This window comes from Beta vulgaris, chromosome 7 (genome assembly GCF_026745355.1).
Source record: "Beta vulgaris subsp. vulgaris cultivar EL10 chromosome 7, EL10.2, whole genome shotgun sequence".
NCBI lineage: Eukaryota > Viridiplantae > Streptophyta > Magnoliopsida > Caryophyllales > Amaranthaceae > Beta > Beta vulgaris.
In genome coordinates this window covers 53,558,696-53,702,020 of record NC_079208.1, presented here as the reverse complement: position 1 = coordinate 53,702,020, position 143,325 = coordinate 53,558,696, and the positions used below count along the sequence as shown (strand labels likewise).

The 143,325-nt window shown below is 35.9% G+C and overlaps 8 protein-coding genes across 11 annotated transcripts; 5 read left to right on the top strand and 3 right to left on the bottom strand.

The window, feature by feature from the left end:
- Nucleotides 1–5,411: 5,411 nt before the first annotated feature.
- Nucleotides 5,412–28,972, top strand: LOC104899777 (myosin-17). Its single transcript, XM_010687042.4, has 39 exons — nucleotides 5,412–5,831; nucleotides 7,196–7,324; nucleotides 12,659–12,802; nucleotides 12,924–13,069; nucleotides 13,198–13,354; nucleotides 13,465–13,523; nucleotides 13,651–13,810; nucleotides 13,897–14,046; nucleotides 14,116–14,252; nucleotides 14,329–14,475; nucleotides 14,571–14,672; nucleotides 15,848–15,905; nucleotides 15,984–16,085; nucleotides 16,207–16,244; nucleotides 16,382–16,508; nucleotides 16,598–16,768; nucleotides 17,334–17,465; nucleotides 17,644–17,753; nucleotides 17,974–18,034; nucleotides 20,743–20,920; nucleotides 21,689–21,894; nucleotides 22,053–22,172; nucleotides 22,257–22,355; nucleotides 22,437–22,658; nucleotides 23,316–23,455; nucleotides 24,057–24,174; nucleotides 24,259–24,309; nucleotides 24,412–24,483; nucleotides 24,599–24,769; nucleotides 26,002–26,157; nucleotides 26,267–26,467; nucleotides 26,774–26,911; nucleotides 27,002–27,072; nucleotides 27,161–27,260; nucleotides 27,337–27,393; nucleotides 27,496–27,552; nucleotides 27,661–27,741; nucleotides 28,326–28,408; nucleotides 28,490–28,972. The coding sequence occupies exons 1-39, from the start codon at nucleotides 5,829–5,831 to the stop codon at nucleotides 28,611–28,613; spliced, it is 4,578 nt and encodes a 1,525-aa protein (XP_010685344.1). The 5' UTR covers nucleotides 5,412–5,828; the 3' UTR covers nucleotides 28,614–28,972.
- Nucleotides 28,973–34,941: 5,969 nt separating this feature from the next.
- LOC104899776 (midasin) lies at nucleotides 34,942–86,466 on the top strand. Of its 3 annotated transcripts, none has more exons than XM_048648493.2 (76): nucleotides 34,942–35,384; nucleotides 35,595–35,938; nucleotides 37,518–37,602; nucleotides 39,762–40,027; nucleotides 40,143–40,316; nucleotides 40,948–41,105; nucleotides 43,182–43,291; nucleotides 43,388–43,507; nucleotides 47,596–47,674; nucleotides 48,412–48,534; nucleotides 48,606–48,684; nucleotides 48,784–48,880; nucleotides 48,951–49,085; nucleotides 49,170–49,226; nucleotides 49,318–49,494; nucleotides 49,634–49,759; nucleotides 49,837–51,585; nucleotides 52,843–52,883; nucleotides 53,019–53,214; nucleotides 53,321–53,425; nucleotides 53,507–53,812; nucleotides 54,261–54,451; nucleotides 54,544–54,598; nucleotides 55,276–55,426; nucleotides 57,312–57,385; nucleotides 58,294–58,441; nucleotides 59,004–59,102; nucleotides 59,191–59,291; nucleotides 59,441–59,530; nucleotides 59,608–59,673; nucleotides 59,777–59,941; nucleotides 60,124–60,331; nucleotides 60,408–61,294; nucleotides 61,437–62,999; nucleotides 63,194–63,383; nucleotides 63,464–63,529; nucleotides 65,478–65,554; nucleotides 65,625–65,873; nucleotides 67,589–67,724; nucleotides 67,808–67,893; nucleotides 67,997–68,082; nucleotides 70,463–70,604; nucleotides 70,690–70,779; nucleotides 71,491–71,611; nucleotides 71,686–71,831; nucleotides 71,917–72,030; nucleotides 72,450–72,602; nucleotides 72,780–72,959; nucleotides 73,042–73,227; nucleotides 73,303–73,404; nucleotides 73,487–73,711; nucleotides 73,785–73,904; nucleotides 74,194–74,284; nucleotides 74,377–74,498; nucleotides 74,583–74,747; nucleotides 75,155–75,230; nucleotides 75,322–75,434; nucleotides 76,177–76,256; nucleotides 76,538–76,651; nucleotides 77,415–77,483; nucleotides 77,589–77,745; nucleotides 78,888–79,024; nucleotides 79,102–79,205; nucleotides 79,509–79,786; nucleotides 80,042–80,299; nucleotides 80,857–81,078; nucleotides 81,189–81,347; nucleotides 81,488–81,709; nucleotides 82,034–82,321; nucleotides 82,404–82,535; nucleotides 82,633–82,839; nucleotides 82,944–84,644; nucleotides 84,773–85,054; nucleotides 85,196–85,477; nucleotides 85,882–86,010; nucleotides 86,093–86,466. In XM_048648493.2, exons 1-76 carry the CDS (start codon nucleotides 35,280–35,282, stop codon nucleotides 86,123–86,125), a joined length of 16,320 nt encoding a protein of 5,439 aa, XP_048504450.1. In that variant the 5' UTR covers nucleotides 34,942–35,279; the 3' UTR covers nucleotides 86,126–86,466. The 3 variants fall into 3 exon arrangements, with proteins under 3 accessions (XP_048504450.1, XP_010685342.1, XP_048504449.1); XM_010687040.4 differs by having other exon boundaries at nucleotides 71,488–71,611; nucleotides 74,194–74,275; XM_048648492.2 differs by having other exon boundaries at nucleotides 71,488–71,611.
- A 1,461-nt stretch (nucleotides 86,467–87,927) lies between these two features.
- On the top strand, nucleotides 87,928–90,500 carry LOC104899775 (ankyrin repeat-containing protein At5g02620). The gene is made up of 2 exons (XM_010687039.4): nucleotides 87,928–88,709; nucleotides 89,465–90,500. Exons 1-2 carry the CDS (start codon nucleotides 88,116–88,118, stop codon nucleotides 90,236–90,238), a joined length of 1,368 nt encoding a protein of 455 aa, XP_010685341.1. The 5' UTR covers nucleotides 87,928–88,115; the 3' UTR covers nucleotides 90,239–90,500.
- A 2,157-nt stretch (nucleotides 90,501–92,657) lies between these two features.
- LOC104899774 (ankyrin repeat-containing protein BDA1) lies at nucleotides 92,658–95,703 on the top strand. The gene is made up of 2 exons (XM_010687037.3): nucleotides 92,658–94,169; nucleotides 94,735–95,703. Exons 1-2 carry the CDS (start codon nucleotides 93,579–93,581, stop codon nucleotides 95,455–95,457), a joined length of 1,314 nt encoding a protein of 437 aa, XP_010685339.1. The 5' UTR covers nucleotides 92,658–93,578; the 3' UTR covers nucleotides 95,458–95,703.
- A 5,173-nt stretch (nucleotides 95,704–100,876) lies between these two features.
- Nucleotides 100,877–102,695, top strand: LOC104899773 (uncharacterized). Its single transcript, XM_010687036.4, has one exon. The coding sequence runs from the start codon at nucleotides 101,432–101,434 to the stop codon at nucleotides 102,482–102,484; it is 1,053 nt and encodes a 350-aa protein (XP_010685338.2). The 5' UTR covers nucleotides 100,877–101,431; the 3' UTR covers nucleotides 102,485–102,695.
- Nucleotides 102,696–106,772: 4,077 nt separating this feature from the next.
- On the bottom strand, nucleotides 106,773–111,747 carry LOC104899772 (PHD finger protein ALFIN-LIKE 4). Of its 2 annotated transcripts, none has more exons than XM_019250956.3 (5): nucleotides 111,411–111,747; nucleotides 111,141–111,173; nucleotides 109,590–109,818; nucleotides 108,334–108,469; nucleotides 106,773–107,428 (listed from the first exon to the last, which is right to left on the bottom strand). In XM_019250956.3, the coding sequence occupies exons 1-5, from the start codon at nucleotides 111,505–111,507 to the stop codon at nucleotides 107,171–107,173; spliced, it is 753 nt and encodes a 250-aa protein (XP_019106501.1). In that variant the 5' UTR covers nucleotides 111,508–111,747; the 3' UTR covers nucleotides 106,773–107,170. The 2 variants fall into 2 exon arrangements, with proteins under 2 accessions (XP_019106501.1, XP_010685337.1); XM_010687035.4 differs by having other exon boundaries at nucleotides 106,773–107,425; nucleotides 111,411–111,744.
- Nucleotides 111,748–115,506: 3,759 nt separating this feature from the next.
- On the bottom strand, nucleotides 115,507–125,654 carry LOC104899771 (nuclear transcription factor Y subunit A-3). The gene is made up of 6 exons (XM_010687034.4): nucleotides 125,135–125,654; nucleotides 122,786–123,095; nucleotides 120,039–120,151; nucleotides 119,882–119,953; nucleotides 117,057–117,212; nucleotides 115,507–116,218 (listed from the first exon to the last, which is right to left on the bottom strand). The coding sequence occupies exons 2-6, from the start codon at nucleotides 122,946–122,948 to the stop codon at nucleotides 115,868–115,870; spliced, it is 855 nt and encodes a 284-aa protein (XP_010685336.1). The 5' UTR covers nucleotides 122,949–123,095; nucleotides 125,135–125,654; the 3' UTR covers nucleotides 115,507–115,867.
- An 8,899-nt stretch (nucleotides 125,655–134,553) lies between these two features.
- On the bottom strand, nucleotides 134,554–140,334 carry LOC104899770 (phospholipid:diacylglycerol acyltransferase 1). The gene is made up of 6 exons (XM_010687033.4): nucleotides 139,377–140,334; nucleotides 136,971–137,193; nucleotides 136,591–136,874; nucleotides 136,102–136,417; nucleotides 135,532–135,791; nucleotides 134,554–135,341 (listed from the first exon to the last, which is right to left on the bottom strand). Exons 1-6 carry the CDS (start codon nucleotides 139,826–139,828, stop codon nucleotides 134,858–134,860), a joined length of 2,019 nt encoding a protein of 672 aa, XP_010685335.2. The 5' UTR covers nucleotides 139,829–140,334; the 3' UTR covers nucleotides 134,554–134,857.
- Between the last annotated feature and the right edge of the window lie 2,991 nt (nucleotides 140,335–143,325).

Below are 143,325 nucleotides of genomic sequence, written 5' to 3'. Positions count from 1 at the left end.
ATATTAATAAATTAAGGTTAATAATATTGACTTAATAAAATATAAGGTAGGACTACTTAGTATTAAATTTGCTCAATTTTAAGTCATATTTCTTGGAGAAAATATAGTATACTTATTTTTAACATAATAGATAGTTATAAGTCATACCTCCAATCTCATTATTCTAAATAGCAACAGTAAAGTTATAACTTGTATATTGCTTGAGTCCAAACACTAATCAGTAAAATATGATTAGGTACATTAGGCCCAAAATCACTAATCAAGTTCAATTATTAAAAGAGCCTACATACTATAAAACAGAAGATAAAAAGGAAAGAGAATAAAAAGGAAACAGAAGGTATGTTTCCATTATTCCATATACCTTGCGGCAAAAACAAAACAGGGGAAAAGAGGAACAGCTGCGTGTCGCCGGAGAGGGAGAATGCAGCAGTGAGCTTGAGGGTGGTTCGTCGGAGTGACGGAGGTGGTTCGCTTCACGTGGGTCGAGGAGAGAAAAATGTGACGTGAGGAGGGAGTGCGAGTGTGACACAGAGGGGTGGCTGGGCTGCGCGACTGGGTAGCGTCGTTGCGGTGGTTCAGTGGTGGTGCGGCGCAGGTGAGGATTGGTGGTGTCGTCGTGGCGGTGCGGCGCATGTAATACTCCGTATTTTTTAATACTAATTTCGTACTAATTAAGAAAATATAAAAGAATTAATAAAAAGGTATTTTAATTTATTTACAAGTTAATAGGAATAAATTATTAGTAATATGAATTTGTTAGGAATTTCCGGAATTTTAGAAGAGTAACCTAATCGACCTAGGGTTACTACCTTTTGGAAGGGAGTATAAAAAGAAAAGGAGAGGGAATTTCAGAAAACCCTAAACCTTTCTTTCTCCCTCTCCTCAGCCGACATTTTCTTCTTCTCTCTCTCCTTGGCCGATCTCCCTCTTCCTCTCTCTCAGAATTTTCTCTCTCTCCCTCTCAGATTTTCTCTTCTCTCTCTCGGGATTCTCTCACTGCTTTTCTTCGTTGGCTTCGTGCGAAAAATTCCGACGAAGGCTGCGAGTGGTGTCGCGCGCAAGGGTTAGTGCGAAGAGTTGTCTCGAGTGTTGCGAACTTGCGCTGCGAGCGACGAGGGTGTTCGTGGTTGTGCGGTTCGAGAGTTTGGTGCGAAGAGTTGTGCGGTGTTCGAGAGTTTGGTGCGAAGAGTTGTGCGGTGTTCGAGAGTTTGGTGCGAAGAGTTGTGCGGTGTTCGAGGGTTGTGCGAAAAGTGGGTCGAGGGTTTTGTTGCGAGCAGTGGTGTTGGCTCGTGTGTGTGGTTCGAGTATTGCGACGAAGGTCGCGGTGTTCGAGGGAGTCGTGCGAGACCGTGCTGCGACGAGGGCCGCGTAGGTCGTGTGCGTGTGTTGTTGTGCGGGCGAGCGAAGGGTGCGTCGCTGCTGTGCGCGCCAGCGAACCGAAGAGGGCCTCGAGTGGGGCTGTGTGGCGAGCGAAGGCCACCGGAGTTCCGTCGCCGGAATCTTTGTGCCGGCGAAAGTCAGTGGTATAATTTTGTACTTAACTTAGTATGTCAGTTTATTAATTATTCTTATATTTACTGTTTTCGTAGTTAAGAAAGGTTTGTAAATTATAATTAATAATTAGAGTGTTTAGTAATTTATTAGATTGTTAACTAGTTAAGTTATTGCTCTGTTTTAAGTATAAATTCTGGTTAGGTTTGTAATTGGAATAAGTTGGAAGTAGGAAAATTGTGTCTTATTATTAGTTACAGTTATTATTGTTTCATGAGTAATCTGTTTCATGAAATCTGACTTTGGACATGGAACTTACCTTTGGACATGGAACTTACCTTTTGGACATGGAACTTACTCTTTGGACATATGACTTACTTTGGACATATGATTACCTTGGACATATGACTTGACTTTTGGACATAAGACAGGCTGGACTTATGACATTTTGGATTGGTAAATTAGTGGACTAATGTTACTAAATAACTTAGTTATCACTAATTCTGACTTCTAAAAGACGTTAAATTCACTAGATTAGAATTATAACGAAAGTTCTAGAATAAGGTTTTAACTATTGCGTAATTCGAATCGATAGATCGTTATGGTCTTAGTACGTAGTAGTTGTTAGTGTTATCAAGGACGTAACACTAAAGCTTTGTTTTAACGATTTAGGTCCCAATTTCATAAGCGGCTCGTTCTATTAAGTCAGCAAAATTCTCCGCTACAAGGTACGTACGCGTACCAGTTTACTTTCAAAGCTTAGTATCATGTTTAGGTTGCAGTTCATGTTATTGGAACCTAGACCATGATAGGGAACATTTGATTTGATTGTTTGGTTAGACGTTTATAACGTGAAATCAATATGATGCATTGAAATATGTTGCATTGAAATGCGAAGTTCTATCGTAGTGTAACATCAGCATTATTAATCTGATCTATAGAGTAACAAGAGTGTTACTAGGATAAGATTGAGTTTGGTAATTAAGAGAGTATGTAAATGACTCCTTAAAGTTATAAAAGAATGATTGGTAATAAAGAAGATTATGGCGATACTTGTAGTTGGATCCCTACAAGTATAGAACAATGGGGGAGTGTAGGACTTGTCCTACACTCCTACGCAGGCCTACTGTGACGACAGTAGTGTCCTTATATTTTGATAACTCAAGTAGGCGGAAGGTTCCGTTCGATCTTGGGGGTATGCATACTAAGGTGATGGGTGTGAGACGGAACAAAACCGTATTTACATTTCATCTAATAGACCAAGTCGTCTATTAAGGATTCAGTAGCCCGTATGATTCTAGTAAGATGACGGTGCCCGTTCGATGCCAAATAATGAAAGAGTAAAGGATGTGAGATAACGTGGGTTCATATAACAGTTGTAATGTATGCTTCATTTATATTCATATGGTTTCCATGGTTCATTATGTACTCAGCATAGCTGACTCTGTGTGTTGTTATGTGTTTGTTGTCCTGTGATGAACTATTGACACTTCAATGGGGAGCAGACTAGGTGAGCTGGTGCTGCTGCATGACATCAAGCATATGGGGGCTAGACTGTAGTTTGAAGTTAACTTTTGGTTTGATCATTAATAAATTTTATAGAACTTTGTTACCTGATTTTGAGTTTGAATAAAGAGGGGTCGTCTATGATTCCCGAGTTGTAATTACATTTTCTATTCCGCTGCAATTTGGTTTTGAGACAATGAATTTGAGTTACCGTATTTCTAATTATGCCTTGCGTTCCATCGCGGCGGTAACACTCCCAAAGTCGATGCGACGTAGCATTAGACGTATATGGATTTTGGGGGTGTTGCAGCGCAGGGGTTCGGTGGTGGTGCGTCGGAGCGCGCCCAAAAACAGAGGAGGAAGCAGTGGTATTTTTTTGTGGTATATTTTTGGCTAATATTATCTAAACTTTCTGATTTTTGGTTTTGTTTTGTGTTGGCAAAACTTGGGAATCAATCGGTATTTATAGAGCTTGTTGGAGGTTGCCATTGCCTTGCTGTTCAGTTTATAATTCAAAGCTTATGAACTTTGGTCAAGTTATATTAATGAAGGAAGATGGAGAATTCAAAGTTCCAGATTTTGTGAGATATAGTAGAAAATTTTATTGACTAATGAAGAAGATTTCTGACATGGGTGTTGAAATGCGGTGGGGAAATTGTTGATTTCGTGGGTGAACATTGCAATTTGTCGAAGAATAAGGAAATGGGAGGAAGGAAGAAGATGGGCTAGTGCTATACTCATAGGGGCATTTTTGTAATTTCTAATTTTTTTTTTTTTTTTTGCTTAAGTATATACTTGTTCTATTGTCCACAAGTTAGATTAAATAAAGGTAACTTAAAATAGCTTATTATACATTTTAATATCTATAATTCTTGTTTTTGTTAGTTTGAAAAGATTTAATCCATAATTAATCCGACAATTAATATTACTTAGGTACGGGATATTACAATAATAAAAAAGAAACGAAGGGAATATTCTTGATATGGAACATTAAAGCTGAACATATTAATGTCTCTGAAATCTAAATGATAACATTTGTAATGAGTGTGTGGTGAATATGGAGATGGAAAAAAAGTTGGGTTTTTGGTGGAAAGGAGGAAGAAATTCCAACATATATCAAAACCTTCCTCATAATGAGAATTGATATAACTTTGAAATCTTTAAATAGTACGTGGTTCCCCTGTAAGATTTAAGGGAAGACAAAAGAGGAGGATTATATAAATGGAAGGCAAAACCTTTTGGGTGAGGCTCCCTAAACTCGAATAAGAAATGAAATAAAACCAAGATTAGTTAGCGGAAGAGGAATCAATCGCGATGAATGTAGGCTTTTAAAGCCTGATTTATTACCGATTTTCGATCCATTGTTAAAATTAAATTCTTAGCAGTGAATGAAATTGAAATTGCAAGAGAATTGATATATAATCTGCAAATTGAAGATACACATGGAGTCATGGACTATCTGACTTATGTGCAAATGCTCCAAAAATATGACGCCTTTTATTATGCTACCACGTTGTTAGTTATCGTCGTGAGATGATGAAAAAGAAAATAAAAAACCGGAAAGTCATTGTATCTACGTGAAGGGATCCAAGTTGCAGATTCGTTGGCAACTTTTTACGTAGTTAAGAAAAATTACGCAACGATGATATTATAGGGTTGACATGGCCTCACTAAGATTATTTATTTTCTAATTTTTAGGGCCTTGCCCCTTTTTTCCCCAACTTTGTTTGAAAATTTTTAATAACTATCCTTTAACGCCTTCTTCTTGTATTCAAAGTGATTTGCGTATCTACTCCGATGATACTATTGTTGCGTAACATATGGACGAAGATCCGAGTAAGATATGAACTTATTCAGGATTGAAAAAAGCCGATCGACTTTCATTTGGTATTTTGGTCGAAATTCTTTGACTTATCGATACTCAATCAAATTCTCCTTTTTAACGATTAAATGCATCTCTATAATATCATATTTAAAAAAAATCCTTGTATTTCCGAACCACGAACTCTCTCCATAGTGCCAAAAAGAACCCATCAAAATACCAAGTAGAAAAAAAGGGTGAATAATGGCTTCAAAATAAAGCCTACACAATGACTCTTTTATCCTCTAAATTTAAGTGTACACTGTTGCTTCGTTTTCAAACTCTCTTGGCACCCTTTTCATATATTGACCGTTGGTTCACTCATATCAAAACCCATTTCCCTCGATGCAGAAGATCAAAATTCAAGGCTAATTTCGTCATTCTTTACTTCAGCAAAAACTCCCCAACTTTTTTTCAAAAAACAGTGTTACAGTAAATTTCAACAGGTTAATTAATCACAGTTATTTCGCTCTAAATGTCGTCTTATAATTGTCTTTGTAAAATGTAACCGTATTAAACTTTGTATTAGTGTCCCCACAATCTCTTCTTAGCTGACCCAGAGATTCTTAGGAGAGAGAAAATCCGCAGCACACAGCCTGGGTAGAGAGAGAAAGAGTTCAGAAGAGAAAAAACAAAAGAATTTAAATTTATTGGAAAATATAAACTTTTACTACTAAAGTTTCAATTTTTATGTTTTTCCATTTTCATAATATATCATAATCAAGGATTTTTCTTCTGCTTGTTCAAAATTTCTTGCTATTTCCTTCAAAAAAAATTTGTGGGTGCTTCTATTTTGTGCTGATCTACAAGCTTACTTGCTGAATTTCAGCGAGCTAGTTGAACTGGTTGGTGGGTCCCCCAAGTTGGGGGAGAAAAGGGTTAACTTAGGTTTCTAATTTGATTGTATTTGCTGGGTATTTGGATGAATTGAAGATTGGAGAGAAAAAAATCGTTTCTTTGTTTAACCCAAATGGTAATTTCTTGCTTCTTATCTATTTTGGATGATTTTTTAGGGCTTTTTTTGTTTGTAGTATAGTTCATTTGATTAATTTGCTAGGTGGGTATAGTAAAGGGTATGTTTTATTGTATAGTATGTTGCATACTTTTGTAGTTTAAAGCTTCTTGTCTAATTCCCCTAAAAAAAGAAAAGAAGCTTCTTGTTTAATTTGTGCTTTTTTTAGCACTTAAGTTCAAGTTTGAATGTTTGCTGGGTTTTGGATTGAAATGGATAGCTATAAGCTTATAATCTATACTAGGCAAAAGGAATTGGACATAATTTGTTGTTTCGAGGTTCGAATCATGTAATATGAATTTCTGGGGGATGGCTACATATAGTAATGGTGTCACTATTATTAATTCTTCATGAAGTGGTATGCCTACTCTTGAAAATGTTGTATTTTGGTTGGAACCCTGAGTTGTCTACTGTGATCTTGTTAGCCTTTTTTGGCTAATTTGTTTGAGAAAGGAAATTAACAATATAACTCAGTAGGGAATCCGGATTTGGTATGCTCTTAGTTAATTGGTAAGTTAAAGCAAAAAAATAGATGAATTTATTATGACTGCAATGAATGATATTGATTATTATTGTTTTACATTATATGTGCTTCCGAGTTTGGAGGCAATATTGTATTACATGAGTTTTTGGTTTGTGCTGTTTGTGAGTTGAACGACTTTTCTCATTTTCTTTGAGTTCGTGTCCTTGTATCAGCCGCAGACAAGGAATCAAATTGCTCTATGGTAGCTTGCTATGCACTTCCTTCGTGCACATGTTTTTTGAACCTTTTTAATTGGGGAGCAAAAGACATATGTAGTATTCACTTGGCTTTTGCTAGGTTACTGAGTCGAGTGTGGAATGTGGTTCGGTAATAATTGCATCATGAACAAGGATGTTGCCAAATAGTTCCTTGGTTCTGGAGATGCAGACCTTAGTTCGGACATTCTTACTGGGTGTTCCTCTTATGGAACCTATAAATAGTTGCCGTTAGAGGAATGGACTATCCACTTATTCTGCGTTTAATGAAAGTGACTGCTCCCTCCGTCCCATTAGGTTGACGACGCTTGAATATACAAGAAAAGGGAGCATATAATTGCTTTTTGTTTTCTTATCTTAATTAGTACGTCTACAACACTTACACATGGTTGTGATGCAAAATTTTAATCATATTTCCGTGACTGATAAATAGAAAGATGTATACAGATTTTCTTGGATGGAGAAACTCAGAGAGTTAGATGTAGTTTCATGATTTTTTGGTTATTCCAAATCGATAATGAATAAGTCAAAATATAGCTGATCAATTATGTAAATTGATCCAATAATGTATCACTCTCTTGTTGCAGGCTTCAACAGTGAATATAATTATAGGTTCACATGTATGGGTGGAAGACCCTAAGTTAGCCTGGATTGATGGAGAAGTTACTGGGATCAGTGGTGATGAGGTTCATGTTCATACTACAAATGGAAAAAAAGTAAGTTTGTTTACTAAAGCTTTCCATTACAAAAGTCATATTGTGGATTTTCATGTGTAAAGTTGTCGATTGTTCTGATACTGCGTGAGATAAATTCTGCACGTTGCTCATATTTTATCAGCGGAGGGGGTAGGGGAAATAAATTCTGGATTTAGATTGCCATGGGCTCATGAATTCAGGTCTTTTAATTGTTTGTTTTTCACGTGCCTGGAGCTTGGATAGCATGAGGTCAAAGCTCTCTATGTAAATTTGTTTCTTAATTGCTAGTGTAACCATGTTGATCTTTGGTGAGAAAGGATTATTGCTAAGATAGGTTTATAAACTCTAGGATAATGTATTTTCAAAATGGCTTTTACAATTTGACCGCAGTTTATTATTTGACAGAGAACTTTGCATGCACCTTTCTTAAGTCTCTTTTGATGAAAGTAAATAGTAATGTTTATGCGTGAACTTCTACACCAACGCCTCTTTAAATTAACCCTGTTTTATTCTAACTTTTCTTAATAGTTGTTTAGAAGGGGGGCCTCACCTATAGAATACTAGTCTTTTGTGCACGCGATGCGTGCGATGATATTTATAGACTTAATACTAAGTAGTAACCAAACTGAAAATGCAAGTTAGTATTTAAGTTCACCTCCATTTTGTGAATAAGATTCTTTCATGTTCTTTTTATGTTGTTATTCATTTTTGTGATTTTGAATAGTTTTTTGTTTTTCAAGTCTTATATGCGCATGTTCTTTTATAATTAATATGATGCTCTTTACTAAATATCGTCATTTCTTTTTTTTGGTTTTATTTATTTTTGTAATTTATAGTAGTTTTTGATATGGATTTCAGTGATTTCTCTATGATCCCAAAATTGTAACCGAAAAGTATAAGACAATTTCAAATTTTTTTCCTTGTCTAACCTCTAAATTCTGATTTTACAAATTAACATTTAAAAATTTTCATCATTTTATTTTTTCTCCTTTTCTAAATGTTCACACTTTGATTTTCAATTATATTTGAAATGAAATTTTAAATTTTTCATACACAATTTGATTTTGCATGAAAGGGTCATTTTAATTTTTCTCCTTTTCTAAATTTTAATAACACTTTGTTTCAATTATATTTAAAATGAAATTTTAAGTTTTTCATACACAATTTGATATTGCATGAAATGGTCATTTTTTATTTTTCTCCTTTTCTAAATTTTAACACTTTGAGTTTCTATTATAAGTGAAAAGAAATTTAAATTTTTTCATACACAATCTGATTTCGCAAATTAATGTAATTTTTTTTTTTCTGAAAATGAATTTTTGCAAAAGTTGTTCGCAAAAAGGTTTGATATTGTTTTGTTTTTTAAAATTTATTTCTGAACTTGGATATTTTGCAAAAGTTTCGAGCAAAAATTTACATTGGAATTTTTAAAAAAGAACTAAATTTTGTAACTTTTTCATTAGTGTCATAAATGAATCAAATTTTATACACATCTTATTTTCAGATTTTATATGAAAATGAATTAAACTTAAGTCTAATTATATAAAGCCCTTTCAACTAATTCCTATTATCTCCATTTTTTCAACTACATAACAGTGACTAATGTGAAATAACTTTGAAGATTAAAAGAATTATGTACCTGTTTGAAAGTTCGCAAATCGCCGATGGACGATGTGTATATCACTGTAAAATCTTATGTTTTTCTAGATTTGTGTTTATAGGTATTTTTGTGATATGTAATTGTGAATGTTATTGAGAACAATGATTTGTAAGTGAATTTTGTGAATGTTTTTGTATGTATTGACGTCCTAATATATTAGTTTTAGTTTGTAAGTTAATTTTTGTTTTTGTAAAGTTTCCTGATCATTTGAGTGATTTGCGTGATTTTTACAAGTGATTTTCTCAATTCTATGAGTGATTTGTAAAGTTTCCTCATATAATGATTTTGAGTGATTGTTGAAATTAATTTCCAGTGGCTTTTTTGACCTCCATTTTGGTATTGAGATTCCTTTTGTAATTTAGAAAGGGAAGGGGGCAAAATAGTCAGTTCAAAAGAGGACACCGTTGCTCCCCCCTTCCCTTATGTAATAGAGATTTGTAAAGTTTCCTCATATAAATGATTTTTGAGTGATTGTTGAAATTAATTTCCAGTGGCTTTATTCGACCTCCATTTTGGTATTGAGATTCCTTTTGTAATTGAGAAAGGGAAGGGGGGCAAAATAGTCAGTTCAAAAGAGGACACCGTTGCTCCCCCCTTCCCTTATGTAATAGAGATAGTGGCTAAAATCATCCTGTGTGGCATTCTGAGTTCCTTTGTTGCCCTTAAAACTCTTGCGGAGGAGTTTGGTTAGTGTCGAGGTGTGGGGTTGGTATGGGTTTGTAATACTCTAACTTGTATATGTTTCATATATAAAATTTACAAATTTGACACAAGTGGGGTCCATCCTGCCAATCCTAAAGGCCTTCGAGGTTTCGATTTCTTAAACCTTGAGTGGGCTAGGTATTTTCCCCTACTTTTGGAAATAAATGAAAAAAATACCATAATACTCCAGTGAACACAAAATCCACCTCATAGATTCCCTTCATCCAATATCAGTTCCTTCCTCTCCTTTCATGGCCACCATTAGTGTGACAACTATCCCCATCTATCTCCTCACGACTTATCCTCTCTTCATATCACAAAGATGAATAATCTTGATGCGTTCCCCCCGAAAAAAAAGAAAGAAGCACAATATGGAAATTTAATCAATTAAATATGCAAAAAAGGTTTAGTTGGGACATATTGCTTGTTTAGGAGGAGGAAGTGAGAGTATCAATGTAGAGGAGGTATTGGAGGTGAGACAAGGTGTTTAATAAGACATAAACTTTTCTTGGTGGAGGAGTAAGCAAGGGAAGGGGTTACACACTTGGATCATGTAGAGGTGGGAGAAGGTCGAAAGGTGAGAGGAGGAGAGAGAGAAAAGAAGTGAAGGGGGATTTAGGGGTGATAATGAAACAATTGATATCAGGTTTGCTTTTGTAGGAACCATCTATTCCACATTAAGTGGGTTTTTGGTTCATTGATTTAGGTAAATTAGGTATCGGGTATGGGTTGTCGGCTAGGAAACGTCCATATCCGTACTCATTGTTACATGGAACGCAGAACATTCCAGAACGTGGTACGGAAACGGGAGCGCGGAACGCAACCTCTAGAGTAAGCCAGATGAACTCCTAAACCATGTACCACGTTCTGCTTTTCGGGACGCGTCCCCTGGAACGTGGCCACGTACCATGTTCCCGGTGTCAATGTCCGTACTTGAAATGTTTCTTGAACACTTTGACCAAAATCAAATCATGAGGGCAAGCCCTTCAAATCTCGTATGGGGTTTCCATACATACCCAAAACCGATGGAATTGAATATTTTCATCAATTTAGGAAATTTGCATCGGTTCCATTAGACAAAATTTCTATTTTTGCGATTTCTATTCCTGAAATTCAAAATTTAGATACCTTAGACTCATAAAGTGGTTTACTGGTTCATGGTGGCTGGTGGGATCTCCACCCATATGGAGTTAACTCGAAAATTAAATCGCTGACATGGACAACACCATTAAGGCATGTTGAATTGCAGGAGTTTGAAAAAAGTGGTAAATCTTGATTGAATGGCCCTAATTTTTAATAATATTAATCTAAACTTTTACTTGAATTGTTTGTAAGAATTACAAATCAGTTCACAAATGTGGATGACGCTATTTATTAAGTAGATATTTTATTATTTTTAAACGCCATAAAAAGACTACCTTGTTTGGAGTAAAAATTCTGCCCTTATTAGTTATTAATGATTTAATATTGGTTTTAACTCCCTTTGGGTGGAGCAATGCTACCTAAATTGCTAAAAATCCAACGTACCGTGATCCAAAGAAGATAAATTAGTACATGCAAGTTAGCATACGTTTTAGCTGGTTCAACAAAATTAAATAGCGAATTACGTTTTTGTACCCGTTCTCATGCCGTGAATTAGGTAATACTTCGGTGAAGGTAATTAAAAACAAAACAACCTAATAAACTTTGGGCACTTGGAATGGGAATATCTAACTAGAAGTCACCAAAGTGTAATTTTGGTAACTATTGGTGCCTGTATAGGAAGATGTCCAAATATTTTTCAATAAATAAATTCCAACTGCTCATTTAAAGCCGTTACCAACCCATTTGTTGCATCTAAATGCTGCTGCGCTCCTTCACTGTTACACCTTGGACATCTGCCTTACCCTGATCGCAACTTGCTGCCTTCAATGTTACCTAGATTTTTGTCGTGCTTTTTTTTTTTGGCAACAATTCCACTTGATTAGATGCTTGCTTCAAAAGCTAATCAAGTCCCATGTATGGTATACTCCATGGGTCGGATGAGCTGGCAAGTTAAACACATGGATTAATGTTTATGAACGAATATCTAGATTGTTTTGTTGTAATGAACTAATGTGGCCAAAAGGTTAAGCTGTGTTTCCAACTGAAGTACCACCAGATGCCAAAGAGCTAGTTCTCTCAAACATAATTAAAACGTTCTTATAGATTATTCTCTCTTATAATCTTAAGACTTGAGCCATTTGCTTGAATTAGATTATGACAAAGTGTCACAGAAGCAGAATTTGTATGTTTTGCTTTGATACTTTTATCCAGCTGCCTTGCACGCATTATCTTATGATGATGTAAGTCGTAAATGCAAAGATTATAAAACTTGAGATAGTAGTTGTCGTGCCTTTATTTGAAGCTACCTTTTGTGTAAATTAAGATCTTGTCACAATTCTATAGGAGGGTCACCTGAAAACAAATCATAGAGATTGCTTTGCAAAAGTGCACAGTGTTTGAGAAGTAAACTTGTTATACCTTAGGTGATTAATATATGTAGTAGACTTTATCTAAAGATCACTTTGTTTCTAAAAGTAAATTTCACTACTCTTGAATAATTAAATTCCATGTAAGATATGTTGAAAATATGATTCATAAAGGTCTATAAGACAAAACATTGATGGCTCCCATAATAAAGTTATGAATAAGCTATTGGACATACTTATGCGATTTATGTCAATATTGTATCACAGCTAACTGCTAGTGTTACTTTATTAACAGCTATCAACTAGTCTTAACAAATATTTATAATGCAAACTGCTATTCAAATCAGTTAGACAAATCAGTGAACATGATCAGCTAATAAAACTTGCTGTCAGCTAAACGTAGCTAGTTGACCAACCTAGTTCTGTCATGAAATTTTCAAATATATCTATGTTCCATTCTACTTATCATATTGTCGTTGCATACTAGTCATATATGGCTATGAAGTATCTATTAATTCTGACTTTTATTGTTCTTTGCCTTAGGTTGTCACTAAGATTTCTAAAGTATTCCCCAAGGACACTGAAGCTCCACCTGCAGGAGTTGATGACATGACAAGACTTTCTTATCTACATGAACCTGGTGTTTTACAAAACTTGGCTACTAGATATGAATTGAATGAAATATACGTAAGTCAATAGGAGATTTTTCCTGTTCACTGTGTCTTTAGTTTGAGAATGGTGGAATGAGTTATGTTATATGAGGCAAAGTGGAGTAGAGATATAACTAAAATGGAGTTCACTTTTCCAGACATATACTGGCAATATTCTCATTGCTGTGAATCCGTTCCAAAGACTACCACATTTGTATGATACACACATGATGCAACAATACAAAGGAGCAAGTCTAGGGGAATTGAGTCCTCATGTATTTGCAGTTGGTGATGTTGCCTACAGGTCAATTCTGCTTTCCCTTGCAGTTTCTATCATATATATATAGTGGGGGGGGGGGGGGGGGGAATAGCAAGTGTTTCTAGCTTCTTTTTCCAAGTTCTAACTGACTTGATCAATTAATGAGGAAATAGGGCTATGATTAATGAGGGAAGGAGCAATTCTATTCTGGTCAGTGGAGAGAGTGGTGCTGGTAAAACAGAAACAACAAAGATGCTTATGAGATATCTAGCTTACTTGGGCGGGCGATCCGGGGTAGAGGGAAGAACTGTTGAGCAACAAGTTCTGGAGGTAGATAAAACTATATTTACCTGCATTTCCTTGACTCCAGTTATTATTCTACTTACTCAATGTCCTTTTTTATTACGTCACTGATGCTTTTGCTGATATTTGGAATGCAGTCAAACCCAGTTCTTGAAGCATTTGGTAATGCAAAAACTGTCAGGAATAATAATTCTAGGTACGATATGTTTCTGGAAACTATGGTTTTCATTTGCTGTCTACTGTAAATTGTGTTGCTGTCTAAACTAAAGATGCTTTCTCCAAGTTTCTTATTCTGCTTGTTTACTTTATCTATGATACTCTAGTCGGTTCGGTAAATTTGTTGAAATCCAGTTTGACAAGAATGGTAGGATATCTGGTGCTGCCATCAGAACGTATCTACTTGAAAGGTCACGTGTTTGCCAAATATCAGATCCTGAGAGGAATTATCATTGTTTCTATCTACTTTGCGCTGCACCAGCTGAGGTAAGTCACCTGTCTATATTGTTGGATTTATCTTCTCTTCGTAACTGCCACCATCTGTAAAAATAAGCTGAAGCATTGTGTTTCAGGAAATTGAGAAGTATAAATTGCGGAACCGAAAATCATTTCATTATTTAAATCAATCAAGTTGCTATGAACTGGAGGGTGTGAATGATGCCCATGAGTATCTTGAACTCAGGAGAGCTATGGATATAGTTGGAATCAATGAGGAAGAGCAGGTTAGTCTTGCCTGTTAACGTCTAATTACGAGGAAATGAGATTTCTTATTCTAAACAATATCTCTCCAGGAGGCAATTTTCAGGGTTGTAGCTGCAATTCTTCACCTCGGTAATATTAATTTTGTCAAGGGAGATGAGATAGATTCCTCAGCTATCAAAGATGAGAATTCTAGGTTCCATCTCAACGTGACAGCAGAACTCCTTAGGTACAGCTATTGTTGACCTGGTCTCTTTGGTCCTGTAATTTGCTGAAATCTGCTGATATTCAGGATTGATTGGTAGGTGTGATGCCCAGAGTTTGGAAGATGCATTGATAAAGCGTGTTATGGTGACACCAGAAGAAGTCATTACAATGACCCTTGATCCTGTCAATGCTCTGGCTAGCAGGGATGCATTGGCTAAGACAATATACTCTCGCTTGTTTGATTGGTATTAAGCCACACTTATGCTTCTTTATTTGGTTTCAGACTAAGGTTTTGCTGTATGAATGAGTTTGGATTAAGTGATAATCTTTCATGTTACAGGATTGTGGAGAAAATCAATATCTCAATTGGACAAGATCCAAATTCGAAATCAATCATTGGGGTTCTTGATATCTATGGTTTTGAAAGTTTTAAGTTCAACAGGTGAATCATGGCTCTCAACCTTTAAAATATAGCAATGCAGAAGTAGTTGCTACTTGCTATAGTAGCAGTTGTGTCTCACAACTGTTTTCAATTGCTTGGGGTGTGAAAGGAACTTGCATACACACTTTTGTATCAAATGGTGATGTTGGGAAAAGTTTTCTTGTAATTTCTACGTTGCTTGATGTATGTGCCATCTGGTGACTGGTGACTACTCTTCTTTGATCATAGAAATGGTGACCTTGGGGATTTCTTTTCTTGTAATTCACAAAATATTCTTGTTTATGGTGGAAATTCAAGTAGTCAGTGGATAAAACTGCTCATATATTCACCTTAACATTTAATTTTCTATTGATTTGGGATTATGGGTGTTAACAAGTAGAGGGGTTGGCTCAATCGAGTAAGGCTCGACTTAAGCTTAGAGCTCACCGATCCTTATGATATCAACCCGAAGCTTGGTATTGTCAAAAGCTAGTCCAAGGTTGCTTGGGAGTTTGGATTAGCTTGTTTCCTAGTTTTTCCTCTTTCTTGTTTTTGTGGGTTACAAACTAATTCTTGTAAAAAGGATATAAATATTACTTGAATAAGCAAATATGTAAGAACAAATCAAAGAAATAAAAAATGAGCCTACATAAGCGTGACTGTTGTTCACCCTGGCTGTTTGGCGTAGATAGAGTTTTAACCTAGCCAAGCCTAAGGGTTCGGTTTTACTTATAGGTTCAAAGCTCTAGTTGAGACTAGAATCACCTTGGTTACACTTATACTCCCTCTGGCCTTTAAAAGACCCGAACACTTGTCGGGACACGTATTTTAAGATGATAAGTTGTAGTGTGGTCATCAAATGTTATTTTATATAAAAACTAGATGTAATAAGAGTTGGTGGGGTATTTTTTATTAGAGGGGAGAGAAAGTTGGGTAACTTATTATTGATAAAAGGTAGAGTGTGGGCCAAAGGAGTTTAAAAGAAATAATATATTAATAGTGGGACCATGTCAAAAATGGAAGTGTTCAAACTAATTTCGGATAAATATAAAAGGAAAGTGTTCAGACCATTCTGGGGCGGAAGGAGGATTAAGAAGCTAGGAAAAGGAAGTCTTTTACGGAGAAACTTTATGGTGAAACTTTCTGTGCTCTTTTTAAGTTGAAATCTTTACTCATTAATATATGCCTTGAAACAGTTTTGAGCAGTTCTGCATCAATTTCACAAATGAGAAACTGCAGCAGCATTTCAACCAGGTTAGAATTCCTGTTTTCACTGTGTGGATTTATCAAATGAAAATTTAGTGAGTTACTCATACTTACTTCCAATTGCAGCATGTCTTCAAGATGGAGCAAGAAGAATACTCTAAAGAAGAGATAAACTGGAGCTACATAGAATTTGTCGATAACCAGGATGTGTTGGATCTAATTGAAAAGGTGAGTTGTGATTGCTTCTTCAGATCTGGTGATGGCACTTTTCTGCTACTTGCTTGTTTCATTTCTGGGTCATGTCTACTTCTTTAAGAGTCCGTTTAACTGAAAACTTGATCCTCTACAGAAACCTGGAGGAATTATCTCCCTGCTTGATGAAGCCTGGTATGATAGGATCTCCTTCTTTGTAGCTTGCTGTAGTTCATGTTGTTCAACTATTTGAAAAAGTTTCACATTTCTTGTAACTTTGATGATATGGGATGGTGAAACAGAAGTAGGTTTTGATTTTTAATTTTCTGCAGTATGTTCCCAAAGTCTACGCATGAAACATTTTCTCAGAAGCTGTACCAGACTTTTCAAAAAAATAAACGCTTTAGCAAACCGAAACTTAGTCGCACTGATTTTACTATAGTGCACTATGCTGGGGAGGTAAGTTTTCTTGGCTTGGTTATATCCTTTTTCTGCTTCATGTTAAACTCAATCTCCTCAGTTGCTGAAGTATCCCTGTTATTTTGTAGGTTATGTACAAGGCCGATCTGTTTCTGGATAAAAATAAAGATTACGTGGTGGCAGAACATCAAGCTTTGCTGACAGCCTCAAAATGTCCTTTTGCAGCTGCACTTTTTCCTCCACTTCCAGAGGACTCTTCAAAGTCATCCAAATTTTCTTCAATTGGATCAAGATTTAAGGTCCGCACGGCTTTCTTTTGTATATGTTATCTAAACGTGTTATCATTGTCCTTTTTGTGAACTGTCACGCTCTTATCGTCAGCAGAGTCTTTCTGCCTGTTGGGATCTAAGATTGTAGAAGATTCTATAGTCTTGCCTTTTCACATAGAGTTTCATTTCTGTTGATGAGAATCTTCCACCGATATATTGCATAGAATATGGTCAGAATTGCCCATATACATTAGAGTGTACGAAACAGATATGGTTGAATCGGTTGGCACACAAAGTTCTTGCCTAATGCTTTTAGATTGTAAGTTTGAATTGACGACACTACTAAATGAATTTTTTTTCCTGAAATTTTGATTTGCTATTGGTTAAGTACGATACTACAATCATTTGCACATGCAATGTCATTGTGCTCTCAGCAGTCATCTTTATTGTTGAGTGATGCATTGAGATGATTAGATTGCAATTCTCTTCTTGTTTTTGTTGGTTTCTACATACAAATGTCCGCTTAATGATTTCTAGATTATAGTAATTTTTAAATCTAGTATTGTTTAGTTGATTAATGTGTTATGCATTGCAGCTGCAACTTCAATCTTTAATGGAGACCTTAAACGCGACTGAGCCTCACTATATAAGGTGTGTGAAGCCAAATAATGTATTGAAGCCTGCCATTTTTGAGAATGTGAACGTCATCCAACAATTACGTTGTGGTGTAAGTATAATCTTTAACTTTTTTGTGGGTTGGACCAGCCTTTGGTTCTCTAGCACAACATTTTCCAAGCTATCAGCTAGAGTTTTCAAATACTATGGGTGCTCTTTTAGTTGTTCAACATCGTTTTTTCCTTCTACAAAATATTTAATTAACCTTTTTTGGTCCCTCAAACATTCAGGGTGTCCTTGAGGCAATCAGGATAAGCTGTGCTGGATATCCTACCAGAAAGACGTTCTATGAGTTTCTTCTTCGATTTGGTGTCCTTGCACCAGAGGCTCTGGAAGGAAAGTAAGTCGCTCCATATCCAGATTATTCTTTTGCTTTTTACTCTGTCAAAGTACTTAGCAGCATTGTGTTTTAATATACCTTTCAATGGTGGCTCCGGTTCGTATCATGACACATGCTTAAGATATTAATTACAGAGTACCCATATGAGTGTCACAAAAATATCTTATTTTGGGTTTGGATGCAAAAGAAAATTTATTTGAGTTCCTTTTCTCCGCTGCAGTTATGAAGACAAGGTTGCGTGTCAGGTTATTCTTGATAAAATGGGATTGCAAGGATATCAGGTATCGTTGTGAGCTTTGGTGATTTCTGATAGGCTATGTTTAGTTCACTTGAAATTTTCTGATCTGAACTTATCTGATCTGATCTGAACTTATTTTTTCTGATCTGATCTGATCTGATCTAATTACAAGATCTTATCTTTTAGATATTTCTCAATATATAAGAAAAAATATAGTCATGTGGGGTCTTGTTTGATTCGTCTCAGTGAGTACTTTATTAATATTCAATTATTATAATTTTTACTAATATGTAATGAAAGATATAATGATTTTTAAATATAAGCATGATCTGATCTGAACTTATTTTTTCTGATCTGATCTGATCTGATCTGATTAGATCTGAAATAAGCAAAAATAAGGTGAACTGAACATAGCCATAGATTGACTATATGATTGCTAGTTCTCTTAGGGGGCGTTTGGTTTGGGGTAAACTGGAAAGGGAAAGGGAATAGAACCTCTTGATTCCTTTTGATGTTGTTTGTTTTGGGGGTTTCTTTTCCTCTCCTCCTTTCCCCTCCTTACCCCAAATCCCTCTAATCTGATTACCCACACCCCCCCAAGGTTTCACATTCCCTTTCTTTGACTCATCATTGACCACCTCCTTCACCATTCAACCACCACCATCAAACCATCACAACCTAACCCAATCATTACCACCACTAGACTCCTCCACCTACTCATTCAACCACCACCCAACCGCCACCAGAACCGCTTCCTTGACCACCACCCGCCGGCAACCCTAACCCAACCACCGGAACCCTAATACGACCATCGACACCCCTCCATCGTGATTCCCAGCACCACCCTAATTCACCCGCCGAAAATTACCCACCACCCCCGAAACCCATACCACCAACCACGAAACCCACCCAGATCTGAGGAAGGGAGCCCGAAAAAACCAACCATCACCACCAAAAGAACCACCAACCACGAAGGAGAAGAGTACGACCAGGAAAGAGGGGAAGGGTGGCGACCGGAAAAGAGGGGAGGCGGACGACGACCGGAAAAGAGGGGAGGGGGACGACGACCGGAAAAGAGGGGAGGGGGACGACGACCGGAAAAGAGGTGAAGGGTGGCAGTGTTAAGGGTGATATACAGTGGTGGTTGAAGGAAGATCTGTGGTGGTTAAATGTTAGGGTTTCCCTTAGACATTTTGAAACAAACAACCAACTAAATCTAAGGGTTTGGCTTTCCATTCACCTTATTTCCCTTTCTTAAACCCTTTCCCTTTCCCCTTAGTGAACCAAACGCCCCCTTAGTTGATTAAAATACAAGGCTTTCTGCTTGTAATCAAATTAGCTTTAATATGTGTCTATTGCATACACAAGGCAACTATTATCTTGGACAGACAAAGTGGGGGGGGGGGGGAACGTATCAGTAGGTGTGGTCCGGTATCTTAAAGGATTTCAGAATTATTTTCTCTTTTTTTGTCCAAATTGAAGGCCTTGGTGCCATGTCATATCCTTATGTTTGAATCCTGAGGGAACATAATTGCAGAATTTTATGGAAAAGTTAGACTGTGTCTGGGTGAGTGCAGAATTTTGTGGAATAGCTCCAAGGATTTCTGATTTCTAAGGGACTTCTATGTAGCCATAAGGGCTAAGTAAAGTATATGAAGCTAAAAGTAGAAACATTAAGCATAGATAGTGCCAAGTGACGTGTTATATTGTCATGAATTCCGAATATAATTCCTTTGGTTATGTATATAATGCTTATACTTTACTCTTAGGGCTATGTATAAACCCTACACTAAAGTACCTTTTCATTTTTGTTCTGCCCATTGTTATAAATGTCGGCAGATATGCGACATATTGGCCAAGTAACGGAATACTAGCTTGCTAGACCAGTATTTCCTGATTGTCAAAGGACTGCTATATGTTGCTCGATACGGCATATACAAGGAAACAGTGCCAATATGGTCTATACAAGACCGACACAAAAATCATGCTGCGCACCATCTTATGGCATCGCCTTACCACTCGGCCATGCCGCCAAAACGCTTCTGCTCCAAGAACAGAGGATTGTGTGTATCGATCCTGCATCTGTGACCATGATTAATATTTAGGACTCCAGATCTGTCTTGTTATTGTGGCTTTATTAATTTGCAGTTCTTCCATCTTGGAAGTTGGAACACTGGGATGCGCTTTATAGTAGGTGATAAGCTAATAATCTTATTGGCAATGTGAAATGCTAATTTTAACTAATACTGTATTGGACCACAGTTTTTGTATTTGAAATGTCAATATTCCAATTGATTTCGCGATTTGAGCTGGACAGCTGGACTAATCTGCCGGCTTAACGATTCTATGTACCTTCTATCTGTATGTTACACTGCCAGAAAGGAATTCAAGATATCACCTCTTTTCAAAGCTATACATGCTAGCCTAGAAGGCTAGAACTATTATGAAACTTAGAGCGTATTAGGTATATTCATATATCTGATGTAAGGTGTTGAACTATTGATTCCTTTTCGTAGCATTTGAATTTTCCATTGTCCTGTAGTTGCTCTTTTCCTTGTATCTCAGATGTTTTGTGTTATTGAGATTATGATTGAAAGAAAATTGTAGCGTATAATGCTTTTTTGATTTTTGTTGTACATGCATTTACACTGCTACTTGAGTTCTCTCTGCATATCTTGTGCTTGTTTCTCAATTATGGTCATCTGTTTTAAGGCCATTTGATTAATTTATATTTCTATATATTTTTGACAGATAGGTAAGACAAAAGTATTCTTAAGAGCAGGTCAGATGGCGGAACTCGATGCTAGAAGAGCAGAGGTACTCGGAAATGCAGCGAGAAAGATCCAGCGAAGCATCCGCACTTATATTGCTCGCAAGGAATTTGTGGCCCTCCGTGAATTTGCAATTCAGTTGCAGGCTTTATGTCGATGTATGTTGCTTTGCTCTTGGGAAAATTCTTCTGCAAATTCATTGCCAGTATTCCATTTAAAGAAATACTTCCTTTTTTAGGCCCGAGCTTTTGCTAAAGCAGTGTTGAAGGAAGTATTATATGTGTTCGTACATAAGATTTTCTTTTAGGTCTTCAATTAAAATTTATTTATTAGTCATAAGTTATAACTGATTATGACTGAAAGAGAACTGGAGATATAATTTGTTTGTCAGTAACAATTTTGTATTGTGAGGTGAGAGTGGTTGAGAATATGATGTCCTGTACGGCTGTACATACACCTTGCAAGTTGGTTGCATGTAATTATGCAAGAGATGGACAAAAAGTCTGATATCTTTGTGACAAGGGTTTGTCGTCAAAATCGTCGAGAGCACTATATCTGGCTGATGTTTCTGTTAAGCACGGCAGTGCCCTGTCAACCTTTTCATTGGGATGGTAATTGGCAGGGCTCTATGTCAGGGAACTCACCAGACCAGTTGAACCCCAGCTTCTTGAGAGTGGTTGGAGGGAAGGGAATCATAACCTAGTGGGAAGTAGGACGTGTGACCTCCGACTCACAAGTTCAAGCTCCTACCAATCGTCTATTGGTTGGGTCCACCCCTTGTATTAGTTTAGACTGGTGTCACGAAATGTTCAGGTCTTTCGGTGCATACCCTTCAATTCATCAACTTACAAGGTGATCCCTTGTTAATGAGTGCTCCTGCTCAGGAATTCTAATATGAACAATCTATGTCTTTGTGGCCTTTGCAGTCAGAATGGCCTGTAAGCAGTATGAAGAATTACGGCGTGAGGCTGGAGCTTTAAGAATCCAGACTAAGTTCAGGCAGCATGTAGCAAGAAAAGTTTATCTGCAAGTACGTTTATCTGCAATCACCTTGCAGACAGGTTTAAGAACAATGATTGCGCGCAATGAATTTAGAATGAAACTTCGCACAAAAGCTGCCATCCATATCCAGGTACTTTTTGTTTTTGGTATCACATCTCATTAGAAGTAATCGGGTTGATGAATTCTAGGTGGGTAGATGCAGTTTCCAAGATTAAATTGTTATATGAGGTAAAATTACTAAATTAGAATGAATTTACCCGTGATTAATGAACTTTCATATTAATTCAGGCCAAGTGGAGATGCCATCATGCTTCTGCTTACTACAAGAAACTATACAAGGCAGCTATTGTTACACAGTGTGAATGGAGGTGTAGAGTTGCAAGAAGGGAGCTCAGAAACCTTAAAATGGTTCGAATTTTGACCTTCATCTCAGTTCGACTGCTTGTTGCTTTTTCATGTTGCATTAATACCCTCTGGTTTGGATTGATTTAGGCTGCAAGAGAAACAGGTGCCCTCAAGGAAGCAAAAGACAAGCTTGAAAAACGTGTAGAGGAACTAACATGGCGTTTACAACTCGAAAAGCGTTTGCGGGTAATATTATGGGCATATTTATATTTCCTGAAATTAGTTTTCATCTGTCAGATTTTTATTTGTGGTATCTCCTTATTGCAGACTGACCTTGAGGAAGCAAAAGCCCAAGAGACTGCACAGCTGAAGAAAGCATTGCATGCTATGCAATCACAACTTGAAGAAGCTAAAACAATGGTGATTAAAGAAAGGGAGGCTGCTAGGAAAGCCATTGAAGAAGCACCCCCTGTAATTAAGGAAACTCCTGTTATTATTCAGGATACGGAAAAGATTGATTCGTTGACTGCTGAACTTGAAACGGTCAAGGTAAGGTTGTAAGAAAAATCTCCGTATATATGCTGCATGTCCCACCAATCATACTGCAACATAACATTGCTCACAATTTAACCTGTTCTCTGCATGGTTGCCTTGTTTTTTTCTAGCTCTTACTAGACTGATTTCTCTGGTATTTTACGCTTTTCTATTCTATATTTAATGGTATAATGAATTCCGTTATTTTGCGGTAAACATTAAAATATACATTAGGGCCATGTACTTCAAATTTGCTATATGACTCCATCTTTTGGTGCTGAAGTGTGAACTTTATAATGAGCAACTTTAGAAACAGAAATGGATGAACTTTTAGTGTCCTTCCAATTTTACTCATGCAAAAGGTAAATCAAATGTGATACCTCTTACTTCCCTGGTCACTGGTTAATGATTTGACATAAAATTGTGATGTCATGCAAGGTTCTATTTCAAAAACAAGTGTAGGAATCTGTCGGGGAAACTCATTTTAAAAATGATCTTCTTGGTCTTTATCTCAATAGTCAAGCTTAAACGCACAGCTGATCGAGCTATAACCATTTTTTTGCGTACTAATACTTGGCACAATTCGATCTTTTAATTTCAAGTGTTGCTTCTCTTAGTCTAAGAAAACGCATTTGTGCCCTAATCCCCTAATACTGTCATGATTTGGTGCAGGCTTTGCTGCAGTCAGAGACAGATTCCAAAAAAGAGGTGCAGCAATCTTATACAACAATGCTAACCAGCAATGAAGAACTAATGAAGAAGCTGAAGGAGGCAGAGGAAAAAGGGAATCAGCTTCAAGAATCAATGCAGAGGTTTGTAGCATATTTATCAATGTGTCTTAGGCTTACTGGTTAACCTGTGTAAAGTGGGGGATCTTTTTAATCAAATGGGGGCAAGTAGAGAGTAGGTGCTGCTCTTTTTTTTTCTTTTCCATACGTTTATTTAATTTCTACTTTCTCCTTTTTTTTCATGGCACCGTTTGAGTTTCATGCATATCAATGCTCAATTTAAACTTCAATATCTTTAATTATTCTTCTGTAAAAATTACATAAAAAAATATTTTGGAAGTTTATGTTGAGATGATACTGAAGATATGGGTAAGTCAATGAGTGAGTAGGTGTTTTTACTAGTGTATCCTGACCCTCTGAGCTTCTTCATCAACATAGCTACGAGGGGTAATCTTTATTGTAATAATACATTTGTTTTTGGTAAGTTATTGTTGAATTTTGAGACCTCCAACTATGGCCACTTGGGTGAATTTTGCTTGGTCATTGTAACAGAGTACATTTTCCTGAGCGGACATTGTCATCTGTGTCTCTGTGAAAGTCATGGCTCTAATTGTTTTTCAACCTGTAACTAGATTACCTGTGATTGTTCTAATTCATTAGAAAAGTTGCTCTTCTTGTGTTTCAGTCTTCAAGAAAAGGTCTCTAATTTGGAATCTGAGAACCAAGTACTTCGGCAACAAGCACTGGCCATATCTCCAACAGGCAAAGCAGTAGCAACACGACCAAAGACAACAATTATACTGGTAATCCTGGCTTGCACAATTATGTTTTCTTTGTGTATTATGCTTATGGTCTATCTTGATATAGTTATGTGTGTATAACTTCAGAGGACTCCAGAGAATGGGAATGTTGTGGACGGAGAAATCAGAAGAGGATCGGTAAGATTATTTCTGCCATTTCAGGCAGTTTGATTTTCAATTTTTCATGCCAATACTGAATTTCATGTCACTGCTTTTACCTTTATTATTAAAAAAATTTAGGCCCTTGCTCCGGTACCTTATACGCCTGAGAGTGAAGCAAAACCCCAGAAATTCCTTTATGAGAAGCAACAGGTAATCAAACATGAGATCGAATATGATAAATTTACTTACTTTAGTAACACCCTTTTAGATGTTTTGGGAATTGAACCTTGTTTCTTATCATGCTTGGATGTTGCTTTTTTTCCAGGAGAATCAAGATGCTCTAATAAAGTGTATATCACAAGATCTGGGATTCTCTAAAGGCAGGCCTATTGCTGCATGTTTGATATACAAATCTCTTCTGCAATGGCGATCATTCGAGGTTGAAAGAACCAATATATTTGATCGTATCATTCAGACTATATCTACAGCCATCGAGGTGTAGCTCACACTTGATTATAGATTTACTTATCATACCATTCCCATCCCCATTTGCATTCTTATTACCCTAGGATATGCACTTCTTAGATTGCATGGAAATTTTTAACCTCCCCGGACACGGTGGTGATCGTATCCAAACTGGCTCTTGCTATCCGGGATATATAGAATCTGAGGGTGTCTACTTAGGTGATTAGGTCTTTTATCTTGTGCTCTTAAGATACTGTGGAATAGCATGTGGCTTTTAATAAAAAATTACCACTTGAACGAGCCACTATTAGTAACTCTTGTAAATTTTTACTTTAAATGGGCTGATCAACTGTTATACGGCCCTTCTATACAAAACAGTTATGGTACTGTTAGCTCTCTTTTCTATCTAATATATTAGTTCTATTATTATAGTCCATAATAAATGTTGTTTTAGAATTTTGATTTTCGACACAAAAGTTGTTAATATTTTTCCTAGTCTACCACTCTGCCTTTACACTGAACCCCTATGTTAATTGCCTGTTCTTTTTCCAACAAATATTACGGAGAGTACTTTAGCCACTCTATTATCATTCTATATATTTGTTAATTAGAGGGAATTTCCTAGTGCTTTTTTTTCTCAAGAAGCACTTTGCCTTTCCAGAAGGTCTAATAGAAATGGCCTCTTTGTAGCTGCAGTGTGCAATGCCCCGTTGCTTTGCTAAGACAAGAGTATGATAGAGGCATTCAGGTGGTGTTGTGCCATAGTATGTGTTATGAATCCATATCAAGGGCCAAGGGGGAAGGACAATTTAGATATTATCTTCATTAGTTAGCTTGGGGAATAAGCTAGGTAGTTGTGCTGAGGAAATTACTCTATATGCAGGGATAATTAGAGAGAGAGAGAGGTATGTTGAATTATGTGGAGAGTGATTAGTGGTTTTAGCTTGGGAGAGTGCCATTCGTCTCGAAAGATTGGCGAGGCTGTAATTGGTGATTAATCATCTAGATTGGCACTAATTCAGTCATATCTTACTGTTTTCTTCTTTAAACCTTATTCTTCATCCCTTAATCTCTCAACTCTATGTGTAATCTCACTGTTTTGGCCACCAAGCTATGTTAATTCATAGCAGTATGGTATAGATTAATATTTCAATTTTCCCGCTTGTGATCTGGGATACAATTATGATTGTACTGCTCTCCCTTTCCAATTCTCCTTTTCTGGACTTCAGCTCTGCTAATGCTTGTGATTGTTTTCTACTGAAGACCCAGGATAACAATGATGTACTGTCCTACTGGTTATCTAATTCAGCCACATTGCTATTGCTGCTTCAAAGCACACTAAAAGCAAGTGGAGCTGCCAGCCTAACACCACATCGAAGGAGAACCTCATCTGCTTCTTTATTTGGTAGGGTATCTCAGGTAAGATGCTAATTTTTTTTAATCGTCATCAAAGAAATGGTAGTAAATATTGCCGCCTTGATGTTCGATATAAATTTTTATTCTTTTTGCTTCGGCCTCTCAAAATTAGGGACTTCGATCATCTCCACAAAGTGCTGGTTTTTCATTATTCAATGGCCGTGCTCTTGGTGAAGAACTGCGTCAAGTCGAAGCGAAATATCCTGCATTGCTTTTCAAACAGCAACTTACTGCTTACCTTGAGAAGATATACGGAATGATCAGAGACAATCTGAAGAAGGAGATTTCTCCAGTTCTTGGTTTATGCATCCAGGTAAGCAGCAGTGATTGTCAAAAGAAAAACTTGTATGAAATAATAAAAAAATAGCAATCTAATATGGTCAGAGCAAAATTTTGTGTTTGCTTTTAGTGATCCGTCCTCTTTAGATGGCTCTTTTTGGAGGTTTGAGGCCTTAAATTGGCCTCATCTCGTTCTACATAGATCAACAAAAGACCATGCCTGATTGTGTAACATCAACTATCTACATTGTATCTTTTCATTAATGCCCTTGTTTTGCCTTTTATCTATATGAGTGATGTGAATCTAGCTGTTTTTCTGGCCTAATATATTTGCCTGCAGGCACCTAGAACTTCCAGGACAAGTTTAGTAAAAGGACGTGCTCAAGCCAATGCAGTCGCTCAAAAAGCGTTGATTGCTCACTGGCAGAACATTGTTAAAAGCCTAAATAACTATTTAAATACTATGAGAGCCAACTATGTAAGTAAATTAGCTTTGCGACTGAAGATGGACTTGTTTACATAGATATCCAACATTCTATTGCCTAATTGGGCAATTTTAATCTGGCAGGTTCCACCATTCCTTATCCACAAAGTGTTTACACAAACATTTTGTTTCATCAATGTTCAACTTTTCAATAGGTAATCCGTGATCTACTTGTATACTTATGCATATGATTAGCATGGTGAACTTTTTACTGATCAGCGAACATTTGGTTTGTCTCTTCAGTCTTCTGTTGCGCCGTGAATGCTGCTCGTTTAGCAATGGGGAGTATGTTAAAGCAGGCCTGGCAGAGCTAGAACAATGGTGTCATGATGCAACAGAGAAGGTACTTCAAATTTATATCATATGTGATTCCTTGTGCTATAGATGATATTAATGAATCTTGTTATTTTATAAATCAGTATGCAGGTTCTGCCTGGGAGGAGCTCAAGCACATAAAACAAGCAGTTGGATTCCTGGTCTGCCTTCTAAATCTTCTCCTTCCATCACTATAAAAATAATACTTGGAACCTTTTTTGACCAGTAAATTTTTTTTTTCTCTAAATATTGGTCACAATCAGGTGATACACCAAAAGCCCAAGAAAGCGTTGAAAGAAATAACAAGTGATTTGTGTCCTGTGAGTCAAATTCTCTTCCTAATGTCCCTTTTTTATATGGCTAGTTCGATAATTTGTGTTACTTTGTTATACCCTCCCACTTACTCCAAGTGTCTGATTTTCTCTCAGGCTCTCAGCATACAGCAGTTGTACCGCATCAGTACAATGTATTGGGATGACAAATACGGCACACATAGTGTATCTGCTGAGGTGACTGGAAATCATATTTTATGAGAATCTTTTCTACTCTCTCCGTTTTCACCAAGATTTACTCACTTTCCCTTTTGCGTCGTTTCACAAAGATCTACTCACTTCACGTCTTTACCTTTCATCAATTTGGGTAAGAGAACCCAACCTTGTAATGGGTTCCTTGGCTTTTGTGGAAAGAGAACTGGAGAAGTGAGTAAATTGAAGTGAAACAGGGGGAGATTTTCGTACTTAATATGCCTGCTTTCCTTTGGGTTTACAGTTTCTCCTTTCTTTTCACCTTTAACTGTTTAGAACAAGAAAGAAAAATAGATTGACACAAAATAACATTATTGCACACAGAGCTCCACTAAGAAAAAACACATGCTAATTGCTCAAAACGGTTGATATCTATAGATGCTTATCCTATTCCCTAATTCATGTGCTGAAGAGCCTTTTACTTGTACAAGGACAGCTCTAACGGGGTTCGGCCTATACCTGAGATAGGTGGCTTGATCTAGGCCCACATATACTAGTCCAAGAAAAAGAGACTTTGAATATTTGTTTATTGTTCAAATACTTACAAAACTCATCCTGTCAACTATTAGGTTATTGCAAGTATGAGAGTCAAGATGACAGAGGACTCCAACAATGCTGTGAGCAGCTCCTTCCTTTTAGATGATGACTCAAGGTAATGGTATTTTTAAGTCTCCAGAATCCATACTGACTCAAAATTGAGAATCTATGCCTAATCACTCGTGAATCACTGCAGCATTCCGTTCTCAGTGGATGAAATCTCAAAGTCTATGGAACAAGTGGAACTGGCCGATGTTGATCCCCCACCTCTGCTTCGTGAAAACTCAGGCTTTGCATTTCTTCTACAACGGTCCGATTAATATTCAATGATCACTCTTCTTGCTGCTATATTCTTGCTGCACAGGAAGGATTCACTTGTACATTTGTTGCTGTGAAGATTTTAAGTATATTATTTCTGTAAATTCACACTCAGGCGCTCCTATTTTTTCTTATGTCTGGGTTAGTTTTTTCTTCAGTCAGAATGTTGGCTTCTTGTTTCTTTTCCCTTTGTTCTTTTATTTTTTTGGAAGCTAAGTGCTTCTTCTGTGGACAACGATAGGCAGCCATATATAGGAGTTTTGTGATGTTACTAGTATACTGTGGCTCCTTGTTGATGTACATATTATGTGTTATTGTTTGATGTAATGGTGATGAAAAAAGAACGTTGTTTGACAAGTAATACTCTTCGTTCTTCTCGAGTCTTTCTCCTACTTGAATCCTTAATATTTGACTAATCTAACACAACTACTCTAACAAAGCCCCAACATTAAAAAAATCAAAAATCTCAACTGACTAACAAATAATGACTTTTATTGATACTGATTATCAGCATATTGTAGTTGTAATACTTCTATAACATAAATTATTTCAATAGCATAGTCTGCAATTATAACATAGATAAAGATACTTGAGTAGATGCGTAAAATTGACTAAAATCAGCTTGTGTCAGATTCTTAGCTATAACTCGAGAGAGGGTGACCCAAAAACAATCCTACTCGATCTCAATCCATAACAAATATGTACTCGAAGTTGATCAACGTTTGACTTGAAAACAACCCAAATCGCTATTGACTTGTCTTAGTTACAACGTGATATGTTATTTACCTAAACCATTATCTAGAACTATTTCTGTAACACCTCGATAATTCTCTCTTTTCCAAAAATACTTTTCAAATATAAAAGTTAAAGAATCATCAAAGCATTATCGTCGCCCATGTGATAACGTATTGGTTTATTCAGAATTTTGCAGCGGAAAACATATAATTAAACTTTAGAATTTGAAATATAATAAAGTAACTTTAAAACCAAACAACACTGTTAATAGTAACTTCAAATCAAACTTAGATTAAGAAAATGACTTCTAATTGTGTTAGGGGGTCCAAACATCAATTTTACTCATCATTAAACTCTCTTGAAATTCTATTTTCCGCTGTAAAATTCGAAATAAGCCGATACGTTATTACACGGGTCGCGAGCGATAATGCTTTGATGATTCTCTAAGTTTCCAAAATACCTTTTCAATAAGAAACTTAGAGAATCACCAAAACATTATCGCACGTGTGATAACGTACCGACCTATTCAGAATTTTTGCAGCGGAAAACATATAACTAAACTTTAGAATTGAAATTTAGTAAATAATTAAAGCAACTTTAAAACCAAATAACATTGTTAACTTGACTTCAAACCAAACTTACATGTAAATGTATCTACACTATAAAACAATAAATAGATCAATCTGTTACACAAGCTCTCCATTCCCAAATCCTCATGATGCAGCATATGCACATCTGTAGATGTCAATGCACTAAATAATATGCTCACCAATAATGGATCATCACAGGATCAATAAGGCAAAGCCATGATCAACACATACAAACAAAGGACGTAATCAGCAAAGCTGAGTACTACATAATAATAAATAAGCATTCCTAACATGATACCAATAAATATAAGAAGGGATAAATAACAATTTGCAGATAACTTTTACAGAACTGAAATAACTTTAACAATCTTTTTATTACTTTAATGGAATTGTTATTGGACCGAGTTGTCTCATTTATGTATTTCATAATGACTTACGATATCGAGAAACTTTTTAATAAAAATAGGAACGGTGATCAGTCCAATTCCCAGAAAAAGCCATGGCACGACCACCATGAACCCCAACTCCTTATTGTCCAACTTCAGATGTGCATCAGTCTAAAGTTTATTACTATCCAAGTTTCACTTTACCTAATTTACCAATCATTACTTGTTGGCAATACAAATAAAATATAATCAAACATTCGCAACTTCATTTCTTTTTATCTTAGGATCAAATAAGTGATCATACAGCTTACAACCCAAGATTGATTCCTTCTTTATTTCAATCCTTCTTATTTGTTGAATCTGGCCAACAACCAGCTTACCTTTCAAAAACATAAATTATCAACTTATCAAATAAGGCCCACAATCCTCATAAAGTAGTGAAAATAACAATATAAGGGAACACATGATTCAATCATGATCCAACTCAATAAATATATTAATTCCCCATGTGAATTAATAAATAAAGTTCTCAACCAACATGCTTGCATCAATACACCATACAAACATGATATCAACTCATAATTAAATATCATACTAACATGTTCGCACGCAGACATAAAATATGTAAAATTCAATCATAATAGAAATCATATATGATTTTACAAAGTTCCTATACATGATACTACATAATTTTTCCTTCCTAAAATCATGATACTACATCAAACAACACATAGGTATGTACGTACCTTGTGACTTGTGTAGACAAATTGATATGCCACTTTTAACACTTTAAAAATTGTCTACACAGTAATCTCCGCCTAAAACAACAAATAGAATTTATAATCAATGCTCCAAATAAATTCCGGCAACTTTAAAATACTTTAAATATCCTTTAAAATTATTTAAAAGTTGTTTTTATCATTAAAACCTCAAGTACTCACATTTTCTAGTATAGTACTATTATACTACTCATGAAAATCCTTTTAAATCCAATTAGTATTTCAAGTATTTTTCAAAGCATGCTTTAATAAAATATTTTAACTAACTTAAATCTTTAATATAATTCCTTTGATTTTCAAAATAGTCAACCATTTAAATAAATAAATTATTTTAAACTAAATTATATATATATATATATAGAAATGAGTTCACATGAGAATGCATACTTACATGAGAAATGAGAATGATATTTACGCGCTATAACTCTTATGAATAAGTGATGTAACTCTAATGAAAAAGTGATGTAACTCCAAAAAAAAGTATATTAGAAACAAAAATTCAAAATTCAAACTTTTTTTTTTTGGCTCCAAATTTTTTTAGCTGGATATAACTCTAATGAACAAGTGTTGTAACTCTAATCTAATCGTGTGGTTGAGATTCATTCTCATTTCTCATGTAAGAAGCATTCTCACGTGATCTTGCCCCTATATATATAATATATATATATAATATATATATATATATATATATATATCTACGGGAGATTACAATAGTGATAAATCATATTTATATATTATTTTTAGATACATTTAGGTTGCATTTTAGAGCGTTAATATTTATATTTAGTTCATAATTGCATACTATATATTGCTTAATTTGCGAAATATTACCCCTTTCGTGTGTTTATGGTGTTGTTTTAATGAATTTCAGGTATTGAGAAATTAATTGGAGTATGACTGGACAAGCTTCTGTAACTAGGAGCGATTGGAAGCAAACTACAATGCATAAGGATCGATTGGGTATTTCATAGTATGAGTTTGAGTGAAAACAAAGTGGAAAGTCATTAAAATAAATGTTAAAAAAGAAGTCATGTCTACTCTTCTGATCATAACTTTTGATATGCGTGTTAGAATCGAATAATTCCAACATATTTGAAAACTAGACTTGAAGATCTTTCCAATGATAGGTGGCACGCCCTGAGGAGACTTCTAGTCAACGAGTTATGCATTTCGGAAGATCACACTGTTTTTGCTGTAATATGCTATCATACACGCGGATTACTAATTCCGCTTATTTAATGAATATTTCGGCTTTTCGTATCTTTGTAACTTACTTTATATTAGGTTACCTAGTATTAATTAGTTCAGGATTCGCTCTTTTTCCTATTCCTCCCTTTTTATGTTAGTTTTTTCTACAACATATCTATATAAACCTAAACCCCAAATCTATTCTCATGATTCATAAAGTCATAATTTTAATTTTTAAATGCCTTTACATAAATCATTACTTACTACTATTTTCAAAACTATTTCCCTTAAAAGTTATCAAAAACTAACTATTTTCACATCCTCCCTAATTATATTAGATAAAAGAAGCATCCTTTTCTTTTAGAGCATCAACAATGGGTTGGTGCCTTGGTGGGTATTTGAGTTTTGGTCATTCTCTCTCTCATTTCATCCTTCTTACACCTCACATCCCATTAAACTCCTACGGACTCGTCTTTTTTCTAATGGGTTGGCTAATCTTACTCAAATTTTTTATTTATCTCTCATACTTTTACTATACCCCACATATACTCTCTCCTACCCAATGTTTATTTTTATATATGAAGTAGATTATTTAAATTAATAAAAGCTAACCAGATTATATTAAATTACGTTAAAAGCTAATTAGCAGCTTACGTTAAATTAAATTACCTATGTGATAATTACCTTGCGTTAAATTCAATTACCTATGTGATAATTAACTTGCGTTAAATTAAATTACGTTAAATTGACATTATAATTAAAAACAACGAACACATTACATAAGATAGATAGTTTAAAACGAAGATACGTTACATAAACCATAAGCAATTAAATAAAAGTTACTTAATCGAGTACTTGACAATTAGACCCAAACTTACGCCATATGTATTTAACCAATATTTTTTTTACTAAGATGTGAGTTTCCCCGTATCGCATCTCGGCTTTCTCTCCATGTACGCACCTAAATTTCGTGCCTCGAGTCTTCCGTTGTGCACGACAAATGAGTCTCCTCCGACTTGGTTAGATGACCACTCACTATTTTGAGGTTGAACTTGATCATACTCGTTCATATCTCGGTAATTTTGATAAGTATCACACTCATCTTCAATAATCATATTATGCATGATGATATATGCTATTATTATTTTCCACAATATGTCCTTATTTCATGCGAGAATGGGTTTGTTTGTGATTAAAAATCTAGCTTGCAATACCCGAATGCACGCTTTACATCTTTTTTGACAACTTATTAATGTTGTTCGAATAATCTTTGTTTGGGGGGGTTTAGGGGATCAGAGCTTTATTGCGGGGATGAATGTTGACCATCTCGGGTAGATGCCATCTGTAAGATGGTAACTCATGTTATAATTTGTCATGTTTACTGAGAAGTTTACTTCTGGAGCTCTTCCTTGTAGAACATCATAAAAAATGGGAGACCTCTGCAATTCGTTTATATCATTGCATGAACCCGGGGTGTTAAAATAAATGTCATATCCATAAGTCACTTGAACCGCTTCTAAGATTAATGTTGTTGTTTTGATTCTTCCATGATACATTCCTTTCTAGCATTGAGGACAATATTTCAAGTTATAGTGTATGCAATCGATGCTCCTATCATGCCAGGGAAGCCACGCCACTTGCCTTCATGTAGGAGATGCTCAATGTCATTTAGATTTGCGTTCCTCAACTATTCAAGTCCAAATTTTGCAACAATCCCTTCGACAAAATAAAGAAGGCATTTTCTAGCGGTACTTGAAGTAATTTTCAAATACTCGTCAACAACATCAGAGGATGAACCATATACCAACATTTGATAGCCGTTTTGCAGTTTTGTAGTGCAAATGTCCTTCCAGTAGCATCCAGTTGTTGCATAAAGAACTTATCTCTAGCTGTTACACGTTCGACAATACGAAGGAAAACATGCTTGTGCATACAAAATCTTCTGCTAAAAATGTTCTTGGGGGTACAAAGATTCATTGGTGAAATAGTCATGAAACAATCTTTCATGAGCTTTCTCACGTTCCCTACGCAAATATTTTCTAGTGCAGGGTAAAATTTCTTCTTCGTTTTGTTACTAAGCATCAACAGACCGACTCCATTCTATGTAATCTTGTACCATGTATTTGAAAAAATTTAGAACTTGAACTAGAAGAACTTGAATCATAGTTCATTTTGGAGACATAGTGATTGAAGTGGTGCTTTTCTTAAAAAATAAAAGTTTGAGAAGAAAAAGTGAATTGACTTGTGGATTTTATGGTTGAAGTTATATTCTATTATATAGGAAAAATCCATCATACATACATACCAATAATTCATTTACAGATCAGACATACCAATGCAATGTAGGAGTACACTATACAATGTAGAGTAGACAATTCAATGCAGTACTATTTGTCATACTATTAAAAATCAAGTGAGTAGACAATCCAATGCAATACTACTATTCGTCATACTATTCAAAATCTAATAAGTAGACAATTCAACGAAGTATTGTTTGTCATACTATTTAATAAAACCAACCCACTATTGACACTCTTAGGTCCAAAATCTGTACCCCCTAAGTATTAACTCAGCTTCCCAAGTTGGCTTAGCTAGCTTGTCTAAGCCGCCTCTAATACGCCACCGTTTTCACCCCCCATTTTTTCATAATCTTTTTTTCCCCTTAAACCCTAAACCCCAAGGTTTTGGTTTTCCATTCCCCTCCTATAATTTTCTCTCTCCTCTTCTAGCAACCTTCATCGTCGACCACCAAACTTCGCCGCCGATAACAGTGACATTCTCATTCGCCATTTTTTCTCTCTCCTCAATTATCTTCATGCTCGTTTATTTTGCTGCTGTTTTAATGTTTTGCTGCTAATTTGTGTTTTGCTGAAGTGAATTTTGTTTTGTTTGATTTTTGCGCAGTTATAATTATCTTAACTTACATTCAGGCAATTTTATACTGTAAATTGCTATATACTTGATATATTTATTTCATCAACGAACAAAAAATGTCGATGGACGGAAGTTTTTGTTTGAAATTGGAGGTGGAGAGGTTGATTGGCCGTTGTCCCAAGCTTGGAGGTGTAGTATATTTCAGTTCTCTCTTAGAGAAGGTATGAATTGATTCATTTACTATGTTGTTCTCAATTTTTCATTATGTTTATTTTATGGTGAATAAAGCAACCAATATTAATTCAAATAGTTAAAAACAGTTATACAATTTGATAAGTATGCAACCATACAATAACTAGGGGGGGAGGGGGAATCCCGGTCTATGATTTTATGTTGGTGTGAATTGTGATTAATAATGGGGTTGTTTGAAGGGGCATGAGTTCGAGGAGGAACGAGTGGTGAATGCATTGGCGGCCATGTTCTTGCATCACAGCTATACAATACCTATAATGGGTTGTTTTCGTCCGATTGCTAAGAAAATTGTGGATCGTGTCGTGGAATTGTTAAAACTAGTACCGAATTTGAGGTTTAATTATCCCGGGGGAGTTGTAAATTCCATGGATGAAAGGAATTTTGTGGATTGTGAAGAACTTGATGGTGTAGATCAATATGGAGTGATTGAGGCGTATTCTCGACGTGGGAGGTTTTTGGATCTTCATGAGCTTGCTAATCTTGCCTTTTGTCGTGTACTTGATCTGGCTCCTTTCTTGAAGCGGTAAGCACTATTTTATTGTTACTATGGTTTCTTAAACCCTTTTTTTTTTTCTGTAAACTTCATTATGGATTTACTTTTCTGTGACTGTCTAGATGGTCAAAATGTAGAATATATTGATCTCTTGGTGTGAGGTTAATCTTTGTTACGCTGCTGGCTTCTGTTTCATCTATTTTTTTAGAGTGCCAGCTTTAAATTTCAAAGTACAGTACAATTCGTGCATGAATAAATCTGATTATGAGCTTTCAATCTTTGCTAAGAGTTGTCATGTACTTGTGTAGTCGTGTGTTAGACAGTGTTTTTCTTCATACATAGTATGTTGTCCATGCTGCATCCTTGTAGTCTAGCTGATCTATACATGAAAGGTTGGGCATTTTTCAAGCTTTTGCATTCTGTAATGGAATAGTACAGGGTTAATATGGAATTTTTTTAACATTATAATTTTACTTTCATGTCAGTAGGTCGCTTTATGTAAAACTTGATCTGGTTGGCTTCTGCGAAACAATCTCTTGTCTCTATTCCTTGAAGTTGTCTGTATTTCTTTCAAAAGAGAATAACAATAGTTTGTATTCATAATCTTGAAATTACTTAGAATGACAGCCTGCTTAAATGCAATCCTAAATTTCTTGAATTCTCAAGATCTGAGAATATAAATGGGACAGAGGATCTATAGCTTACGGTTTTCCTATTGGGAGGGAGAAGGTTACTTTACATATTGTATGCTAAAGGAGGGTAATCCACTACCAGCCTACCAGTACATCATTGGGCAGAATGGAGTTCTCTGTTTTGTGTAACAGTTATCGATGCCGACCTTTTTTCAATCATTTATATTGTGAACAATGGATTATGGATGGTACATTGAAATTCATACATGGGTTGTCAGCTTGTCACTTGTTTACTGAAAAGATATTGGTATGTTTGTGAAAATCCATTCACCCCTTACTGAGAGGTCTATTCTGAATTTCTGATGACCAACCTTGACTTACCAATCACTCTTTCTGTTTGTGGATGTTTTTTCAGACTTTCCTGGTATGTATGGTAATAAGAGTGGTTCTTTTTTGGGCTAAGTGATTTCTGTGTGTCCCTCTCCGCGTCGCATGGATCCCTGAATAAGCGTGCTCTTTCTCTATGTTAAGGTTATTAGCGAAGGGAGGGAATAATCAGAATGTCTCAAGCTTTTTGCTTTATTAAACCAACCACCTATGTCTTCAGTGTATAGATATACTTCCTATCTGGTGAGTGATTAAAAAAATCAAATGTTGTTTAGTATATATGCATATATATCCTGTCAGTGGTTTGTCTTAGGGGGGCCTTGTATAACCCTGTTCAGATTTTTGTGAAATATTTTTATATATTCTTTTATAAAAATTGTCATATTTGAATTCCTATTTATGAGAGTATTTCTGCATGACATTTAGTTCATTGAGATTTCAAACTCTTTCCTTTTGGTTTGTGGCATCTGTATAGAATTTCTGTGCGAACTGAGTACTGTTGGAATGCTGTATATTGTATGCATTGCATACTATCTGGATACTTACATCTACGCATGTTTTTGACACTTGATGCCTGATTATTGTTTCAGTGCTGTAGAATGCTACTATGAATTTGGCGGACCACCATTTTCTCGTATTATTGATATTACATATATTGCCAAGGTGAAAAGTGAGGTGAGCTTTTGTTTCATTTTTTTTTGATGTCATCATTTTGGGGTTTCATATTGGTTTCCTATTAGCTTGCTTTAGTATAAAAACCTCATCTTTGGTTGACTCTGGTCTTTCTTTATTGACCTGTATTTATATAAATTTAATCTTGTGCACAATACTCTTTATATAGATATTTATTATGTATATTACTATTATTCTCGGGCTTTGATTTATTCTCACCTCATTTTGATGATGTTCTCAAGTAAGCCTGAACTCCTGAAGCAATTAACCTGGGTTTTGTTTATGTGTAATCAGCTTAAGTAAACCATAGATAATGAGATTGTGTGAATCTTACCTTAAATAAACATGTCATCTCCATTTCTAGTAGAGATGGCGGTTTTCGTTGATCGTCATGATTTTAAATTCGAGGGTGCACAACTGTAGACACATGAAATAAAACACCGGTTGAAAATCAAGCATGCATGGGGATCGAAGCTTGCGCTTGAAGGGAATGTGTGGAGTGCCGAGGGAATGCATGGCGCACGGAGGTGATGTGCGGGGCTCGGTGTCAATGAGTGAAGCGTAGTGAGATGTGTGGAGTGCATGTTTTACTTCTCACACGAAATACATATTTTTTTTTATTTGGGGGTGCACGTGCACCCCCATACCCCTAGCTATCCCCGCCACTGGTTATGTGTCACGTACCTAACAAAAATAAATGACCAAACTAATCCTCCTAATATTGTAGTAGGATAAGTAGGGTCGATCTCACAGAGCGAAGGTTTCTCTATGCTTAGCTCTTAAACAATGGTAAAACACTAAAACTAAAAAAGAATCAAGGTTTATATTTAATAAATTAGTATAAGAAATAAAGGTAATCTAATCAATAAAAGATCTAAACTTAAGTATCTCCACTAGTAAAAATCAACACAATAGTAATTCATACTCGAAATCACATTTGATTCAATATTCACGCGGAATAATGCGCCCTAATAAAATTATAAGCCTCTGTAGAGTATCTACGGGTTCCCTAAACATGCATGCATATCTATTCCATGGATTCATACAAGAAAGAGACATTAAGTATAGTATCACAATATAATTTCTAGGAATCTAATCTACTTATTTTCATAAAGATATTCATGTTCTTAATTTGAATATCCAAATCCGTCAAAATCCAAATCCTATTGTGATCAAAACAATGGGATCATAGCAATACTAATTATCCATAATTTAGTATTATTGGAATATGCACAATCGATCCAGCAAGAATAATTAACTAATTAATATGGAAATTTAAAGAAATAAGCTTAAACTAATTAGTGATGATAATAATGTAACTTGTTGAAAATTATATCTAAATTCCTGTTTAAAAGCTAAGAATAATATAAAGTTATAACAGAAAAAGGCACCCAAAATCTGACACGATCGTGCCACTAATTCACGTGCATGCATCCGTCCCAGAACCGGAAATTTCTGCACAGCAGGTTAGACGGGTGTGCATAATATGAGCATGCGATACGACAGATGCACTCAACTTCGAACAACCTTCTTGATCCGGAGCTTTGTTTAACGCATTTGATATGTCGCTAGAAAGCTCTTGACGTCTTGTTTCCAGCCTAATTGAATTACCTCATTGTCTTTTCATATAAAAAGTTCTGAGCAAAATAATGATAAGGTGTCATATCTTCCACAACTATGAAAAGTGGTCCGTATCTTCTTCAACTCTAATCCGTTTTGGTCACATGATATATTGTTTCGAAGCTTATCCAAGTGCCTTAACCCTTATGTCCTTTAACAGGAGTTCAAAGTATCCGAAACTACATCAAAACACGAATAACCCATGAAAGTAACATAATTTACAAAAAGGGATCCAAATATACGCTAGTGACTAGTGCAATGTAAATGATCTAATCCTATTTTTAAATGCACCCTAGTATGGAACTAAATGATGTTAGAATTGACACTTTTAATACATCTTGATATAGAAATTGAGGTAGTATAGTGATGAAGGATAGCATTTTACAATTTTGAGAATCAAGCTTTGAGTTTAAATGAGGCATTGCCAAATTGTTGTGGCATGTCCTTCTTTTGTGGTAAATCTATAGTTATGCTCTATTCTCATGCTCCATTCTCAGTTCTGTGATTTGTTTTGAAATATTTTCGTACTTTTTGTTTCCCAGCAAGCTGCAAGGCATTTACGTGAACTGGTGTGGACGTCTTATCGGCTCCTCCTTTTGGACCCTGAACATTTTTCAAGCCGTTGGAATTGGTGCTGTTTTCTGGACCTGGTGCATCAATCTAAAAGTTTCGATGCTTGTATCGATACTAGGCTCACTATAGATATAAGATGGTGTGCAGTGCAGATACTGTGTGTCCTACTGAGATTACCAAGTAGAAGCTCTGTACTTGGTTTGCCGCCTGTAGAAGTGCTACAATGCCTGTTGCGGTTAGTACTCGTGTTTGAATTATTGTGGTGTCTATTTAGCCTCACTGTGAAGGCTGCGGTGAAGTTTATAATAAAGAGCTTCATAATGAACTGCTAGTTGGCTTTCTCATGATAGGTGGTCTGAGTTCTGTTGGGATGTATCAATGGAAAAGGCTGGCTGGTTCATATCCAGAAAAGAGGATCCAGATTATTCAGATGTTGCTGGTTATAGTTGTGGAGAGGCTATGGATATTGATCCGCTGAAGCTTCTCGATAGAGAACCTGAAGGGTTCAAAAAGAGGTTGCGAAGGTGTGTTGCCCAATCACTTGTGATTGAATAAGAGTCAGAGAAAATAGAGAAGCAATTTTAGATGTTAGAGATGACCCAAAATCCAAAGTAGCTATCTGGTCATTACTCATTAGTTCACTATTACCCATGAATTATATGTTTGGTTTTTCTGGTTTATGTCAGAGGTTTTGTGTCTTACTGGTGACCATTGCCATCACCCTTTTACTTGGTTCCGATGTGGCTTTCCAATTTCTCTTGCTGCTCCATAGGGTCTGTTATAATATGTTTTTTAGATCAATTTTTTTGATAATCTACTCTCTTTATAAGCTTGAGTAAAGCCTAACAATTGTGATCTCGAATTTGGTAGAGAAATATGATAATTCTTTGGTGTCCATCTGAGAAATGCATTCAGAGCTGTGGTTCTTGATTGCTGCATGCAGCAAATTAGTTAATTTAATTTATGGCATGATTGGTTCTAAATCTTTTAAAGCTTGAGTTCTTGACTAATTTTGTCCTTTTGTGTCATTAACTCCTTTCTAGAAGGAATTGTCATGCGCTGTGGTCTGTATTTGATCTTCATGAAGTCTTGGGTATATTTTCGCCTAATCCAGCTATTTTTTTTTTTTTTTTTTTTTTTTTGTGATATGATCAGGGACAGAAACCCTTTTCTTCTGACATCTTCAATAAAAGGCAGTTTTGAAAGGGTCATCTTAGCTATGAATCAGAAATGGCCTGTTCTTTTGTATGGTCCCCCTGGCTGTGGGAAGACTGCACTTATTAACAAGTTAGCTCAGGAAATGGGAAACAGAGGTAGGATACCATCCATGCTTTTGTTTTTTGTTATCACCCATTCATCTCTAAATTATTCTTTTTGCTCACATGCTTATATTCTACATGTTGTTAATACTCGATTGTGGTGCTAAACTGGCGAAGCTATCTAGGCCTAGTCCGTACCTTGGTTGTCCAAACTTGTTCTAACTTCCTCATCTAAGGTAAGCTAAGCTCGGCTGGGTTAGGTTGTGGTAGGGTTAGATCTTTGTTTCACTACCCGGTCCATGATCATGGTCCTACTGAGTTGGCATGGGATAAAATCCGCTTGTATTGTAGGATTTGTTTATCTTTAGTTTTCTTATTGTGTCAAAAGCCTATGTAAAATTAAAGTAGTAAGAACTTAGGCAAGGGTGAGGTTAGCTAATAAGGTGAGGTAAGAATAAGCAACTTAGTTAAGTTGGTCGATAAGGCTGGGGGTGATATCTAGTTGTTGATCATTATTTACTTGTTCTTGAGATAGTTTCCTATCTTGAGATCAGAAAAGTCCTCAGTAGTGGGATCAAATTGGACCTTTTTTTGTGGCTCCTTTGTTGCTTGCTAGATCTGTGACCCTTATCTTATCTTGCCTATTTTTTGTAAACCCGAGAAAAACTACTTCTAAGGACTTAGTGATGGAAATAATTTCAAAGAGGGCACATTTTGTTTGTTTTTGTGTGTGTGTGTGTGTGCACGCGTGCTTCTGTTTGTTGTGTGTTCGAGAGTGCCAGCTTGTGGGTGTTTGTTTGTGTGAGTGCGTGTTTGTGTGGGTGGGTGCATGTGGGTGTTCGTGTGTGTGCGTGCATGGGGGAGTGTGTGTGTGGGTGTTCGAGTGTGTGTGTGCGCATGGGGGCGTGTGCGGGTAGGTGTTCGTGTGTGTGTGCGTGTGAGGGCGTGGGTGGGTGTGTGTGTGGGGTGTGTGTGTGTGTGGATGGGTGCATGTGGGGGTGGGTGGGCTGCGTTTGTGTGTGTGTGGATGGGTGCATGTGGGGGGTGGGTGGGGTGCGTGTGTGTGTGGGGGGAGCGTGTGTGTGGGCGCACGAGAATTTGACTCCATGAGAAATTGAACAAAAAGCTGCTGAATTGAAGTATTCTGAAAAATAAAGTGGCTCTGCCATGTATTCAATGAAGGGAAGGAATTAATTTGCTTCGAATCGCCATGAACAACATGGTATTTACATGAGTTCCTCGTTCTTATTCTTAAGCTAGTTCCTAGAGGGATTTGTTTACCATGATTTATCTTTCATTGGTTTCGAGAAAAGAAAAAAATCGTGTGTGTGCGCGTGTTGGAGTTACGGTGCGTGCGAGTGTGGGTGTGGGTGGGGTGTGGTATGGTGTGGGGATGGTGCATAACTCTTGATCAAGAATTCTGTTTTGGCATGATATATGGTGTGGGGGATCAACCTCTAAAAGGCGACCAAATCTAAGGTTTCAATTTGGAATGGTAACCATAGCATTGGAATGTTACGTTGTCGGAGACTTCCCAACCATGGAACATACATTTAATCTAAGATTCTTGGAATGTCTTTCAGTTCAAGAGGTTTATGTGGAGGGGGATGATGAGATGATCTGACATCTTGGCAAACATAGGTCCATTTTTTTAAAGAGATTTTGGTATGTGTTAGATAAAAGCCGCTGCTAAAACTTGTTCTTTTTCCCTAGAAGGGATGATGCCTACAGAGGATCTTCTTAAGAGAAGAAGCTTCATTATTACTAGTTGTTGCTGTTTGTGCCTTAAGGGGGAAGATCTATTGATCGTGTCAAAAAATTAGGAATGATAGAGATGGTAGAAACTGATAAGCAGTACATGAATCATATAGAGATATAATGATTGATTTGTCTGATTTTCTATGGAGCATATTTGGACTTAAAATTGAGCTTTGGACTCTAAAGATTTAAGTCCGAGCCCAGTCCTAATTTACATTGGACTTAGACGTTTGTGTCCGATTCGAGTCCAAACTTCTTTTAGTTTCCTTGTCCACTCACTCCCCAAGTAATGCCTGCTGCTGGTGAGATTTTTGGCTCTACTGTTTAATACTTGTCAGTTCTTTTATTAAGATGTTTATGTCTTGTGATTAGTTCTTTCGATTCATATGGATGAGCAAATTGATGGAAGGACGTTGGTGGGAGGTTATGTTTGTACAGAACAGCCTGGGGAGTTCCGATGGCAACCAGGTCCTTTGACGCAGGTTGTGCCTTTGTAAAGAGCATGTTTAGCTGTTGCTTCTAATTTTTGTATGTGTGTTTTGCTTTATATTGACTAACTGACTATTTACCATTTACAGGCAGTTAAAAATGGTTTATGGGTCGTCTTAGAAAATATAGACCAAGCTGCTTCAGATGTGCAGTCTGTATTATTGCCTCTTTTGGAGGGTGGAAGCTCTTTTCTGACTGGCTATGGAGAGGTAGTCTTTTCAGTTGCTTGTTGCTTTTGAACCCCTCGGGACCTGATCATGATATCTTACTTGAATATGGATGACTTTTGACATTTATTTTTTGTAGTAGTAACTGGAACTTGATAACTGAACATATGACCCCAGTGTTTCCATTCTAACTATTAGATGTTCCTGGAGCAGATTTCTCTAAAAAAGCTTGTCTTACTTTACTTAGATGCGCAGAAGACCGTTTTGTGGGATTGTCACATTAATGATTCTGATATATTTTCCCACTTTCTAAATTCTAATGTTGCTGCCTGCTAATCTTCATTTAGAGACTTTTTTGCTGATAGATATTTGTTGTCGGATGACATTCAATTTTAACTGTTGGAAGGTAATTTGGGATGAGTTTGATACTGACAAATATTCTTCAGAGTCAGTAAATGAATAGTCCCAATCTGTCGTATAAGTGTTCTGTGTCTTATGCGTGGCGAGGCTGGACTGGACTCCCTTTTTCTGTGTTTTGGCCTGGCATAACCATATGGCAATAGTGCTTTGAGGTTGTGGGGGTGGTTTTGGTGGGCTGGGCTTCACATTAATCATTATAAAAGTAAAGTCCGAAATAGTTTTCTGGATGTGAGCAGGTTTGGCGATCATTGCGACTGTTGTGCTTGGGGAGAGATAAAGTGTTCTTTTGAAATTGGATTTTTGATCAATTTTTTTTTTTGTGGGACAAAGTTGGGAGTTGTCTCTGTTGTTTCATGTCTTAGGGACTTCGGCATGTCTTTTTATTTTATATATGTGATTCAGTTTACCATCTTGTTTTCATATACTTTCTAGAGGATCCCTTGGGTCGTTTTTTTTTTGTATACACTTCATATTAACAAAATTTATGTCTTATCTCAAAAAAAACATTTTCTTTAGCAAGTAAAAGCAAAAAAAAAATAAAAATCCGAAGGAATAATAAAAACACAGCCAAAGATTTTTGCAAATATACAAAAACTGGGGCTTGGAATGTAGCTATCATGGCGCTCTGCCCTGCAGGTTTAAATTTTTCAGGAAAATGTGAAAAGACAAGTATTACTCTAAATGCAACTCTCAGGTGCAGCTTTACAGTAACATTGGATAAAGCTCCTACTACTCAACAAGCTCAAAATTGATTAATGAAATTTCTGATGAGAAATCATTGAGAAAACCAGTTCTTTCCTTAATTGTGCTCAGCAAATTGCACAAGTAACAAGTCTGTTTTATTCATGATGTTCCTTTATTGTGATTGTCATCTTCGGAGTTAAAAAAACCTATTGTTTTTAAGTTAATAGTATTGGTGAAGCAATAGAAAGCTGGCTTTTATGGATACTTAAGCCAATAGGACCGGTGTAAGTTTTCTCGGTGCTCGAGAATCTATTTGATGCTTAAAACGTTTTAAGTCTATGGTGGAGATGTAAGGTAAGGAGTGGTCGTGGAGTACCGTTATGCATGATGTTTGGTGATGGGATGTTAGAAATGACAGTGTATAAAGTGAGTCATCTTTAAGCGAGTAAGAAGACAATTTCTTGCACTTCTCAGGTGACTAGATTGTTGCTTGCTGAATGGTAAGGTTTAGAGTGAAATAATGTTGCTCTTCTTTTCACTCTTTGGAGGTTCTTTAATGACACTCATGCGTGGAAGTAAGACAATCTGGCTGAGCATTTTCCGAGTATTGTATCTTTAACTAGTATTTTGGCCCGGGCGATACTCCGGGTCAGTTACAATTACCAAATATATTATTATTCATAAATTTCATAATTGATTCTATTGGCTTTTCGTAATATATTGTATAGTGCAACATTGGAAAATGGACGTCATGGCATGATACGTTGTTAAAAAAAACATTTAAGGAACTGGGGATAATAATAACAATTTCAATGGAATTTGGATAAGAGAATATTATTAAATATTAACAGTACTTAATAAAAAGGTTCAAATCAAAAAGCTTGCCTACATATTTTTATACTTATATATCATTATAAGACTTTATTACGTTTTACTTTGAAACATTAAGTATTTAAATTGTAATGGATTAGTGGTTAAACTCTCACATTTCATATCAAAGGTCATGTGTTCGAATCATATTAACAACGCATTGTTAATATTTTTGATTGAGATTATAAACATTTTTATTAGAAGATTCAAAAGAGTGACATGTGGTACCGTTCCTGAAATAGGAACACCTTGTAACATTTTTGTATAGATAAATATAGCTTTTTTTTTATATGATTATTAGATTTTTAAACATGTGATTGTCTCTAAAATATCATTCTATGTGTGCTGGGCTTTGCTTTGGCCTCTGTTTTTTTTTAAAGAAATGCTATGTAAATAACAGCAAAGAAACAGCTGAAAGAAAGAGGACTAGTTATCTTCAGAAACAGCCAACATAGGTTTTCAAATTAGCACAAAATCTATGAATTCATCCAGTGGAATAGTTGTTAAAGGCCACATTCACCTTAGCCCAAAAAGGCTCTAAGAAGTGATTCTATCCCACAGTGAACACTTGTTAGAACAGTTTGGATAGTATGCGTGCGTGCATCCATTTCTAACCATTAACTACATATTTTCCATAAAAGCATTCTGCCACAGAATCTTCAACCTGAAGCAACTTCAAATTAGTACAAGGGGAAATTTAGGTTTTCAATAAACGACAGAAAGCCTCCTCCTGATTTTAGAACCTGCCTCACAGTGAGGGAAGCACGAGTCGCTTTTGGCATTTCACAACGTGCACATATTTGGAAAAATAGCTATTCATGGTCTTCGCCGTTGGAGCATATTGTCAGTGTTTATTCTTCCTGATGCACTCACTTTATTAAGAACCCTAACCTTCCAGTTAAATTCAACCGCAAGAAATCGGTTACCTTGGAGGCAAGGTTAATAAACGAAAAGTGAGCTGTAAGCAAATTCTTCCTGAACAATCATCCATCCACCTCCTAGTATCTCCCACCTTTAATAACTGTCAAGAGTGAAGTCATCCATCTTCCTGTCATAGGATGTTTTTGGAAGTGAGATTTCAAACATTGTTAACATGGAGAGCCGGAACAGGGGTTTTATGCAGAGCGGAAAAATTATATAATGAAGCGAAACGGACACGAATGCTTCTAAAATCTGCCCAGAGTCTAAATCTAAATCTTTCATTTGAGGGGAAGATTGATAAGCATGCAAGATGAATTTCCATAGACCAGCATAGGTCACTGTTCCAGCATATTGAGCAATTTACCATTTTGAAGAAATCCATCTGTTCTGGACTTCTGGGTAACATGATGCCTCAGCGGTTTAGGCAAAGCAATAATCTCGTGTAACCAACTTCCCAAGACTCATACTTTTTGCTTTTGTTTTCTTGGTCATAGTAAAATGAAAGCTTGAAGCTTTCTTAAGTATAAAAGAGATTGTCTGATTGATTTACTCGCTTATTGTATACATATCGAGTTATCTGATAGGACTAAATCTTGATGCATCAGCCCTATCCATGTTTCAGTTACTGGGTGATAAAATTTATCTGAATGGGTCCACGGGTGTTTCAAGTTTCAATCCTATACAAAAAGGAGAGATAGGAACAGAAAATTCTCATGGCCTGAGCCGTTTACAACAAAAAGGAGAGATAGGAACAGAAAATTCGCATGGCCTAAACAAGTATCTCAAACCAATGAATAATGTTTTCTTTCATATGAGCTTATGTGGGATGAGTTAGAAGTGTAAGTCTTGAGGTCCAGATTGGTACAACTGACACAGTATGCATTTGGAACTAACGAGATACTAATGTATTCATGACGCGCTGCCATTATTCTTGGTCGGATGACCCAGGGGAATGAGTTGGTATGCTGGAGATCAGAAATATCAGATCATTCCAAATGTGATTTTTTGGAGTTACGCGCCGTTTTCTTCACCTCAGAAAACATAGAAAGTTACAAATAGCTTCTTGCTCTTGTGTAGCTAGTTTGACCACTGGAAATTTCAATAGCAAATGCTTTAAATTGTTCTGATTTTATGTGTACTGACCTATTCTTCTCTTGTTATCATATAAGTTATATTTGCAGTTTAACAATAGTAATTTAGCTGTGAATGTTCGCTGATGATTGAGCTTATTGCAGGGTATACGAGTGGCAGAAGGTTTTCGAATATTTTCTACTATCTCAACTTCCAGAAATGATGTATTCTACCATGTAGAAGGTTTGTGAGTGACTCCTTGTGTCATCGTTGTATAACATCGATGATCCATGCTATTGGTGCAATCGAAAAGGAACAGTATGCTAGATGTTTGGGAAGGGACTGGAAAAATATGTATCTCAATGTACATGCGTTGTTTGTTGAAAATAATTGGATAAATTGGAAGAATTGTCTCTAACATTGATTTCTCACACTGGTATTAAAGAAAACAATCATCTTTCTGTTTTGAATTTGTAGTATCATTTGTAGGTAGTTGGATGTTTTTGAGGAAAGGGGTCAAGAGAAAAAATAACATTGATGTGTGCGCCAAAAATTGGTATTGTGTTTGAATGAGGGCATTGGAACTGAAACATGGAGATGAAACATGGAGACATTTCTATTTATACGTATGCCTTTTTGTATGGAGAAATTTCTCTGTAGAAAGTTTGGTCATCTGTGAAAACTAGAGGGGGGAGGAAACTTTCTTTCGTCTAGGCTAGAGGTACAAGTAAAATCATACCTCCTCATTTATCACGTTATCCAGCTGACTTGCACTGATAGACCTTTATTGTATTGGAATTTGGGCACTCAGGTTTTCGCTGTTCTCAACTAATCTGCTTGTGTAATCCCATTTGTATATCATTGCATATGAATATGGTTGATGTTCTTATCACTGAAGAATCTAGTATTCTGTCGTCATCTATGGAGGATTTTACGTTATGCTTTTGTGTCAATGTAAACTCTGTTTGTCTTTCGGATAGGTGGAAATGCACTGTCTGCTCTTTGGAGGCGAGTGATGGTCAGGCCAGCAGCTAGCAGAGACTTGGCGAATATTGTGACTGCATGGTATCCGGATTTGGAGCCTATAGCTGGGAAGCTCACAGGTAATCTCCTACCTAGATGGTTTTGTGATGTAAATAAGATGAGATAATTTATGTTTATGTTGGTCTCGCAGAAACTTTTGACAATCTTAATGGAGCTTCTGTATTTCTTGGATCTGGTAGTAAGAATCCCACCAGCAGATTCTCACTGAGGTTTGTCAATCCAGTTCAGAGCTGTGGATGGTCTAATCTGTACTATGTTGCAATCATCAGTGTTTATTGTGGTATCTGATCATCTCTCTTCAATGGCAGGGATCTTTTGAAATGGAGTAGAAGAATTGCTGGTTCAGGTTTTAGTTTCTATGCAGATGGTCTGTCGGCTGATTTACGTAGTAGGATATATCTGGAGGTGTGGTCTTTGGCATTTTGTTTTTGCTCATGAAGTTTTAGGTTGTTTGCTTATCAGTGTCAAAGTGCAGGCTGTGGATGTATTTGCTGTCAGTGCAGCTTCACCAGTTAATCGGTGGAATACTGTAAGGGACATAGCTAAGATGTGGGGGGTGCCTGTCCCAGCAGCAGAGGCCCTATATTGTCTTAACAGACCTGTTCTTGAGGTAGTTTTTGTTTTGATATATCACTTGTTAGTTTATCTAAATGGTGTCTGTACACAGTTTACCTTTTGCAATCTTATCAAACAGGATATGCCTGGAGCTGTTCGAATTGGGAGAGTCACTCTGCAAAAAAATGATGATGCTGTAAGTTTAAGGCAATTACTCATTATGCTTGACTTATGTGTCGATGCGTAGGTTTGATCATTTCTGAAGGAAAAATCTCATTTCTCTGCAGACTTTCCTTGAAAAGAAGCCCTTTGTGGAAATTCGCAGTTCTTTTCATGTATTGGAGAGAATAGCTTGCGCTGCTAAATGGAATGAGGCTGTTCTTCTGGTTGGTGAAACTGGTACAGGAAAGACTACACTTGTGCAGAATCTGTCGACAAGACTTGGTCAGAAACTTACTGTTCTGGTATATTTCTAGAGAACCTTTCATACTATCTGTTCTACGAGTTACATTGGTATAGCTTTGATAGTGATTTCTTTTATACACGCACTTTATTGAGGTTGTTCATCTTTTTTCTCATGTGATGTGCTATTGGATTCTATAGAACCTAAGTCAGCAGAGTGATGTAGCAGACTTGCTGGGGGGCTTTAAACCAATGGATCCTCAGTATATATGCATCCCTCTTTACAAGGAATTTGAGAGCTTGTTCCCCACTACATTCTCTCTAAAGGTATTGGTGTATGTTAGGGAACTTTCTGGTACCCTTAATAAGCCTGGTTTGACATATAAATATTTTTGAATGTTCAGGAGAATGAGAATTTTCTAGCTTGTCTGAGAAAGCTTCTGAACAAGAAGAACTGGATTGCATTATTGAGTGGGTTTCAGAAAGGTGTACAAAAAGCGGTTAAATCAGGGAGATGTGGTCCCGGAACAAAACGAAAGAGACCTTTGGACGAAAAAGTTTTGGGGCTCTGGGAGAGTTATTCTCAGAAAGTGGAGATAGCTCACCGACAACTTGCTGGCGCATCAGGAATGATATTCACATTTGTTGAAGGAGCCTTTGTCACAGCACTTCGTAAAGGTGAGTGGATCTTGCTAGATGAAGTAAATTTAGCCCCCCCAGAGACATTGCAAAGAATAATCGGGGTCCTTGATGGCGAGAGTGGCTCACTATGTTTAGCGGAAAATGGTGTTGTTGTGGATAAACATCCTAACTTTCGCATGTTTGCCTGCATGAATCCAGCAACTGATGCTGGTAAACGGGATTTGCCATATTCATTGCGTAGTAGATTTACAGAATACTTTGTTGATGATGTCTTGGAAGATGAGGACTTGACTCTGTTTGTTGATCAGTTTCTTGATGATCGACAAACAGACAAGAATTTAGTCAATCAGATAGTACGTTTTTATAAGGCGGCTAAGAAGGATTCTGAGGACAAGCTGCAGGATGGGGCCAACCAGAAGCCTCAATATAGTTTGAGGTCTCTTTATCGTGCTTTGGAATACATAAGAAAAGCAAGGAGCTTAGGGTTTAAGAGAGCTGTGTATGATGGATTTTGTATGTTCTTCATGACATTATTGGACGATCGCAGTGCTGAATTGATGAATGAAATGATTGTTTCATACTTGCTTGGAGGTCAGAAGCAATTACCACCGCCCATACCTCTGGAGAAACTGTTACAGATCAGAGAAAGGCCTGGGTCTGAACATTTTCTGAGTGCATACATTATTACTAAAAGTGTTGACGAGCACATCAGGAGCTTGGCTCGAGCAGTTTACATAAAAAGATATCCTGTTCTTTTGCAGGGTCCGACCTCTAGTGGGAAGACTAGTCTTGTGGAATATCTTGCTGCAAAAACTGGACATGAGTTTGTCCGCATAAATAATCATGAGCATACTGATCTGCAGGAATATCTAGGATCGTATATAACTGATGCTAGTGGGAAGCTTGTATTTCATGAAGGTGTATTGGTCAAGGCAGTTCGCTATGGCCACTGGATTGTCTTGGATGAGCTCAATCTTGCGCCTTCTGATGTCCTGGAAGCGTTAAATCGACTGCTAGATGATAATAGAGAACTTTTTGTGCCAGAACTACGTGAAACAGTGCGTGCTCATCCGAATTTTATGCTTTTTGCTACTCAGAATCCCCCTACTTTCTATGGTGGCCGTAAGATGCTTTCACGTGCATTTCGCAATCGTTTTGTTGAGATACATGTTGATGACATTCCAGAGGATGAGTTAATTGAAATACTAGAGAAAAAATGCAAGATCCCTCGTAGTTATGCAAAGAAAATGATTGAAGTGATGAAGGAACTACAACTGCGGAGGCAGAAGAGCAAAGTTTTTGCTGGAAAACATGGATTTATAACTCCACGAGATTTATTTCGATGGGCTAACCGTTTCAGAAAATATGGAATTTCGTATGAAGACTTGGCTAGAGATGGATATTTCCTTTTGGCAGAGAGGCTCAGAGATGAGACTGAAAAGAATATAGTGCAGGAGGTTCTGGAGAAGCATCTACGTGTTAAACTCAAGACAGAAGAGCTCTATAATCAGGTTCTGTCCTTCTTTAACATAATAAGGGTCCTCTACAGCTCTGTTTCATTTTCCCTAGGCCCTTTCTGCTGTAGTGATGGGGCCATATCTTACTTTTAATGCTCTTTATGTTATTGTCTTCCAGAGTTCTTCAGAAATTATTGTGTGGTTTCTTTCTAATATTTTTACTAGGTTCTTGGTTTGTGTCATACATGGGTTATAATTTGAAAAAAGAAGATTAAGTGGTATAATCCAAGGTTTCAGTTTATATGCATTATTTCAACTCCGTGGAGTGTCTGACAAGAATGCTAATAGGATATAGAACATTATCATGCTACTTTAGCAAACTTGTGGATTGGGAAGATGCTGATGGTAATGCATGTAGGAAAAGCTTTCAACGAGTAGGGATGATTGTAGTTGCAAGTGTGTTTGAGTCGCAAAACGAATGTTTCTAGCCTCTAGGTGTGCTTTGCCTTGTGTGTTTTTCATTCTTTTGACAAAAAAATTCTCAAGTTTTCTGTCTTATTATTAAATAGACGACAATATTGATAAAATGACGTTCTATAGGAATGTGTAATAGCATGTTCTGGAACTTTTGTTTCACTATTCTTTTGTTCATTATGCTACTGTAACTTTTAGGTGTCTGTTTGCTTGTGTTTCTATTTCGGGATTTCTCGGATGAATATCCGTAGTAAGCTGAAATTATATATCGATTAGAACTATTATTAATTGTTTAAAGTCCTCAGCTATGAAAAGTTGTTGTGAACTTACATATTGACTAATAAAACTACAGTGAAATTTCCGTCCATTCTGTCCCTTCCAGTGTAACTTTTTGCTAAGGGTGGAGGGATTAGTTTATAGCAATGATTAAAATGACGAGCTGTAAGCAAAGTACATTAACCAAGCTCATCGATGTTTGTACTTTTGGTTGTGGAAAAGAAGATTTTATATAGCTTTTTTGCAGTTGTTCGCACGAACTCAAAATCAATTTTGGGTTAGTGTTTTTTTAGTATGACTAGATTTATGTGGTGGGAGGGGGTTTCATATATGTACTATTGGTGTTTCTGCACTATTTCTTTTTCATAAAGCAGATGTTTTGATAAATCTGTTAGTCTATTGGGATCTCATAGGTACATTCTGCTGTTTGAAAGTGTCATTTGGTATCTGCTTATATCTCCTCCTCTGAATCGGTGTGAAAAAGAAAGGAAAGGTCTTATTGTGGTGTCTTGTGGTATATGTTTTTTGAGTTGACTTATTTTGTGTTTTTGACTTATGCAGGAATCTCCTAAGACAAGATCTCTTGGGGAAGATGTTGGAAAGTACGTGTAGATTATATGCGTCACTGTTATTTCATATACCAATCTATCCTTATTTGCAGAAAGAGCATTAAGGGTGGTATTATTCCTTATTTTTCTTTTCAATATTGTCTAACTTGTGGTCGTTGATTGCTGCAGTATTGTTTGGACCAAAAGTATGGAGAGGCTCTATTTCCTTATTGAACGGTGTTATCAGCTACAGGAGCCGGTATTGCTTGTAGGTGAAACCGGTGGAGGGAAGACCACAGTGTGCCAGTTACTGAGCATGGCTCTAGGTGCCAAATTACATATTTTAAATTGTCATCAGTACACAGAAACATCTGATTTTATAGGGGTATGCTATTGCATACTGTTTTCTTTCACCAAGCTGTGTTTTCTTTTCTTCTCCAAATGCCTCATAATACTCTCTTGATGATTTTTTTTATATATAATGTTGACAGGGTTTTTATCCAGTTCGTGAGAGGTCTAGAATAGCATCAGAGTTTAAGACTCTGATAGAACAGCTGGTGTTGTCGAAGGCTTTTATCAATTTTCATAACGATATTGTATGGTTCCTTTGTCTCTAAGGATTCAGAAATTACATGGAATAAATGATCTTGTTTTGAATATTTATCATTTGGGTGCAGAAATTATCCACAGATATTGGCAAAGCTCCTTCAATTCTTAAGCAACTGGGAGAGATATTGGATAGTTGTAAACATGGTCTGATCTCAACGCCTGATGTAAGTGAAAGTGATCTTGCCCCTTTTGAGAAATTAAAAGGGGAGCTATTTGAGCTGTATCGGCAATGGCAAACAATATTTGTATGGCAAGATGGACCACTAGTGCAAGCTATGAAGGATGGGGACTTACTTCTTGTGGACGAGATCTCTTTGGCCGATGATAGTGTTCTAGAACGGTTGAATAGTGTGCTCGAGCCAGATAGGAAACTGGTGAGTGGCGTAGACTTGTTTGTTGATTCAAATTTTATATAATCTTAGACGCAGTTGTTGCTTCTGGTTATCCTGATGCCAGAACGTTGTCGTGGTTTTTGTTGGAAGTTTATACTACTTGTGCATTTATTTGGTTCAAAGTATCATCAGGACACAATAGAACAACTCTATAGAAACATTAGATTAGGTATATGATGTCAAGAGTACATTGGATTAGGTATATGGTAGTCAAGAGTAAGATATTGCCCTTGCAAGACTCTGATGAGAAACCAAGGTATTGCCTGTGCAGCAAGACATTGTCATGAGAAAGTGAATATGGTTTCGTCTTCTGTCAGTCTGTGGTGACGTACTTAGTGGAATTGCAAACTTATAAAGCATCATGTTTTCACATGTTTACAGTTTAAGTCCAAATTGAAGTATATGCTTAATGATCACTTCTTTTCTGCAGTCTTTGGCCGAGAAAGGAGGACCTAATCTAGAGACAGTGACAGCCCATGATGATTTTTTTCTCCTCGCTACAATGAATCCTGGCGGAGATTATGGCAAGAAAGAATTATCTCCGGCTCTTCGGAATAGGTTCACTGAGATATGGGTTCCTCCTGTTTGTGAGCTGAATGAGTTGAGGGGGATTGCTGAAAGGTATGCTTTGTTTCATTAAAATGGTATATGAAAGGGGTTGTTTCGATCATTTAATTTGCTTTCAAGTGACTTTCTTTTATCATCTTGCACAGATTCCTATGTCCAGAGCTCCATTGTTTTGTGAACCCTCTCCTTGCTTTCTGGGAGGTATGAGTTCTGAGTTACTTTAAGTGATCTAATTGTTTCGTAATGCTTGAGGTTATTAACTTGGGTCTCTCATGGTCTTAATTTCATTTATAGTTTTTCTGTTTAGAAAATAAATTATGTGAAGCAAAAGAGAAAAGGATAGACCAAAAGTAGAAGCTGTCCTTGAGTAGTATTAGTATTATTTCCTCGTAATTTTTAATTGAAAGTATCAGTTGTCTTAGGAAAGGGTACAGGTTGCTCAATCCCAAAGATATTCTGCCATATTGTGGCATTTTAGAAAGTACTCGGACTATGCTCTAACAAAAACACTGCATAATGACACAAAGGAATATGCATGATCGTGTTCTACCTCAAAGAGAAGGGGGAAGGGTAATTTCTTGCCTGTTAGAGCACTTAAACTAACTCCTATCTTTATACAACTGCATGATCATGTCAAGTGGTAGAAGCACCCACCTTTTTTCGTTCATGTTCTAGGTTGTAGGTCCTTCAAGTTTTTCAGATTTCGACTCTCCGATTTAAGTTGACGATGTACTTTCTTGAATTTTGAGTACGAATTATGTCTTTGCTTTAGAGAAGTCTTCCCCCCACCCCCCACATGCGATTCCGGTCCGATGTGAATAGTACAGTGGTTTTGCTCTACTGCATGCTTTTAATGTATACTTATGTTATTTTTTCAGTGGTTCAACTTGATGCAAGCAGGAAGAATGCTTACTGTGAGGGACCTTCTTGCTTGGTTGGACTTTGTTACAAAGACAGAGAAGAGCTTACATCCTAATTTTGCATTTCTGCATGGGGCATTTCTTGTTTTGCTTGATGGGCTAAGCTTGGGTATGTCTTTAGTTTTGTAACTGTATTATATTGTGAGCGAGCGACTTAGTATTTCCTCTTCCGATACTTAAGCAGCACAGAAAGGGAGAAGGGTGAGATGGAAACTGGAAATAGAACTGTGAAAATGGCAAATTGTTAAGCAGTAAGAGGCTGGAAGATGGCTTATGAAAAAGTAATCTAAAATTATTCGCTTTTTATCGTTGAATACACTATTAAATTTATAAAATGTTATTAGAGAAAAAACCCAAAAACTTCCGAAAGTTTTTATTTATCATCTCAAATGACTCTTTGCACATTAAAATGGTTAGGTGGAAACAAGATGGGGAAAAAGAATCAAAGATCTTGATTGCCTTTGTGTGTGGGGTTTACGAAATACTTAATATTCCCTTTGTGCCATATTTAGAATAACTGGAGAAGTGGAAACAAGACCAGATATAATCTGATCGTTATGGGTAAATCCAAAATCTTTGTAGATAGAGCCAATTATTAGTTCCCACCATGGGGCGAGTGAAATCCGATAGATAAATCAGTGAATAAAATAATAGAAAAAGCTTTAATTGTGTCACTTAAGTTATATAGGAATTCCTGAGCCCAACCCAAGAGTTAAGAAGAATAAGCTCTTTCTTTGCCACAATAGAATAACTGCTGAGGATAAGGAAACAGATTAAATTTGTGGAGAAGTGCACAATAATATAGATACAATCCTCGGCATCGATTTACCCCAAATGGCTCTACATGGATTCCCCCTTCCCCCCAAAGTTTTTGAATGCCCTCATATCCTTTGCACCCTCAGTTCCTCACCAGCACCATAATCATCAATCCAGCGTCACCCTAGCTTATGAATAGATTTTGTCAGCCGTACACCATCACCGCTGGTGTCGATAATATGTCAACCGGAGCCACAAACTGCTGCCAGCCTGCCACTGCTGGCGAACACCAATTTCAAACCCCAAACTTGGCTGCCTTATAGCTTTCCCCATCATCGTCCAACATCATGACCACATTTGCGCTGGATTCGGACTATTCACTGCCTAACCCCCATTTTCCTATCAACCCTTTTCACAGCCAATTCTCTATTGAAACCCCCAAGCATCACTTGCCATATCATCCAACCAGAACTCCTTGCACGGGCTTGACTTCTCTGACCCAGATACAATAACCATACAAAAAGAGAACAATAGATTGGGTGAGATGGAGAAGATAAAGGATGAAATCTTGCTGTTCAATGTAAAATTGGATATCATGGTTATGGCCAATGGGCTTTTAAGGTGATCGAATTTAAGTATATAAATTTCGGATCTGTAGTTTCTATGGCGAAACATAACCATTATACTTCATAAATCCATCGTCGTAACTTTCACCGTCAAACTAGTATCTGAAAGAGAATTGAGTTGAAGGTCAGTGGTATTGGCGGTGGACGTGGGTAGTGGAAACGATCTTTGGCAGAAGATGTGGACAGTGGCTTGAGCTTGCTTGGTGGCTAAGGTGGATGGTGGTGGAATTTGGCTAGACAGGGAGGAGAGCATGTTAGGTTTCGATTCGTTTTAAAAGAGTAAACCAAACACTTTAAAAAACGAATTAGAATTGATTTCTGTAGTAGAACTAAACATCAAAATAGAGTTCCTGTTCTTGATTCCTCTGCCCTTATGTCCCTTTCTTGATTCTTTCCCATTTCTTCTGGAAAAACCAAAAGCCCACTAATTGATAATCCCACATGATTAACAACCTTTTCCCCGCAATGTGGGCTTATGTCACTGATGCTACATTTTGATTTCTGTGTAATTTCTCCGCAACATATCCTTGGATAATAGTTCATCTATATGTAATTGTTTCCGTCTTTTCTGCGCTTCACATCTGTTAGCTGTGTGCTCCTTATCTTTGCCAGGCACCGGTATATCAAAGAATGAAGCTGCTGGAGTAAGAAAGAGATGCCTTGCTTTTCTTGTAAAGCAACTTAAGGTTTGGTAGACTTGTTCCTCTCTCTTTTCTCTGTTCTTGATTGTATGCAGTGTAGTCCTATGCTACTCAGTAAGAGTTCTTAAAAAGTTCCCTAGATTTTATCGCCCAACACTTACATTCTTGTGTGTAGTTATGCATCTGGCTTATAGAACTACTTAATCAACAAAAAAAGCTGTCGTCCTTACAATTTATGACATATATGCTGATTTAGTCTCTCTGCACAAGTTTCTGATTTTGTTTTCGTAGTTTTCTTTGTTAATTAATACCCCCTTTATCTTTTTTTAATAATTACACTTGGTTTGGCACTATTCACATTCACCACTTTGACTATCACTTTTGTGCTTTATACATAATGAAAAATATAGTCATATACTTATTTGGAATCTAGTTTGGTTTGGTTTCTCTCCATATGTATTCTAAAAATATTAGCTTTTTCTAATTTTTACAAATACTCCATCCGTTTCCTAAAAATCTTCCCTCTTTCCGTTTAAGTGCGTTTCCAAAGATCTTCCTTCTTTTACTTTATTCCTTATTTGATTTTTTTTTCTCTTTTTACCCTCTCATGTCCCTATCATATGGTCCATCATTACATTATTAATTCAATTTTACTCCCTTCCTCTCTCCTACTTTAACCACTTTTTATTTGTTTATTTATCTTAACCCCTTTCTCTCTCCTACTTTACCCACCCCATACCCCACACAAATTGATTCTCATTGGTATTTGTAGTAACAGTAACAAGGAAGATCTTTAGAAATCGGAGGGAGTACATAATTAGAGATATTAATGCTCAAAGTTTTCCATCGTCAAGCATGCAGGTCAAAGTGTAATTGTTAAATACGAACATAGGGAGTATAGTTTATGGTCCTCACGTAATTTTGTCATCTTCATGTATGTTTTTCTGTATCAGGAAGATAATTCTGCTATGGATGACTCAGAACTGCTTCGAATGGACAATTATGGATGGGCTGATATTAGCAGAGCTGTGGATGATTCAGAAACTGAGGAAATGCAATGTGACAATCATTTTGGTATTCATCCATTTTATATCAAGAAAGGTAGTCACTAACTGGTTTGTTTTTGCAACTAATCTGTTAGCTCTATAAGATGTTTATAGTTTGTGTATTTTTGCATGATAAAAGTTCTTCATTATTTTGGTTCGATTCTTTGGTGTATGAAAAGGGTTTGCTCACCTTCTAAATTTTCACACGTAATAAGTCCCAGATATGAGATTATGTAGCCATACTACTCTACCTGCATTTCATTGGTGTTACTCATGTGATAGCCTTTAAGTGACATGAAGCCATAAAGCGTCACTGAATACACTATGATAGTGGACACTTTATCCTCTTCTTTTGTGCTGTTTCTTCATTTTCTAGTTGAATTCTGTCTTCTAAAACTCATATTCCTCATTATAGAATTCATAGATAGTTTATGATATGGTGTTAGTGTTGTTTCTTTGTGTCAGTGACTTTTTAACCATTGAAACTGTGAAATTTATGATAGGTTAGATTGGCATCCATTTTTGAGTCAATAGGATTGCTTTTGTTATCTGAATTGTAAAGTTTATTTGTGCTTGAAACTGAACTGGATCATGAGGGATTGTCTTCTGCTGTGTAGGTGCTGTTCACCTGGAAGATAGTGGGTTTGAGTTCTTGGCTCCTACTACACGTAGAAATGTCTTGCGAGTTTTGCGTGCTATGCAACTGTCAAAGCCTGGTTTGATATTTTTCTCATACCTTGTACCAGATTGGTGTTTTTGTTGATCTCTTTGATCTTGATATTTAATTGCTTCTATCCATTGTAGTGTTGTTGGAAGGTAGCCCTGGAGTTGGGAAAACAAGTTTAATTTCAGCCGTCGGAAAGTTTTCAGGTCACAAGGTTGTACGTATCAACCTGTCTGAACAGGTTAGAACTTTGTATATGGCCTGATTAACTGTCTTCGTATACTTTTATCTCTTTGCCTTTTTCGTTTGCATTTCTTACTCAGTTTTGTAAACATGTGTTTCTTTTGTGTATAATGTTTTTTTATTTTTTATTTTTTTGACATGGTATAGACCGATATCATGGACCTACTAGGGTCGGACTTGCCTATTGAGAGTGATGAAGGGTTACAATTTGCTTGGTCTGATGGAATATTACTACAGGTACTAAAAGTATATTTTGACGCTCGAAGGTTTTGTTAGATTGTAATAATTACATTGTGCATGATTTGTGTTTTCAGGCCTTAAAGGAGGGATCATGGGTTTTGCTGGATGAGATCAATTTGGCTCAGCAATCTGTTTTGGAGGCAAAGATCACTGTGCTTTTGTTCATTGAAGATTGTAGATTTTCGTTTGCTTGTAGCTTTGGATTTTTTTTTTTCCGTTTCTCACCATAGTTTGTAATGTCAGGGACTGAATGCTATCTTGGACCACAGAGCTGAGGTTTATATTCCGGAGTTGGGCCAATCTTTCAAGTGTCCATCTTCTTTTAGAGTTTTTGCTTGTCAAAATCCTTCTTGCCAGGGTGGTGGCAGGAAGGGTCTCCCAAAATCGTTTCTTAATAGATTTATAAAGGTATGTGCTTATTGATGCAACTTTTCCACTATGTTCCTGTTTTGGGTTGATGTATTGCGATAATTGCCTCATGAACTTATTACTGCCTTTTTTCATAGATCAGGTCTATGTTTGGGTAAGATGATGATCCTTGCATACCTGTCTTTCAAGCAAACTGAGTATCTCTTTCTCTCTTTGATCAGGTCTATGTGGATGAATTAGGCGAACATGATTATCATTACATATGTCGTTCCCGCTTTCCGGCCATCCCCGAGTCCATACTTACCAGATTGATTGCATTTAACAAGAGATTGTATGAAGATACTATGTTACATCATAAGTTCGCACAGCAGGGATCTCCATGGGAATTCAATTTACGTGATATCATGCGCTCCTGCCAGATAATTGAAGGTTGGTGTATGCACACATGTAGGATTTTATAAATGGACATTATCTTTTGTTTGTTAAAGAATTAAGTATTATGCAGGTTCTTCTGGATATATGAAGAATGATTCCTTCCTAGATGTTGTCTATGTTCAAAGAATGCGAACTGCTGTAGACCGGAGGGAGGTATTGCGACTATATGAAGAAGTTTTTGGAACGAAACCTTCTATAAACCCATATCCACGTGTACAAATGGATGATCACCTTTTGGTTGTTGGTAATTCTCGTATTAGGAGAAACCGTTTCCAGTCCATCAAGACCATTGATAGCGAACTGAAGATTTTTCCAGGATTGAGGAATACATTGGAAGCTGCCGCACAATGTATACAACAGAAGTGGTTATGCATTTTGGTCGGGCCAACATCTTCAGGCAAGACGTCGTTAATAAGGCTGCTTGCGCATCTAACTGGAAATGTGCTCAATGAAATTAATCTTTCATCTGCTACTGATATATCTGAATTACTTGGGTCTTTTGAGCAGTACAATGCCTATAGGAACTTTCACTGTGTTGTCACTCAAGTCGAGCGCTATATTAATGAGTACTGCAACCTGAAGTTAGATTCCTCTGCTGACGAATTTCTAAGGGACAGAGAAGAGCTGATTACCAAATGGCTCTGTTTTTCATCTAATATTAGTTCTGGCCACACACCTAATTCTGGTGCTTCAGATGGTGATAGTTGGAGGGAATCTTTATCTTTGTTGGTTGAGATTATTGAACTTATAGCATTTGATTTGGAGAGGTCTATGCTTCCGGTGTCTTGGTCTTTGGACGATCTGTCTAATGTTTTGCAGAAAGTTCAGAAGCTGCAAGAAGTTCAAAAGGGAAGGCCAGTTCCAGTAAAGTTTGAATGGGCCGCAGGGCCACTAATAAAGGCAATTCAGAATGGAGAATGGATTGTGCTTGAGGATGCTAATCTCTGCAATCCAACGGTATGCTAATTGCTATCTGTACACCTTCAATTCTGTCGCCCCCAAATTTTCTGTAAATTTCTTGTTAGTTTTTTTTTTGACGTACAATTCTGGATACTTTTTCACAAATTCATACTTTAAGATCTTTATGTAAATGTCACAGGTTCTTGATCGGATCAACTCATTAGTTGAATCAGAAGGGTCAATCACTGTCAACGAGTGTGGAAACGTGGATGGAAAACCTTTGGTTCTATCTCCACATCCTAACTTTAGAATGTTTCTCACCATCAACCCAAGCCGTGGTGATGTGTCCCGGGCAATGAGAAATAGAGGAATTGAAATTGTTATGATGCATCCAAATTGGCTGCTTAGTGAAGATGGCATGGAGAAGAAACAGGATATTGAATTAGATGAGGTTAAGAGCTTTCTTGCTTTATTTAACATTCCTAATAGGATGTTGGTTGATTGTATGGCAAAAGCACACATGCATGCTAGGAATGAAGGTCTGCTCCTGAATGTTCAAATTACTTATCTTGAACTAGTTCGATGGGTTCGCTTATTTGAGCAGCTTTTAATGACTGGCAATGATGTTCTGTGGAGCCTTCACAGTAGTTGGGAGCATTCATATCTTTCGTCATTAGGTGAACCTTGTGGATTGCGTATTGTCCAGGAAGCAAGAACTACTTATTTGATGAGCAATGGTTCCTTAGCTTTAGCAGGAAAGCTTTTTGCTGATTCTGGGGATATTTATTCGAAGCAATTGACAGAGGTGTCTCATGGTGAGTTATCTCTTTGCTTGCCAGGTGGATGGCCTGCGGGACTGAAACTTAAAGATTATGTTTGGCACTCAGTCGAAGCTTCTGTCAGACAAAACTTCTTGTATCTGGAGTATCTTGGGATGCAGTGTGCATCATATGAGCTGTACATTCCCAGGCATCAGATGTTGAGGGAGGATGTGTACTCCAATAGTTCCAAATCAATGTACTTGCTGGACTTGAAGATGTTGCAGGAAATAATGTATCCACGAGGTCCAAGTGGTGGAACTATGAAATGCGTTCTGACCAAGGACTTTGATATTCTGCTCATCAAGAAAAAGCTTTTGTTTGCTGCTGATTGGGTCATTGATCAAGTTACCGGAAAAACTGATCTTGACCTGTGTCTGTCGTGGTTACGTTGGTTTGATGCGCAGTTGCATCCCTGCTGCGATTTCTTTGGTTCTTTAGGTTTGGAGAATCTACTTAGAAAGGAATTGGCACACCCAATCTGGACATGCATCTTTCAATGTTGTCACGAATTGTCTCATCAGAGTGGAGACGTTGACCTGCAGTCGTTGCCAATCCTCGCTTTAGAGTCTGTTGACTTGCTCGCAAGTTTATCAATATCTTCTGCAAAGCTTCTTTTTAATGCTATCAATAGTGTTGGACTTTTAAGACGTAGTCTCTGGCAGTGGAATGCTGAGGTCAGTGAGCACTTGACTGATAAATGTATTAAATCTCTGGTGCAATCCTTGCGAAAGTTGGAAGAAGAAGTGCTGAATGTGATTGTTGAATCTGTATCTTTTGAATTTTTACACCAAACATACACTGACCTTTTGGAAGAGCACATCCTATTCTGGAATATCATAGTGTCATCAGAATTCGAAACTCTGCTAGTTCATTGGCGTGCTTTGATGAAGATTGTGCTGAAACTGAGAGAACTTTTTCCAGAAGCCGTAGATAATATGTTGGTGAGTATCATATGCTCATCACTTATTATTTTCATGCTCTTTGTAACTTGTGCTTTTAGCCTTTTATAAAACAATGCTTGATTTGATCTTTTGTGTTTTCATACTTCTGTATTGCATATTTGTATTCTTTTCTGTCACTTCAGTTTGCTGGGTTGATCATATTTGTGACCTAATCCTGTTTGTCATTCTTGTAGAGAAGTTTTGATACGATGTCTGTAAATCTAAATAAGCGATTGCCTTACTCTTTAAATTCTGAGAAGTCGATGTTATGGGCACATGGAGGTCATCCATCTTTACCTCGTTCTGCCGATATATGTAATAAACTTCAGCAACTTGTTGGCTTCGCGAAGCTACTCTGGCCAGGGAAACATTTGCAAATGCAATGTATATAATCTTTCACATTTGTCACTTGTTCTTTCTTATTTGGTATGCATATTTTACTGAAGATAGTTGTGTTTTTGCAGTTGATGGTCGTCTCCTCGAAGTTGCTTTATCAACCAATCGAGAACTTCGTTTTCTTGCCATGCAAGGTAGGCAATGAGTTTCTCTTTTACTAGTTATCATCTTCTGTAAGCATAAGACATACAGGTTCAAATAATTGTCGGAGTCTTTTGATCTCAAAAACCTTTGTGCTTCACTTAAGTGGGTGAACTTGGTTCAGTTTGTTGAAAAGAGCTGAGATTTCTTGTCCAATGCTTTGCTTTTCTTGTTCTACAAGGGAAGAAATTTGCATGCTACTCTGGTTTTGGAATTTATGCTGCTGTGTACATGCTAATTGGCATGATGTCTACCATCTGTATCATGTTGTATGTTGCATGGAAATTGGTTAATGAAGAATCTTTACATTCTCATAGGAGACATACATGGATTTTTATTATTATTATACGAGTTATAGGACCTTTCAAAGAAAATAGGCCCTTTTCATTTTTCTCTAAAACTATATAGGGACCCCAAGATTAGTAAATAAAACATTATAGATAAGACTCTTGACAAGAGAGAATGTAAACTAATCCTGAAACTTTATTTCTCACACATTTATGAAAAACAAGCATGATCATAGGAGTTTCTATGATTTGAATGACACCATCTGAGAGATAAAGACTAACACGATAGTGAACTAAAGATGGAAAACAGAGACATCGTTTGAGTCCACTTATAGTTTATACCTCCCTCTCTTTGTACATAACTCAAAGCAACAGGTAATTGTTGAAATGATTAATATTTCAAGTGAGGAGTAGAGTTTGGGCTAAATTTTTATATTTTAAACCTGTCGACGCCCTAAACCACCTCCTAGGTCCCCTATATAGAGAAACAATCATAAGACGAGCACCTCTAGATCTATTTCCTCCACATAGGTCCAAATGCTTTTCATCACCTTATTTGAAATACACAAACTGATATATCTTATGCTCTTTCTTGGTTCCGTCGGATTGTAATCTTATAGCCCGTTTTGATGACTCAACATCTCCAAAAGATATCCTCGCAAATTTTATCATCTATTTAAGCTCTGAAATTGACATCTTGCCAGTACACGTGCTAAGACCATGTTGAACTAATATTTTTTCCCCAAAACAGCAGGGTTTTGATTACACTGTCCTGTCAGTGTGAGTACGACTAAAGCTCTTGTATTTTTACCCATTCAGTAAGAGAAAGGAACTTTGCCTAACTTTTGGTCCTTGGCCCTTCACTTCTTTTTTTAATACTCTGTACTTGTCTTTAATACTTGGTGCTTCTAGAAAGTCTTCTGCATGCAAGGATTTCTTTGTCTGCATATTGGTGCCAACTTCAAAGAGAATCACAGTTGGAGTCACCTCACTCCAACGCTTTGAAGGCTCAATGTTCATCCTTTTGTCAATTAATGCATTAGGTCTTTGGATTTCAACCATGCACTCTTATTTGGTAAAACTGTAAAACTGATGTTCAATCCCGCTGTCAAGGGTTAGTGATGGCCTGCCCAAGTAAGGTAAAGAAGGATAGGGAATAGAATTGTTTAAATCTTCTAAGTTTTTCCAGTCAAGTGTTGTACCATGTCTCCTTCCCAATGATCTCGTAGGAATGAATTAATGGTCGTGGTTGAACCTTTTACCGGATTAGAATTTTGCTTCTTTTGAAGATGTATGTTCTCTTGACCTGATGGAGCCATTTGAGGATAATTTTATTTTGTTGTTTATTGATTTTTATATTGCGCTTTCCTGTACATATTTATGTAAGTGGGTGAGTTCGTGCGTGCGTGTGTGTAGTCATAGCTCAACTTGAGTTGGGCATGCCTCGACTTGGGTGCTCCTCTCGCTTGATTAGGGATCCTAGTTGCAAACGTAGATGTAGAAATTATTTTTAGGATGAAAGAATTGAGTCCTGGTCGCTTTAGGTTGAAGCATGGCTTTTGCTTTTGCTTTTTGATTCTTTTGTTATTCTAGTGTGCTATGCTTTTGGATGGTAGATGCAATATCTTACCCTTTATGTTCTCCGGATCTGTAGGTGTTTGCATGACATCATCTCTATTTGGGAAATATGAAGAGCGGGACGTTGCCGAGAAGTTACAGGATATGTATGAGGTATATATCTTACAGAAAGTGGACACTTAGATCTGATTCAACATCTAACATTCTTGGGCTATTTTTGCAGAGGCTATCTAGGAGATATGACAGTGAAAGAAACATACTGGAGGAAAATAGAAGAATTCAGAGAAGTGGACATTCCCTGGCAAATTCTTCTTGTTGTACAGTCAACCCTGAAATTATAAACTTTAGCTGTGGTTTCGAGACTTGGATGCAAAGTCTTGTTATAGTTGATGAGACAAGCCTTTTCCTGGATTTGTTCTTGCTCCAAGATTTATCAGCAATCATTTTTGCAGATCCAAAAGACGTGCAATTGGTACGATACACTGTTATAATTATGTGTGTGTGTGTGTGTTACCATCTGTGATTATGTTTCACATTCATTTTTTTTAGATATATAATTATCTTGTTAAGTTGTTAAGTGATTTATGAGTGTGATTATAATGAAACTTTGCTCCTTTTATTGTGATGAGAACACTATTGGGTCTCGTGCTGTTGAATTCTGATTTCTCACATGACAAAAACTGGAACAACCTTGGTTCTCAAGCTTGACTCACTTTACAACATTCTCTCAAAAAGAAACGAGATGGAGACAAAAATTCTGATGCAATTAAGCTTTAGCCTAACAAGCCTATGATTCCTTTCTGTCTTCCTTCAATATGGACCTTATATGCCAAATGTTTTTTTTGGGCTTTCAGATGGTGAACAATCTATAATTGTGAACCCTCTTTCTGAGCCACTTACCAGCCAAACGTCTTTCTGCTTATGAGGATGAAGATGAACCAAATAAATAAGACTTATACATTGTACTTTCCCTGTTAGCTAAAACCTAGGAGAGCACTATGACCTTAGGGAAAGCACTCAGCCCTCATGGGCAAACTAGTGGGTGCTCGATGATCAATTCATGGAATCTACTAGTTGTGAGAATATAAGGTGGAAAATCATGTTTTGACAGAATGGCTGTTGGAATGTTATCTTGTTCAAACAAAGCAACAACTGTAACAACCCCGAAAAAATATTTTCCATGCGATTTTGGTTTCATTTCATGACAATTCTTGCATTATAGCACTTGCAAAGGGTGGTCAGCCTAGTGGGTTCATACAGAAGAAAATGTAGAGTCATTCTTCATCTGCATATCATCAAGGATCACAAAGCCTTCTTACTTCTGTAGGTGTGGTAGCCTCTAACCTGAATGCTTTAAAGAGGTCTTGAAGGCTGCTTGTTGAAGAATCTTCTATTCATTAATGGAGATGCAAACCGGATTCAGCTGATGTCAAGGGACCTATGTTGTTTCTTATCTTGGACCAGCTTAATAGTGTTAACGCTTTTGATAGTCTGCTGTCATTAGTTGTGTTGCCTGCATTAGGTGATATGTGGAATAAGAATCTGAGAATTTACCTGTGTTTATATAAAGGCAACATTCTTGGTCAAAGGTAAGTGGATAGCACCGCAGAACGTGCTATCTGCTTGGACAATTACGGCTGATTGAATATTCCACAAGCCACAATTTTGTAGGTCGTATTTTAATTATTATGCTTTGCCATGTCATTACACTTTTGCTTGGGACTGATGGATATTGCTAAAAGATTATCAGGGAAACAACGTTTTTACCTGCTATCTAGGCTTTTGATCATCTTGAGAACGTGAGAATTTTGCTTTTTTTTTAACACCCAATCTGGGTCTATGCTAAATAAAAACCTTAGGATTATGACATTATGTATACGAAGATGAAAGTAGAAAGATGTAAAAAATAATGATACAAATTAAACATGATCTCATCATGCATTCTCAACTTATAACAGGAAATATATTTTTTCTTATCCAGCCTTTATGGTTATGATTTATTAACCCAGAAATATAAAGAAAAGGGGATAGTTCAGTGATTTATTTACATAGGTTCAGGAACTTCTTGTGCCTCTTATTCTTTTATTCTACTTCTTATTTAGTGGTATATAGCCTTCGAAAGCATTCTTTTTTCTTTTTCTTCCCATCAGGCCTTTTAACATTGGTTCTTATTGCTGTCTTTTACAGCTTTTATCTGGCTTGCATGATGATTTGGAAAATTCTTTGCATTTCGGAATCAATTTTTCATCACGGGCTCCCTTAGATTTGGTACCTCACCAGAAAGTGTTATGGATACTTGAGGCATGGAGGAATGAACCAGAAGGTCAAGTGAATTCCTTATTAGAACCTATTGCTACTGCAGTACTTTTACTCTACTTTAACCTTTCATCTGTATTTGTGTTGCAGTTGGCCAAAATTTATTTAGCGGTCTTCTTGAAATTTGGGGTAAATGGCATTCCTGCCTGTGGAATCGCCCCGTTGTCTCTAACAAGGTATTATATTTATTGCTTTCTTAAGGAGTTGTTGTTCCTAGTTCCTACTTAAGTTTCTTAAGAAATTATATCTCTTGAACTTGAATAATTTCTTCCTTCTCAGGAGCTTCCTGGGACAGAGGGTTATGAGTTCCTGATACCCGATATGCTTGTTAAACCACTGAAGACGGAGACTGTACAATATTTACTGTAAGGCATTTCTTGAGGAGAGATTTTCTCTTCATTTTTGTCTGCTTAAGATTCATACTCATGGTCTCCATTGCCTGATTTGCAAGTTGCACGCTCTGTTATCAAGAAGTTCATTTCCAAATCATTGATTATTATTGGATTGAGGTCGTTTTCACATGTTGGGGGATCAATTTCATCTCCAAATTATGTGTGTTGCCAGATAGCTTGTTAGAATTATTGATTATGTGAAGTAGCTGAAATGTTTTATCCAATTTTTTAATTAATTTTGAATATTTTACTACGAGGAATGCCTCCATGATATTGCCGTGATCTTCTGATAGTTTTTGCTCTTTGACATTATGTTTTAACAAACTTCCCTTTTGACCTTGTTTTCCAATAATAATATATAATACAATTACATTACTTCAAACAATTTATTGTTTTGTTCAAGTATAATTTCAATATACCTACGTTTTTAAATTTCTTAGTAATAGACATTTAAAGATATCAATGATCAAAGTTGTGTGTTGGTAAAAGTGAGACAACTATTCAAAGATGGAGCCACGGGATTGTAGAGTTAGTTCATTTTTCCTCTAATGGGACCAAATTTTTTTTTGGGTTGTTTTCATTCCTGATTTTACACAATAAGTGTTATTATATAATCTATAGGGCTTATTACTTATATATGACTTGACTGGCTGAGTGGCAATCTTGTGTCAATGGTGCTAATAAGGGTCTTAATTCTTTATTGTTTTTGACAAGTAATAAAGAGCTTGAGCCTTGATTACAAAGGCATCAAGAAGGTGTCACCCGTTTACAAGAGAAGGGCTCTTGTTGTGAGAACTTGTTTGGATCATCAATCCTGCTCTCAAGAGATAGTGCCGTAGGTAATCTACCAATGATATCGGGAAATCATTTGAACTTTAGGAAGAGTGTCATCACTAGGGAGTTAAATCTCAGCTATAGCACGGCATCGTGAGGTTTGTGACTTTGTTATCGATGTCTTTGAGCTGTTATATTGGTCCTCGAGCCGTAAACCATCTGCATTGCCTGCAATAGTAGGTCCATGACTGTTCTTGGCTTATGGTAATCACATTCACAATCATATTTGAAATTTGGAACCCCGCGCATTATCTAGTGGATAACAAGGTTATTTGTAGTCACCCTAGCACTTCAAATCGTTTTTAGGTTGTAGAGAGGTGTTCTCCAGATACTTCAGAGAAATTCACTTTTATGTAAGTAATAATCAGTGATGCTAGTATTTGACTCTCCCAAGTGTCCCTGATTTTCTTACCCCCAAGCCAATTATGAAACATGCAATATCGTATATGTCATGGTATCACCTGTGGGCTATGTCAATGTAATCAAGTTGCAAATCTTAGTCATGCACCCGTTCCAACTTGGATATCTTTCATTTAAAGAACCCTTAATATGCTGCTGTTGAAGAGTTGTGCATGATATCTTTCATTTGTGCATATTTTAGTTTTACCACAAATTTTGCTCATATAAAAGATGGCACTATCATTTGTGGCATGATGAAATGTCAAATTTTCATTTTCATCCCCTCCCACCCCATGGGAGACCGAATATATTGGGTGAATATATGTCAAATTTTGCTCTGCTACTCTATTGGTGGCTGAACTGGCAATAAAAGATCTCTATTCCACTCTCTTTAAACAAAGCAATAATATAGAAGAATGAATGAGTATTCAGTAAGGAATGCCAAAAGAATGGACAATGAAGAGAAGAAAATAAAAAAGGCTAATAACAGTTTCTTAAAGTTTGACTTTATATAACCTTAAAAAAAGTCTGATTCTATATGCATGCATACCTATAAAAATGTCCTTTTTTGGGGTTATATTTGCAAATTTAATGTTCTGTAAGACTTTTGTAATCAATTCAAAATTTAAGAAGATTTGGTAAAAAAATTATGTTTAAAGATCAGTTTTTTCTATTTGTAAATATTTAAGTAGTATTTACTTCCTTTGTTCCAGTATAGTTGTGACACGTCCCTTTTTAGGAACTTTCAAATTAGTTGCAATATTACTTCATTTGGCAATGGGTTCTTTCGATCTCTCTTTATCGCATGAATCTCTCTTTTCGTCACGTGCACTGATCAAAACTTGTGCTCCCCTTCTTGTTGCAACTAATGTGGAATAAGTACTAGAATTTCATATTGCACTGCTATGTGCCCCAAACTGTTATTAATTTGGTAGATGTATATACATTAAAATGGCATCAAGGGACTCTTTTCACTTTACAATGATGTCTGTTAATCATAGGATTGGTTTATGGATTATTGTATGTTCTACTCTACGTATGTTGCTTTCTCTATCATCTAAAAAACGAAGGCAAACTACAAGAGAATCATATCTGTATTTTTTTTTGGGATCTGGTGTAGGAAATCTGCATATGTTATGAAGGATTACCATTTTCATTGCTTCAAGCTCAGGGTTGCCTCATCTAACATTTGGAAAAGCGTTGTGCCTAATGCAGACATGCATTCTTCTCTTATATGTGGTGCTCGTTACTTGTTGCTCCAGGTACGTCACATGCCAATAATCTAATAATATTTTTGCTTCTTGTGAGTGGTGCATCTACCTTGGCTGATTAATCCTTTGCTTTCAGATTATATCTGCCCATAGAAAGTCCTTTACACTTGAAAACTTTGTGGAAATTAAATCAAGTGTTTCGTCGCTTTTCAAGAACAAGATCAAGGTAATATTTTTCATTAGACTTTATGAGTTGTCTTGCATTTCTTTGGGGGCTTTGTAGCTGATTAGCTATAAACTAAATTGATATGGTCTGCTGCTCACTAAGGTAACCCTACAGTTCAACTCATCTCTTTATCTCAGCTTGTTAGTATCAACATGGCATTCCTGCTGGTGCAATGTGACACCTGGCATATGCAGTAAGTGGATATGTCTCTGGTGTCGCTGCGCTTACTTACCACTTACCAGTAATAGGTGATCAACAGGGAGAGGGTCATAGGGTGAAATAGAGAAGGGGAGACTTGGATTGCTAGGGTTTTTTCTTCTTGTCGCTTTAGATCCTTGCTAGTGAAGCAGCAATTGTCAATGATTTCTTCTCTATGGCTGTTACTCCACACATGATACTAAAGAGTGTTGGATTTTAGGGGAGGGAAATTATTGGTCAAAAGTCTGAGGAGATGGGGGGGGGGGTATCTGCTTGGCTGGTAATCTGGCTGAGGAGATGGGGGGGGGGGTATCTGCTTGGCTGGTAATCTGGGTAACTTGTCGAACGAGGTTTCCCAGGTTTACCCCCACGAAGTAGATTCTACACTCAGCATGATGTGCATCATGTTACAATGGCACACGAAACTGAAATCTTTAGAATGTACTTTTGCTAACAAAAAGTTGTTTTTTATATACGCATGAGGCATCATCTTCCTTTTGTTCAATGCAGCAGGATGACGTGAAAACTCTTGTTTCGCTTCTTGGTTCATCCAGACATCAGAAGTTTGTTTCCCTTGTCAAACCACTTATTGAACCGCTGCTGAAAGAAGTTTTCTATACACGCGCGCATGAGGGTACATATCTCTCAATTACAATAATGCATCTCTTACAGTCATATTGCAAGACTTTGACCATGTTGTCCCTTCAGATAACATAAGCTGTGTCTGGTTAAGACTTGGAGCATTGCGATTTCACCTGTTGCTTGCTTGTGACGAGCTGGATCCAGCTATAAAGTATAGTTGCAAACATCAGAAGCTGGTAGATAAATGTAAATCGCTCGAATTGGAAAATGAGGTATTCGTTCATCCTTCTGTTTTCCTGCCCTCCCTTAAATTTGTTGCTTTATTAATATTCCCTTTCAATCTGAAACATTATTCAGGTCAGGCATTATTGTAATTATCTGGCTGGTTCGTTTTCGTCAAGAAAGTCTGATGAGCAAAGGGCAAAATTGTTAGAAAAACATGAATCGGAGTGCAAAAGAGTGCAAAGAAAGGTATTGCAGAAAAGCTAGATTGCAAGTTCTATTTAATTCTTTACACGTAATCATATTGCTGGTGTTGCAACTTGCAAGATAAGTTGGAAGAAAGGTTAAAGATCCGGATAGATCAGATACTATTTTTATGCCTGTTGAAAACTTGAAATGCAAAAAAAATCTTCTTCTCTTTAGTTTGCCTCATATGCTGTCTGCTTTGAGAGGTTCTGGAGTTCCTTTTAAAATTTTGAGAAACGTATATGGACAGATACTAATATTGTAAGGGAGCAGCTTGCTTTATACTTCAAATGAATGTGTTGTTAAATAAGCAACTTGTTCATGTCACTATCTTGGGAGTTGGAAGTACTTGGAAATCTTTAAAAAAAAAGCTTCTATAACTTGATTTATTATTTATTGATTATTGAAATTCCTGTATGTAGATTGTCTACCGTTCAGATCCTGGGAAGTTTATCAAGCTGAAGGATGAGTGCATGGAGTTCTCTGAGAATGTTAACTCGGGATTGAAGCTTATGGAGAATTCTGAACAGATTACAAGCTTGCAATCTCTAATCGACCAAGCTAGAACCTGGCAGGTATATATCTTTTTTGGTCTCTCTACAGATGCCTGAATGCCCATGCTCCCAACCAAAGAAAAATAAGAAACAATGTATTTGGATTGGATTATCAGTTTCCCTTTAGCAAAGAACCAAGGAGTTGGACCTAATAATGCTTTGGCATATGAAGATAAAGCTTTATTCTTTCTGCTTCAGGCAACTGCTAGCCGTTTTATTGATCGCTTATCAGAGGAGTATGAAAGTTATGTCGACGTTATTCAGCCCATTCAAGTTGCTGTTTACGAAATGAAATTTGGCTTAGCCCTGCTCATGTCAAATACCCTGCAGAAAGATTTTCTAGGTCGAGTGCAAGAAAACACACTTGATCCCATTCTGGTACTGGATGCCTCCCTTTTGTTTCACGTACTTCATTATTACATTTTTGCTTCTGTTTGGTCTCATATGGAATTTTGTACAGGATGCAATCTATTCGTTCATGAGATTTCCTCTTGGATATCCTTTTGTGAGACAAGTCCAGGTTAACTTCTGTGTACCTGAGTTCCCCTTCTATGCTGTAAAATTTTCAACATGCATTTGGGTGAAGCTGATGGATTTATTGAAGAAGGTTATTATATCAACTGAGAGAGTTGATGGAGGGAAAAAGGTTAGTGTTTCTGGTATGTCTAGCATCATGAAGTTTGGATATCATTATGTTTAAATATGCTTGTCAAATATACAGGTTTCGTCTTTCCGGTTAGAAGCTTCTCTTTTGGATAACGTACTTGGGCATGTGGTTAAACATGTCGGTAACACAAAGCTGTTGGATGTTGCATCTTTCACGGTGAGATATTGTCTTTAGTTATATGGATATGTTAAATATGATGAGAACACTCACCGTCTTTCAATGCATTTCCTTGAATCAGATAGTTGATAAGATTTCTTTCTTCTTCACGAGCTTGTGGAGCGATGCAAAAGCTCAAGAAAAAACTGAACATGACAATGAAACACAGTTGTACAAGTTCAGGCCACGTCCCTTCAAGCTAGATAATGCGTACGAGGTTGATTTGTCATCTCTTAGCAGTTCTTTCTCAGGTGATAGCTTCGCTGAATGGAAGGAATTGCTTCGTGATGAAGAGAACACTCTAGGGGTAAATCCTCGGACTTTATTCTTATCAATTTATTTAATGTGCAACAGACATTGAACAGAGTATTCATATGCAGAAAGACGCTGTTGAGCAGTCCGAAAGCTCTGGAGATTGGAATCTTGTTCCAGAGTCAATGCTGAACACCATGGTGAATGTGCATAATCAGCTATTTGGGTCAAACAATTTGATTGAATCTGTATGTCCTTGTACTCTTTTCCAATTTTGGTATATGCTTACAATAAACTTTACTACTTTGCTGTTGATGGAATTTGATATCACCAGATCTTGGCTCCCGCTAACTATTATCAAGTTTTCAGTCTTTGCCTACTAGAATAAGAATAAGGCTTATCACATGATCGTCATATTTCCATGATGCTTTATCTAATTTGATATTTCATAACCTATATCCTTTATTTCTGCTCTTAAGTTAGTTGCTCAAACTCCTCAGTCCATTTCGGCCTTTTGATATGGTTTTGCTTGTGCAGTTAGGAATTGTGGAGGTGTCTAATGCTGACAAGCTGAATATCTTTGTTAAGTCTTACACTCTTGGATCAACTTTACTCAAAGGTGGAATTTGTATGTTCTAAATTTATTAGACCTTGATTTATAGGTCTAGATTTCATGTATAAAGATTAATTTCTTACTTGATGAATATCTTTTTTATCCAGATTTAACAGGAATATCTGCTTCCCTCTTGGATGCTAGACTTAGTGGCGAGCATATCCTTCGCCTGTGTCTGGAGCATAAAGACATGCTACCTAGGTCTGATAGTTCGCGGAATTTTTATAAGGTACTTTACACTTTGTTATCATGCCAACTCTTTGGTCATTGTTATGAAACTTTAGTGAGCCTTACTGTCATTTATTTTGTATAGGATCCAAATCCAACTGTTGTGGCCAGCATGGTGGAGTTGCTTAATTGTCTGAGACAGCAAGTTTTATCTTTGTTAGAGCAGAGGGATGAACACCCGGGACTGCAAAAAATCCTGGATATTACCAATATGCTCCTGGGCCTTCCGCCGAGCACCTCTGTTGCTCAGGTAAAGCAGCCTTGTTTGTGTTATTCGTTTTGCTTTTTTTATGGATGTAAACATCCTTCACACTGTAAACTGAACGAAAGAGAGCTATTAGATGTAGAGATGATTTGTGATTTTGAGTTGGTAAATATGTTTTGAGTGATAATTTTCTGAGTTCCAACTCTTCTTTATATATATTCCATGGAGTCTGAACAATTTTTTGCTGTTAGTGAAATTCCAATGTGAAAATTACGCATGAAGCAACAGCAGTTGCAAACTCGGCCTTCAATGGTGTAAATTTCACTGCAGCTTTTAAGCATGTCTTGCATAAATGATGTATATAACATCTTGTTTTGCAATGACTTTTTCCTTTTGACCATTCTAAAGAGTTCTCTTGCCTCTGGTTATCTAATTTCATATTTCTTGTAAAGGCTTTGTCAGGCCTGCAGTTCCTGGTCAGCCGAGTGACATTACTGCAGGAAAGTGGTGCGAAATTTCCTCTTACTGGTGAGACACAGTACTTTTTGCATGGAGAAGAGTGTTGTTTAGCTTGCTTTGATAATATGGATCTTTTATCGGTCTGGTTGTGTTGTAACAGATGAACTAGAACCTATTGTTGCTCTTATTTCCTCGTTTCAAAAGATGGAGTTCGAGATGTGGAGAACCATGCTGGATGATGTTCTTATTCAGTTTGAAACGAATGCTGTAAAGGTGAGTTTGCTCTGTTTTTGGTTGGGAAATTGTTTCGACTTTTAAAATATTCTATATTTATAGGAAAACTTAGAATATGATTATGGCTTGGTGTCAGCGTATGAAGTCAGTACCTTTTTATTTCGTTGATCTTACTAATAAGTTACAAACTATTAACTTAGTGAAATCTTTCTTGTTGATCTTATATTAGTCTTTTTTACATCTTATCAATGAGACATAGAACATTCTTCTTCCTCCAAATTGTGTCATGTCTTGGAATGTGCCTGTTATTTGTGGGTGAACCTTGTCAAATTTCCATGGGGGATCCTATTAGATTTGAAATGTTAGGTAGACAGTTTGCCCAGTTCAAACATATAGGTGGTGCTTCAGGTCCTTGCCAATTAAGCCCCAATTCACTGGAGCCAAGAGGTAAGAGCAGACAGGCCACAGGGGGACAGATTGTATTCATACCTTGTTTTAGGATGTATTAGAGGAAAGAAAGATATTTTTGTCAATGTAGTTCTATATCCTCTGTTGTGCAAAACCTCTGTAGAATTATTAGAATAGAAGTTGTTGGGTGTTTTTTCTTAGTGTATTGTAAACTTTTGGTATAAACTTGAGGGTATTGCTTCCCTTGTCAAGAGTTCCAATGTGTGTGACTCTTCTTAATTTTGCAGTTAAACTACTTGACGCTAAGGCTCCTTTTTTTCTGTCTTTATTGTTCGTATCATTACTGATTGTTTTCTTGTTTATTTTGATGCAGTTGTGGTTTCCCCTTTACTTGGTTCTGCATCGAGAAAGCACTACAGATATTGCTGAATATTCTCAATCCACATTGCAAAGGCATGTCAAATGTTTTCTATGTAGCTGTTTAATCTATTAGAAAAACATGGAAAGTTCTATTTTCTTTCAAAGAAAATTTGGAAAGTTGGTTGGGTGACGAAAACCAATGAAGTTGAATTTCGTTGTCAAACGTTGGTACTTCCTTCCGTGTGAAACTTCCTAGAAATTGCAATTTTTATTATTTGTAACCCCTAGAGGATTCAACCGAATGATGTCCGAGTTCAATATAACTTCAAAATGAAGCAAGTTCTGATTCAAATGTTCTCTGACACGGCTTGCAGCTTGGAGGAGTTTGCTCGAACGTCCAGTGTTGGTGAATTTAAAAGACGTTTGCAGCTTATGCTTTCATTTTATGGACAACTTGATGCTGGAATATGCCTGGGATCGTATGTTAGGTATGTCTTGCTTCAAAGTTTTATTCTCATGATGAAAATTTGGACGGAGTTGGTATTTACTGCCTGCAATTTATGAATATTTGGACGGAGTTGCTATTTGGAGTATGGTGATGCTGATTGGTTAGGGACAAATATTTTGAATATTTTCCTAAATTTCCATCAAAATAGCTGGTCTAAGCCTTGAACATTGTGAGACTGTCATGCAACTTGTGCTTAATTATCCGAATGCCATTCTGCTGACATGCATAGAAACTTATAGCAGAAGGAATTAATGATTCTTAATTTAAGAAAACATGTATCCATTACTTTGTCTTTTAGTTCCCATGCATACAGATAGCTTATGCTGAATCGAAGGTAATTTAGCTATTTTTCAGGGGAAGAATGAATATTTCTTCTATCAATTTAATGAAGGAAGAGACAGAGAGAAAAAGTGTGTGTCACATTGAAGTTTGTGTGTGTTGGCCAACTTGTCTATGAAGGCCCACTTTCCTTCCCGTTTTAATTGCAGGGCTCGTTTTAACAAACCTAGCTCATGTAGTAGTCAAACCATGAGGAATTACTTATTCCACCTAGGAGTGTGCAGGAAAACCTGACCCTCATTACCCACCTCCCCATGCTGAGAGAAAAAATATTTTGTGTGCATCATATGGTGTTTTCAACATGGGACTTGATGTTGACCTCCATAAACTCTTATTCTTTGATGCGTTATCAACATATTAACTGAAACAGTTTACAATGTTCTAATTCTTTTTCGAATGTGCAGTTATACGCAGAAAGAGAACAGAGATGTTATATACAACATTTTTGGCTTCTATATGCAATCACTGCCTGCGTAAGTCCCTACAAATTTCAACATTGCTGATAACCTCTTTCTGTTCTCTTTTCGATGATGAAGCTAATTCCTAATGGGTTAATGATATCCATGTCTATTTCTTAGGGTTATGAATCACATTGCCTCTAGCACTAAAAATATAAAAAGAGAATTGGAAGAATTTTTAAAGCTGTGTCAATGGGACCGTCCTGAAAAGCTTGTGTCTGTGGAAAATTCAAAAAGAAATCGTCAAAAGCTTAAGAAGCTCATACAGAAGTACACTGTGAGTAAATTTATTTTATGTGTACAAAAGTGATATCTTTTGTTGAGCTTTATTACCTTATATTGATATATTTACTGCAAGAACAATTTTGAAGATCTTGAGACACACTTGTCTGTTCTGTTAAATGTAAGTTGATATAACTGTTAGCTTTTTAGCTTAAGAGTTGGTTATTACTTATTACGAACCTCGCAATATTCACCGTCAAATATCTAGTAATGCTAGCTTTACATTTGTAAACAATAAATTTTTTTTCCACCTGAATATCCTTTCCGGTGGCCCATGTGTCGCATATGATTATGTACTAATGCAAGTATCAATTCTTTTTCTGTTCTCTGTATTTGGAAGATACTACTTTCTCTATTTTGTACTAAGATCTTATGTGTTATACCTGCGCTCACTTTGTACTTTGTGCAAATTCTTACTCCTTCTATTCCTCAAAGATCACTTTGTACTTTGTTTAGCTGTACTAATGAGAGGTTGTGGGAACCAAATCACCTTGAAAGGAAATGGGACAATCTTATTGAGGCAAACTAAAATGAAAATAATGAGAAATCTTTAAGGTAATTTGGTCCTATCCAGTGGTGCAGTTAGCTATGACATACCCAACTACTCCTTTAGTAGGCTAAGTTCATCCTCAACATTTGGTGGTGCCCTTGTGGGCACAGCTGATCTGTCATAGATATTGAGGAACATATTATAGTCTATTAGAATATGAAGATAGAGAAAGATGAGGGGGTCTTTATGCATTTATTAAAGACAGGAGACAATATAATGTGCAAACCAGAACATACATGGTGACAACTTTAGTGAGATAGGTGGAATACTATAAAAAAAGATTACAGTGCAAGAGGATTTGAGAAAGCTCAGTTGTACTTTCTGATCAATAGAACGGTTGATGATATATGGTCATGATTCAAAACATTGGTAAGCTGTTTCCTGATGAAACTTGACCGTGCATTTTAACTTGTCATGAGAACTTTGTCATGGCAAGTTTTTACCTTTGACTTTGTTGCCCATGTGATGTGCTGCTAATATTAGTTACTCGCAATTTTTTATATGGATCGAGTTGTTAGCCATTTCCATCTTCCTGTTCTTAGCTGAGGGAAGATTGTGTCATTAACCTCTTGTTCATGTTGGTGTAGGATGCACTTCAGCAGCCAGTTATGCTTGTTCTTACTCAGGAATCTGATAAAAGAGGCTTGAAATCCTTGAAGTTTGACCAGTCACCTGTCAAAGATTGTGAACTCTCTGCATTTGATGTAGCTCAGTTTGATAACAGGTGGAGTTATCTTATCTCCTTTTTTTCAATTTGAAACGGAGTTTATGCTTGTTTCTTACTTAGTATATTCTCAACAGGGCTACATGGTGTGAAGATTGGATGAAAAAAGTTGATAATGCTGTACAGTGCTTGCATGCTGGAACAAAACTAGATATTCAGACATCACTTCCTTATTCTGATGGTGCTGAATTTTCTTTGTTTTTTTATTTCTCAATAATAAAGAATTTATTTCAAGGGTACTCTTTTCTGCAGGTGGGGGGGGGGGGGGGGGGTGTTTTCAGGGGCAGTTACTGTCTAAGGGGACCAAACTTTGTTGGACCCTTACCCTAGGGCCTAGGCTCCTTTTGTGGCTTTGGTGTTATCCTGTGTTGCTCTTTTATGCTCACTGACTATCTCTATATGTTATCTCCCTCTCGCCTTGTTCATATGACCACCCAGGGTATTAAATCTTAACCTAACATTAATTTGTTTATGCTTGCAACAGATGCCAACACTGTGGAGTTTTGTTCCTTTTTGAAATCTACTGCTCTTGCATACAAGGAAAATTGGGGTGAAGTATGGCATAACCTAGAAAAGATATGTAGAGCAGTAGCAGAAAGTGCAGATATGTGGAAGGATGAAGGGAAATCTCAAGTAAAGATGAGGGCTTTTTCTGATCTTCTGAAGCTTTTAGAGAGTCATGGATTATCCAAGCACAAATCTAACCTTCAGAAGCTTTTGGAGAATAGTTCATTGTTTAGAGCCAAGTGTGCCTTAATAGATGTAAGAACTTTTTTAGTCGTCTTTCTTATTTGAGTTATAGATTCTTCATTTTGAAGCTTCATTCACTTTTCTACTACTATACTCTACCTGTTTTCTAATATGCACCGATTAATGTCCCCTTAAGATTTCGGATCATCCATAAGGAACAAAAATACAGACATTTTATGCTACCTCTGGTAGAGTAACTTAGTTTGTGTAATGTACATCAAAGTTGCATTCTCCTCAGTCCTCACTGGCATAACTTGAAATATGCAGGATAAATTTAAACAAGGACAATCAAATTGGTGGTTTTTTCTTCCATCCTACGATGTACAGCATTTGCTACTGAAGCATGACAGCTTGTCTTCTGAAGAAGTTCATGTTAATGCTTTCAGCCTCTTTCAAAGTTCAAAGAGCATCAGTGTAGAAGAGAAGTGGAGATGTGCTAATCAATTCTACTTCAAGAGTTTGGCATCAGTACGGCATCTACAGCAGATATCACTTAGTTTTCACAAAGATTTTAATCCCAATCAGGTGATTCTTACACATAATCAACGGGAAAAATATTTATCTTAATTTATTTCTGATGTGATTTGCCACATAATCTCTTGAAATGGACTAGGCCTGCTATTTCCTCCTTTAATATCAGAAGCAAGCTAAACTTAAAGAATGTGTTGAAGTTCCCATTCTTGGAAGTCCATGAAACAACCTACAATTAATATCTAACCTACTATAGCTCCGATACTTTTGTTCTGGATAAGCGATAGTAAAAGGTGACCTTGAGAAAGTTTGAAAACAGGTTCATGACAAAGCTTGCAACCGGATTGAGAGTATGAATGTGTGGTGTATGGTGTACCTGCTTTCAAGTTTGACTTCTTGAATTTTTGGTCCCTATTCTTGGTTAGGGAGTAGTAGATTTTGACATACTTTAGTTAAAAAAATTCTGTGAAGTAGTGCAGAATGGAATCAATCACTTTATGTCCTATGTTGAACTCAAATTCTGAATTCATTTAAGCATTTGGGACTCTTTGCATGTTTGAATTATATTATTATGATATGCATCAAGGAGACTAACTTGATGTCTAATGCAGGTTAATCGGTGTAATAGCTTCCTTGAACACCTTGTGATGATACAAATGGAGCAACGTGCTGCTGCCTATGATCTGTCTGGCCAATTGCAGCACTTAGAGAGAAGCCTACAATGTTTAAAAAAATTGAGCTTGGTTCATCATTCTCTTACTGAAGGAAATCCTGATGAAGTCAATGCTTTGACGAGTCAGGAGTCGCTCTTTAGATACATGTGGCAGCAAAAGGTAATTTTTTGTAACCCTAGATTTGTCGTAGTTGGTAATTGGTTCTGCGGGTTTTTGTTCATTTCACTGCTCTATTTTTTCCTTAATCTTTTATGTATAAATGCTTGCAGGAACTTTTTGATACCTTCTGCGCTGTGCTAGATGAAGAATGGTTGATGGTAGAAACAATAGGAGGTACCCATCTCAGTAGCTGTGGCGGCATTAAAGATGCAATGAAGGACATTCTGTTGCTCGTTGAGGAATTTAGTCCATTATTTAAGAAATCTAAGGTGTCTGATACATATCCATCATTTTACCCCCCCCCCCCCCTTTTCTTCCAAGTCATCATTTATTTCTTTTTTCTGTTAAGTTTCTTTTATGTAGGGACTAGGAAGCATTTGAAAGTACATGTTATTTGTGAATTTTCCAGGCATTATTGGATGATGAACTACTTTGCAATGATTCTGTAATCAAAGTCACAGCTTCACTGCACCCTGTCGTGGTTTCAAAAAATATGGAAGTGTTAGTCATTCAGAACTTCCAGCTCATAGGGGAGCTTCAACAACATGTTCTCTCTTTACGTGTGCGGGGAATAAACAAGAGATCAGTTTTGGATATTCTACTGGGTCATTTTGAAGATATAATCGAAAAGGTAGATGTTTTATTTGTTATGTTATGTGCTGCATAATGTTCCGTGAAGTATACAAAATGGGAAAGAGAAAATGGAGAAGAAAATTAATGTGTTATAGTTGGAGAAAGCATATCCATGTTTTAAGGTGCGGTTATGAAGTTCTTTTTTCCTTTTCTGATTTTTGAGGAAATCTAGGAAGTAATGTTGGGGGTGGTTTTTGTAGCTCAATAATTGGATTTGATATGATCTTTTTTTATGGTCTACTGAATTTCTCAAATTGAGGTAACTTTCACAACAGGCCTTATATGATGTTGGAGAAAACTTATGATCTTTTTGAAACTGCAGGGGAAAAATTTAGAAAAAGAGTTCTACTCTTCTAGAAACAATGACCAACCTTCAACTAGTGTTGAAGATCTTGCTGTTCTGGAAGCTGGAATCGGTGCATCACTTAATTATATGTTCACGTATATTGGCAATGCACTTCAAAAGCTAGGATCTTGGAATGACAGGAATACTTCTGATGAAGCTTTATTAGTGAAGATCACATCCTGGAAATCTTTGTTCGACTCTTTTGCTGCAGACCTCCGGCTGGATCTCATAAGCCAGGAACTTGATAAATTAATTTCTCTAGTTGTAAGCTTCATGATCGAGTTTTTTTAGGACTAGGATTTTCTAGTTGATTTAATCTTGCATTAATCCAATTTTCTCCCTGTAGGGAAAACTACCAAATATATGTGGTCTATCTTCAAGAACTGGTCTTCAATTTAAACATCTCGAGGAGATGCTGGTTCTTGTATTGATTTTCAGTGATGGCCTTTTGCTTGATTTTTTAGCAGTCCATGAGATGGTAGGCTACTTTATTCATGTTTCTGGTTTCATTGGGTGTGTGCTGGACCTGTTTTAAGAAATATCCAATTACCTGCTGACTTAAACTGCCTCTACAGGTATCTATTCTGACTCATAGGCTTGCAGAGATATTTGCTTCACTGTTTTCCGAGGGCTATGGTACACGCCCTGAAGACCTAGTTGATGACACCAATGGTGACAAGACTCAAGATGCTAGCGGGACTGGCATGGGAGAAGGTGCAGGCGTGAAAGATGTGAGTGACCAGATAACTGATGAAGATGAGCTCCTTGGGACAACTGGAGAGGTGTGTTGAACCGGATACATTTAGCTAATATTCTGCTTGTTTCCTCTGAGAAAGTTGTTAATTTCACGATATGTCGTTTGTAATTCATTGATTTACTTCCACAGAAAGAAGAGCCAAATACGTCAAATGAACTACCAAGCAAGAATGAAAAAGGTATCGAAATGATTGATGATTTTGATGCTCCTAACTTCAGCATGAGTGAGGATTCTGAAGATGAAGGTAGAGATGATGACCAAGGAGATGATGAATCTGAACAGTTAGATCGTTCCATGGGGAATACTGGGGACGATAGTGAAGTAGTTGATGAAAAGCTCGGGGACAAGGATGAAGATGATAACCTTGATAACACGAATGAGAAGAATGAGCCGGGAGCTTCAGTGAAAGACACAGATCCCAGTAATCGGGAGCTTAGAGCTAAAGCTGATTCTGCTGCTGCAACTGATGAACTCACAGAAGGAAACAAAGATGTATCCGATGACATTGAAGATATGGATAGTGGTGAAGATGGCGCTGATGACAAAGAGAACACAGATTCTATGAATATCGACCAACAGGACGCTCATGCTGATCTCAAAGACACTGATGTCTCTGAGCCAAATCAAACTTCTGTTGAAGAATCTGAGAACATGGAAGTAGACCCTGATAGCTCCATGGAAGAAGATGAAACTGATGGCATAGACAATGATATGGATAATAAAGATGGAGAGGAATGTACTACTGTGCCTGAAGATGAAACTTCAATGAAGGCAGAATCTAACCAGTTAAGTGAAGCAGCAGAGGATGATTCACATAATAAGAATGACATGGATGGCGATATGGATCTGACTGCACCTACCAAGGACATCAGGGAGCAGGGGAATTCTGAATTGTTAACTGATCACGTTCCTAACACACAGATAATGCCACAGACCGAAATGCAGAAGGCAGATTCTAGAAGTAATGCTCCTGAAATGCAGTCCTCTATGAATAGTGATATCCAGAATGACCTTGCCTCATCAGAAAACTCCAACCAGATTCAAAGGCTGTTGGGAAATTCATCAAAGGGTAATCTAACTGATGATCAACCACAGCCCCATTTGCCTCAGCAAGATCTATCATCCTATCAAAAGAATCAACTGAATCCACTACGCAATATTGGGGACGCGCTTCAAGAATGGAAAGAGAGAGTGAAAGTATCAGCTGATATTCCACAAAGAGACGAAGAGACTGTAGATAATATGGAGGATGAAGAAGCAGATGAGTTTGGGTTTACATCTGAGTTTGATCAGGGACCTCAGGCATTAGGATCTGCAATGCCTGACCAGGTGGAGCATAATATTGGCCGTGACATGCCTGATGGAGATGGGCCCACTGCTCAGGAGAACAAAGTTGAGGAGCTCCACGATGAGGATTCTAATGCTGAGACCATTACCAGTCGCCCAGTTTCCACAAGCAGGGTTGATGAGAAGATCAATATCTCTGATTCACATGATGAGTTGTCTGTAGAAGATAATCAAGAAGATCAGAGAAAAAATGTTGATAGTCCTGGAAGACATGTGGAGAGTTTAGTCTCTGTAAAGAATTCTTACATAAATCAGTTAAGTGAACTTTTGGCTAATGGTGATGAAGCCGGAAAAGTGCCGAATCTTGTCCAGCAACTGAGTGAGATGAATGTGGATGCTGGTGCTCTTTGGAGAAAATATGAACTCCGCACAATGAAGCTATCTCAGGAGTTGGCAGAGCAGCTACGTCTAGTGATGGAACCAACACTAGCGAGCAAGCTTCAAGGGGATTACAGGACTGGCAAAAGGATCAATATGAAGAAAGTAAAATAATTGAACCTTTTATCCCCCCCCCCCCCCCTTCTATCTATCTTTTCATGTTCTTTTCATCTTATCTCATCATGTTCTTTTCATCTTATCTCATCATGTTCTCCTTTCCTGTGAAACTGCAGGTGATTCCGTATATTGCTAGTCACTATCGGAAAGATAAGATATGGTTAAGGCGTACAAAACCTAATAAACGTGATTACCAAGTTGTGATCGTGGTGGATGATTCTCGTAGTATGTCTGAAAATTGTTGTGGTGACTTTGCCGTTGAAGCTTTAGTCACTGTGTGTCGTGCCTTATCTCAACTAGAAGTGGGGAAATTAGCTGTCACAAGCTTTGGGAAGGAAGGGAATATTAGGTCACTGCATGACTTTGATCAGCCTTTGACTGGAGAAGCTGGGAAGAAGGTCAGCTCAATACTGGATTTAGTTATCAATTGACTTGCTTTTTGTGTTCCCCCCCTTTTTTTTGTTTCCCGACTTTCTGTTCAGCATATTTGACCCACAAACTTATCTTTCCGATTTTCTTTTTAACTTTGGTTGAAACAGATGATCTCAAGCCTGACATTTAACCAAGAAAATACTTTAAGAGAGGAGCCTATGGTTGAGCTCCTAAAATATATGAACAACATGCTAGAGCAGGTAGTGGCTAATTCCCGACTGCCTTCTGGACAGAACCCACTGCAGCAACTTGTTCTCATCATTGCTGATGGCCGGTTTCATGATAACAAAGAGAAGGTCAAGCGGTGTATTAGAGACCTGTTGCATAGAAACTGTATGGTGGCGTTCATAGTCTTGGATAGTGCTCAGGAATCATTAGTGGACTGCAAGGTATCATTTTCCCCTTTTGCAATTCACTCTATTTTGATAATCATAAATGCAGGCTTTACATTTATAATCATCCTCCCTTCCATATTATCTGACCACTTATTCAATTTTTTTTCTGCAATATATGTCAAACTAGCAATGCACTATATAGTCTATATGTAATCAGTTTAAGATACCAATGCAATATTATTTGTAATTCTGAAATACCAATACTGTAATTAACAACTGATTTATTTTTGGAATACTGATATTTGTAATTCTGAAACAGCAATATAATGCTAAATCTGGGGGAAGTGCCAAGATTTTTCTAATCAATGCAAAATTCTTATAGCCTATAACTGGAGTATTTAAAACTTCAAATGAAACGACAAATATTGTATTTCTCACAAACTTTTTGTTCTTTCAAGGACTATATATTCAAGAATGGATTACTTCAGAAAGCTGTGCCGTATCTCGACTCTTTTCCTTTCCCCTACTACATTGTGCTAAGGAACATTGAGGCACTCCCTAGAACACTAGCTGATCTCTTGAGACAGGTATATTCTTCACTCTTAAGAGTAAAAATTTTCAGCTATTTGTAAATTCAGACTTCCAGTACTGACCCCGTTCCTGGCACAGTGGTTCGAGCTGATGCAGCACTCGAGAGACTAATTGATGCAGGCGCTCTCATTGCAGCATTGAACCTTTTGATTGGTTGTACTCATGCGATAATGTATCATCAGCTGCGGTTTACTTTGCCTAAAATTTGACAGGAATATACATAGTGAAATTGCTATTCTTGTATTGTATATTTGCGGGAAGGTTTTGAGAGGCATTTTGGTAGCTAGTATGGTTAATACATATTACGCGGGGATGTAAATAGGAATGAGAGACTAGAGAATTTTGTTTGGCCATCTTATGCCCCTCTCTTTCTGTCTGTCTTGATCTTGACAATTGTAAACTTGCGGCTAATGAGCCTTATTCTTTTAATGATATGATTCATTTGGCGCCAACATGATGAAATTAGTATGAATGTTTCGTTCTTGCCCTTGTAACTGCTCCAAGGATTGCTTATAACCCGTCTCTTTTTTTTTTGATTGAATGGATGATCTGATGGAGAGGAACTGATATATTTTACGTTTGTGAGTGAGGTTTCATGTAAAATTGTAGGAACTTAAATGTTATTTTTTATCAATTGCTTCCTTCGTTTTTGTTATAGATTTTTATTATAATCAAGGTTAATGATACATACAACCTTTAGGGTTTTATATAAGCATTAAATGCATTTCCTAAAATGTTATTAAGTTGTGAACTTATATCACAATCACGCGTCAATTGATGTAATAAATGTTTGAATATTACTTAAAATTTTTGTCTTTTAGGTTCTTAAGTGTAGTCCTCATGGTTGTATTTATTACTTTCTTTAATGTCAATAGTTACATAAATAGGGAAAAAATCTCTTCGCGATGTTTGTTCATAGTAAGATCAATAGTAATTATCTACTCCTTCCGTTTTATTTTAATCTACACACTTTGGCATTTACACTATTCTCAAATTTCAATTTGACTATCGTTTGTGATTTATACGCGGATGAAAATATAGTCTGTTGGATCCTGTTAGATTCATCATAACATGTATGTTATTAATCTGTATTTTTTTTATAATTTTTACAAATACAATTCTAAAGATATATGTCCTCAAAGTTTTGTATTAACATGCGTGAAAAGTGTAAGTGTGTAGATTAAAATAAAACGAATGGAGTATTTTCTTTCTACTAACAGTTTAATTTGTCTCTTAAAACAATGATTAGGAATTCACTTTAATAATGATTGGTAGTTCGATTTTTTCTTTCATGTTGTCTTTTAGTGAAAACTTTCTTAGTACAAAAGTTGTTTCAAAAAATGTCAAAATAAGAATTTTTGTAGTATGTACCATATAGAACCATAAAAACATTTTAAAATTGTATACCAGTCTCTTGTTGTGTTTAGTTATTGTTAGAGATATATTAGGATACTAAAGATATGATAAATATCTGTAGGATATATTAGTAGTTAGAATATTAATTATCTTAGGGAAATATTATCTTATGATTTATTTCCAATAAGATAACTAGATAAGTATTAAGAATAATATATCTTATGTTTCCGAATAGGAGTTTCGATATACTCCTATATATATATTGTAGTCATCGTTCACTATCGAACCCACCTTGACACCTTAATAAAATCATATTGTTTCTCTCCTCTCATAAACTTGTCAGTTATGCTCGATTCATGAAGTCCTTCGTCAGCAGTCAGCACCCAAAAACAAAAGAACAGGCCAACTAGTGTCAAGCACGTACAACGAGGAATCTTCCCAATTCTTAGTTGTCAATACTCAACTATATCATTAATTGCTATATCCACTAAAGACGCATTATATTAGCTCATAGGTCAAATAACACGCATTTGATTCACTGGATTACTTATCTCATGGTTCACAATATTTGAACAAAGTCCAAGTCTTAAAGACGTTACTATCCACTTGCTTAAGTTTCCATATCATCTTACATTCTTACTACTTGTACGTGTTGTACCCATATATTGGTATATACTTCTATATACACAACTTTGTGGTATGACATAAGTAGATTAAACTGACAATTTAAAGTTGTAACAAAGTGATGGAGATGGAAAAGAGGTTGTATGAAGATGCTCTTGAAGGAAATGTGACAAATTTGAAAGTATTAATCCAAGAAGATCCCTTAATTCTTGATAGAATCTCCAAAACATTCTTCCAAGATACCCCTTTACACATTGCAATCCTACGTGGCCACCTCGACTTTGCACGAGTTGTACTGAGTCACAATCCTCGACTCGCCACTGAGTCGGACTCACTCGGTCACTTGCCCCTCCACGTCGCTTCCGCCAAAGGACACGTGGAGATCATCCGTGAGTTGGTCCGAGTTGACCCGGGTGCGTGCCTTGCACGTAGCAAGGACGGGAGATTGCCACTTCACTTGGCAATAGTGAAAGGGGTCCGAGTTGAGGTGGTGACCGAGTTGGCTCGTGCATGTACTGAGTCAACTCGGTTGAGACTCGATGGAGGAGATACTGTTTTGCACTTGTGTGTTAAGTGTGATAACTTGGATGCATTTCAAGTGTTGGTGAAGGTGTTGAAGGGTGAAGATAATAATAGTATTAGCAGCTTATTCAATGCAAGAAATGATGATGGAAATACTGTTTTGCATTTGGCTGCACTATACAAGCATTTGGAGGTACTCTTTCTTTTCCTCTAATTAACCTTCTGAATTCCAACTTAATATTTCACTCTGAGTTTGATTATTTGACAAAAATCTAATAAGCTTAGCTTTTTCTTACATTTAGCTATCTATGTTTTTTTTTTTTTTTTGTTATCCTGTTGCATTATCCACTCAACATCACCTCATCTAGATTTGTATAAATGAAAACTAGACGTTTGTCTGTCCACAAATGGAAATTTAACAAGTAATTAGAATTGTAGGGTAGTGGATGGGTAATTGGGTATTGATAGGTGTTTTTAGGCAGATGTGAGATGAATATTGGATGGATAATTGTTAAGTTTAGGTTAATGTTCTGTCTCCCTTTCTCATTCATCAATCGAGTATATATATACAGAACATTAACCTAAACTTAACAATAATGGATATTGAATTGGGTGTTGAGGCGGATGTGGATTATGATTGTTGGATTTGTAATTGCATCGATATCTACTGGGTAGATGGTGGTATAAAGCTTTAGATAGATATGGATATGCGGAGAAGGTATTTGAAAGTCTGAATCCATGTCGTCTAATCTCCATCCCTAGAAATAACGATATATGAATCCATGTGAGTAATCGACTAGTAATGATATACTAACAGTGTGATTCCCAACACAATGTTTATCAAGATGAATTTAGCCAACAAGTTCTATAGATGATTAAGTACTTGATTATCATATGATATTCTTTCATTTATGTCTTTAACTATGCATTTTCCTTTCCATATTCCAGATCACAAAATACTTGCTAGCAACACCAAACATGGACCTAAATGCAGAGAACAACAATGGTCTTACAGCCTTAGATTTGGTTGAAAATTCTCCTAAAGACTTGAAAGCACTTGAGCTACTCAACATCCTCCTGCAATCGAATGTTCGACGATCAACATTATCCAACAATCATTCCCCTCTCCCACCCACAAACATTCAACCATCAAAATTTAGTACCCAAGAAATCAGTACTCTTACACCAAATAATCCTAGACAACCAAAGCCCAAAAGGTCATGGAAGAAGTTTTTCACCTTCACTGATAATAACATTAAGCATTTAGAAGATATGAAAGGTGAAATTTTAATTACTGCAGCTATTATAGCCTTGATAAATGCATTGCCCATCATTTACTTGAAGGTAAATGGTCCAGATATACCGGATCAGTTTTCCATCAACTCAGGTTCATTTGTGCCTGCTGTTACCATTATACTGTTATTGTTGGCTGGTTTACCCTTAAGCAACAAGTTTTGTGCTTGGCTTGTGATACAGTTGATGTACTCTGCAGTCGGATTTATGGGTTTGAATTATATAGGACAAATGATCTCAACTGAAAGTCGATACTCGTATTTGGATTTTGCTGTTTATTTTATGCTGGTCTGGTTTGTGTTGCTGAGTATACTCAGTGCTCTTAATGTCATCCGTTTGATTGTGTTGGTGGTGAAGAGCATAAAAAGGTGTGTGAAGCGAAGAAAGTTGCGTGGTAGAAGAGATAGTAATGCTCTATCTAATGCTTAATGTTTTCTGCTGGAGTTTGAGTTTTCTCTCTATGTTTGGTGTATCATAGCTCAAATATTTTCATTTGTTTGATGTAGAACATGTAAGTAGTCTATGTATGTAACTCAACAAAATGTTTCAAGTCATGTATGATTATGAAGAAATTTGGATTTCTTACACTAAAAGATGATGATTTGGTTGCAAGAGTGAATTAAACAAAAGCAACATATAGAATTAATGATTATGTATGTAACGAATGAATGAAAAAATCAATTAAGGCTAACTAGCATGACTAATTTTCATAGCCTCAATTACTTGATTATAATGCTCAATATGAAGAATGCACCTTTCTTAGAGCAATGTCATTGGTGATGAGTTTAGTCATGAAAATCTGAAATTTTGGATTGAACAAAAAAAAGTTGGATTCCATTGGTGATAAAAAATTGTTCACCAAATGACAAAATGTGTCATTGTTCATCATGTGAATAATTTGTTCACGTTCCATTGAGAGAAAAGGAGTTTTTAAATTCTTTTTTGGCAAAAAGCTGTAAGTATGACACACCGCCAGCCAGTGGCATGCTGCTGTGTATTTTTGGGAACTTTTGTGGAAATTTCCACGGAATTTCCTAGCAAATTCCTATTTCAAAAAAAAAATCATATTTTTTCCCCTCTATAAAATTATACCCATATTGACATTTTTCAAAAAACAAAAAAAAAAACTCTTGATGGTGAGGTAGTGAAATGTAGGAGAGATAAAGTGGATTTTGATGGCTTTTTTGTTCATGAGTGGAGTGGAGGTGATACATTTGTTTATAAAATGAACAAAACATAAGTAGGAAAATTTGGTGAACAAACTCATCAGTCATCACCAATGACATTGCTCTTAATACCAACTATGCCTTTGGATCGAATCATGAAATCCAACATACAAGCTAGAGCGACATGCATCCTTGACTTCTAGCAATTGCTTCCTTTGTATCCCATTTTCTTTAGGTTGTCCTTGTACGATACTATCGTCGACTATTATTAAAATAAATTGATAATTGAAAAATGTACTTTTATGTATTATCTAAAATGATTTCACATTACTATACTTTGTCATATATACTCATCTAAAGACGGTCATATGCATGATAATCAAGTTCTAACCATCATATAAAAACTACAAATAGAGTATTTCCTTTCTTTTCATAGAGAACTCATATTTCTAACTAGAGATTTCATTAAGTTTGAAATATCAACTTCTATAGAGTTCAGGATAATCAAGTTCTAACTATTTTATTCCAAACAAACAACACTAGTGGAAAAATAAGGAAGGGATGCGGTCAAAACAGCCCTAAAAGCTGCGTTTTTGACCAGCAACCCTTTCCATGCATAGCAGCCCTTCAAAACAAAAGGTTGCGGTTCAGGCCAAAAATGCAGCCCTTAAGGCTGTTTTGATCGCAACCCTTTCTTATTTTTCCCTTAGTGCAAAAACATTTTATTCTCTGTCAACTTTTTTCACATTTAACCTTATTTTTCCTCAATATCTCCTCTAACAGGACTACAGAGAAGGATATATATAACATCATGGTCTAATAATTTTGGTATCGTTCTTATAATGTGTTGGCCCATTTAGTTATTTAATGTGTTGGAATCAAATTAATACGCATGTGATGAATCTGATGATTGTGGACTAGGACACTAGGTACTAATTGTCGTGAGTTTGAGCATCAGATATACTCGAAATATAGTAGTAAATTATATAAACTCGGTTCCTCTAATACTCCACGCCAGCTCATAGTTTGTGTACAAATTCCAGCCTTAGATTATCATATCACGATTATCAAAGTAATGCTGGCATTATATTCCAACTTCATTAAATATCCTGACTTGTATGTTTGGCAAAACACAATTTTGATTAGGAAAATTTGCCTACAATGATTCCACGACCGATTTTCCAAAAATAATTTCACCTTTGTATTATTCTAGAATAATCCTACCTTTGCTTATTAAATTGAGTTTTTGATCCCAAGAATCTGCAACTTGGCAAACCGGTAAGTTTTTCCTCCTAGATCCCGCCCCAGCCACCAGACCACGCACCAGCCACCAGGCCCCCACCCCCTCTTTCTCTTGTCTCTATCCTCTTTCTTTTTCTCGTCTTTGCTCAAGGTGGTGCGAATAGTGGAGATGATGGTGCAAATGGTGAAATGATGGTGGTAAGATGGTGCGAATAGGAGAAGGTGGGGGCTGCGACAGGGGGAGGGGAGGGGAGGGGGAGGAGGAGGGGCTGCGATAGGGGGAAGGGGAGTGGAGGGGGTTGTGATAGGGGGAGAGGAGGAGGTGGGGCAGTAGAGAATTGGGGTGGGGCTGGGGGCTGCTGGGGGTGATGGTGGGGGTGGGGGTGAGCAACAGGGAAAAAGGGTTGGTAACCTATTGTTACTGGTCACTATTTTTTGGGACAAAAAACTCAATTTACTAAGTAAAGGTAGGTAGGATTATTCCAGAATAATCCAAAGGTGGGATTATTTTTGGAAGATCGGCCAAAGGTGGGATTATTCCAGGCAAATTTTCCTTTTGATTATTATTAGTAATATTTTTTTCAATTAATTAGTAATATATATAATAAGACTAATTCGACAATATATTACATAATAGTAGAAAAAATGTCATAGTTAAAAAAAAATATAAGTGCAAAAGTTTAGGTGTGTAACTATTTAAATCTGGAATAATAAAATTAAAACATTATGTCCTCGAAATAATTTAGGATTTTTTTATGGGAATAATTCCACTTTTGAGCGATCTTCCCAAAACAGTCACACATTTCATAAATTTGGAAATAATACCACCTTTGGGGTGTTGTCTGCTCAAAATGGGTCATTTTAACCTATGACTTGTTTGACTAGTAAAAAAGACTTGTTGATTTTTTTTTCTCACAATCCCTCCCACCCCCACCACCCCGGCCTTCATCTCTGCCCAATTATTGAACAATATATTTCATATCTATTAATATTAAATTATTATAATTTTTTCTAATATCCATTAAAAGATGCTTAAGATCAAAGAAATATATTGGCAAAAGCACATAGTCAGGACAGACAAACAAAAAAATACAAGAGATTATTTAATTCAAACTATTAAGTGCGTTAATGGAGATTATAAACAATTATTGAGGTAAGATGAAGTAAATTATAATACTCCTAATTAGGATGTTCATCAAACACGCATATGATTCTCTGTATCACAGATTTGGGTTGTTTTTTACATTTTAAAACCAAGTCAAACTATCCCACTTATTAATACAACTTGCGCAATAGCTCAAATATAGACCATATTGTAAACCAAAAAAAAAAAAAAAAAAAAAAAGAGATAAAGAGAGATCATGGAGATGGATAAGAGGTTGTATGAAACTGCTCTTGAAGGAAATGTACCAAACTTAAAAGTATTAATCCAAGAAGATCCCTTAATTCTTGATAGAATTTCCTTAACATATTTTCAAGATACACCTTTGCATGTTGCAACCCTACGTGGTCACGTTGACTTTACAAGATTTGTACTGAGTCACAACCCTCGACTCGCCACCGAGTCTGACTCGCTCGGCCACTTGCCCCTCCACGTCGCTTCCGCCAAGGGACACGTGGATATCGTGCGCGAGCTCGTGCGTGTGGACCCCGGCTCCTGCCTTGCTCGTAGCAAGGATGGGAAGTTGCCACTTCATTTGGCAATAATGAAAGGGGTCCGAGTTGAGGTGGTCAACGAGTTGGCTCGAGCGAGTCCTGAGTCGACTCGGTCGAGTGTGGATAGAGGAGATAGTGTTTTACACTTGTGTGTTAAGCATGATAACTTGGATGCATTTCAAGTGTTGGTGGACGTATTGAAGGGTGAAAATAATGGTATTGGCAACTTGTTGAATGCAAGGAATGATGATGGGAATACTGTCTTGCATTTAGCTGCTCTATACAAGCATTTGGAGGTACTCTTTATTTTCCCGATCAACTTTTCTTATTAGGTAGTTATTCTGTTTAATCTCGTGCTTGTTCATATTAAGGACGTGTTCTTTTCACTTTAATAAATTAAGTTATAAGTCTAATCAAGTTTAATTATGTGTAAATATATAGTAAAATTAGAGTTGATCAGGTTCAATTAGGTCTAATAAGTTTAGTTCAGATGGCGAACGCATTCTAAGTTTGGGGAATAGATGTACTTATATCATAAACTTTCTGTTGTAGTTTGACAATATAAGAAAAGAAGCAAAAAAAAGGTCAAGTTATCGAAAATAAAGTGATCTATTTACCAATATGATAGTGGAGAAGAAGAAAAATTATGTAGAGTTCTCTTGTAAAAGAAAATAAGTTAGGCTATTAAGAGAACCATATTCCATCAAACATGTTAAAAAACATCCTTGGTGAATTCATTTAGTGTAAGCCCTACACTAATTCCTCCGTTCTGTTTAATAGAGAACAAGTTCTCCATTTAACTTTTTTTGGTAGTATTTTTGCTACTATTTATAATCATGGTTTTTGTTGTTCCTATTGTAGATTTCAAAATACTTGGTAGCAACACCAAGCATTGAACTAAATGCAGAGAATAACAATGGTCTAACAGCCTTAGATTTAGTTGAAAACTCTCCTAAAGACTTCAAAGCACTCGAACTACTCAACTTCTTCCTACAATCCAACGTTCGACAATCAAAATTCAACAACACCCAAAAAACCAATGCTACAGCATCACATCCTAGCCCACCAAGGCCCAAAAAGTCATGGAAAAAAAGGATTTTCACCTTCAATAGTAATAACCAGTTAGAAGACATGAAAGGTGAACTATTTATAATCGCGGCTATAATAGCCGCGATTAATGCATTACCCATCATTAACATGAGGGTAAATGGGCCGGATTTAACCGAACAATATTCGATTAATTCGGCTTCATTTGTACCTGCTGTTACAATAATGGTGTTATTAGTAAGTGGTTTACCCTTAAACAACAAGCTTTGTGCTTGGCTTGTGATACAATTAATGTACACTTCACTTGGATTTATGGGTTTGAATTACATTGGAGAAATGGTCTCAAATGAAAGCCGGTATTTAAATGTGGATTTTGCCTTTGTTTTTGTGGCCATTTGGTTTGGGCTGCTAATGATAGTTAGTGCACTTAATATGATACGTTTAATTGTGTGGGTGGTGAAGATCATCAAAGGATGTATAAAAAGGAGGAGATTGCGCAGCAGAAGAGAAAATACTAATGTTGTATCAAATGCTTGATGGAAGTGTAAATCTATACTAATATATTAAAAGGCGTGCATAAACCAGAAACGGTGCCACGTGGCGCTCTCCCTAAAGTTCATGTACCAAAGTTTTAACCACTAGACCAAGTTGTATTTAGTGTTATCATATCAAAGTACAATATTAATAAATGAATTTTTTCTTACCCAGGGCATAGTCCGGACCTAATAACTAGTTATAACTAAAAAGTGTACTTTTTTTACTTGAGTTTCTTTGATTATTTGATGTATAATATGTCATGCTCAATGGATGTATTGCACAAATTTGGTTTGGTTTGTAGCTATGATGGATGGTAATATGATATTGCGTGTACTTGATGAGCATTAGCAATTTTTTTAAAAAAAACGTTCACATCGACAAGTCTCTTCTCGATTCCTACCTCTAAAATCTGTAGCAAACCTAATAAAAGGAACCCAACATATTAAAACTAGTAATAACATGTGTAGTAATACTCGAGAAAATAAAATTTTACAAAAAAAAAATTATGAACGAAATAATCTAAAGTAAAAAAATTGATTTCTAGGATCATAATATAGGCCAATTTCGTCATCTTTCTTCAACCCACGAGCCTGAACCAAAGCCCAATTAAGCCCAAGAACATACTCATCATTCAACCCTTTCATAAGAAACGTTTGTTCATCGTATGGACCGTACATCATAGGAGTATTATCCTCAGTTACATCACAAAGTGACACTAAAACTTTTTTCCCTTTAACAATGTTGTTAGCACTTTCTAAGGTATAGTAACGAAATACGTGCTCAAAAACATCGTCATGTGTTAGATGGATCTTACCCGTTTTTATTTCCTGGGTATCTAACTTTTTTCGGATATCCCATTGGTTGTTGTTGTTATTAGTGTGGTGTGGTGTTGTGTTCGGGTCACTATCTCGAATTTCGACAAGGGTACGGGTTACTTGGTATGGACTCATTGAGGCCATCTCTTCTTTTTTGATGGGTAAGAAATTGTAGTAGTATATTTTCTTCATGTTAGCCATTGTTTGTGTGGATAATTTTTTCTTGGGAATTGTGATTAGGATTTAAGAGAGTTTATAAGATGAAAGAGAATAAATTATTATGTTGTGATGTAATTCTCTTCATCTAACTATATATAGAAATCATATATCTATAAGGAATAATATCAAGATTGATTGGGTTTCCTTTTCTGGGATATTTATTGGCATGTATGGTTTGCAATTTGCAGATATTGAAAAAAATTGGTGTGAAAGAAAAAGATAAGTTTCCTTACATGATTACATGAAGATAGGGAGAATCAATGTGATTTTGAAACGTTTTGAGCCGACAACTAATTATGTACTAATTACGTTAATGTACATTACACTTATTGAATATGTATTTTTTACACACTTTGTAATTCTTACGTTCTATTATTACTGCAACATACTCCATCTGTTTCATCAATAAGGGAACTACTTTCTTTCTCTTTTATACTTTCAACCAATAAAATATCAATTTTAAACTTGTACTCATGACTTTTATCATCTAAACAATGCTATATATTGCAATTTCAACTATTTTTAAATGTTTTTGGCCACTATTTATATTGTAATTTCAACAATTTTTTGTTTTGTTTTATCAAGAGCCTAGTGATAAAAAAAAAATCTATATATTTTCAAAAACGTTTAGATAATATACGAAGAAAATTGCTAGCCAATACATAAATAATACAATATTATGATATAATATATTGTATGATCTGTTTTTTTAGAGACATAAATTGATACTCCGTATAGGGTCCCCTAATTATTTGGGACGGCCTGGGATGTTCTTATCCATGGTAACATTAACTATATAGAACTATAGAAGTATATCAAAGAGCCACTCCTGAAAACATAGTAAATATTGAAAGCACTAGTTTTGGAAACAGTAAAATTTGAAGGAAGAGTTAAAAAAGAAGATGTAGGAGAAGTTGAAACAAGAATTGAAGAATGGCGGGTGGACTGTGGAGTAATATTCGACGGTGACAGTAGGTAAAGATTATCCAATTATGTTTGGTACTTCTAATGTTTCCTCCGTGTAATAAAGTTTTTCTTGTTTAATTGCGGTTAATAATATGGTCCAAGTTTAAGCCTTTGATCGTATTTTCTCATTGTGATTTAAAAAAAAAAAGTGAAGACAAAAGATTATTGCATAATATAATTTTATTCCAAAAGAATCCTCCATTCAATGAAAAATTTATTATTTGATGTTAGCAATATGGTCCAATAATGAATTTATAAACCCTTTATCGTATTTCTCATCGTATTTATGGAAAAAAGACCACCAAAGATTGATATCATAAAATATTTACTCGAATAAACTTATTTTCAGTTCAATTTAATTAATTAAGTTCAGTTTCTTCTTACAAATCAGTTTCTCTCAATTCAATTCATTTTAGTTTCTCTCAGTCTAAAAAGAGGGGCATAATGACATATATAATATTGAATTTTTTCCCTTAAGCAATCTTTTTGTAATTCTTTCCTTAAAACCGTTGTATTGGATCTAATGCAACACTATTACCATGGGAATATGGGTACGGGTTCGAATAAGGGGACGGGGCTGGAAAACGGCAAGCTTTTGAAATATTAGGAATTGATACGGGCACCCATACAGGATATGTATCATATTGGATAGGATTACAAGTAGGTGACCTAGAAAAAGTACTCATGCTATATAGGTGAAGATGGCAAAGGACCGTTGCATTAGATCTAAATACTTGTTTGAAAACATATCGTGCAATAGCTTCAACGGCAACGACACTCTATGGAGAGTTGCAATAGTTTTTCTTTCCTTTACGGCAATAGTTATAAGAAATTGCAATAGCTTGTTTATGTAGTAATTAGAATTAGATCATATTATACATTGCTTGTATTACGAAATCATGAATTAGGTCCTATTAAGAGTAACGTAACATGAATGAATTAAATGTGACAACATACTTCTTTCGTTCTATATCAATTACAACTTTTTTACGACTTAATATGTATAAAATTGATGTTTTGATAATATATACTCCCTCCGTTTTTTTAGATGTAACATTGGACTTTTCACATTTGTCGAGGCATAACTTTGACCGATAATATCTCTACTTGTATAAAAGTAAAAATTATAAAAAATATATATTTGGAAAGTGTATACCGTGACGAATCAAACAAGATCCCACATGACTATAATTTTTCTTATGTATAAATAACAATTAATGGTCAAGGTGTATTGGATGAATAGTGTCCAAAGTCAATATGTTACATCTAAAAAAAACGGAGGGAGTACTATCTCTGTTTTTATTTAGTTGCAACATTCACTTTTTTGCACAAACTTTAAGAAAAGAGAAAAGATAGTATAATTGGCCCACTTGCCCCTGCTACTAGTACTGTAATTAAATGGGGGAGAAAGAGAGATTTAGGCTATGTTTAGTTCACCTGAAATTTTCTGATCTGAACTTATCTGATCTGATCTGAACTTATTTTTTCTGATCTGATCTGAACTGATCTGATTACATAATCTTATCTTTTAGATTATTCTCAATATATATAAAAAAAAATATAGTCATGTGGGGTCTTGTTTGATTCGTCTCAATGAGTACTTTATTAATATTAAATTATTATAATTTTTACTAATATGTAATGAAAGATATAATGATTTTTAAATATAAGCATGATCTGAACTGATCTGATCTGAACTTATTTTTTCTATCTGATCTGATTAGATCTGAAATAAGCAAAAATAAGGTGAACAGAACATAGCCTTAAGGGTAATATAGTCAAATTATCTCAAAAGCCTTCCTAAAAAGGGAAATGTTACCTAAAAGTAGAAATTGTTGCAATTAAATAAAAACAGAGGTAGTATATGATAATATTACATCTAACAAAATTACATATAATTATTATATCTCTATATGTATCTGAGAAACAATACAGTAATAAGAACACAAACGAAGTTTTAGAGTATAGGATGATATATGATTAACATAGAATGGCTTTGTGTTTGGAGCCAAGTAGGGTGGATGCTTGAAAAAAAGTTTTGGGCCTGGCCCATGGGCCATGAAGTTGAATAGTGATATAATTTTGCGAGTATCAAGAAGATTCCGTTATTCAGGTGGGCACACTTGTCAGACCACCACTACAGTATACAGTCATACAGTGTAGTGCAGCAACAGGCAACAGGTGTCCGCTACAGTTTGAGCAAGAGCAGAATAAAATTACCAATCTTTATCTTCTGCACTACCCTCCATTACTCCATTCATCTTGTCTACAAAACTACAACACCCACGTTCATAAATACGCCGCATTTCATGATTGATCGTCAACTCCATCATACTATTTTTTGGGACTCAAACAGATGCTTATTTAACTAATTTCGCTGAAATATATATTTAGGGAAAAAGTATTTTTTGTAAATAGAAAGTTTCAGAAGATGTATTATTTATTTAGCGCGTAACTAATAGCTGATTATATTAGTTGTTTGTATGTACTATTTAGACAGGTGATAAAATATTTACTTGCATTTTTTTTGTTTGTTTTATTATAATGAGTATGTGTAAGGGGATAAGGAAAAAGAGAAAATGGAAAGGAATTTAGTATAATTACATTTTATCTAACATAATCAAATCTCTCTTACTCCAAAAAGTAAAAAAAAAAACTCTTCTTTTGCTAGCTTCTTCAAATAGGATCAATCTTTGGCAAGTCAATTATTTACAATAAGTCAAAACTCTGTCAAATCTTTTTAATTTAACAAACAACGCAAATAAAAAAAATAAAAAACTTTTCAGTTAGGGTTTTACCTGATTATCTTCTAGAATAATATAAAATATGAGGTGAAGGATTACTAGAAAATCAATTTTTAAGACCTAATTTTTCTTTACGGGATCGAACATGTACCAAGATACAATAAAAAGGCATTTTGATAACTGAACATCATCTAAATGGATACACTGACGCCTTCACATCTAGGGCTATTTGCGTCATAACTTTATCATATGAAATTGGTGTCACATTATACTACACTTTCTCATCTAAACAAAATCCATTCCAACATGACTCACGACTTGACACAAATTATATCAATTTCTATTAAGTACTTTTATATTGAGTTATATCTCGTTCAATTATAGTTAGTCCAATTCAATCCAGTCCAATTTCATCCTTGATTCTTTTGATACCCACCCAACATTGCTCATAACCTTAAACTCTAAAGACTAAAGTATGGGGGTTTAGACTTTAGACGTTAGTCCCATGGTTAGGGACACAACAAAAAACAAACTGCCTGAAAACGGATAAGGGCAACCGAGTCACCGTCACCCCCACGTGGCAAGCTCGTGCTTGGACAAAACCAAAAATATAGCACAAAAACCCTAACACTCACCGCCACGTGTCAGTTCCTAACTCCTCCTTCCAAATCCCTAAACCCTCTTCTTCGAAACTCCACTTTCTACTCTACCCATTTCAGCCATCACACCCTCTTTCTCTCTCCTCTCTTTCTCTCTCATTTCATTTCATGGATCCAATCTCATATCACAACAATATTACATAAAATTATTTCTAATAATATTACTCCCAAAAAAAAGTTACATATTATATGCTCACTTTTGAGAAAATCATGCTCATCTTCAACTTCAATCCCAGAAATTGGTAAGAAACACCCACTTGTTTCTTTTACCAGATAGATAAATAATGCTTGATCTTTTCCCTGTTCTTCTCTTTCGCTCTAAAATCTGGGTTCGTAAACGTAAAAAAAATCTACCCACTTCTTAAATTTCTTCTCTTTTTCTTTCAATTTTGTGTTTTTTTATTAATCTAACAATTCCCCTGTATAAATCCCTGTAATTATTGGTTATTGATTTTCTGGGTTTGATTTGTTTGATTTTGTACATAAATCCCCCCTTCCCCCCCCCCCCCCCCCAAAAAAAAGAAATTAGTGGGTAGTGTGTGAAATTTGCACAATTGGAAAAATTGGAAAGATGAGTTTAGGTGCAGCAGAGGAAGAAAGTAAGGAAGAAATCCATATACCAGCTGATATAAACTGGGAAATGTTGGACAAATCAAAATTCTTCATTCTGGGTGCTGGATTATTTTCCGGTGTATCGGCTGCTTTATACCCAGCTGTAGTTCTCAAGACCCGGCAACAGGTTGGCCCATCTTCGCAACGATCAAGCAGTCTTAAGACTGCTATGTTTATCGTGCGAAGCGAGGGGTTCCGAGCCCTCTATAGAGGGTTCGGAACCTCTCTGATGGGTACAATCCCCGCGAGGGCGCTCTATATGACCGCCCTCGAGGTGACTAAGAGTAGTGTGGGGTCTGCCACTCTTGGACTCGGAGTGGCAGAACCCACAGCTGCTTGTATAGCTAATGCTGCAGCAGGTGTATCTGCTGCAGTAGCAGCTCAGCTGGTGTGGACCCCAGTTGATGTTGTCACACAAAGGTTAATGGTGCAGAATACTAGGAGTGAAAGTACTTCTAATTTTGGCAAGATTAGATATGCTAATGGGATTGATGGGTTTAAACAGATCATTAAAGCAGATGGATTGAGAGGTTTATATAGAGGTTTTGGGATTTCTATATTGACTTATGCGCCTTCCAATGCTGTTTGGTGGGCGTCTTACTCGGTCGCTCAACGCCTCATTTGGGGTGGGATTGGGTGCAATTTTTGTAAGAAGGGTGATCCTTGTGGTGCTGATGTTGCTGGTACTACTTATAGGCCGGATTCAAAGGCGGTTATGGTGGTTCAAGGAGTGAGTGCTGCATTGGCTGGGGGTGCTTCTGCTCTGATTACAATGCCATTGGATACCATCAAGACAAGGTTGCAAGTGTTGGATAGTGAGGAGAATGGACGTGGTAAAGGGCCTACGGTGGTTCAAACGTTGCGTAATTTAGTCCGGGAAGGTGGGTGGACGGCCTGCTACCGAGGGCTAGGGCCACGGTGGGCATCAATGTCAATGTCAGCTACCACTATGATCACTACTTATGAGTTTCTTAAGAGATTATCAGCTAAAAACCAAGAGGGTGTGACATAGTTTAGGTCAATCAATATACAGGGGAAAAGTGGAAAGAAGAGATCAAAATCAAAATGTAATGAGAGAATAAGATTTTTTCAGTTTTGTAACTCTTAAGATCTCCTTGTTCAAAATCCTTTAATTTTGTTAATTTTGACAAGAGATTGGAGTTCTGATGAATGTAATCTCTTTCAACTTCACAAAATCTGAATATATGTTCTTTTTTGACAAATTCAAATTGGTTAAATTTACTAGTGTCAATAATATTGCATTGTGCACAACAAAACTTGGTATTTTTCTTTGGGTGTACAGAGGACACACTCAACACAGTGTCTAAGAGTGAGATTGCTGATGTTACTAAGTACTAACTATGCATTTTTGTTTGCAGTGATAAGTTATAGGTAAAAGTAGTAAAGTGGAAAAGTATTCCCCACTTTTCATGTAGAAAATGAAAGATGTAACAACTTGCAATCTTTTTTTGACTTCCTTTCAAAGGTAGTAATATCTCAATCTAAGCAACACCCTGAGGCCTGAATTGCTTTCATGTGCCTAAAGTGATATTCCATATGCTCATGATTATATAAGTAATACGGCTAATAACTCATTCCTTGCAAAAATATTCGAGGTTTAAAATAGAGATGGGGGAGAAACTAGGATAGATGATATGTTAGACCTCCAATAATAAAATTTCAAATAAGATCGAACAAAATTAAACGTAGAATAAAGATGTGTCCTAACAACAATATAAAGATTGACGATTTGGTAAGGTTGTCATTTTAAATTGGATGGTTTATGTCCATAATTGATTTGGTTTCACCCGCTCTTTGTATCAGTTATATGTGTTGGCGGTTTGACTCATGACTAGGGGTGTTACTGAGTCTAGCGGGCTCGCAAACTATTCGAGTTCGGCTCGAAATTTTTTAGAGTCGAACATAGCATAATTCGATTCGAAGAGCTAGTGAGCAGGCTCTATTTTAGCTATGTTATTTTTTATATTATAGTAATTAAATAAAAAGTTATAGTTAAATTGGTTTATAATACTTGTCAAAAGCTCCAAGTAGTCTAAAACTGTTTACAGAATATATATATAATATAATTTTTAAATGAAAGTTGAGTTTTAAGGTAAATTGAACTAGAAAATTTAACTTCGAAAAAGTTCGAGACTCAGCTTGAGTTCGAGTAAAAGTGTTACGAGCCAAGCCGAGCAACCTAAGGCTCAGTCTCGGTTCGACTTGTTAATACCCCTACTCATGACTGTTTATATGTGCGTCCGTAAAAGTGGATGTCTTATGCAAAAATAACCTTCAGGACATTAGTAGTCGACATTGAGAAAAAGGAGAAGCTTACATAAACACTAGAAGAAAAACCCCATAATATTTGCAGGTAACCTATTGAGAGGTAAATATAAAAGTAGCTAAAATTGGGCCAAAATATTTCCCCAAACACAAACGAGTACAAATTCTTTGCATCTATTGAGATGGAAATGAAAGGTACTTGGCATTTTGTCAAGTTTCCCGTGATTGGAAAACTAGTATCTTTCAAGTTGATAGAATAATTAGAATTAAGAAGGTTCTAGTGTAATTTATTAATTGAATACATAAAAAAGCAAGAAGAAGAGCAGTTGGGGTCATGATCTGATAATGCTGCTTTATCTCAAATTGGATTATCAAAATTAATTTAATAAAACTTGATCAGTATTGCAGTGGACGACATAAACTTTGCTTACATCTAGGAGTATCTTTTAATTATTTTATTATGTTTGAGTATGTTTTTTGGATTCTTTTGATTTGATTTCCTCTGTCTTGACGAAATCAACGGTATCTTGATTGATTGTGCTTTTAATTTATGTTATTAACTACTTTTTCTTCAAAATAAATACAAGAATAATCATACAATTGTTGGATCCATTGGATTTGTTTGGATTGATAGACAAGTAAAATGTTGTTCTATTTATTATCTTATTATCAACTTTTAAAACCTCAACTAGTTTTTAGGTCCGGATTACAGATCTGTTCTCCCTAATTTATTTTCAGCTTGATTCAATTCAGTTCAGCTCAATTTAATTCAGTTTAGCTTAGCTTCATTTTTTTATAACCATCATGTTAAATATTATTATTATGTTGGACTAATTTATTTTACTAACTCTTATTATTATTATTATTATTATTATTATTATTATTTATTTTTATATCATTATTATGAAGTATTATTAGTATTACTATTATTTCTATATATTATTTTGTTTATTATAACTTTACTCATTATTATTACTATTATTATTAGGAGGAATATGGTTTAGGTCAAAAGCACAAATAAACTCACGTTTTTAGCCCATAAACTAATCAAATCACGTCAAAACGGGTTATGATGTAATTTGGTGCGGTCTGACCCAATCATTATTTTTATTACTAAATATTATTATATTATTAAATCTAATTATTAAAATAGTAATATTATTTTACTTCTTAGATATTATTGTTATTATATAATCATCATCAAGTATTAATTATCATCATCAAGTATTAATATATTAATACAAATAATATAAAATAATTATTATTAATTATCATTATTATCATTAATTATGATTATTATTATTATTAATAATTTAAGATTATTAATATTACTTATTTATAACTATCATTTTAAAATATCCAAAAATACTATTATTATTCGTTATTATTACTTATCATTGTAATAATTATTTAATATTTATATTTTTATTGTTTAAATATTAATTATATATTTATTACATTCAATCTAATTCAATTCAGTTTAATTCAATCCAGTTCAGTTCAGTTAATCAGCTCAGTTCAGCTGTTTTATGCCGAAGAGAACAGGCCCTACGCCTCGAGTTATTAATATTTTCATGTTAAAAAATATCATCTAATATTGCATAGCTTATTGGTAGAATTTTAGTATAGTAACTTGAGATCATTTGATCGATTTGGAACTATAATTGGTAGTAGTGAAGACTTCCTCGACATAGTAATATGATTGTGATTATAAATGAGCAGATGTATTTGTACCAAAAGATAAAGCTTTTGATCTCACATTGACAATTTCAAAATTTACCAGAAAAATAAAGGATACATCTATTGCAGATAACAACAGTACAACACTTATTGGCAATTTTGCTTAACTGCTTAAGAGAGAAATAGACCAATTATAACAACATTTGCTATAAAGTTTTTTATGTAAATATTTGCAGGATTGCAAAAATAGGCAATTCACTCCACAGTAAGAGACTAACAGTTAGGTCTAGAATGGTTAAGCATCTTATCCACATTCCACATTAAGAGACTAACCAGAAAGTAGTTATTCTTGCTCTCAACTCAAGTCTGACCTTTAAAAATTTTCAGACCCACTTATCATAAACTAAACACAATCACAGTACAATTTACCAACCTTAATACTATATAATATATAGGTTGCCACATTTCGAAGACATTAAAAAGACACTACATGTTCCCCACAAAATTTCTTTGGTGCTTTTTGGGGAAGGGTTTATGCACATATACTATTAAAATATATCATCAATCTTATTGCCTCCCATTCTCATTTGTTCTTCAAAAAGATGAAGTATAAATAATGTAACAAAAAAATTATTACATACTTGATACTGCCTCCGTTTCATTTTTGATAGTTACACATTATATTTACACTTGCTAATTTAAATGTTTAAACGTTAATATCTCCATATTTGCATTTATAAAAAGTTGATATTTCAAAAGTACATAACGAAACATATCAAATAAGATCTCACGTGTCTATATTTTTCCTTACCCATTAATTAATCACAAATGATAGCCAAACATAAATTTGTGAATAGTGTCAAAATTCAAAGTGTAACTATTAAAAATAAACAAGAGTAAGTGATAAGATAAAGATACTACAACAATTAATTTCATTTTGATATATATGGTTTTCTTATTTTGACGGGATATATGCTTTTTAAATCTTTTTACATATAATTAGGGTCTGTTCTCCCCAACTTATTTTCAGTTCAGTTCAGACCAGTTCAGTCCATTTCAGCTATTGACAATACTTTCTCTCACATATCACTATTCATTTCAGTTCAGTTCAATTCAATTCACCTATTTTATGCCAAAAAAACAGACTCTTAATAATGAGTATTATTAATGATTAACATTCATATTCAAAATTTAAAAAAAGAGCCAGAGAAAATATCATCACCGAACTAAATCCCATATTGTCATGGGCAAAGTGGGATGACATGACACAAGAATATGAATTGAATCCGACACAGAAAAATAAACGAATGTCTCCTATAGAGTGTAGAGTATAGTGGCGTGAACGCAACAATTGCCATCATTTTCCATTGAAAATCTTAGCAGGATGATGCAATCTAGTACTAGAAAAGTTACAACCTCGTCTCCAAAATCATACTATAGGACAAAGAATAATTACTCATTTGTAGACAAGGTCACTAATATTCAAGTTTAAACTAACACTATACTTCATAGACCTTAATGAAAACTTTTTTTTGCCTTCAAATAAGAGGGAAAAATATTAAACATGATCGACAGACAGGCTTAAGCAGTTTTCAGGTCCACTCACTACCAGAGATCCTAGGTCCTAAGACGCGTTCTAACAACATGCACAAGTTGGAGCCAATGAACAAGACCGGTGATTCAGCTTGATACCCCGAGTCAAGCAAACCATGTGATGTGAGATTCATGTATTTCAAGGCCGAGCTCTCTTGTTGCTGCAAGATGGGCATTTGTACTGCTTGATGTGCTCAGCTCTGGCCGGAGTGATCTTCACACACTTGCCATGAAACCATGTTTCACATAAGTCGCAGCAGATCCAGAACTCATCTGATGCATAGTATTCCCCACACGCCCCACATAAAGTATCCCCGGTCTCCTCCTCTTCCTCTTCTTCTAGGCCTTCCTCCTCCTCCTTCTGTGGAGTAGCAGCCTTTGAATACTTGTTCCCCTGCTACAATGACAGAGCCAATGTCATAGATAAAATATAAAGAGACGAAGAAAATTGTTCTCTCCTTCAACAAGAAAATATAGGATAGAATGTCCAAGAAAAGTCATCGCTCTTGCTAAATCCAGGAAAAGTAGGAGGATGAACCCAGCTCGTGATTCTTATAGATCAAAGAAATATGTGTGACCTACACTTGCAGGCTGCTTTCCCAGAAAATTGATGAAGAGAGAGCATATAGAAAAAAGAAAAAGGAAACACAGAACAGGAGTTCATGCTGACAACCCAGTACTTATTTATGCAGATTATGTCTAGCAACCAGTCGTAATGCCAAACAAGCCATACCTTCTAGAGTCACACCAATAATACCACAATACTGTAATTTATGCTAATAGCTCAGCACCTAATCTAGGCTTCTATATTACGTTATATATCTAAAACTGAATTCTGATACCATAAGTGACATTCGCCACATGCACTAGTTGCTGTGCTAAAAAAAATCACAAGTTCATAACACAGGTCAACTAGAAGGAGCTACAGCTACACAGAATCACTATCATCACCAAGTGGCCAGAATGGTATTAAATCTCGGCTGTCGTGATCGCACGGAAACGTATTTAAGCTTACTCTGACCACAATATCAGGTCGCAAAAACCATCCATATTTCCCATGAAAGTGGTTCAGCGACATATTTTGACTGTGACAGCATACCAGATTTAAAACCATGATGGTGGTGGGCTCTTCGAGAAGCTACAAATATAACGCAGACATGATATTGTTATGTTCGGCAGTAAATTTGACAAACATACACTAACCTGCCTACCAGCAACAATGGCATAGATGAGTAAGAATGAGAACCCACACAAGTAAACAGCAAAACACACGACATACAAGCAGAAGGCAAGGGTTTTTACCGATTTGGAGATTGACTTTGACTTGTTGTTGCTGTTATTAGCAACAGAAGATCTCTCCTTTACTTGTTTCTTAGCACAGCCAGTCACAACCTCAAATATAGTTGGGAGATCATTTATCATATTAAACAGCCGCTTCCTACATCACAAATGTGAATTGATGTTCAACAAACAGAAGTATGAGACATGCTAAAACCCCCATACTCCCTTCCATCAAGTAAGACAACTATCTAGAATTGCCATCAAACCTTGCACATCATTTATGAATGAGAAGCATAGAATGATAAATCAATGATGATATATATAGCCACTAGCCCGCTACTATATGTTAGGTATTACATAGTTCACGAGATAGCCATATTTGGCAATGACAAGTACTGCTCCAATTGCAGTATCCTGCAAGAGGTAAATTTAGGTAATAAAAAGTCTACAGCTAAGGTACATCTCTTGGGAACAATCCACAGATTCGACAATGCCTCAAAAATATGATCTGATAAATAAAGTAATAAACTAATAAAACCTCATTTACCCTGAGTACAGCTTAAAGACATTCATTGACACTCCTCATTCCTCTTCGAGGAAAATCTGAGAGCCCTAATGCAAATATGAGTAGGTATCTAAAACTTTGAACAGCACACTACCAAGCAACACTACTACTCTGATGAGGAAAAACCAGTGGAAAATATAGCTACTCTACTGCCTATTAAAACTTTGAACAGCACACTAATCACTGGACCTTTCTAAGTCCAAACAGAGGCGACCACTGACCGCAGGTAATCTACCTTCAAGAAAATTTAATAACAGCAATGAGAGCATTGGATCTCGCTGAGACCTGGGAAGTAAATCAGAGCTACCAACACCAGCTTATGACTCCAATAATATCAAGCAATAATCTCTGTGAATTACAAAATACTCACAGCATTGACCACAAGATAAACCGTACAACCAACATATGAGGACATCCTTATGCATGAGCTTTGATCAGCTAATACCCAGCCTTCAAACTTTGACACACAATATCTATAGAGAATGTGAATATGAACACATAAAATGTTGCAACAGCACTCGAAGCAAAGTAGGCACAGGAAGTAATATACACATGGTCATGCAAATGCTACTATAGCTTGCATTCTCAAAGCAGGTAAGAAAAATAATATACGTGATCGTAGTAAGACAGATAGCTAAAGTGGACCATAAATATAGATTTAGCTAGTTATACTATACGATGAGGTAAATAACAAAAAAAAAGGTTATAGTACCTGTCACCTTTATCAAACCCAAACCTAGCGCCAAAATAAAATGCAACCGAAAGCAACCAGGCATCGCTGTGAACAGCAACCAATGCTAACCAATCCTTCTCCTGCATCCCATCCCTTGCAAAATTTATTCCCAAAGCAGGCTCTGGAAGCTCAGGAGGTACCTCCTCAGCAGGAAGATTGACTTCCCACTGCTCACTGGGGAACCCATATAAGCAAAGATTTTCTTTCTCTGTTAAGCAGAAGATTCACATTTAGATTGATCGACTCAATATAGAATGCTGGAAATGATAACAATGAAAACAGATTTAGAAAGGGGTGAAGGAAGAGAGAGGGGGGGGGGGGTGTACAATCAAAATATGCATAATTACCACGTAAATTAACCTTAAATATCTTGTAGCTAAATGTGTAAACAGCTGCATGAATCTTGCACCAAGCATATTAAATGACATCCATTTGAACAAGGCCTTTTGAGGAAATACAATTCATATACGCAAAACTTATTTAGATATACAAAATTGTTATCATTTTGGTAGATTTAAAACGGAAAAATAAAAAATAAAAGTTTGTTCTCACATTACAAAAGCACCTCATCAAAGTAATCAAACCCTTAAAAAATCTTATCATATCATGCTAGCAGGAGGCCAAATTTACTGACCATGGCGCATGACACAGGAACAAAACAAAAAATAATTAACTTCTACAGCGAAAAAGATCAACAAGCATGCTATGTGAATAACTAACCAACAAGAATTAAGCCATAGTCCCCCACCACGTAAACAAACAGACATACATACAAATTACAAAGCACACAAAATTTCAGTATGATCGTTAAGTCACAGAACAAAAACACAGGTAAGCAACCAAGAACAGCAACAGCAACAATATCGAAAATTAAGTAATTAGCTCCAAGTAGCAAATTAAACCACCACAATATTTTCACCAAGCAGTGTAAGAATAAGTCCTACGAGTGTAAATCTCCCCCAACAAGATGAGTTATAGTATATAAATTACACAATCAAACATTGCCGTAAACTCAAAATCTTTAAGACACAATTCACACAAACACATGCTATATACAACAACCGTATAGCAATTCAACAATAGTTCCCATTTTCATGGCTTTGCATGTATTAAAAAAACGCCGACGGAACGCATACGAGCTTATGAATGTAATTCACACCTCTTAGCATCAAAAGGTCTAAACAAGAATCAAACACTGCGCCGAACAGTCAATCAACATTCAACAATAACAATTACACGAAAAAATTACCCTGTTTTCAACTATTTTTTGTGGGTACATTCTATTTTTTGTGAGCAAATTAGTAGTTATTTTACCAGCATCAGTAATAAAGCAAGATCACAAAATTCATAGATATTGACCACTAAAAACAGCTCAATCAAAACCAAGCAAAAGTATACATTAGTTTCAATTGTGCATTATATAAATAATACAATCAACATCGTCAAAACAATATACAGAAAATATCAAACTCGCAATTTCCAACAAATTAAAATACACACATGCAAAAAGAAAGAGAAAGAAACCCTAACCTGGGTCACACAGTTGGTAGAAATTATCAACTTCTGCAAAAAAAAAAAAAAAAAAAGAATTATTAAAAAAAAAAAACAAAAGTACTGCAAAAGACAGCATTACTAAATCCTCGTAAAAAGAGAGATAAATAAAGGAAATTAGTCAGAAAGATATTAACCCAGATTTTTTTCCCGGGAATTTCGCTTAAAATTAAACCCAAAAACCCAGAGAAACCCAGAAATGAAACAAAAAAAAAACCCAATTCAAAAAAAAAAAAAAAAAAGACGAACCAGTAGTAAGAGCTTTAATCAAACCAGCACGTCGTCCCTTAAAATCCCTAAAAACTTCTTCAACTGTTCGAGGATTGTACTGTGCTCCAACGTCCATTTTAATGGCGGACAAAAGTTTCAGTAAAGTAAAAACAAATATTTTCTGGAAAAAAAAATTACAGAGTTGAAAAAAGAACAAAGAAGAAGAGAAGTGTTTTAGTGTACGTAGTGAGGTTGAAGGAGGAGAGAGAAAGAGGGGGAGAATAGATGGGGGTTTTGAATAATGAAAATGAATAATAATAAAAAGGAAATGTGGGTTTTTTTTGCAGTTTTCAGGAGATGAAGGTTAAACTATATTGGATAACTCGGCGACGAGTCCGAGACTAGTGTTGAATTTTTTGTACTGCTTATGTGGGTAATTTTTTATCGGATTTTTCAATAGGTATTCTTGAGGTTTTACGAAATTAAGTATTTGGTGAAAAATTCGATTTTTTTATTTTATTTTTTGAAACTAAAAAGGAAGGAAATGTTTTGTGATTTTGTTAAAAAAAAAGACATAACTTACTTTTCATTAAACTTATCTTTATTTTATAGATGGATTGAATATTGTATCGAATTTGAAATAAAGTCGTGGAAGCACGATGATCAACTTAACCAAAAGGTTAAGTTGATGGTTCGAGTCCCAGGAATAGTTTTATACTCTATCACATCCCTCATACGAGAGCTCATTGGGCTCGAAGTGTGGATTTAGCACAGGCCGCTCTCTCATACCTGACGCTAAATATTCCACTTAGAAATGACATTTATGTCACGCTGGCTCTGATACCATGTCAAAAGATCAACTCAACCAAAAGCTTAAATTGATTGTTGGAGTACTAAGAATAATTTTATACTTTATAAACAACTTGTTGAGACCCTTTTAGTGGTCTTCTAACTTGTCTTTTATATAACTAGATGCACACGATGCGTGCAAAAACAAACAAAAGGTCAATTGCATAATAATTTATACGAAAATTATTCACAAAGTTCATTGTATATTTTTATTCTGCTTTTTGAAACCCAATAAATCAATGATAATGAGCAGCAGATGATAGCTTAATGGTATTGGAATCACCTCCGGTCCCAGAGGTCACGGGGTCGAGTTTCACCCCTTGCAAGGAGGGATCCCCAATTTTCCCCCTTCCTTGCAAGGGACTTCATCTTAACTTAAAAAAAAAAACAAATCAATGTAATGTAAATATTTTGTTAATTGAGGACGTAATGATAAAAGATGGTGAATTTGTATTTTATTACACACACATATGTATATCAAGTGAAAATATATATGGTGAACTCAAGGCTAATTAAGTTTAATAAGTCAGTTCAAATAAGTTTATGTAAAGAAAATGCATCAAAAAGGTAAATGAAAGTACTAATCACATGCTCTGATACCATAATACTCCTCCATTATTTTTGACTAGTTGTTTTTGTTTGATAAATTTATAACTATTTTATTTGAAAATGTCAATATTTATCAACGAAGAAATAAATTAATTTATAACAAATTTGTAACCGTAAGTGACACAAGCCAAAAGTATTGCTTCGATTTATAACCAAAGTCATTATGCCGATTTGTAATTTTTTTTTTGACAAGATCGATTTGTAGTTGATACTACATAGCATCATATTATTTTATTCGTAATTATGAGAATACAAAGTTCTTACTTAAAGCTATCCTAAATGTTCTTTAAAATTTTCTCATATGATTAGGAGGTCATGGAAATCGGTTATATTTAAATGTTAGCTTGTCTCCAAAGGAAAAATAATAGAACATATATCCTCAATCTAGTACAATAAATTTCGAATTATATATGGAAGAATCTATAAAAATTAAAAAATAAAAAAATACTCTAAATAGTAAGACTACTTTAGTATTGTTGTGTACAAATTAAATCACTAGTTGACTCGATCGAAATGAGTATATTTTATTGCTTCATAATGGAACAAGAGAGTAGTTATTATTGAGACATTGATATGTTTCTATTAAAGCTAAGCTAGTTTATACAGATTCAAGTATTTATTATATATGATGTTACATTAGTCCAAATAAATTTTCTATTTTCAAAAGTTATTCCAAACTTTATTGATGCTAAAAAATAAGTCTTTTTTTTAATCTTTTTCTATATGCTACCTCAACAACTAAAAACTTTCTTTAAAATACTACTTTGTCAAATACTTATTTTGACATTGCCAAACCTCTAATCGGTATTTGAAAAAGTAATTACTATTACATTTCGTGAACCGAGAATTCTAGAGAGAAGGTCTCTTCCTTCTCTCTAGAATTCTCCAGCCAACTACCCCCACCGCCTAAAATCCGCCCCGCACCGCCTAAAATCCGCCCCCCACCGCCTAAAATCCGCCCTCTCCCCACCTCGGTTTTCGCCTCTCTACCGCCCCTAATTCTTCCTCTCCATCATCTCCTTCTTAATAAATGGGTTTAGGCAGGCCATTTGTGCCTTGAAAATCTGTTTGTTTAGTAGGTTTCTTTGCCTGAGATTTACCGCCCCTAAGTTCAAGTAGTGAACTTCTGCCCAGTTCGATGTCGCCGACATCGACTCCTACCGCCGCTGTTGGTGGTTCAGCAATCGAACCAAGGAGACCATATGGCCCGATCTGACGCGCCTCTTCCTTCATACCGGGTTTGGCTCCAAAATTCTAAAAATCAGATCTACCACCACCACCGACTCAGTCCAGATCTTGTCGGTGCAGGGTTTAGCTAGTTGATGGTGCGCCCCTCATAGTCCATGCCATCAAAAGGACCTGGACAACGATCTCGTGTTCCAGATCTGGCAAGTTGAAGCGGAAGCGAGTGAGCGGCTTCCACCACTGCGGTGGGGATGCTGTTTAGTTGTGAAATATGACTGTACAGCCCCCCTGAGAAGCTAGAAATAGTTTTTTCTTTTTCTTTTTATTGTAATTTAATCATCTAGTAGTCTCTCCCTGAGATAGGGATTCTACTAGTTTAGGTTATTGGTGGATATTTCCCTAAGATAGGGATCCACTAGTACCTCATGTACCTCCCAAAAAAAAAAAAAAAACAAAAAAATCGGTATTTGAAAAAGTGTTGCATGATATGACCTAGGTCATACTATGATATTGGTACTTTGATAAGTTGTTTCAAGCATTGGACAATACAAAGCTTTGAGTAAGGCTTACATGCATTCAATTGTTTTTAGGATTAGTAAGATATTACTAATTTAACTAGCAAATCAGGTTAACTCGATTTAATTTAATTGCAAAGTCCTTTGGAAGTGGAGGAGAAGGGTAATGGAAATCTCACCTCAAAGTACCCCTACAAAATTTGAACCACCAAATTTTATTATCGTAATATACAAATATTACCAAAAAACTAAGTTTTGCTTAAGTGTTTGTGACTATTTCTATAAGTAAAAAGTATGACTTAAACCAGTGAGCAATCAATTCTAAGTCCGCATCTACTTGATGTCGATTAAGGGAGGTCTCGAGTTCGAGCCTCACCATATGCAGAAACTTTTGTTGGGAGACTCACCCACCAAAGCAATATGTGCGACCGAGTTGTACTCGAATGTAGTTGGAGCAAAGCTCAAATAAACCAGGTGGGCAACCAAAAAAAATCAATTCTAAGGGCCTGTTCTCCCCAGCTTATTTTCAGTTCAGTTCAGTTCAGACCAGTTCAGTTCAGATCAGATTAGTTCAGACCAGTTCAGTTCAGCTCTTGACAATACTTTTACTCTCACATATCACTATTCATTTCATTTCATTTCATTTCAGTTCAGTTCAGTTCAGTTCAGTTCAGCTGTTTTATGCCGAAGAGAACAGGCCCTAAGTCCACATAACCGTTTCAAATCGATGTACGTAACACCTAGCCACCTAGGTGCACCATGCAAAGTAGTATTTTTTTTTCACGAACCTTTTGTTCCAAAGCTACAACTCAAATAAACTTCACAATTAATAAACCAATGCATGTGTATTGACATTGGCTTGGTGCACACTGATGTTAACGTAAACCAAATCCACACAAGTCAGATTGTAAATGATGAACCTTGAATGAAAGCAGAATTATATTTTAGGAGCATCATATGGATTACCCTTCCGGATGTGACTATAACTTTAATTCAATTAACTGCGAATGATATTACACAAATTCACAATCAAAAGAAAACATTAATACAAGTTGCCAAGCTTTATGTCCAAGAAGAAGCCTAGCCTTAATGATAAGATTCGTTTTACACAAATCACAATTATCTTAATAACGTCCTTCATCACAATTCAAAACAATAATCTGCTTTCTTCCATTGTTATTTTTTCACATCATTCAGTAAGCAGATAGAAAGAACTAGATCTCTATGCTTAAGATTTCAACAGCCTAATGAAAACTGAACACAAATCAGAAAGTAACTGAGCCAAGGATGACTTCCCCTTTAAGGAATTATCGGAATACTGGTATTTTTTTTAACCCCTCAAATGTAGTTCCCCCGGCTACCACCACCATGTGGAGCTTCTCCAAAGCAAGACGAGTAGCCCGAGAACCTGAATTCTAGTGGATGGTAGATATCATCACTGGTGGAGGTACGAGTGACATCAGAGCAAGAGGTTGTAGAGGTGCCTTCTTTATAATTTTCTTGCTGGTGAACTTCAGATCCTGACATCTTTCCGGCTAAATGGAGCGAAATTGCACCTGAAACCTTGTGGCCCTCATTAGTTGAGGCAGCACGCTTGGATTCTTGGAGCCTTTTCGTGTTAAGAAACCGCCCACCGGATCCTCGAACCCGTTTCAGTGCGTGTTGATGTCGGGATTCATGAAGATATGGCTACAAAAATTTACAGCACAATATTAGAGTTTTGAATATACTTCCTCCGTTTCTTTTTACTCGCTACACTTTCTATTATGGGAAGTTTCACATTACTTGCTACACTTCTTTTTTGGGCAATAAGCTCTCTCTATCTCTCTCCTCCCACATGGGTCCCTTTTCTTTTTACTCTCTACCTCTCTCTTCTCCAAAAATTGCCTAGGAGTCCGTGAAATGAGAAGTGTAGCGAGTAAAAAGAAACGGAGGAAGTAGTTAAGACAGCTTTAGTACCACAGGAATCACTAATCAGTAGCATTATCAATTCAAAGATTAAATTGGATCGGACTGTTGCCATGAGCCTTGTGGAGGCACAACCCCAATTGAGGCCCCCACGATGGGCCGTGGGGAGTAAAAATAATTACTACATCTGTCCTATATTTAACTTCTTTTTTGCAAGGCGCGCACGGATTGAAAATTTTGTGACACTAATATCTCTTATAATATTTTAGGATAAAAAATATACGGTTAGATTCATCTTTAACAAACTTCACAATATTAAATTCTTATACTTCTATCAGTTTTTATTAAGAGTATTAGACGGTCAACCTTCAATGCTGGATATCTTGTGTGCCTTATGAAAAGAAACGAAGGGAGTAGTGAGCAACAGTACAACAAGGCTATGCTTCTAACGCCGACACACCCTAGACCAGAACAACAGCGTAGGCTTAAGTTACAACTTGTTAACCCCCTAAGTGAAAGTATATCACCATGAACAGGTTTGGCCCACACAGAATCTAACATATCTGCATACCCTCATTGTAGCATGTTATGCAGTGCAAATATAAGCAAGTAAAAGTACCTTACGGTTTTTGGCAAGTTTGTTTTGAGCCTCAAGCTTAGCACGATGTTGTCTCCTCCTCAAGATACCATGATACTGCTTAGCATTGACGTAAATGGGCTCGTTTGCTGAAAGATCATGAGGGAGTGGAACTCGAGCAGGCATAATTCCCATCATCTGGGGATAAGGAAGCAACCCAGTGTGTTTCAGTGGTAAGTAACTCTCGTAATAGGATAAAGGAAATATATTTGATGGCAAAGCATTAATCAGAGACATTTAAATAAATTTGCTGGTTGGATGAGTCAATTAGAGCATCAACATTTAAATAAACAGAAGCTGTAGAATCTACAGCGTGGAAACCACGACAAAATAAAATACCATATATTGCAGCGACTTAAAAGTCTTACACTACTAAAGATAGCAATTAGATAACATAGTATCAAATCATTCAGCAAATTGGGTGTTCTACCCAACTAAAGATAGTAAACAACCAACAGTAATGCTATCAACTTTCAACACCTCTAAAAAGTTCCTTATATTTTATGAAACCGGGCGCTTTGTCATAAAATTATAGCCAGTAACACATGAAGGAAAGAATAATTTAAAAAAAAAGATGCAAAGTGAGTAATTAAAAAAGAGGCAACAGTACAGAACAATGTCCTTAGGCACCTTAGCATAACTATGCATGTCACTTTGCAAAAAGATTATAAGAAAGGATGCTTAGTAAAGAAACGGAGAGAAATTATCAAATTAAGCACAAAAAAAAAAAAAAAAAAAAGTAACCAAAATCTATTAGACATTGAAGAGTCACGATACAACCCAGAGTTCAAGCAGAGTTTTTCAACCCGTTAAATCAAATGAGTGAAGTTACCATTGATCATTTCCAAGTTCCAACCTCAAAATGTCTAGCTCTAAATTCATTTAGACGATTTATATATAATCGTTTTAAAATTAAGAACATGAGTGAATGATGAAAGTTCACATTAGAATTCAAGAAAGGAAAAGCTAATAGGAATAACTCCACCTATTCCCGGTCTTCTCAAAATAATCCTCCCTTGCAATAATCTGAAATAATCCCAACATTATAACGTGTCTTCTTAGGTTGGTCCTTTACTGGAATTAACTTGTTAAACAGGTAAAAGGTGTCATATGTCACATTTTAATTGGTTTTCTTTCAACTTTTTGATATATTATTCAATTTTTTTTACCCTCCCCACCCCCCACCCCGAACTCCACTCAGCTACGAGCCACCTTCCCTAGCACTACCACCTGAACATTGACCCTTTTCTCCCTCCTCTCTCCATCTCTCATTGGTCAACCTCGCTGGAGCCAGAGATTTGCTTATGCTTAAAATCCTCCTCTGGAGATTCCCTAAGCCTACACCTGACATGATATCGGAAAAATCTCCGAGTGTGGGTGGTGAGCAAGTCATGAAAATGCAAATTTGCTATGTTGGTTAATGTCTGTATAGAAGGTGCAATTAGAGAGAGAAAAGGGAGAAAGATGAATTGATGATACTGCTAGTGTTCTATAAGAGTTCAGCAGCTGCAGTTGCATGTTTTAACTGGTGTTTTGCTGCTTTTGCAGGAAGTAAATGGTATAAATGTGCTATGAATCGATATTTAGGGGTTAAGGATAATTTAATGAGTCTCTTTATTAGTTAGCCTTTAGGAATAAGTTAGATAGTTTGTTAGATAAAGAAGTCAATATATAGCAGTAATAAGAAAGAAGAAAGCATGTCGAAAATTGTTGAGGATATTGGTGAGCTTTTGATAGGTCAAGATAGAATTGATTTTTCGACCCATCCAACGTAAAATTAGGTTAGAACTAAAGATTTTCAACCTGTTACTACTGAAACAAATTCAAAACCACAAGAACTGCTTGTCAGCCCGTAAATCTAATAACTAAGGCACAAAACAGAACACGGAGGGGGGAAGACCAAAAGAGAGAAGAAAAGGTTGAAAACTACAACCTAGACAAAATTAAAGCAGCTTTTCCAAATAAAGATACAGCAATCAGATTTGTCAATCATGCTCTTTTTAGTAATTTAATAAAGATCCAGGAATTATTCCAAGGTCTTTCACCACTTAAATTGGTAATGAATGATTTAGAAAAGTTTCTGTTGCAAGACTTGCAACCAATAATTCCCCTAAAGAAATTAAGTGACGTAGTGGTGCCAACTTAAAGAATCATTTCCAAATATACAGCATTGACATATTCGTATTTGACTTCATACTAGACAAAAAGGCATCAAAAGGAACACAAGTTTAACTGAAACTAAAAGCTAGAATATAATTAGCACATGCTTGTTTAAACAAGAGGCAATAATGCAATCCACTATCCTAGTACAGAAATCAAGTTTGGACCACAGTTTCTTGTTATCGTCTTTCAGCCAAGGCAAACATATTCACTCCAAGCCATCACAAAAACGCAAAAAACTAAAAGTTCAGGGCCGGTTTCACATTATACCAATTTTTCGTTTTTGGTTTTATAATTCTGAAAGTCGTATGATATAAGTAATATAATGAACTTAAATTTAGTCGCACCACTGACAACAGAAAACGAACTGTTTTTAGTTTTTTCTTTTTAAAAATGTAAATAAAATCAACAAAGACGCTCTTAATTTTATATATAAGATTTTTTCCAGGGCGAGGGGAGGGGGTGCATTGATAACTGCTCAGAAGCAGGGTCATCTATGACGCAGAAGAGTAAAGCTCACTAGCTTGCTGAAAAAGATTACAGATTATGTATTAATCTAGTTTCTCAGCATCGCCTATATCATTGTATAAGACGGTTTTCTCATTAGTGAAATCAACCAATAATTCCTATAAAGAGTGAAGTCTCACCAGAGCTTGAGGCCCATCTGTTGAAATTACACTCCTGAAGTGTTGCTCAGGAAAAGTGACAGCATAATGAGGCTGAAACAAGAAAATAGGAGCGCTAAGTAATATAAAGATTCATGGTAATTTGATGATACCGAGTCATGTGAAGCATTCCACTTACAAAGCCTTGATTATAATCAGTTTGTAGAGGAGGTATGATGTAGTTCTGAGTTCCCATTGACAAAGGGAATTGGATCTCGCCATCTTCCTGTTTTCTAAAAGTTGCATTATAACCTGGATGAAGAAGCAAATATAAATACCCCAACTAAAATTCATGTATAATAACCTATCCAGATCTCCAAGCACAATATAATACATTTAATATGTGAACCAGCCACAAACAAATGATTATAGATGAAGCGATGAGAAACCAAAAAAAAAGGAAATCACTGATGAAGGAGTGGAATACACGATTAAAAGAGCAACTTATGAACTGTCAAAACAGAAGGTGAAAAATCAGATTGAAGAGGCAATTGGCTAAAGATCCAGAAGAATGATTCTATCTTTTCCAAGTTTTACTGCTAATTATATCCTTGAACTCAAAAAGGGGGTGCAGCACAGCTGCACAGGTTACATACAGAGCAGCAGAAAATGGTGGCTGCATGACCCTATTGCTTCAGAGATGACTGATGACTATGCACATCAAGAGGCACAGGCACAGGAGATCGCTCATTATACCTAAAGAAAGGTTTACATGCACATATCGCTCACTGTAAAGTGCTATTTCGTTTATTATTATTAAAAGAAAAGAAAAGGGATGAGCAGAAATTGGATTTTGCAATGAACTAGCCTAAGGGGATAAGCATTATAGAAAGTTACATTATAAATCGATTAGTTGAAGCTTGAGGAAGAAGACAAGAGAGTTACTTAGTGTAGAGAGAGGGAAAAGAGAATCAAATTTCTATAAATAGAAGAGATCAGGGAAAGGGAAAGCACATGACTATAATAGAGAGTTTCCTTTCAGTTATATTGTACTTTGAGTGAGAAAAAGCAAGCCTCTCGAAAGCTTGTTTTATCAGTCCATTATTCTGTTTTTCCAAATTTCTCAGTCATCTTCTTCTTCTTCTAATTCTGCCTTACCTATGTCAGTTCATAGCAGATTTTTACCACCATTTAGTCCTGGTTGGGAGAAGAAGTATTTTACTCAACAGAAGAAGATGAAATGTAATTGGTGCAAGAAGTTAACTACATATAACCACCAACCTACTAAAAAATCTGAAAAAATGCTCCATATTACATTGTTAGCTATGAAGCTATATGTTTCGCACCATAACAATATTAACCTTTTTTTAGCATTCGATGATATATTGCTACCTAAATTATTCAAGATCAAAATTCTCTTTGGCTTGATGCATTTGTATTATCGGCCCTTAGCCTTAGTTATATTTTTCTAACTATTCCTCATTCTCAGGAGAACTCAGTTTTTCTAATTATTGCTACCTAAGTCCTAAAGTAGGAGAGAGAAATAGAAAAACCAAGTAAGACCAACAAAACCATTGTGAGAAAAAAAAGATGAGTTGGTGGGAGTTTTAGTGAGATGTGAGGTGTAAGAAGGAGGAGAAGAGAAAGAAAGAAAAAACTTATAGACCAACCAAAACCAACCAACCCATTGTACATGCTCTAAGTACTAACTAGAAGATGCTCTTTCTTTTCCCAAAATAAACTTCCTATGAGACCTTTTGCAATCTCCAAAATTGAACATGAACCATAATTTTTCATGTTACAACATTTAACAAGGTTTTGATTTGAAAGTTGTTATAAAGCATTTTTTAACAACATTAATTTTGCAATCTAAATTACTAACTTTTAACAAGTAAATGCTCAGAAGGATCAAACTGTGACCCCAATAAGTTAAGCAAGAAATTTACTTCTGAATGGGGGAGTATGTATCTAGTCCATGTAGATGGTATTAGCCTAGTGCTGCTATCCCGAAGATATGACATAAGAGAAGTTTATATTTCGAACATTTGACAAATTTAAGAAGCATAGCTTCCAGAATCTAATACTTGCAGAATAATTTAATGGACCACTTTCTTTTTGTGAGCCATTTTATTATTTAGGCGGTTGGTAAATAATTCAAAGTAATAGGAAGAATCATTTTTTAAAAGGTTTCACCTTTCTTCTACACGTCACTAATATTCAAACTTGCCTTATAAAAATTGATCAGATTCACAATTCATAATCTTAACAAATCCACAAACTTGAATAATAATTAGATACAAATACTGAACCATTAAAAAAGATGAAACATATGAACTTCATTGTTAGTTTTTTGGGTCTTCTGTTGGTTTTCCAGTGGTTAATCCCCAATTTTTGCTACTTGTTTGTAATTTATGTTGCAGTTTATATTTGTTGCTGTGCTAGTCCTTTAGCTTTTCTGATGAATATCTCTCCTCTTGTGAGAGTTCTCCAATTTATAGATAGTTTTAGCTCATCTCTTTACGAAGAATATGTTCATTTTAGAAGTATTAGTGATATGATTAAAAATCTGGAAAATCATTAACACAAGTCACGAGGACAAGAAACTGCTGTCCTGATATTTTTGGCAGAGGGAATTAAAGCAAAAGGAAAGCTTTTTGAAGAGATGGAGCATCAACATCCCTTTTCCTTCTCATCCCATTTGACAAATTTGTACTTTATGTAGATGAAATTAACAACTCATGTTGTAAAATTAGTATAAGGGCATCACATTCCTTCTGTATCATATTCCAAATCGAAATTTATTAGTTTATCACCCATTCTTCAAAACGTGCATAAGGGAAGAACACACTATATCACAAGGAGAAACTAGCGAGTTGAGGGCATCAACAAGCAAGTTTCTTAAACCGAATCTACATGTGCATCGGATTCACTTGTAGTGATCATTACCTGATTGTGCGAAACTCATGCTTTGAGTGTGAAGGTCATTTTCACCAAAGCTAGCACTGCTGGTGTAAGATTGACCGGTTGATTGGGTTGAGCATGAATCTTGATCTTGAAGTGAAAAATCCAACAGTTTTGCACCCTGATAGCGTTGAGCAGGAACTCCCATTTTCAAGTCTGAATTCTTGTTTAAGGAAGATTCTCAACAGCTTAATTCAATCGATGACCACAACAGCTGACAACTTAGGCTTTAATGAGTAGTTGGTACAGCAATACCTAAATCTGCTTGCTTCTTGGACCCTAGATTTCTTGTTAACTGTAACACAAACTTCAAGATGTCAAAATATGGGGAAACATATTGTCTCCAAACTATGCTCATTTGACAGCTTAGAACATTTGACCAATTAAGTAAAAAAACTATGCAAAAGGCGTAAACATATTGCATAACAAATTGAGTGACCATCTGTCTATCTACAAAAGTGCAACATTGGGTCACAAAATATCATCATCCAAGCCCAACTCTAATCTGGTGGACGACAGCAACCCCTCCCCCTTCCCAACTGTTCCGACCCACAGGATACAGTTACACGTATAATAACCTGGATTGGATCATGCACTACCAGTAAATTCGCATTAACTAGTAAAAAGTCATCAGCATCTACTCTATCTTGATTTCCACTGTTACCATCACTGTATGACATGCATTATCAGTTATCACGAAGTTATTTCACCACTTTTTTCTTACTTCCTTCTCTTATATTGCATTTGCCAAATTGATGGTCAAATCTGAAATGACATAATGGAAAAACATCCTTGCCTGTCTCCACCATTCTGAAATTCATCAGTGTACATGAATACGAAGCAACACAGAGATCCTAGCTCCAGCCAGTGACAAATGTTCCAGTTCGTTGAAACATGCCTTCACTTACCATATAGTTAGCTTTCAAGCTTTACATGAGTAGGGAATTTGATATCTATGCCAAAAGACATAAAAAAACCACTACTACCAGCCAAGGGAGTTTTCGCAAAACATAGTCATGCCAAGCCCGATCAAGTTCTACATTCATAAAACTGCACATCTAGACCAAATCAATGTTCCACAAGAAGCACTTGGGCAGTTGGGATTCCCGTTAGATTGTGAGAACTTTTGAAGCTTTCTCAAGCCAAGAGTACTCGACCACATATTTAATTCTACTCTTTTTATGCTCCACAACATTTAGCGAATTAGAAGATCCACTGTTTAACAGATCCCATGCCACAAAATCTCAAAACAAGCTGCTTCTCTTTGGATGTTGTCAATCAAAATCCTTCTCCAATATGATAAACAACATTGTCAACATATGACCCTAAATCAAAATCCGAGAGATCACTTAGAGGACCCTCAACTTGAAAGCCACTGTATAGAGAAACCTAGGCACGCCTAACTGCCTGCAAAACTTCCAATCCTTAACAACTGGCCTCACATACTCACGCCATCCGAATCATTCGGCCTTGGAGCCATACAGGCCAAGATGTAAACATTTTATCAGATAAATGCAGTCCACTGATATAGTTACAGGCTTACAGCCTTACAAGGGTCTACAAGAGATCATAGATATTATGTGGGACAAACATGAATTTGTGTTATTAAGTCCTGGTATAGATAGCAAACGGAAATACGGAATAACAACGCCTTGCTCATTTCCACATACAGCTATGGTAGTATACAGGAGTAAAAGGGTTTCACTGTCTTTAAGAATTTGAAGTAGCAATAATTCGGCCGTCGAAGAAAGTGGATAATGGAACTATGAAGATCAATAAGTAAAGACAACCCAAAATAAGAAGGTCAACGGCATATCAAATGAACCTCAAGGGCTAAGGCATCACCAGATACTCATGCTTAAAAAGATTTAAATTTTGTGATCATCCAACAACTAACCTAAGCCAAATTACAGTTTAAAAGGAAAAAACTTTGCATATAAATAGGTTTTAAAGCATCCAATTGTAACTCACTTGATTGCCAAAATACTAACATTTTTCACACATAACACACAGGAACTTAAAATCTCAAATAAACCAGAAATGAAACAATAGACCATTTACAGACTAAATCCAGAAGCACTAAAAATGTAAACTTGCTTTGACACCCACATAGCAGAAACACCAGATTTAGCAGATTAACATCAACCCATTTCAAAAACCATAATTAACCACCCTAAAAACCCAATTTAATCAAAGAATATATATACCCAAATCAACATAAGAATCTATAAAAATAGAAAATAATAAAGTACACCCAGAAAAATTGAAGACAAAATATAGTACAAAACCCATAAATCTAAAGAATTAAAATTGAAAGGGGTTGTTCAAGAGGACCTTTAAGATTTGGTGATGAAGAGAAGAAACATGTGAAGTACAGTTGTGGGGAAGCTTTTGGACATGTCTGCTTCCTTAAAAACACCCTTAATTTTCTCTCTCTATGTTTTTCTCTCTCTAGAAAATCTCTTTCTCAAAGAAGTTGGCTTTACTGCAAAGACTGAGCCAATAATAGGCTAAAAACTTGAAAAGGGACGGCTTCTTTGGCTCTGTAAAAGCTCCAAGAAAGATAAACCCACTCTCTCTCCTCAAAAGGCTAAAATGCTCAATTTCACCATGTAATGTAAGTGTACATGTAATCACCACCATTATCCCACCACAGTCTACTTTTTCTATACATTTGTTTATTGGAAAGTTATAGGATATACTCAAAACTGAATAGAAAATTTAGGAATACACAGTGTAGATTTATTCTTTGCAATAGAAAATGTTGTTGGGTTTATGTTAACCAAAAGACAGTAGAGTAGTCAAACAAAAGGTTGTGCAGTTGTGCTTGTAGAAGAGTAGATTAAGAATATTGTTCTACCAGCCGTACCCTCACTCCTCATTAATGACAATGTTCTCTCTCAAGTCTCAATCCCCGGATCGATTTATCATTTCTCCAATGCATATTTGCTGATATAGTGATATAGTTAGTGGCAGATCTACGAATTTGATAATGGTTGATCATACTTTACGCAGCACGAAAAACGGATATAGAGATGGAAAACGCCAAAAACAAATTCAAAAAAATGGATACGACATCCATTCGGCTAAAAGAAAAAACAATTTAACTAAATTTAAATCATTACATAGGTACTTCAAAATACAAAAAAAACACCAACAATTAAGTCTAATGTTTCTAATTAAAGTTGCAATTTTTCTATTTTAAGAACCAACAATTTTGAAAATTCAAAATAACACAAAGTTTATCCAAGAATCTAAAACGTGTACTTTTTATACTACTAATAATATGTAAATGCGAATAATGATGGGATTTAACATAATTATAAAAAAAAAAAAAAAAAGTCATACAATAATCTTAAGATCAATTGAGTATATATATGTAACAATTCACTTTGAAAAAAAAAATAATATTCGAGAAACCAAAATAAAGAATTAGGTGTTGTTTGGTTGGAAGCTATTTCCCTTGGAAATACAAATTCTTAGGAAATACATTATGAGTGTTGTGTTTAGTTGGAGGGAAATGGGAGAAGCATAGGAAATACACATTCCAAGGGAAATCACTCACCAAGCCCCCCTTGGTGAGTAATTTCCTAGGAAATGCAATTTCCTATGGTGTCAACCAAACAATTTTATCTAATTCCTAGGAAATTAACAAGGGAAAGAATTTCCCATGAAATGTAAATTCCCATGGGAAATTACTTCCCATGTGAACCAAACGAGGCCTTATAATATAATGCCATACCAACAACTAAAACTAATCTTCACAAATTTAGCATAAGAAAGACCGAAATGACAAATATTTTTACAAATAAAAATGTAACAGCCTTCACTTTCGAGCTGCTAGCTAATCACACTTAATATACACAAAACACAATTAACACATAATAAAATTTGAATTTACATTACTCAACTACCTCATTCCAGTTAATCCGCAATAATATAATTGTTGTTATAATTATAATTAACAAGTAGTTTCTCATTGATTAATAACTTATAAACATAAAACTTTTAACTAAAACATGCTTAAAACTTGAGCTATTCATACTACCACCATTTATATAAAAAAATTTCGTACTAAAAAAATGAAAATATAAAACTTTTGAACATCTAAAAGTAATAAGATCATATAAGACATGTGACGCTCCTTGAAATGTTGAGGGAAGTCATATGACGCTCCTCGACACTTTGGGGGCTTATGAGCCCCAAGTGGCCGAGGGAGGTCCTTAGCCTTATTTTGGCTAGGTATTTGAGTGACGCTCCTCAAAATGATGAGGGGGGTCATGTGACGGCATGACGCTCCTCGAGATGCCGAGGGAGGTCGTGGACGCTCCTCGGCACGTTGGGGGATTATGAACCCCAAGTGGTCGAGGGAGGTCCTTAACCTTATTTCGGCTAAGTATTTGAGTGACGCTCCTCGAAATGATGAGAGAGGTCATGTGACGCTCCTCGAGATGTCGAGGGAGGTCAAGGGACGCTCTTCGTTACGTTGGGGGCTTACGAGCCCTGAGTGGACGAGGAAGGTCCATAGCCTTATTTTGGCTAAGTTAGTAGGACACTCCTCTTACTATTAAGGAGGTGCCAGTGAATATGCTTCTCGTCTCGGGGGAGCTAAGGAGATCCATGTTTTCCGATGCGGTCTCATGACGCTACTCGGATATCGACTAGGTACCAACTAACGATACTTAGCCGTTTACGGGCTAAGTTAGTAAGACACTCCTCTTATGATTGATGAGGTGCTGATGGAGAAATTCTCGATTCTTGAGGTTTATTATCCCTATCCTTCCTCCTTTGAGCATATTTATTTGACCAACAATGGGGTTTCAAGTGATTAGCCCCACGCTGGATGAACGGATATAGGATAGCATCATTTCTTACAAAGGCGATCATCCAGCGAAAACTGAGAGAGATCCATGTTCTGGGGGTACCCTACCAATCTCGAAAGGGGAGGGGGACTCGGGATTATGCCTTGCTTCAAGTTAGGTGCCCTGATGTGCGAGTCATTTTCTTTATCCGAGTTGGTCCTTTGGACCAAGAGGGGTTGTGCTTGGATGCAGGTAGCACGCCAAGTTGGCCGAGAGGGGTATTCCCGTGCCGAGGGGTTCGGATATGGCGGAGAAAGGTGACTTTCAGCGTCGCCACTTTGACATCATGAATGTTTCAATATGTTGCACTCAGCTATTTTTGGCTATGTTAGTGAGATTTCCTCCCATGACCGAGGAGGTGTCATGACGAAATTCTCGACTTTTGAGTCTGCTTTTGCTCGCCTTTGTTGACCCGATAGTCTTCGAGGTATTTACTTAGTTTGTCTTGATCGATCTGGGTGACGTAAAGCTTTTGATAGTGTGCCTTTGAGGCTGAGATAAATTTCTCCTTGGTTGAGTAGGAATCTAAGGCCGAGTAGATTCCCGAGTTGAGTGAGCACCGAAGGATGAGTAGGTATCGTTGATGAGTTGGTGCCATTAATGAGTAGGTACTGTTGATGAGTGGGTGCCTTTGATGATGAGTAGGCACCTCTACGTGAGTATATTCTCTTGGCCGAGTGGGCACCCAAGGATGAGTGGGTACCTTGAATGAGTAGGTATCGTTGATGAGTCGGTGCCTTTGATGAGTAGCACCTTTGGCTGAACTATACCATAAACTTGAGGGTCACTATTTATTCTGGAGAGATTTTGCGGTTCCAAGTAACCACACCCCTCTTTCGGATCGGTATTCATGAGTTGTGTTCTTCGATACGAATTCTTCCGAGTGATAACATGTTTCTAGAGAACCTTGAAGCCTTCCCGCTGTTTAGATCCCAGCCGGTTAGGCTGAGCATCTCGGGAGGGACAAATGATCTCTTCGTGACGAGTGGAAGTTATATCCATCCGACTTTGCTGGAGAGTTTGTTGAAGATAAGTTGCGATCAAGGTGACGTCTGTTGCAGTTATGGGTGGAGGGTCAGTTGCTTATATCTGACCCGATGTTGCGGGATGACCAACTACGCGATGCCGATGGATTCCCCATTAGGACAGAATCATCATCATTGTGATAGAAGGATAGCATCGTAGGTGCATAATAGGATACTTGAGCTCTCCCAAAACAATTGGCTTGGGAGCGTGTCTTCTTGGTTGGGGTCGTTGTTGAGTAACAATGAGGTGAGTTTTGCTGAGTAGCAACAAGGTGAATCTTGCTGAGTGGTGGCGAAGTAACTTTTGTACTATCCCCACAGACGGTGCCAAACTGTTTTTGTCAAGAAGTTAAGAGATTGTAGTAGGTTGAGAGACTTGATGTTGTCCCCAAGAAGGTACGCCTGAGCTCTGTTATCCGTACGTCGGAATCCTGCAAAACAAGGTTAGCCTACCCCGAGGGTGGTCCCGGGATCACCCCTCCGACGCTCCAGTCGGTATATGATTGAGGTGGAGAGAGAAAGTGATCAATGTAGAGAGAGATGCTCTGAGTTTTGTAGCTCATAATTGCTTACCTTTTGAATGATGAGACAATAGTTATTTATAGAGGATGAGACCTCCAATAAATGAGGGTATTTTAGTCAGCTCCAGCAGGTGGAGAATTGCAGAAGGTAGGGATATTTAGTAACTTTGTCGTAGATGGGTCGGTGCATGAAATGATCCCAAACAATAGTAGTATATTTTTCATGTTATTCAAAGTTTATATCTCCAATGTACTAATATATAGTAGTGACTTATTTGATATTATTGGTGATATTGAGGATAGTATGTGCAGGTTCAAAGTTTAACTTATTAAATAGTACGTCAATTTGTTAAGTTTAAAATTGTGCCATATTATTTGAGCTACGAATGAAGGGGTACTTTACAAAAAAATGTGATAACTTTGCTATTCTTTCTTTACACAAACAATAAATCATATGTTTATTCTAGCATGTCCGATCCAAAAATGCAGAGGTCACTATTTTTATTTAAGCAAGTTGAATTTCAAACTTATTTTGACGGCATGTTTGGTTACTGGTATTAAATTGTGGTAATGTTAATGCTTTTAAGTGTAAGTCTGTGAGAACATTTCAGTGTTAATATTCATGGTAATGAAACTTGATGTCAAAACATGTGTTTTCCTTTGTAAATTTCCATTACCACCAATACCATCTTTTCAAGTGGTAATGGATGGTAATGAAATTTTAGGAAGAAAATAAGTATTTTGGATAAAGTAGCATTACCATTGATGTTGACATGAGAATGACTTCACTCATTTGCACTAAAAACCATTATTATTACCACAATTTAAGCTTTGTTATGATAGAGTATAAAACTATTTGGGACTCCAACCATCAACTTAAACTTTTTGTTGGGTTGGTCCTTTGATATGGTATCAGAGTCGGCGTGACATAAAGGTCACGGGTTCAAATCTCATCCACCCTTCCTAGTGGAATATTTAGCGCTAGGTATAGGGAGGCTTGTGCTACACCCACACTTCAAACCCAATGGGCTCTCGCGTGAGGGGGCGTGATAGAGTATAAAACTATTCTTAGAACTTCAACCATCAGCTTAACCTTTTGGTTGAGTTGGTCCTTTGACATGTTCTTTTAGGCTGAATTAATAAAAATTCAGTTGAGTTCGGTTCAGGCAAATTCAACTCGATTCATACAAATTCAGTTCATTTCATTACAGTTCATTTATTTTCCTCTCATATTTTTCAGTTCAATTTAGACATAATCAGTTTAGTTCAGTTCTGTTGAAAATAATAGAGCCTTGGTTACGCAGTTACGCTAACCAAACGGGTCGTGAATAAACATTTTAGAAAACTAATTTTTACTAGTTAATTAGAAAACTGATATTTTTACTAAGTTAATGAATTAAAATTGATTTTTACTAAATAAGACTCATTTTTTTACTGGTCGAAATTGACCTTTTGATTCTATTTTGTTTTCAAAAACTATTAAAAGAGACGGTCTAATTTAAATATAAAAGTAGACCTAGTCAAAAAATGAATTAAACTAGTCACCAAAAGAAATTAATTTAGTCACTATTGGGCTAATTCTCTTTTTAATATTGGACATACTGTCTAATTTTAATTTAAAAATAGGCGGTCTCTTACAAGACAAACTCGTTTGTTTTTCTCTTATACAATATATTGATTATAACTGAGGGTCTGTTTGGCAATACTACCTGAAACGAAGCTGAAACTGATAAGGTAGCTGAAACTGATAAGGTATAGCTGAAACTGATAAGGTAGCTGATTAGTTTAACTGTTTGGCAGAACTTGTTGCATAAGTTAATTAATTAATTAGATTTTGTAATTCTTTTATTATATATATTTCAACACTAATTTATTTCAGTAGCATATCCATATTCACAAGTAGCATATCCATCTTGATACACCCTATTCCATAAATCTCGGGATCTACTCCTTTATTTTGAAACTTTTTTACTTCAAGTTTCTCCTACAAAATGCAAAGGTAGTATTATAAATTTAACTTATACAAAATAAATTTATTCAAAAAATTATTATGATGTAGTAATATGATACTCACCATAATTCTTTTCCCACCATTTAATTGAAGCTTTGATCTTTCCCGTAGTAGGGTCCCACCCAAGCCCAGTTTCCCCTGTTTTTAAGAATTTTCAAAGCTGCCAATCTCTCCTCATCCAATCATACTTATTCTTCATACTTTTTATTGGACATTTCGGTTTAATTCTTTTCTCAAACTTATCATGAACTATACCCACTTAATTGCACGTCCTTTTACTTTTTCATCAAACAAGGCGATCAAAATTTCACAAAAAGCTATCATGTCATCATCTGTCCATATGAAATTCCCCTCTTTTTTATCATTTGATGGCGTCTATTAAAAAAAAAAATCCAAGAACCAAAAATAAAAATTCAAATCTTTCGAAGTGAAGACAATTGCATCCTTATGATTCCCAAGTTACAAACATCACAAACCACAAAACATTGTTTTATATTCACCAATGCTTATATACATTGGAAGTTTATTCTTTCTCTCCTTTAATTATAAACCAAAATCATTCAAAAATAGATATCGTGTTGTATGTTGGGCAAACATCTTAATAAGCTTTCTTAAGGAGTGTCGGCATTTTGGTAGATGGTGTGGAAGACTGGAAGTAATATAAGTATAAGAAAATCAATTAAGAGTAGAGAGAGAGATCTAGTGCATCCTACATCAAATGGGTTATGGAAGCCTAACTAGACGAAGGTATAGGAAACTTATGTGTTTGCTGCCAAACAACAAATGAATGAAGCTTATTTTGGGAAGATAAACCAAAATCATTAAAAAAAACAGAGATTCCAAGGAGATGAATGAAATTGGAGATACCTGATGCAGAAACTTGAGAAGGGATGCAGTACATTGATGAAGTCAACAGCCAGTAGAGAAGACAAGAAAGAATGAGAGAGAATTCCGGTTGAGCCGTATATTTTCTCTAATTAACGTTATATTCCAAGATTTTAGGTACCTGATTTCAGATACCTGATTTTCAAAGTTATAATTTTTACCTTGTCAAAATCAGTCATTTTAGGAACTGAAATTTTATTTTAGTTATTTTCCAAACACACCTAAATCATTTTAGCACCTAAAAGTTTTAGCAACTTATCATTTTAGGCACCTAAAATGTCTCCCCAAACAGAGCCGAGTATACAAATCGATGTTGTAACTGATAGAACTAAGGTTGAATAATTAAATTTAGTTTTACTGATTTTTTTTTTTTTAGGTTGAACCGTTGAAGTGAACCAGTAGCGGACAAAAGCAAATATTTCATCTACTGTGTAAGATCATTATTGTCCTCTTAAACATCACTATTATATGATTATATCACCTTTTTATTATTTCTATAATGGATGTTGGTGGGTCTATTAGTGTACTCCATAATCCATATGTTAAGGTTGTCTAGTAAATGACTATATAATTGTTTAACTTTTAGATATAGATTAATAATTTTTATATTACTACTAAATGGTGACTAAAGGTATCAAGTTGTATTAAATTAAACTACTTATCTGTCTCTAGTCCATGCTTATCTTCTCACATCTCATCTTTTTAATTTACTCCCTAATTGCAAGATCTTAATCCTAAAGTTTAGAAATTCTGTCATCAGGTGGTCTCGTAAGAGATCATCTACTTTTAGTTTAAAACTAGGCACGACTCAAGTCCAATATTCAGCAAAGAACATGCCACCTTATTAATATAGTGACTAGTTTAATCGATTTAGAGACTAGTTTAATCGATTTAGAGACCATTTTAATCTATTCAGTAATGACATTCTCTAACCTATTCAGTGACTAGTTTAATCCGTTCGGTAAGACTACCGAGTTATTTTTGAAATTGTCTGTTGTAGTTCGAGAATCAAGAAAACAAAGGAAGGAAAAGATAAGGGATGACTAGGATAGTGTTGGGTTAGAGTCAAATGGAATGAGTTTGTTAGAAAAATTCAGTTTTAGGTTCATCTAATTTTATGTTAAAATTAGATCGTCTATTCTAATAATTTGTGTTTTGTCATTATTCATCAAGTTATCAAATTAAAGGAATGTCTCAAGGACTAAACTTCAATGAAGATTATAATTACGCGTAATGCTATGTGTCCAGAATTCACCACTTTCAAATTAGAAGATCTTTCGTTTGTCTTCATTGGCACAAGTCACAAGCCAGTTCCAGACACATATTTACAGTTTACCTTAAAAGTTTGAAGGCAGACGTAATCGAATTTAATTGATAAAGTCTTGTGAGATACAGAGTAACATTTAAGAATTGAATCATGTCTACGTCTTGTGAGATAACATTCAAGAATGGAATCATGTCTACAACATTATACTTGGTAGTCGGTTACTCTTTAACACACAAAAAAAAAATCAAAAATTTAAATTGTTTTAATAAAAGGTTTAACTTATGGCCTCATGGAGTCATGGTTAACATTATTCGTAATATGACAATAGAAAGTCTTTTTTTTTTCTCTTTTAGTATTCAATAAGTTTAGTCTTAGCCATCTTTTATGCCTAATTTTAAGACTAATAACATTGGACTTTACAACATGAATCCTGAGATTATAAAGAACTTGTTTGAACTTCTTAAAATTTATTAAACCTTATTAGAATTTACCGACTTTTCCCATCCCTTAATTTTTATTCTGCCGAGGACTTCCATGAAATGAAAACGGGCGACATCGTCGTATGCTCGACATTTGTTGCCCTGGTTTTCTCGAGTTCTTGCTAACGTCTTCACGGAGAGAAGGAGCTCGGGGCAATAAGTCGTTCGGTTAGAAAGCGCTAGCGGTCTTACTTAGCTTAGGATTTGCTCTTCTTCATATGGTTCTTTTTATTTTTTTTTGAAAGATTCTTCATATGGTTCTTAAGACGCATATTTACATGTACTTTATTTTTATATATGAATAAAAAAAATTAAAATTCTAATACTTTGAATATGCATATTGAAATAGAACTAACAAGATCATAAAAAATGACATAGTCATTGTAACTTTTTTTTTTTGGATACTTGATGTCACTTTTGCATAAATCATATCATCATCAATCATCATCATCCCTTAAAATCATTATTACCTACCTTGAAACCATTTCAAAAAGAATAATCAACAGCAATCATTTGCATTGATTTTATGTGTCACATGTTTATGCCATAATCTTTACAAAACTACAAATAAACCTATTACCATTACAACAAGTTGTTACCAGCTACAAATGGATCATAGGTTTATTTGTTAGAAATAAGTTATAAATTTAATTTGTTAGAAGTATTGGAAATGCAAATTGACATATCTAGAAATGCAATACAATTTCACAAGGAGAAACTTTTAGGAATACATAACAAAAAATCACCAATAAATGCCCCCTATCAATTGTTGCTTAAACTGTACAATGCCATACATAAGAATGCATATTAAACCAACCAATTTGGCTAAAGCACACCAAGGAAATGAGCTTTGAGAAGCACTCGTTCATGTTCTGTCATTTCCTTTAAGAAGAATATACTATGTAGCTATGTTACTCAGACACGAATTGAGTATCTACTCGGATACGGGTGTCCAAGTGTCCGACTCAGCTATTTGCAAATAGTACTCATCACTTTCTGTTTATCAGTTATAACTTCAACTTGATCTTCTCCGCCCACTTGAAGATATCAGAATACACACGATCACCTCCTATATCTTTACCAGTTTGTCCAGCAGCTACCCTCATTATATCTTCTATTAACGCGAAGTTCCCCATGATATCAACATGAGCTCCACTTTGTGTCCCACGCCCTTCTAAAAGGTTAGCCGGGGGAGCATGATCATACTCTCTTATGTAAGTTCGGATTCCTGAAGGATTATATTTGGTTTTTCCGCGCCAACCTTTAGCACACATGAAACCTGAACTCAAAACTGGTACTGTCTCATCTCCATCAACTAAGAATACCCCATCTCTCAAACAACTATGCTTGTCATCCACATTTGCTGATATATCTATCTCAAATGGTATATTACAGTCTGCATAAGGGGTAACTCGGTATACATATGCTCTTTCAGTTGGGATTCCTACACCATAGAGAGCATAGATTTCCATATCAGGTGCATCTGGCAATCTGAAAATCAACGAAAAAAGTGTAAAATCAACCAAAATATTCCTTGATCTACATACAAATGTCCTATTTGACTTTTTGTGGTTTTCATATTTACGTTTTTTATTTTCAGAAGAACTCGAAACTGAGAACAGGAAATGACAATAAACAAGCCCTTATAAAAGATTGGATGCGAAAGTTAGAAGAACAATACTTGGTTTCTAGGGGGTTAGACCAGTATTTATAATGTTGGTATTTTGGGTCATCCAGATCATCAGCAATGCCATATGAAAACTGAGCATCACCCCGTGCCATCATCTTTGGAGCAACATAATGAAGTAAGTCTACAATGTCATCAGCTGTATATGCTTTATAGTCAGCAATAGCTTTTACTCCACCAACTCCCATGTCATGATACTCTGTCCACACATCCCGGCATGAAGTATTTGCAACATTACTACCCTTCACAGCACCCTGAGCAACAGCCAACAGGACCAATTGAAACTTTAATATGCAGAACAAATCAACAGTTTCATACATGCAATAGTCACAAGACTTGCAACTATTCAGAAAGAAGTTTAGATAAGTTTGGATAAGGGTCAAGAAGTTCAGATCCAATAAGTTCAGCATGGTCCAGATAAGGGGTAACAAGATCAATTTTCAACTTAAAATTTAGATGAGTTTTAATAAGTTCAGACAAGAATGAAGTGTAATTCAATGACATGAATGTCAAATATGATATTGAATGGTTAAAATTAGGAAAGAGTTGTAAGAAAATTGATACCCTGAAATCAATCTTTTTGATGTCAGATTGAGATGCCTCAGCAACATCTTTACCAAATGATATCATTCTTCCATAATAAGCCTTCTTTGTTTCAGGATTGTTATTTCTTCCTGCAAAAGTGGTTACATTTGCATCCTTCTCTCTCTTACCCGGACAATAGCCTTCTTCAGGTGACCAATCAAGACCTCCCCAGATCGTGTTTCCACCTTTTGGTATCATTGACATTGTAGCATCCCATGTACGCGTCATCCTCATCACATGCTGCAATGTCTGGAAATGGAATATATCGTTGTTCAAAACACCAGGTGCAATGGCCCTACAAATAAACCACAGACAGAAAGTAAATTTCCATACAAATTTCCTAGCAGAAGTTTATGAGAGAATTGGCGTTGTAATGAAAAATGAATAACAAAACAATTTACAAATTCCAACCAACAAAATAGTGCTTTAAGTTTCAGATACGAGGGTTAGTAACATGTAGTAGTAGACCTTGCAACTGCAATGTCCCTGGCTTCGGCTGAAAAAAGTCCAGGAACAGCCTTTGGAACACCGAGAAGTGGTCCACCAATGTTCATCACGGCTTTTATGTGCTTGGCGCACCAATCTGGACCACCACCACCACCCATTGGAGCTGGAGCCTCAACCCACTTCATAAAATGAAGGAAGTACAGAACTCCCATAGAATGTGGAACAATTACAGCCTTTTTACCCCCATTAGTTGCAACCAGAACCTCTATGGTACTTTTTATCCGGCATAGAGTATGATCCCTCACCTGCTCACTTCAAATTCGTGAGGACCAAATAACAAAAGCCACATGTAAAGAAAATCTGACAAGAGAAAGAGAATAGTTCATAATCCACAAAAGTACCTCAGTATTTTGGAAAGAAAGTCTCCAATCATATGAAGCCATATACATGTTTTTCTCCTCGTAGCCTATACGGGCCAAATTGGCAATCATGACAGCCCATACAAAATATCCAGGAGCAAAATAATCTGCAGCCACAAGTCCAGGAACTGGTCTAACCCTTATATCTGCAGGGTCAAGTCCAGTTTCATTGTCCAGCGACATATGCTCCACCCAGCACAATGGTCTGTATGAGATGAAAAAGGTAGAAATATAAGTCATCTTAATGTATCTTGTCGTATGTCAGAAGCTATTAGACTCGGACTAGAGTACATGCGTCAGGCAAAGGACATGTGTCCAAGTATGTGACTCTGCTATTTCATAGAAATTCCACGAGTTGAACCCAAAATGAAGTGTTGAAGTGTCCATAACCATGTTGGAATCCCAAGGATCCGACAAGGGTAATTGATGTGAAACGGAGAGTTCGAGCAACATAGAACTCAGAAGTCATTAGTCAAAATAACATGTTCTGCTGCATGAATTATCTCCTCTGTGCAAGATCTCACGGCAAAAGGAAAGATCTTTAATGCATAAGATGGAAAACATCACAAGATAAGGAAACCCATTAAAAATTTCAATGAAGTCCTCATTAAGAAAAAGTTTTCTATGATTCCAAGTCACAAATAACAACTACAAATATCTAATGAAAAGAAAAGAAATTTATATGACCTATCTTCAGAGTTCTGACATAGTTTCATGTATTTAACTAATTTAAGTACTGTCTAGCAACATCAAGGTAGGTAAATCCAAAATGTTTCTACAAGTTTCCCCCTCTTCTTATACAATCATTGTTCAACTGAAAGATAAAAATAAAAACATTTTGGAGAACATTCATCAGCTGACGTCAAACGACAAGTCTAGTTATAATAGGCCGAATCTAAGTCATGTTAATTGCGTGAACATATGAAGCTAATACCAAGTGTACTCTCGAGCCTCTGTGCAGGGTCATTTTCTTGATGTTCGTGGCATATGCAAGACAGAGCAAAATATGTAATATTCTTGCAAATTGAGTGTATTTTGAGAAAACGAGGTGTGTAAGCCTGTAAAGAGACTGAATTCCAGGCACTATGCTATGTCAAATTTTGTATACATATTTTAGTTTATTGGAGTGAAGAAAGATTTGGATGACTTTAACTTTCTTTCCTCTCCTCACTTTCAAATTTTCAATTCCATCATCATTAATCCAAACGAAGATTACCTTCACAGCTATTGTCAAACCCATGATTTTTTTAAAGTATAGCTACAAGAGCAGCAATTTAGATGTCAGTTATGGCTAAAACTCCAACATAAATTGACCTACTAAACTCTCAGGAGGTAGGAAGTTTACAACCTTGAAGGACAAATTGGTTGTACAAAAAAACAAATCTGTAACTGTTAATCATGTAACCTTGACAATTTCTAGGTTAGTTAGCTGAATTGTTAAGGTGTAAGAATTTCATGAAACGAACAACTACAAATGACAGATACAGGAAGGTCTCTCTCTACCTCGCAAGCTCTTGAAAGTGGTTGATGGATGCTAACCATTTTTTACAAGACATATGTTGTTTTGGGCATCATTCATAAACTTTCCCTTAAGCCTAAATCCCCAAGTGTAATATTTATCTCAATCTAACCAGACTTAACCACTTGACTTGGAGCATTGGATAGTTCATATTTTATTAGGCAAAGTTGATTTCTTTTTCTATTGAATATTATTGATAAAATATATGATATTTCATACCTTCTTGTCTAGTTTTACTCTTACAGTGTATGGAGGAGCATTACAAGTCTTAAACCCAATGCATATAGTATATAGTTGAGGTTAGTAGTTGAGGCTAGTGGTTAACCGATTCTTAATAGTTAGTAGTAAAATTCGCTAAGCCTCCATAACAGTGAACCGAACCATTAAGTTTTAATGGTACATTTAACTAACCATGAAACCCCAAGGACAAAGTCATATAGGTAGGAATAAAACCTCTTTACACTGAAATCATATAGAGGTACTATTCCAAGTAGACCCACCCTTCTCACAAGTCCAATTTCAAGTTGTCAACCAACACACAAACAATCCCCTTCTTGATACTAAAATCAACAAGCAACAAAATCTAGCTTCATACAACTTCTGCCTAGCCGACAACTAAGATCTAAGAGCTACCCGAACAGTTAACAACTACTTTTGCCGAATAGGCCCAAATACTCAAAAAAAAAAAAATATAGCAAGACAACTTATGTCTTTTAAGTTCCTATTATAAAACAAACATAAACAAAAAAAAAAGACAATCAGCAAAACTACATTTGTATGTTTGATTAATATATTTCCTAAGATAACATTACTTAAAGATTCTATCCTTGTAACAAAATGTAACACAAAAACAAAAGAAATAAATATACCTTTTATAAACTTCACCAAAGGTGCCACCCCAAAGCCTTTTCCTAAACAAACCATCAGCACAAGGCTTCCCTTCCCAAAGTTCAAGTCCAGCAGTGACAATCCCAGGCACAAAAACCACCGGATGTTCTGCCCTCAACCCTTCCTTCCTCAGCTTCTCGCCAGGCGGGTCCGGCATTGGCCCGGTTATCGCCTCAGTAACATATTGTGGCAAAGAAGATGGCATTACTTTGTATAAAAACAGCAACAACCACCATATTGTGCATATTAATCCTATCAACCAACAACAATTATCAACACATGACCATTTCTTCTTATTCTTTTTTTCAATCTCCTCTTTATCTCTTCCAACACTTCCTTCTCCTTGACCTTTCTCCTTCTCTTCTTCCCGGGCCTTCTCGGGCTCACCCTCACCTCCGAGCTCGGTGGGTTTTCTCCGGCGAAGATTTTGCATCTTTTTTTTTTTTTACAAATTTCAATTTGTGGGTTTTGTTGGGAAATCAGAGACGGCAAATGGGTGTCGCCGGAAAATTAATTTTCCGGCGAAAATTGTGGTTTTCCGGCGAGAAAGATTGGTTCTTTATTGAGAATATAATGGTTTAGATCTTCTGACTCTTCAATGAGATTGGAGGATAGTGTTAAGTGTCGCCGGAAAATGGGTTTTCCAACGAAAGATGAGATTTTCCGGCGGTAAAGTTTGTATCTTTTGAAAGTGTTTTAAATTGGTGAGGTGAATTATGTAGATTGGTTGTTGATGATAAAATAAGAGTTTATGAATGGAGGAAATGGTGTGGAAGGATGTCTGAATTCTGATGAATAGGGACCCACAGAAGTAAAACAAAAAGTAGAAGAATGAACCAGAGTTATTGCGTTACTTATTTTTATGCGTTTTATATTTAAATCTCAACCTCTCATAATAATTGGTGAAACAGAGAGAGAGGAGATGTTTCTTGAATTGATGAGATTTTTAACTGTTTAGAGATTTAGTAGCAAAAGGGCATGTAAAAACAAAGCAAAAGTTGCTATTTACTGAAATCTGGTATTGCCGGATGCCAAATGTCATGGTAAGTGGAAATTGGAAAATTGTCTCCCCAAGCTAGGTCAAGCAATCATATACTACCTCTGTTTTTATTTAGTTGCAACGTTTTGACTTTCACGCTTGCCAATATACAATTTCAAATCGTTTTATCTCTAATTGTATGTAAGTAAAAATTATAAAAATTTGATATTATGAAAGCTTACATCGAAACGAATCAAACAAGACCCCACATGACTATATTTTGTTTAACATATAAATCAATAAATGTGGTCAAATAAGAGAACATGAATAGTGCAATTTGTCAAACGTTGCAACTAAAAAAGAACGGAGGTAGTATTCATATTGCAATAGATAAATAAATAAAACAATCATATGTTTATATTAGTGATAAGAAAAAAAAACTTGTCATAGTAATTGTAATAGGTAATTAGTAAAGCCATCATTTACTATATTATAGTTTTTTATAACTCCTTGAGGAGCTAGATTTAGGTTTTTATCGGATTTTTTTAGTATTTTCTTTTCTTTGTATTTTAGTTTATAGTGGTCTTTTCCTCAAATAGGGATTTCACTAGGTTAGGTGTTTAGTGATTTTTCCCTGAGATAGGGATTCACTAGTTCCTCCATGTACTTCTTTACGAAAAAAATTGTAAATTTTCTACCAAGATCAAATATTTGTGGTGTTGAATCTATAAAATATTCAACATGTAGTTAGTTGATTACTTGATTATATAATTGAAAGAAAATATTTTTTTATAACGATAGATAGTAGTACATGAAAAATAAAAAATTTAAATCATTAAAAAAATAATTACTGAATTTCTTAATTGATTTCTCTTCTCATATATTGAGAATCAATTTTTTTTTTCCCTATTAGACCAACATTATTATATAGGTATAAGCTGACTTCTATCATGGATCATATATTTAGGAAGATTGGAGTAGCAAAAATATGCATGTTGCGATGAATATGCGGGAAAATGTAGAAATATAAAATTCGAGATGAGAATATTGTGATGAGGGTTGGGGTTGCAGGCATTATTATTGAGCTATGAAAGAGTTGATTAAGACGAGAACATCGTTTAGGGATGCACCGGATAAAGTACTTGAAGATTGAGATACTAGAAATTTACGAGTTAGTATGAACTATGAAGAGGCCAAATATGAATGAGATGGAGGGCTTTAAAAAGCAATATAGAAATTAGGTTTGTAGGAGTATATAACACTTGACAGAAAAGATTGGATGCAAAGGATCCATATAGACACCCTTTTGAAATGCCAGTGTGGTATAGTAAAAGGTAATAGTGTTTTACTAGTTGATTAACGTCACTCATACTCTCATTAGTAATCACATCCACTTCAAATTTCTTGATTTAAATTATATCTGGACTCAGACTTTTTAGCCAAAAAATATTGCGAGTAGATTTGAAGTTATAAGTTTGAAATATATAAAATAAATATCGATCAATAATTTAGATTTACATATTTCAAATCTGATTTGCATATGTAATAATTTTTTAGAACCTTACATAAGTTAACCTAATATTGATAAGTTAACCTAATATTAATAGGCTAAGGTTATTTTGGAAGGGGGGGAAGGTAAGGAGAATCTTCACATGTAAAATGCTCCTTGTAAAAATTAATTATAACTTTGAAGTTGATCATACCAAACTTTATACTTATAGATAAAGGAATGTTATTTGAGTTTAATATGAGGTACTAATGTAACGATATTTGAGTAAATGCTTGTCTAGTTGCATCTTGTGCAATCTAGTTACAGGTAAATTGTACTTCAGAATTCAGATCATATGTTTTCACTGAAAAAAAGTTGGGCCAAAGGCCCAAAATAGAGGCTAATTGGGTCTATAAGGTGCAATATTAAATATTAAGTTGTGAAATTTGGATTGTAATAGATGAGGTGTTTGATTGGGCCGAAAAGAGTGTAATTGGGTCCGATAAATAACTAGTTATATAGACCCACTCACCTACTCTTCCTTATAAACCTTGAGTATAGGATTTTTGGGGTTATCACTTATCACTAGGATGGTCTATTGGTCTTCCAGTGATGCAAAGATCTCCATGCAAGGATGTTTGTAAATGTTAATGGCCTATAGGCTATAGAGGTTTCGTGACCTCTTTTTTATTTGGTAAGGATAAAATATCGCATAAGAGCGAAAATTTATAAATTATAGACTTCAAATTTCAGAATACTTCACATGATAATATCTCTATTATATAAGTCAAGGGAGGAGGTGTGGTGTCCTCTTTTGAAGTGACTAAAATACCCTTAATGATCTAATTAATAGAATGAAAAAAAATACAAAAGCAAATCATTTAAAAATTCTCATTCCAACTTGCCATTTAAAACAAGTTTAAAATGGTATATGCATCAAATACTTTAATCAAAAATTAAATGGACAAAATATTTATATCTTATAAAAAAAGATGGCATACATAACGTGCACATGAAAAGTCTGAACATTCACTACCTTTGATACTCTTTAATTCAGTTAAACCAACTCATTATTTTTGTTCTTTCTGTTCAATATTCATTCACAAAAAATTAATGTTAACAATCACTCACAACCTTTTTATTTTTTTACATTAGCGAATTAATATATCTAAATTCATCTAACTGTTGAATTTTTCACATTTAAGTTTAATCATAAATAAAGTATGAATGGAGTATCTAATAGAATAACAAATTTTGAAATTAACGCACGCATTGCGTGCATATAAAGACTAGTATATATTACTCCTTGTATTCTCAATTGGGATCAAACTTAAAATTTGTAAATTTTTATTGATATAAAAGTAAGTGTTGGATTGTGTAAATGATTTTCTTAATTGGATTCCATATATTCTCTATTAGTCAGTTCCAAACACTATTACTTAATTTTAAATAGATTTATTTC

Excerpts from the sequence above, each read along its gene's own strand:
- LOC104899776 (XM_048648492.2), top strand. The coding sequence starts at position 35,280 with ATGTCGATGGACGGAAGTTTTTGTTTGAAATTGGAGGTGGAGAGGTTG. Across the intron at positions 71,832-71,916 it reads CGCTCGAATTGGAAAATGAG|GTCAGGCATTATTGTAATTA; the intron begins GTATTCGTTCAT and ends AACATTATTCAG. Across the intron at positions 84,645-84,772 it reads AAAGGATCAATATGAAGAAA|GTGATTCCGTATATTGCTAG; the intron begins GTAAAATAATTG and ends GTGAAACTGCAG.
- LOC104899770 (XM_010687033.4), bottom strand. The coding sequence starts at position 139,828 with ATGCAAAATCTTCGCCGGAGAAAACCCACCGAGCTCGGAGGTGAGGGT. Across the intron at positions 136,418-136,590 it reads AGGGACATTGCAGTTGCAAG|GGCCATTGCACCTGGTGTTT; the intron begins GTCTACTACTAC and ends GTTTATTTGTAG. Across the intron at positions 135,342-135,531 it reads TCTAACCCCCTAGAAACCAA|ATTGCCAGATGCACCTGATA; the intron begins GTATTGTTCTTC and ends GTTGATTTTCAG.
- LOC104899774 (XM_010687037.3), top strand. The coding sequence starts at position 93,579 with ATGGAGATGGATAAGAGGTTGTATGAAACTGCTCTTGAAGGAAATGTA. Across the intron at positions 94,170-94,734 it reads CTCTATACAAGCATTTGGAG|ATTTCAAAATACTTGGTAGC; the intron begins GTACTCTTTATT and ends TTCCTATTGTAG.
- LOC104899777 (XM_010687042.4), top strand. Across the intron at positions 13,070-13,197 it reads GTTGGTGATGTTGCCTACAG|GGCTATGATTAATGAGGGAA; the intron begins GTCAATTCTGCT and ends ATGAGGAAATAG. Across the intron at positions 27,553-27,660 it reads TAACAAGTGATTTGTGTCCT|GCTCTCAGCATACAGCAGTT; the intron begins GTGAGTCAAATT and ends ATTTTCTCTCAG.
- LOC104899771 (XM_010687034.4), bottom strand. The coding sequence starts at position 122,948 with ATGGGAGTTCCTGCTCAACGCTATCAGGGTGCAAAACTGTTGGATTTT. Across the intron at positions 117,213-119,881 it reads CAGATGGGCCTCAAGCTCTG|ATGATGGGAATTATGCCTGC; the intron begins GTGAGACTTCAC and ends CCTTATCCCCAG. Across the intron at positions 116,219-117,056 it reads AACTTGCCAAAAACCGTAAG|CCATATCTTCATGAATCCCG; the intron begins GTACTTTTACTT and ends AAATTTTTGTAG.
- LOC104899773 (XM_010687036.4), top strand. The coding sequence starts at position 101,432 with ATGAGTTTAGGTGCAGCAGAGGAAGAAAGTAAGGAAGAAATCCATATA.
- LOC104899775 (XM_010687039.4), top strand. The coding sequence starts at position 88,116 with ATGGAGATGGAAAAGAGGTTGTATGAAGATGCTCTTGAAGGAAATGTG. Across the intron at positions 88,710-89,464 it reads CACTATACAAGCATTTGGAG|ATCACAAAATACTTGCTAGC; the intron begins GTACTCTTTCTT and ends TCCATATTCCAG.
- LOC104899772 (XM_019250956.3), bottom strand. The coding sequence starts at position 111,507 with ATGGACGTTGGAGCACAGTACAATCCTCGAACAGTTGAAGAAGTTTTT. Across the intron at positions 111,174-111,410 it reads GATTAAAGCTCTTACTACTG|AAGTTGATAATTTCTACCAA; the intron begins GTTCGTCTTTTT and ends TTTTTTTTGCAG. Across the intron at positions 107,429-108,333 it reads CAAAGTCAATCTCCAAATCG|CAGGGGAACAAGTATTCAAA; the intron begins GTAAAAACCCTT and ends CTGTCATTGTAG.